Source organism: Siphateles boraxobius, unplaced genomic scaffold (genome assembly GCF_051911475.1).
Source record: "Siphateles boraxobius isolate OS27281-9 unplaced genomic scaffold, OSU_SipBor_1 6, whole genome shotgun sequence".
NCBI lineage: Eukaryota > Metazoa > Chordata > Actinopteri > Cypriniformes > Leuciscidae > Siphateles > Siphateles boraxobius.
In genome coordinates this window covers 1477251-1620618 of record NW_027509186.1, presented here as the reverse complement: position 1 = coordinate 1620618, position 143368 = coordinate 1477251, and the positions used below count along the sequence as shown (strand labels likewise).

The window sequence follows — 143368 nt, the reverse complement described above, 5'->3', positions numbered from 1 at the left end:
TACGCTTGACAGGCGGAGATACTTTCCAATATACTAACAAGGAGTTGCAGAGACAGGTTGTCACCCCCGATCAGCGCGACTACAGCTCGCTACAAACAGCCTTCCCATTTCCAGGAACAGCGTCATATTAGCTCAACGCTTCACAGAAGCCAGTGAATCCAAAAAAAATAATCTAATACCATTTAAATATGAAGTGTCTGTATAAAAAGTCTCACATTTTTAAATTAAATACCTTGATTATGAGAATTCTTCCTGTATGGGTTCAATTCCTGGGTCTGTCCATTCTTGCTGTATGGGTTCGATTCCCGCCCAACGAATTGCATTTTTCTCAAGCTGTCTTTAGAACAGTCGTCCGGGCCCCTTGCCAACTTCTCCTGTAACTTGTTTGATGGAGCAAAACTTTTGTTAATGTCTTTTGGCAGCAGTAAAGAACTGGATCTCTCCATCAGGGAATCGAACCCCAGACTATAGCGTGACAGGCGGAGATACTTTCCACTATACTAAAGAGGAGTTGCAGAGACAGGTAGTTGTCCCCGAACAGCGCGATTTCCAGGAACGGCGTCATGCATCATTTTAACTCAACGCTTCACAGAAGCCAGTGAATCCAAAAAATAATCTAATACCATTTAAATATGAAGTGTCTGTATAAAACATGTTACATTATTATATTAGAGACCTCTTTTTTAATATGGTGCCTGGTAGGTCAGGTCAATAAGTTCATGCAATTTTTTTAAGCCTACACCCAATGGTCTTGCGTTGGTGGTATAGTGGTGAGAATATCTGCCTTCTAAGCATTTGACCCGGGTTCGATTCCTGGCTAACACGTTGCATTTTGCTCAAGCTGTCATTAAAACAGTTGTCTGGGGACCCTGGCCAGCTCCTCCTGTAACTTGTTTGCTGGAGCAAAACTTTTGTACCGGTCTTTTGGCAGCAGTAAAGGACTGGATCTCCCAAGTGGAGGCACTTTAGACATAAATGCTGCAATTCGCTACAAAACCCTTACTTTTGAGACAGGTGAAGGCCATCGTACCAAGGAGCTGTAGGCAGACTGCCATGCCGAATGACCTCATCAATAGGTTTCTGTAGTGTAGTGTTCATCACGTTCGCCTAACGTGCGTAAGGTCCTTGGTTCGAAACTGAGCAGAAACAGCAGTTGTCTTCTGACAGAAGATTTAAACTGTTTGCCACGCTAGGTGGGTGTAGCGCTCATTTCCTTTATGCGCTTTTTAAAAAGCGTGCACCTAATGATTTATGTCTGAATCCTGAAGATGTGTTTCCATAGTGTAATGGTTATCACGTTCCCGTTACACGCAGAAGGTCCCCAGTTCGAAACTGGGTGGAAACTATGGGTGGTTTTTGCAAAAATATCGTATGTGATTTTCTGTTGAGCAGGTCTGTACACTTGCAGGGATGTTTGTGGTTTAATCTCTTTAGAAAAGGACAAAAATAAAACAAATGACCTTTGAGGTTTCCTGTACAGTAATAAAACATGTTTGGTCTGCCAACAAAATTAGCAGCTTTTTGCCATGTTAAAAACACTGGGCAGTCTATAGTTTCAGTCGCTTTTGAACAAGCTTACCCTAGAAGAGGTGGGACTGACGTCCAAATCAAGTTTCTGTATTGTAGTGGTTATCACGTTCGCTTTACACGCGAAAGGTCCTCAGTTCAAAACTGTCCGGAAACAAGTGGATGCATTTTAAATATAAATGCTGCAATTCGCTACAACACCTTTACTTTTTGAGACAGGTGAAGGCCATCGTACCAAGGAGCTGTAGGCAGACTGCCATGCCGAATAACCTCTGTTCTGTTGTTTGTGGAATTTACAGACTGTCACACTGTTTGCAGAGCAGATTATGGGAAGGAGCCATCTTCTAAAAAGCACATGTCTCTCATCAATAGGTTTCTGTAGTGTAGTGGTCATCACGTTCGCCTAACACGCAAAAGGTCCTCGGTTCGCAACCGAGCAGAAACAGTGGTTGGATTCTGACCGAAAATTTAAACTGTTTACCACGCTAGGTGGGTGCAGCGCTCATTTCCTTTATATGCTTTTTAACAAGCGTGCACCTAAAGATTTATGTCTGCAACATGAAGACTGTTTCCGTAGTGTAGTGTTTATCACGTTTGCCTCACACATGAAAGGTCCCCAGTTCGAAACTGGGCGGAAACTGTGGGTGGTTTTTGCAAAAATTTCGTATGTGATTTTCTGTTGAGCAGGTTGGTACACTTGCAGGAATGTTTGTGGTTTAATCTCTTTAGAAAAGGACAAAAATAAAACAAATGACCATTGAGGTTTCCTGTGTTTCGCTGTAATCCTGCAATTCGCTACAAAACCCTTACTTTTGAGACAGGTCAAGGCCATCGTACCAAGGAGCTGTAGGCAGACTGCCATGCTGAATGACCTCTGTTCTGTTGTTTGTGGAATTTACAGACTGTCACACTGCTTGCAGGGCAGATTATGGGAAGCAGCCATCTTCTAAAAAGCACATGCGTCTCATCAATAGGTTTCCGTAGTGTAGTGGATAACACGTTTGCTTTACAATTTTTCTGAAATGTCAGGACTTGAAATTCCAAGTGCCATAGAATCCCATACATTGCACTAAAGTGTTACTTTAAAGGTCATGTACTGCAGGTCAGTGTTACTTTAATGTTTGGTTAATTCTAGCATGAACTGAATTGCAGTGCTTTGTCAACATTACTGCATTTCTGGATAAACTTGCCAGAGGGTTAAAGACTCTAGCTTGAGCCCGCAGCCAAAGGTTAGGTTTGTCAGAAGTGGGATTCAAACCCACGCCTCCAATGGAGACTGCGACCTGAACGCCAGCTGCCGAAGGATAGTCCGTCAATTAGAGAGCGCCATTCTTGACATTGTAAAATTTTCAGCCAATCAGAGGGGGCCATTCTTGACTTTTTCCTTAACATTTTCGACATTTGACCAATCAGAGTACAAGGAAATGTTGATGGCACGTTTACGCTTAACACCGCTAGGAGGCAGAGCCGGCGGCAGAAACAAATCAATGGACGGGCATTTAATATTCTTGGGGGGGCCTAATTATGACAAACAAATAAATTGTGGGGGGGGGTGCTTACATGCGCTTCATGCACGCAAGGTCTCGCGCTCTCTACCTCTCTGCCGTGCGCGCTGTTTGAACGTATATTCACGTAGACTTTCGAAAACCGGGACATATTCTTCGTAGCCTTTCGAAAACCGGGACATATTCACAAAGCCTTTTGAAAATTTTTTGAGCCTTTTGTATATCATAATTCTTATGAGCCTTTTGTATATCAGGGAGAGTTTATACATTTCCCGGGACAGGTTGTTAAAAAGAAGAACAATCCCGGAAAAACCGGGACGGGTGGTAACACTAGCTACAACAGTTTCACAGCGATTTCAATATCCTAACTATAATTAGCCTATTGCCCAATCATATTTCGGCTATCATGAGATATCATGTTACAGTTATAGCCTATAGGCTGTGAACTAACATGAACAAACAATGAACAGCTGTATTTTTATTAACTAACATTAACAAATACAGTAACAAATGTATCGCTCATGGTTAGTTCATGTTAGTCATTAACTAATGTTAACTATTGAACCTTGTCTGCATTGTTCCGTGAACACAGCATGCTATAAGCCAACTTCCTATAATAACAGCCAAATAGTCACAAATCTCAAGTTAAGTATTAAATCAACCATGCATAATCAACTACGACACACTCACACACATATTGCATATCAGTGTCAAATGCATAATTTACACCACGTCTGGTGCAACTTACGAAGAGTAATAAAACCAACTGTCCTACTCACGTTCTAAATACAGCTGAAGTCGACGTTTTTGGGATTGGAATCTCATGAGTTTCTCTTTCCATTCGTTTCTGAATAGGCAAAACCGAGCACGTCGCGTCGCTATAACTTTACCGAGATGCTGCGGTCAGAGCGGCTCAGCGGGAAACCCCTTTTTTGTAAACAATCAGTCAAACTTCCGGGAGTTTTTTTTTATAAGATTAGCCTATAAGTCAAACATTGCACTTAAATACACATCAATAAATATATAAATACTGCACGTAAATTATTATTATTATTATTAAAATAATTTATTAAATGCAAATTGGATGGAGGGGTGGCACAGGAGCTCTCTAGGCGGGCCCGGCCCCCTAAGGCCTGCCCATAGCGCCGGCCTTGCTAGGAGGAGGAGTCAGGAAGCTAGCCAAGTGTCAATCAAGTTGACAAACTGAGCCGAAGGTGTACGAAGTAATAACATATCCTGTGGGGCGTGTCAGAGGGCAAGAAGTTCAGACGTCGAGCATCACTGTCACGGAGGTCAGGTAGCATCATTTTAACGGAGGACTGCGAAGCATATTTTCCGGTCACTTTAACGGTATTTTTGGACAATGTCATTTTATATTTGTATATAATTGTATATATATTATAATTGTAAATATCGTGTGTGCTTTTTTTTAAGAAATCATTTTTATTGATAGTAGTTTTGTTTGATATAACCTAACCGTTAGCCCCCCAACAAAAAAAATGTCTGGCAAAAAATCCCATAAAGCCATGTCAGATACTGACTGGATTGCAAGGCTAAAAAAGTTTGCCAGCACAGGAGTTTGGCCATCAAATGAGGGTAACAGGCCAGCTCCTCGACAGAAGAAGTGGCATGATGAGTATCAAAGGGTGAGTGTGCTTTTGTCACCTTTGCATGATGTAATAATTCTAATCCTAATCATTTAATTCAATGTCATCATTATTTATAGATATGTATGTAGATAATGTTGCAGGTATTTGAGAATTATGTTTATTTATGTAAACAAAAAAATTGTTTTTGCACTGGGAGATTCAGAGATTTGAGGCAGTGGGGGTGGGGATGTTGAGTGAATGGATATTTTGAAGGTGTGAAATGTTCCTCTCTTAATTCTAGCATGAACTGAATTGCAGTGCTTTGTCAACATTACTGCATTCCTGGATAAACTTGCCAGAGGGTTAAAGACTCTAGCTTCAGCCCGCAGCCAAAGGTTAGGTTTGTCAGAAGTGGGACTCCAACCCACGCCTACAGGGGAGACTGGGACTTGAACGCCAGCTGCCGAAGGATAGTCCGTCAAAATGGGGATAATGTTGAACAATGTTGAACGCCACAGCCAATCACGTCGACGCGCATACAACATTTGCAGCCAATTAGAGAGCGCCATTCTCGACATTATAACATTTGCAGCCAATCAGAGAGCGCCATTCTTGACTTTTTCCTTATCATTTTCGACATTTGACCAATCAGAGTACAAGGAAATATCGATGGCACGTTTACGCTTAGCACCGCTAGGAGGAGGAGTCAGGAAGCTAGCCGAGTGTCAATCAAGTTGCCGAACTGAGCCGAAGGTGTACGAAGTAATGACATATCCTGAGGGGCGTGTCAGAGGTCAAAAAGTTCAGACGTCGAGCATCACTGTCACGGAGGTCAGGCAGCATCATTTTAACGGAGGACTGCGAAACTTATTTTTCGGTAACTTTAACTGTATTTTCGGACAATGTAATTTTATATTTGTATATAATTGTATATATTATAATTGTAAATTTCGTGTGTGCTTTTTTTAAAGAAATAATTTGTATTATAGTAGTTTTGTTCAAAACTATATAACCTAACCGTTAGCCCCCCAACAAAAAAATGTCTGGCAAAAAATCCCATAAAGCCATGTCAGATACTGACTGGATTGCAAGGCTAAAACAGTTTGCCAGCACAGGAGTTTGGCCATCAAATGAGGGTAACAGGCCAGCTCCTCGACAGAAAAAGTGGCATGACGTGTACCAAAGGGTGAGTGTGCTTTTGTCACCTTTGCATGATGTAATAATTGTAATCCTAATCATTTAATTCAATGTCATCATTATTTATAGATATGTATGTAGATAATGTTGCAGGTATTTGAGATTTATGTTTATTTATGTAAAAAAAACCTTTTTTTTTTGCACTGGGAGATTCAGAGATTTGAGGCAGTGGGGGTGGGGATGTTGAGTGAATGGATGTTTTTTTGAAGGTGTGAAATGTTCCTCTCTTGTTCTTTTAAAGGAGGATACAAACTTTACTCTCTCTTTATCTCTAATTTTACAGTTTGTATCTCCCCTTCAAAGAACATGAATAAAAATAAATGACACACTACAATAAATTAATGTAGCATTCATACTGATAAGTTAGAAATGCATGTATTCTATATTATATGTGTGATAATGTTTACAGATTGAAAGATGTCCGATGCAGTCTCGCGGCCAGACAACCTTGCTCGGAGCGGTCCCAAAGTGCATATGTGGTTTTCACACTCAAAAGGTAACAATGTAAAGATGTAACTTGTATTTTTTTATATATATATAATTTACTGAACAAATTCTTCTCGATCAACAATTATTGTAGCCTATGTATTTTTGTGGTTGTCTTAAGCAGGCCACAGCCTCTATTGGACAAGCACCAAGGGTTGTTGAACAACGGTCTGCCGCTACTGGACCAGCACAGGAGGTCATGGCGCAGAGTCAGCGTCAGCTCCCACCCCAGCCTACTTCTAAAATTATACCAAGTTTGTCAAAGGTAATAACATTTTTTTTATATATAATTGCAGTTTTAATATACGTTTAGTATAAAGGTTTAAGTTCAGTGGAAATGGCTGGTATGTTTTTACACCTACCTGCCAGCTGTCACACCTTGTACAGGGGCGGCTGTAGTCTGCTTATTGGTCAGTTTGACTGTCTCAGGTTGGTTTAGATCAAGTAAAATGGTGAAAGAACAATGTAACCTATGTGATCTCTCTTTCTTCTCTGGGCTCTGCTCTTGCATTCTCCTCTTCCTCTCTAATTGGGATTTGCCATTATGGGTTAAAGGACACTCGCGTCCTTCATGGCATCTCTCTTGATTTTTCCAACTGGCTATTGAAGCTACGTCTTTCATTCTGTATTTCTCAGGTAACATTCCACTAATGCACAATTAATTATACACGTATTATTAATTAAGTCATCATGAATCTGCTTTGTTGCCATTTCAAGGGTAACCTTCATTACTGTTAATAAACGCTTTCTCTTACAAACTATGTGCAAACTATTTTTGATTTTAAGTCATTTTTAAAAAGTACTTGTTAAATTACTATATACTCACATTCTAGCAATACCTTCCCACACATTTTTCTATTCTAACTGTGCTTATTTCAATCTGTATAAGTAGTAGAGTGTGGTAATACACAGACAAAAAAATAAGTTAAAGAAAGAAAGCAGGTCCTTTAGTTATATAATGAATGATAGGATCAATAGATATTTTCTCATTTTACATTTTATTATATTTTTGGCCAATGTGCTGTTACAATTCAATTTGTCTTTTCATTGAAATTGTTTTGCCCTTTTTTAGTTTACCAAGCCAAGATTTGGTGGGTCCCACATTGCTGCTGCAAAGCCAAATCTGAGTGTGGCTAGGAGACCATCTCAGGCTGTTGACCAACCCAGCGCAGCAGTGTCCAGTGCCCCTACACCAAGCACCACTGTCTCTGTAAGTACTGGCATAATCCACATTGCATTCTAAGACACATTCCACATCTGTGCACTTTTTAGAAATATATTTTGTATGCAGGAAATCTTATCATAATGAATTAAGAGCAATACTATACAGTTTTCACACAAAATGCAGTCAGTGAACACATTTCCACAATGCTTACATTTTCTTAACAGAAAAGCTATACCTCCCAACAAAATTATGGATTGTTTTTGTAGTATTAACAAATGTTAACACACACCACCCCACAATAGCAAAAACAATATTCCAAACCTTAGATACAGTATAAAAACCTCGGCTTCTTCAATGATATCAGTTCAAAAACAATATATCTCAGCTGATAATAAACAAACAATTGAATAATTGACACACACCTGATTTATGTTGGGTAAATTGGGCCAACCATAGCTGATTGCAGTCTGGCTTAGACTCAGTGGCAGGGGTTATTTTTTTCTGTTACATTGACACTTATACATTAAAAGGAGGACTTTGAGGAGTGATGTTTTTGGAAACAGAAAAAGACAAACACTGTAATGTCTGGACGAGGAAGAGTAAGAGCAAGGGGCCCAGGGAGAAGAGCAGGCCCAGTGAGAGATGCAGTGAGAGGTGCAGTGAGAGGTGCAGTGAGATGTGCAGTGAGATGTGCAGTGAGATGTGCAGTGAGAGGTGCAGTGAGAGGTGCAGTGAGATGTGCAGTGAGATGTGCAGTGAGATGTGCAGTGAGAGGTGCAGTGAGATGTGCAGTGAGAGGTGCAGTGAGAGGTGCAGTGAGAGATGAGATGTGCAGTGAGAGGTGCAGTGAGAGATGAGAGGTGCAGTGAGATGTGCAGTGAGATGTGCAGTGAGAGGTGCAGTGAGAGATGCAGTGAGATGTGCGAGAGGTGCAGTGAGATGTGCAGTGAGAGGTGCAGTGAGAGATGAGAGGTGCAGTGAGAGGTGCAGTGAGAGATGAGATGTGCAGTGAGAGGTGCAGTGAGAGATGAGAGGTGCAGTGAGAGGAGCAGGGCCAGGGAGAAGCGCAGGCCTAAGGACTTCCAAGGGCTGCAAGAACAGTAGTCAGTGATGAAATTCGTGCCACTATCATTGACCATGTAATCAACCACGGTCTTACACTAAGAGAGGCTGGTAAACAGTAAAGAGAAAAAAAAAACTGATTTGCTTTTTACTGGAATATTGTACATGTGGACATACAGTTCCCAACCAATAAATTTAGTGTAAAAATGGTGGATTGCATGTTTTGTATGCAAATACCTGTAAAACTGAAACACTAAATTCTATGAAGTTTTTGTAATACAATAGCCAGTATTTTGAAACCTGGTGTACTGTGATTGACTGCATGTACCTTGTGAAGTGAAAACAAGTGTTATTCTTTGACAGAATAATTTCATTCTGAGTCAGATTTCCAGTGTTTTGGTAAAGTTAGTGTGTGCAGAGAAAGATGTGTTCTATTTTGAAATGAAGAGTTAGTATATATTTACAGTTTTTTTCAATTGTTTACACGCAATTTTGAAAACCTCTACCTCCTTCTCCTCTTCATCTACCTCCTTCACCTCTTCCTCTACCTCCTTCTCCTCTTCATCTACCTCCTTCTCCTCTTCCTCTACCTCCTTCACCTCTTCCTCTACCTCCTTCTCCTCTTCATCTACCTCCTTCACCTCTTCCTCTACCTCCTTCTCCTCTTCCTCTACCTCCTTCTCCTCTTCATCTACCTCCTTCACCTCTTCCTCTACCTCCTTCTCCTCTTCCTCTACCTCCTTCTCCTCTTCCTCTACCTCCTTCTCCTCTTCATCTACCTCCTTCAACTCTTCCTCTACCTCCTTCTCCTCTTCCTCTACCTCCTTCATCTCCTCTTTGAGCCCCCCCTCTTATTCTCACTCTTCTTCTTCTTCTAGCTCCTTCCATTTTTGTTGAAGACAGGTGAACTCACCTGCTGCCTTTTATAGCACTCCTGAGTGATGCGTTTTCAAATTAGCACATGTGTGCTTCCACGCCTGATGGATGTGCATATCCAATTCATTCATTAGTGTGGTCAATGGCAATCCGGGGCTTTGTAATGACAAGGAAGTAACCTCACAATCCTTATCTGTGTCTAAGGTGTGAAAATGTGTGTAGAGTTTTACAAATCACTGTGTGTAATGTTTTGCTAAAAGGGTAAAGCAGACATTGTGTGTAATGTTGTGCAAATCTGTGGAGGGGTTTTGCTCATTGGAGTAGAATTTTGCAAATTGCGTGGACATTTTTATTTTAGTGTGTAAACAATCATAAAAATCTGTAACAAAATGTGTTCTTGAGAAGAAAATTATCCATTTGGCCAATTGTGTTTTGTTGGTGTGAGTCTGTGTTAAGAGTTTAGGAAAAAGTATCTGAAGTATGGGTAAGCGCTTGTTAGCGATTGAAAAAAACTGTAAATACTTTTGAAAACAGATTCAAAGAATTACAATCCTAAATTGCAATATTATTTCCCACTATTACTGTTTTTGACTGTATTTTAATCATATTTCAAAAACAAAAAGAATCTTACTGAACATAGACCTTTAAACAGTATTGTATAATTCCATCTAGGATTAGTTAAAATTATTGGACAGTTATGACTGTTTCTTTCTCTTGTTATATATGCAACATATATTATATTTCATTGCATGTTGTCTCGGTAAGTAATTTCAAATTGTATTGGTCCAAAATAATTGAATTTGCATATTAACTGTCACAACTCAGTAGAGTCACACAAATTAGTGCTAGCAGCTGACACAATTCTGAAAACTATTGGAACAAATGTATACATTTTATTCTATAACCTTAAGTACGTATTTGACATCCAATATTTTCTATTTTATATGAGGGTAGTCTTGGATAGATAAAGCGGTAATTAAATAAATGACCTGCTAGACTAAATATTTTGTCTTTTTCCTTCACAGACTACTCCTTCGGGGGCATTACTGCAAGATGCATCTGCAGTTCGACTGCATCGTTTGTGGTCGGACACTTTGCCACCAGAGGATTACAGGTGGATTGCCAGCAGGCTTTTTAAAATGGGGCCCAAGGGAAAACAAGAGCTTCGAGACAACCTACAGCTCTGGTATTACCCACCACAGCCAGCACTTATTTTCAACCAGGCTCCAGCTCCAGACAGATTTTTTTGTCATGCTCTGTTGCTACAACATGGTCACAGAAACCCTCATCTGTACGAAGTGTAAAGCCTCGCATGTGTCCTGGAGTCAGACTGTCCTGCAACAGCTGGATCTGGGCCATCGCTCTGAATTTCGGGTCATCCTCACACGGAAGTAAGGGCACTTTAATTCCACATCCAGTTGATAGCCCATCATCACATATGTTTGCAAATACTTTACAAATCAATTATGTAAAATATATGAATGTGTGGATTTTGCTTTTCCTAAGGTATGCCTGTGATATGAGAGTCATTCGGCTCCTGCGTGAGCGTGGCCTAGGCAATAGTCCCGTGTCATCAAACAGCTGCGTGAGAACCACAGTGAGGAGTGGCTCCAGCGTATGGCCCGGTACACCACCCAATGTGTGGACTTCCTCAAACGACCCGGGGTGTTGCAAATACAATTCCAGGAACCCCCAGAGCCTACAGTGGTCCCAAGCTGCAAGTGGCTGCTCACCGTGTACAGCCAAGACATCCTGACAAGGCTGGATGAAATCCATGCAAGGATAACATCTACGTATGGTTCAGTCTTGAAGATGGATTCCACTAAAAAGGTTAGCAGGGGATTTTTGTTAATTTATGATGTTTACTGTTATATCATTATCAGAGCATGAGTATCATATTCTACATGGTGTGATGTTTCATTGCATTGCATGCTTCCTGTCATCTACTGCAGATCACTAAGAAGCTGGCTGGGACGGCAAGGGGAACGGGACTCTGGCTTACCTCTGTTGGCAATGAGTTTGGTCAGGTGCTCATGAGTGTGCTGACAGCACAGGAAGGAGCAGGACTGGACATGATGGTCGATGGTCTGGTGAAAAGGTACAAGCAGGCTAGTGTGGATCCACCTGCTGTTTTGTACGTGGACTGTGGCTGCTGCACTGATGTGGGTGATACCAAGCTGAAAACCAGATTCAGAGGGTGGCCTGATCTCATGATTCGCTTGGACATCTGGCATTTTATGCGCAGGATTGCCATGGGGTGTACAACTGATGCCCATCAGCTGTATCCCATCTTCATGTCACGGCTGTCAGCATGCATTTTTGAGTGGGATGCGGCTGATGTTCCTATGCTTCGCAAAGAGCAAAGAGAGAGCTGTTGATATCCCAGGGTTGGCCTGCGCTGACAGATGAAGATGTCAACAAGCATCTTACCAGGCATGAGCTGGCACTCCATTGCCGGAGGAGGACCTGTGGAGAGGAGACTACCATCCTTCTCCTTGAGCGGCTGCTTACAGAGCTCCTGAGCAGCAAGGGCAAAGACTCCCTGGGTGTTCCTCTCCTGGACCGAGAAAGGATGGAGCACATCTGGAATGTCCAGAAGAAGCATGTGAAATGCATTCAAGACCCCCCTGGTGTTGTGCTCTATACAGAGACAGGGAGCCTAAACAAGGGAGGTGTGCTTCTAAAGACCTACAGATGTGCCAGAGGCTCCACTTCTCTCAAGTCCTTTCATTTACACCTGAACCGTTTCATCCCAGGTATTGTCTTTGTCACACACACTGTGCATGTGTAAAGAAAGAGCATTAAGTGTTTTTGTGTGTTCCTTTAACACCTCCTGAACACTGTTGTGTCTATTTACAGGGACCAGTGCAAACAGTCTGAACTTTCAGATTTATCTGCTGGAGGGTCTACACCGGTGGAACCAGGACCGGGAGGCTGCTTCCCTGTCATCGGAGCCATCAGCTTTGCGCAGCTACACAGGAGAACTTGTTCACTGTGTAAACGGCAATTATGAAAAGCTGTTTGGCAGGAAAGTGGTCCCCACATTTTGTCCCCCTGCATGTTACACCGGTGAGAATTATTTTATATATTTTTTATTTGATCAACTTGCAATTACTGTGTAACCTCCGTCTATATGTCAGATTTAACCCTATAGAGTCGATTGTATCATAATTGATATGCAAGTTTCTAAAGGACTCTAAATGATCAACATGATCAAAACTTTTTAGGAAACATGCCCTCTGTCGTCTGATTGATTATAGTCTTTTAGTATAATTGTAAAAGTGTCCACCTTCAGCTCGTGCCTCACGTTTCTTTTCATTGTGAAACATTTACTGATTTTATAAAGTAATTGTAAGAATAACTTTTATATTGTTACTAATATTTAATGACTAGTTACTAGACTGAAGTTTGTTTATTGTTTTTATTTCAGGTGAGCTCATTGGAGTGCAGTATCTGTTCCAGCAGACTGGTCAGGCACTGCAGGACATGAATCCTGACTCTGAGCAGACAGCAGAGCTCATTGAGGACCTCAGTGTGGAGGAGCGAGATGAAGATGAGGGCTTCTGTGACATCAGCGAGGATCACACAATAGCAGATCCGGAGGCTGTTCTGTCACCACCCTCTTCCACACTGACACTGGGTTCTTCTACCCTGGTCACCAGCAGTGCCACACCTGTACTGGGCTCCACATCCCCTTCACTGATCCCTGACCCCAAACTTGTCCTCACACAGTCTCCTTCATCACCTGGACCCTCAGGGACTGCTGTCACACCTGTTCCCTCTGAAACATCTGTTTCAACACTCCCCTCAGAGCCAGAGGATGCTGGTCAGGATGTTGATGAAGAAGAGACGGTAAATACTACTCCTTTGTATGTCTTTCAAATTAACTAGAATAATTATGATGAATTAACATCCAGTGCTTTAAATCCAGACTTTCCACATATTTTACATTTAAAAGTACAGCCTAAATTCATTTGTAAGCTGCAAATACACATCAAGTCAAGTCATCTTTATTTATTTGGTGCTTTGTAAAATGTCAAGAATGGCGCTCTCTGCTTTGTACTATTCAGTGCTTTACGGTGATAAACAGGAAAATAACATAATCAGTTATGGAATTATGCATTAGACAGATGTGATGTAATAATTGTATTGCATGTTTGTGTTTTTTAATAGGCTGTTGACTACCAAAATATCCCGGGTTATCAACATGTGGACCAGCTGGCAGAATATCTGGTGGATCTCCGGGACCACACAGCCCTCGGCCTGACCAACCAGGAAGCCAACACCATAATTGCTCTTTGGCAGAACCTGGATGACCGGGACAAGGAACGGGTGGTGTATGACAGTCGATGCCGAAAGAGACTGCTGAGTGGACGCTTCAAGGTCCCGAAGAAGCCCACTCACCCTGGTGTAGAGAGCACCACCAGATGTGTGCTGGGTGCAAGCAGCGCACCTGCTCAGTGGCCTGACTGTTGCCGTCTGGTGGAGACCATCTTCATCAGACTTTGCACTGTCCACCCAAGCCCCAAAAGAAAAGGCAAGGGAGCCCTGTCAAGATGGTCTCTGATCCTGCAAGACTATCGCAGGATAAGGCAGCTTGTACTGGGCAACAGCTTGGTGATGGGAGGAACATCCATGCAGCTGGTGGAGGTTAACCAGAACACCCTGATTCAGTGGTATAACAAAAGACAGAAAAAGCAGGAGCTGTCTGTGCTGCTTCAGGGCATTCAGTTGCCTCAGCCCCTCCCTGAAGCTCATGAGCCTCTCCAGGTAGCCAAACGTCTACGGACTGAGCCAGAACAACCAGGGGAGCAGCACCAGTACAAGCTACCAGAGAGTACAGCTGGTCAGGCAAAGCAGAGGCAGACTTCTGTTGGGCGACCCCCTCTCAGACCCAAGGCACCAGCGCAGAGTCAGACGTTGCTGACACCATCTGCATCTGGAGCATCACTGCAGATGGTACCAAATATACTTATACCATCAGCACCAGGTTTCCAGGGTGTGCCCATGTTCCAGGCTGTGCCAATGTTCCAGGGTGTGCCAATGTTCCAGGGAGTGCAAATGATCCAGGGCATCCCAATGGCCCAGGGGATGCAAATGGTACAGCCACTGTTACAGCCAACAGCTGTACAGGGCACCCGCTTACCCGCTTCACCAGCTGCCAATCCAGACGCCATGCCCAAGAGACCCTACAGGAGAACCGTAGAGGCCAACACTTGCAAAAAATGTGGGCAATTTAAAACAAGTGCAACAGGACATAGCCAGTACAGGGGCAGGGTGTACTGCCCACAGACTGAGACTGTTTCAAAAGAAGTGTGGTTAGAGGAAATGCGGAGAACCATTTCCAAATAATGTATATATTTTCATGTATATAGCATCATGTATATAGTGTAAACAGTTGTTTAAATAGTTAATACTTGTGTTGAATATTATTTAATTGTTTTTTTTAACGTTATTTAACATTTTAACTTTTTATTTCTTGTTTTTGAAAACCTATTTAACTCTTCATTTTATTTATTTATTTTTAAAACATGTTACCAGTATTTAACATTTTAATATTCATTACTGTTCTGTTGGCATGATTGGCAAATAAAAACAAATTGGCAAGTGATTTCTTTTTGACTTTGACTTTCATATAACACTAGTTCATCAGAACACTGCAACAATATAACATTTGTATATAAAAAATATAATTTATACATTTTGTTATTCTTGTGATTGACATTTTCAGCATATTAGTTACTATTTAATGGGTTGCATCTTTGTTCATTACAAATAACAGATTTGCAAGTGTCTTGTTTGAATGTAACCTAAAAAAATACTTAATCAGATCAATAATAATACAACAACTACTAAATAATAACACTGTTCCATTGGCAATTATATATTTTTATGAAAGAATATCAAAGAAACACAACAAACAAATTACATATGTATATTTTATTAACACTGGAACAGTATGCATTCAAAAAGAATTTGCTTATTTACTTTTACTTTCATATAACACAATATTTCATCAGTACACTGCACCAATATAACATTTGTATTTAAAAAGATAATTTGTCCATTTTGTTATTCTTGTGACAGACATTCTTCATATTAGTTACTATTTAATGGGTTGCATCTTTGTTCGTTGCATAATAATGCAAATAACATTTTTTTTTAATGAAAGAATATCAAAAAACAACAAACAAATTACATATGTATATTTTATAAACACTGGAACAGTATGCATTAAAAAATTTAGCTTATTTACTTTTACTTTATTATAACAATATTTTATCAGTACACTGCAACAATATAACATTTGTATATAAAAATATAATTTGTACATTTTGTTATTCTTGTGAAACATTTTACAGCATATAAGTTACTAATTAATGATTTGCATCTTTGTTCATTGCATAATAATGCAAATAACATTATTTTTCATGATAGAATATCAAAAAACACAACAAACAAATTAAATATGTATATTTTATTAAAACGGGAACAAACTTGGTGCACACCTGAAATAGAAAACAGTGTGATATAAATGCGTGATTTTCACACACGAAGAAACCGGAAAATGTATCATAAGATCTATGCTAATGAAGGCATATCTTTGAACATCAAATTTCAGCCTTTCTTTTCTTCGTTTTTTCTTTCTCTTCTTCCCCCTCTCTTTTTCTTCCTTCCCCCTTTTCTTCCCTTCTTCCCCACCTTTGTTGGACTATTGTTCCCCAGCTTGAACGCAGCGCCTTAGACCGCTCGGCCATCCTGACATGACGGCCAGTGGTGAGCAGCATTTTTGAATCTAGGCCTTCACCGCTTACCCGAGTCAGAGAACATGCCTCGTTGGCGCAGTTAGGCAGCGCGTCAGTCTCATAATCTGAAGGTCGTGAGTTCGAGCCTCACACGGGGCAGAATGGTGCTTTTTGATACACGGGACCGTGTAAATAAAGGAGCTGCTTTCTGTATTCCCTTTTATGCCTTTGTCCATTTCTTCATATGCACTGTAATTGAAATCCAGTGTTTTTTTAAGACTAATGTTGAACAAATGCAGTAATAGTATTACTCTCATATTCATGTCATATGTGTCAGTGTTGTTACAATGTTTTGTTAAGGCTTATATCATTCTTTCATTCTAATGGCATGTCTTGTTAATGCTAATGTAATTTTTTACATGACATTCCTTGAATCTTGTGTCATGACACTCCACCCCATGCCCCCAAACCCATGACATTTCATTCCAAGAAATTTCCAAGAGTCCTTGCCATGAAATTCTACTGCATCTTCTTCCGGTAAACATCACAACATGTTATTTCGTGAAATTCAGTTGAATCCGATTCAATCAACATGTCCATTTTTTCTGAAATGTCATGACTTGAAATTCCAAGTGCCATAGAATCCCATACATTGCACTAAAGTGTTACTTTAAAGGTCATGTACTGCAGGTCAGTGTTACTTTAATGTTTGGTTTATTCTAGCATGAACTGATTTGCAGTGCTTTGTCAACATTACTGCATTTCTTGATAAACTTGCCAGAGGGTTAAAGACTCTAGCTTGGGCCCGCAGCCAAAGGTTAGGTTTGTCAGAAGTGGGATTCGAACCCACGCCTCCAGGGGAGACTGCGACCTGAACGCAGCGCCTTAGACCCCTCGGCCATCCTGACATGACGGCCACTGGTGAGCAGCATTTTTGCACCTACACGGAATGGCAGATGATCTAGAATCTAGAGCTTCACCGCTTACCCGAGTCAGAGCACATGCCTCGTTGGCGCAGTTAGGCAGCGCGTCAGTCTCATAATCTGAAGGTCGTGAGTTCGAGCCTCACACGGGGCAGAATGGTGCTTTTTGATACACGGGACCGTGTAAATAAAGGAGCTGCTTTCCGTATTCCCTTTTATGCCTTTGTCCATTTCTTCATATGCACTGTAATTGAAATCCAGTGTTTTTTTAAGACTAATGTTGAACAAATGCAGTAATAGTATTACTCTCATATTCATGTCATATGTGTCAGTGTTGTTACAATGTTTTGTTAAGGCTTATATCATTCTTTCATTCTAATGGCATGTCTTGTTAATGCTAATGTAATTTTTTACATGACATTCCTTGAATCTTGTGTCATGACACTCCACCCCATGCCCCCAAACCCATGACATTTCATTCCAAGAAATTTCCAAGAATCCTTGCCATGAAATTCTACTGCATCTTCTTCCGGTAAACATCACAACATGTTATTTCGTGAAATTCAGTTGAATCCGATTCAATCAACATGTCCATTTTTTCTGAAATGTCATGACTTGAAATTCCAAGTGCCATAGAATCCCATACATTGCACTAAAGTGTTACTTTAAAGGTCATGTACTGCAGGTCAGTGTTACTTTAATGTTTGGTTTATTCTAGCATGAACTGATTTGCAGTGCTTTGTCAACATTACTGCATTTCTTGATAAACTTGCCAGAGGGTTAAAGACTCTAGCTTGGGCCCGCAGCCAAAGGTTAGGTTTGTCAGAAGTGGGATTCGAACCCACGCCTCCAGGGGAGACTGCGACCTGAACGCAGCGCCTTAGACCGCTCGGCCATCCTGACATGACGGCCACTGGTGAGCAGCATTTTTGCACCTACACGGAATGGCAGATGATCTAGAATCTAGGGCTTCACCGCTTACCCGAGTCAGAGCACATGCCTCGTTGGCGCAGTTAGGCAGTGCGTCAGTCTCATAATCTGAAGGTCGTGAGTTCGAGCCTCACACGGGGCAGAAAGGTGCTTTTTGATACACGGGACCGTGTAAATAAAGGAGCTGCTTTCTGTATTCCCTTTTATGCCTTTGTCCATTTCTTCATATGCACTGTAATTGAAATCCAGTGTTTTTTTAAGACTAATGTTGAACAAATGCAGTAATAGTATTACTCTCATATTCATGTCATATGTGTCAGTGTTGTTACAATGTTTTGTTAAGGCTTATATCATTCTTTCATTCTAATGGCATGTCTTGTTAATGCTAATGTAATTTTTTACATGACATTCCTTGAATCTTGTGTCATGACACTCCACCCCATGCCCCCAAACCCATGACATTTCATTCCAAGAAATTTCCAAGAATCCTTGCCATGAAATTCTACTGCATCTTCTTCCGGTAAACATCACAACATGTTATTTCGTGAAATTCAGTTGAATCCGATTCAATCAACATGTCCATTTTTTCTGAAATGTCATGACTTGAAATTCCAAGTGCCATAGAATCCCATACATTGCACTAAAGTGTTACTTTAAAGGTCATGTACTGCAGGTCAGTGTTACTTTAATGTTTGGTTTATTCTAGCATGAACTGATTTGCAGTGCTTTGTCAACATTACTGCATTTCTTGATAAACTTGCCAGAGGGTTAAAGACTCTAGCTTGGGCCCGCAGCCAAAGGTTAGGTTTGTCAGAAGTGGGATTCGAACCCACGCCTCCAGGGGAGACTGTGACCTGAACGCCAGCTGCCGAAGGATAGTCCGTCAAAATGGGGATAATGTTGAACAATGTTGAACGCCACAGCCAATCACGTCGACGCGCTATAACATTTGCAGCCAATTAGAGAGCGCCATTCTCGACATTATAACATTTGCAGCCAATCAGAGAGCGCCATTCTTGACTTTTTCCTTATCATTTTCGACATTTGACCAATCAGAGTACAAGGAAATGTCGATGGCACGTTTACGCTTAGCACCGCTAGGAGGAGGAGTCAGGAAGCTAGCCGAGTTTCAATCAAGTTGCCGAACTGAGCCGAAGGTGTACGTAGTAATGACATATCCTGAGGGGCGTGTCAGAGGTCAAAAAGTTCAGACGTCGAGCATCACTGTCACGGAGGTCAGGCATCATCATTTTAACGGAGGACTGCGAAACTTATTTTTCGGTAACTTTAACTGTATTTTCGGACAATGTAATTTTATATTTGTATATAATTGTATATATTATAATTGTAAATATCGTGTGTGCTTTTTTTAAAGAAATAATTTGTATTATAGTAGTTTTGTTCAAAACGATATAACCTAACCGTTAGCCCCCCAACAAAAAAATGTCTGGCAAAAAATCCCATAAAGCCATGTCAGATACTGACTGGATTGCAAGGCTAAAAAAGTTTGCCAGCACAGGAGTTTGGCCATCAAATGAGGGTAACAGGCCAGCTCCTCGACAGAAAAAGTGGCATGACGTGTACCAAAGGGTGAGTGTGCTTTTGTCACCTTTGCATGATGTAATAATTGTAATCCTAATCATTTAATTCAATGTCATCATTATTTATAGATATGTATGTAGATAATGTTGCAGGTATTTGAGATTTATGTTTATTTATGTAAAAAAAAAAACCTTTTTTTTTGCACTGGGAGATTCAGAGATTTGAGGCAGTGGGGGTGGGGATGTTGAGTGAATGGATGTTTTTTTGAAGGTGTGAAATGTTCCTCTCTTGTTCTTTTAAAGGAGGATACAAACTTTACTCACTCTTTATCTCTAATTTTACAGTTTGTATCTCCCCTTCAAAGAACATGAATAAAAATAAATGACAGACTACAATAAATTAATGTGGCATTCATACTGATAAGTTAGAAATGCATGTATTCTATGTTATATGTGTGATAATGTTTACAGATTGAAAGATGTCCGATGCAGTCTCGCGGCCAGACAACCTTGCTCGGAGCGGTCCCAAAGTGCATATGTGGTTTTCACACTCAAAAGGTAACAATGTAAAGATGTAACTTGTATTTTTTTTATATATGTATAATTTACTGAACAAATTCTTCTCGTTCAACAATTATTGTAGCCTATGTATTTTTGTGGTTGTCTTAAGCAGGCCACAGCCTCTATTGGACAAGCACCAAGGGTTGTTGAACAACAGTCTGCCGCTACTGGACCAGCACAGGAGGTCATGGCGCAGAGTCAGCGTCAGCTCCCACCCCAGCCTACTTCTAAAATTATACCAAGTTTGTCAAAGGTAATAACATTTTTTTTATATATATATAATTGCAGTTTTAATATACGTTTAGTATAAAGGTTTAAGTTCAGTGGAAATGGCTGGTATGTTTTTACACCTACCTGCCAGCTGTCACACCTTGTACAGGGGCGGCTGTAGTCTGCTTATTGGTCAGTTTCACTGTATCAGGTTGGTTTAGATCAAGTAAAATGGTGAAAGAACAATGTAACCTATATGATCTCTCTTTCTTCTCTGGGCTCTGCTCTTGCATTCTCCTCTTCCTCTCTAATTGGGCTTTGCCATTATGGGTTAAAGGACACTCGCGTCCTTCATGGCATCTCTCTTGATTTTTCCAACTGGCTACTGAAGCTACGTCTTTCATTCTGTATTTCTCAGGTAACATTCCACTTATGCACAATTAATTATACACGTATTATTAATTAAGTCATCATGAATCTGCTTTGTTGCCATTTCAAGGGTAACCTTCATTACTGTTAATAAACGCTTTCTCTTACAAACTATGTGCAAACTATTTTTGATTTTAAGTCATTTTTAAAAGGTACTTGTTAAATTACTATATACTCACATTCTAGCAATACCTTCCCACACATTTTTCTATTCTAACTGTGCTTATTTCAATCTGTATAAGTAGTAGAGTGTGGTAATACACAGACAAAAAAATAAGTTAAAGAAAGAAAGCAGGTCCTTTAGTTATATAATGAATGATAGGATCAATAGATATTTTCTCATTTTACATTTTATTATATTTTTGGCCAATGTGCTGTTACAATTCAATTTGTCTTTTCATTGAAATTGTTTTGCCCTTTTTTAGTTTACCAAACCAAGATTTGGTGGGTCCCACATTGCTGCTGCAAAGCCAAATCTGAGTGTGGCTAGGAGACCATCTCAGGCTGTTGACCAACCCAGCGCAGCAGTGTCCAGTGCCCCTACAACAAGCACCACTGTCTCTGTAAGTACTGGCATAATCCACATTGCATTCTAAGACACATTCCACATCTGTGCACTTTTTAGAAATATATTTTGTATGCAGGAAATCTTATCATAATGAATTAAGAGCAATAATATACAGTTTTCACACAATATGCAGTCTGTGAACACATTTCCACAATGCTTACATTTTCTTAACAGACAAGCTATACCTCCCAACAAAATTATGGATTGTTTTTGTAGTATTTACAAATGTTAACACACACCACCCCACAATAGCAAAAACAATATTCCAAACCTTAGATACAGTATAAAAACCTCGGCTTCTTCAATGATATCAGTTCAAAAACAATATATCTCAGCTGATAATAAACAAACAATTGAATAATTGACACACACCTGATTTATGTTGGGTAAATTGGGCCAACCATAGCTGATTCCAGTCTGGCTTAGACTCAGTGGCAGGGGTTATTTTTTTCTGTTACATTGACACTTATACATTAAAAGGAGGACTTTGAGGAGTGATGTTTTTGGAAACAGAAAAAGACAAACACTGTAATGTCTGGACGAGGAAGAGTAAGAGCAAGGGGCCCAGGGAGAAGAGCAGGCCCAGTAAGAGGTGCAGTGAGATGTGCAGTGAGAGGTGCAGTGAGAGGTGCAGTGAGATGTGCAGTGAGAGGTGCAGTGAGATGTGCAGTGAGAGGTGCAGTGAGAGGTGCAGTGAGATGTGCAGTGAGAGATGCAGTGAGAGGTGCAGTGAGAGGTGCAGTGAGATGTGCAGTGAGATGTGCAGTGAGATGTGCAGTGAGATGTGCAGTGAGAGGTGCAGTGAGAGGTGCAGTGAGAGGTGCAGTGAGATGTGCAGTGAGAGGTGCAGTGAGATGTGCGAGAGGTGCAGTGAGATGTGCAGTGAGATGTGCAGTGAGATGTGCAGTGAGATGTGCAGTGAGAGGTGCAGTGAGAGATGAGAGGTGCAGTGAGAGGAGCAGGGCCAGGGAGAAGAGCAGGCCTAAGGACTTCCAAAGGCTGCAAGAACAGTAGTCAGTGATGAAATTCGTGCCACTCTCATTGACCATGTAATCAACCACGGTCTTTCGCTAAGAGAGGCTGGTAAACAGTAAAGGGAAAAAAAACTGATTTGCTTTTTACTGGAATACTGTACATGTGGACATACAGTTCCCAACCAATAAATTTAGTGTAAAAATGGTGGATTGCATGTTTTGTATGCAAATACCTGTAAAACTGAAACACAAAAGTCTATGAAGTTTTTGTAATACAATAGCCAGTATTTTGAAACCCTAGTACTTTGATTGACTGCATGTACCTTGTGAAGTGAAAACAAGTGTTATTCTTTGACAGAATAATTTCATTCTGAGTCAGATTTCCAGTGTTTTGGTAAAGTTAGTGTGTGCAGAGAAAGATGTGTTCTATTTTGAAATGAAGAGTTAGTATATATTTACAGTTTTTTTCAATTGTTTACACGCAATTTTGAAAACCTCTACCTCCTTCTCCTCTTCATCTACCTCCTTCACCTCTTCCTCTACCTTCTTCTCCTCTTCCTCTACCTCCTTCTCCTCTTCATCTACCTCCTTCTCCTCTTCCTCTACCTCCTTCTCCTCTTCATCTACCTCCTTCTCCTCTTCATCTACCTCCTTCTCCTCTTCCTCTACCTCCTTCTCCTCTTCCTCTACCTCCTTCATCTCCTCTTTGAGCCCCCCCTCTTATTCTCACTCTTCTTCTTCTTCTTCTTCTAGCTCCTTCCATTTTTGTTGAAGACAGGTGAACTCACCTGCTGCCTTTTATAGCACTCCTGAGTGATGCGTTTTCAAATTAGCACATGTGTGCTTCCACGCCTGATGGATGTGCATATCCAATTCATTCATTAGTGTGGTCAATGGCAAACCGGGGCTTTGTAATGACAAAGAAGTAACCTCACAATCCTTATCTGTGTCTAAGGTGTGAAAATGTGTGTAGAGTTTTACAAATCACTGTGTGTAATGTTTTGCTAAAAGGGTAAAACAGACATTGTGTGTAATGTTGTGCAAATCTGTGGAGGGGTTTTGCTCATTGGAGTAGAATTTTGCAAATTGCGTGGAAATTTTTATTTTAGTGTGTAAACAATCATAAAAATCTGTAACAAAATGTGTTATTGAGAAGAAAATTATCCATTTGGCCAATTGTGTTTTGTTGGTGTGAGTCTGTGTTAAGAGTTTAGGAAAAAGTATCTGAAGTATGGGTAAGCGCTTGTTAGCGATTGAAAAAAAATGTAAATACTTTTGAAAACAGATTCAAATAATTACAATCCTAAATTGCAATATTATTTCCCACTATTACTGTTTTTGACTGTATTTTAATCATATTTCAAAAACAAAAAGAATCTTACTGAACATAGACCTTTAAACAGTATTGTATAATTCCATCTAGGATTAGTTAAAATTATTGGACAGTTATGACTGTTTCTTTCTCTTGTTATATATGCAACATATATTATATTTCATTGCATGTTGTCTCGGTAAGTAATTTCAAATTTTATTGGTCCAAAATAATTGAATTTGCATATTAACTGTCACAACTCAGTAGAGTCACACAAATTAGTGCTAGCAGCTGACACAATTCTGAAAACTATTGGAACAAATGTATACATTTTATTCTATAACCTTAAGTACGTATTTGACATCCAATATTTTCTATTTTATATGAGGGTAGTCTTGGATAGATAAAGCGGTAATTAAATAAATGACCTGCTAGACTAAATGTTTTGTCTTTTTCCTTCACAGACTACTCCTTTGGGGGCATTACTGCAAGATGCATCTGCAGTTCGACTGCATCGTTTGTGGTCGGACACTTTGCCACCAGAGGATCACAGGTGGATTGCCAGCAGGCTTTTTAAAATGGGGCCCAAGGGAAAACAAGAGCTTCGAGACAACTACAGCTCTGGTATTACCCACCACAGCCAGCACTTATTTACAACCAGGCTCCAGCTCCAGACAGATTTTTTTGTCATGCTCTGTTGCTGTGGATGCCGTACAAGCTGTGGAAGATCAAGGCTCTCTGTCCCAATTCTGCCTGCGGGCAGCATCAGCTGACTGGAGGCGGTCTGCACAAAAGGGCACGGCAGGTTCTGGACATCGATAGGATGTACAACATGCTCACAGAAACCCTCATCTGTACGAAGTGTAAAGCCTCGCATGTGTCCTGGAGTCAGACTGTCCTGCAACAGCTGGATCTGGGCCATCGCTCTGAATTTCGGGTCATCCTCACGCGGAAGTAAGGGCACTTTAATTCCACATCCAGTTGATAGCCCATCATCACATATGTTTGCAAATACTTTACTAATCAATTATGTAAAATATATGAATGTGTGGATTTTGCTTTTCCTAAGGTATGCCTGTGATATGAGAGTCATTCGGCTCCTGCGTGAGCGTGGCCTAGGCAACAGTCCCACGCGGGTCATCAAACAGCTGCGTGAGAACCACAGTGAGGAGTGGCTCCAGCGTATGGCCCGGTACACCACCCAATGTGTGGACTTCCTCAAACGACCCGGGGTGTTGCAAATACAATTCCAGGAACCCCCAGAGCCTACATTGGTCCCAAGCTGCAAGTGGCTGCTCACCGTGTACAGCCAAGACATCCTGACAAGGCTGGATGAAATCCATGCAAGGATAACATCTACGTATGGTTCAGTCTTGAAGATGGATTCCACTAAAAAGGTTAGCAGGGGATTTTTGTTAATTTATGGTGTTTACTGTTATATCATTATCAGAGCATGAGTATCATATTCTACATGGTGTGATGTTTCATTGCATTGCATGCTTCCTGTCATCTACTGCAGATCACTAAGAAGCTGGCTGGGACGGCAAGGGGAACGGGACTCTGGCTTACCTCTGTTGGCAATGAGTTTGGTCAGGTGCTCATGAGTGTGCTGACAGCACAGGAAGGAGCAGGACTGGACATGATGGTCGATGGTCTGGTGAAAAGTTACCAGCAGGCTAGTGTGGATCCACCTACTGTTTTGTACGTGGACTGTGGCTGCTGCACTGATGTGGGTGAGACCAAGCTGAAAACCAGATTCAGAGGGTGGCCTGATCTCATGATTCGCTTGGACATCTGGCATTTTATGCGCAGGATTGCCATGGGGTGTACAACTGATGCCCATCAGCTGTATCCCATCTTCATGTCACGGCTGTCAGCGTGCATTTTTGAGTGGGATGCGGCTGATGTTTCTATGCTTCGCAAAGCAAAGAGAGAGCTGTTGATATCCCAGGGTTGGCCTGCGCGGACAGATGAAGATGTCAACAAGCATCTTACCAGGAATGAGCTGGCACTCCATTGCCGGAGGAGGACCTGTGGAGAGGAGACTACCATCCTTCTCCTTGAGCGGCTGCTTACAGAGCTCCTGAGCAGCAAGGGCAAACACTGTTTTCCATTTTTGAGGCAATCAAGGTTTTGGACATTAACCTCTTGTCACATCTCAAAGGTCAGGTCAAAAGGTTTTGTTGATTGGCTGATTGGATTAGCATCTCAAGGCTCTGAGTTACACTGTTACCTGATGAAATCAGGTAACCAGCTGAATCATGTACTTTCCTTTACATGTTTTGTTCAAGAGTCCCCTCCACTATGAAATTAATCCCACCCCCTTGAAATGTATGTAAACTGCAATGTAAAGTTCCCTTAGACTAGACTTGATTGAGATGACTACAGCGACGAAATAAAGAACTTATACCTCAACAATCTCCTGGTCTGCAACTCTATCTTTTCTACACTTGAGAAGAAAAAGTTCACAACAGATCCCTGGAGGCAGCCTGCACGAGGGCAGCATACTCCGCATCCACTTGGGTGAGAAGGTCTTTCTGCCTATGGTACTTTGCCAGAAGGCCAACAATGGAATCCCTCATGGGCTGTGTCCACCGAAAATGGTCTAGGAAAAAAAGTATACCCCCTGCCTTGATGGAACCTGTGCGAGCAGCTCGTGGAGAGGGAGCAAAGGGCAGTGGTCGTGTCATCTCATCTAAAAGAGAGGAAAAGGGACAGAATAAGTAAATCATTTTCACCTTTATCTCTAAAATATATGTAGTATTCATATAAATAAGGAATAATTAAGGGATGAAGATGTGAGCTGAATCACCTTTTACACTGGTGGGCTGTGCAGGCTGGATCATTGTTTCTGAGCCAGGAGAAGCCACACCAAAGATGTCATCCTGGAGCATAGAGTAATTAATTTGGGTTAGAATCAGTAATTACATATTAGATTTGGATTATAGTGAATGGGGATGTTTGTAAGTACAACAGTCAAGTTTAGCTGAGCAAAGTGTTCCCCCCTCACCTCCTCAGTTGTGTCATCAGGTGGGAATATCTCACTGAGAGCAGATGGCTGTGAGGACTGATGCTCTCCCTCCTCTGCAACAGGTACCTTCTGGGACTTGTGCTTGTCCCAGTCCAGGGGGACAGGACGACAACATACTGCAGTCCAAACCTTTCTCCGGTGTCTGTGTGTGAGATAATTAAGGCAGGGTACTTGGCCTGGCCTGTCACCACGTCTGATGGCTTGTTCAGTTCCATGATCAGCACAGGATCAAAAACTGCAGGCAGCTTCACTCCAGGCTGCTTCAGGTCCACAAGGCGCTTGAAATTCCAGCGAGCCACTCCAATCATGCCCAGCGCCTGGATAATTTCTGTGGATACCTGAGTGCCTGTGACCCATCTCGCCTGATGAAAATGGAATCCCTCCTGCTGAGAGGTGCCTCTCACAGGGATCCACACGGGTACAGCTGCCGCCTCCCCCTTCACATGGTTCAGCTGGTTGATCCCCTCTTCAATCTCTGGGTCACTCAGGCAGCCTCTGAGGATGTGGTATCGCTGAATCCTCCATACCTTCAACATCGATGGTTTGAACAGTGGCCCACCATCAGGATCTCATTCTAAAAAGAATCTTGGAGAACTCTCTCCACTCTCTCCAGCAGCTCTTTGGGGTGTGGGACCCTAGTGCGACAGTGCTCCCTGATATGCTTCTTTGTTGGATTTGCAGGCACTATCCCACAGAAGACATAAGCCTGCTTCAGTCTCTGTAGGTCCATCTGGTCCACAACACTAAAAGCTGCTGACAGAAACTTGCAGAAAGCACTGTGCAGTGGATGGTGCTCTGAAGTACACTCTCTGGAGAACCACCGCATGCAGTGGAACAAGTCCAGCTTGATGTTGATGTTGCTATTATATTCTTTGCGGGAGGCACAGGTGTCGATGAGATGCCCAGAGTTTGCCTCAGTCACTATAGCCTCAGTGGTCTTCCAAGAATCCCAGAGGAGGTGCTCCTGGGGATCAGGGTTTGGGATCCTGAAGGCAGCACAGCAATCACTGTTCCACACACAAAGAGAAGTATATTTAAAATATTAAACATTCAAATAAATAGGATACATGTATTTGCTATACTATATTTTGTTTACTTTACAAATATAATATAGGTGGGAAGGAAAATGTGATGGCTGGTTCTTACCGGTCAAGACACTGATAGTTGGCTTTTGGCAGTTCTGCAAAAATGTAACGACAGGACAGCCCAGCATTTATTGGCTGCAGGGATTTATCACTTTCAGACTGCAGCATCACCCAGGACAAGATTATCCAGTTTTCATTCATCACAGCGTATGACGACATAGTACCTGATGCAAGCACAACCTTCCGGGCCACCTTGCGGGTATGGTCAGCCCTTAATATTTGTCCAAATGTGGCTTTAAGGAGCAAATTGATTGTGCTCTCCTGCCTATGGTACTCCTGAATGAGGCAGTCAACCAAGTAGTGGGGTGAGACTGTTACTCCACACCAGCCGACCACATCACCATACTCACCAAATGGAGCAGGAGTATTTGTTGCTCTTAGTGCCCCTGTGATGGTCTGCTGACCATAAAGTCCACTGTCTCCATCCAGCACATTCTTAACAGTGGACAGGTAAGCCAGGTGTGCACGCTCATACCTGAGGTTGAGAGCTTCGTTCAACTGATTGGCCATATCATTGGGAGACTTTGCTGTGCGCCGCAACTCGTCCATCACAGTCTTACATATGGCCTTCTTGTGCATACGAAAAGCTGGAAAAATGTTGCAGAATCGACTTGGCAGCATGTCCATCCATTGAGGTTTGTCTGCATACCATTACTTTTTACAGACTTTACAGCTGAGCCGAGAGGCCAGCATGTAGTACTGGCTGCTTGTACCAATAATGACACGGGGTCATCCAACTCCTGATGAGACAACGTGAGGATTCGGACAGCCGTTCAGACATGGCAGAGTGTAGTTGTTGCGGACTCTTTCCATAATGGAGTGCTCTGGTTTCCAAATGAAGAATGGATGAAGTTGAAAGTATTTCGGTGATGGCAACTTATAGACAGCATCAATAAGCTCAGGCTGAGGTGGGTAACACCACAAGGAGATCATGTTCATTGGATGTCTCACCGGTCTAGAGCCTTGCCACAGTCCCAAGGCTTCCATTTCTGTTTTCATCCAGATTCTCTGCTGGTGAGAGCAGTTCCATTGGCTTACATCCTGCTCATAGCCTGGCAGTGGTGGAAGTGCTGGCTTCTCCTCCATCTGAGTTGGGGGGTGCCCAGCAGAGACTGCAGGGAGTGCTGTGGGTGGAGTAAAGGCTGCAAGGAGTCCCGACTGGACAGCAGTTGCAGGGGGGCCTGAGGGAGGAGTAGAGGCTATAGATTCTGCAGAGGTCACTGGGAGGAGGGCTGCAGGATGACATGGTTGACATTAGTCATAGATGAGCATTATATTTGTTAAATATGTTAAATGTGTTTTAAATTTTATTAAGTAAAATTATGTTACATTAAGTCCTTACATTGACAGAGCATGGTTTCCTGCACTGGTCTCAAAGGCGATGTGGTCTCAAGCGTTTGTCCAACCAGTTGTCACATTTTCAAAACTCTAAATACAATGAAGCTATACCTCCCAACAAAATTATGGATTGTTTTTGTAGTACTTACAATTGTTAACACACACCATCCCACAATAGCAAAAACAATATTCCAAACCTTAGATACAGTATAAAAACCTCTGCTTCTGCAATAGTAACAGTTCAAAAACAATATATCTCAGCTGATAATAAACAAACAATTGAATAATTGACACAGCTGATTTATGTTGGGTAAATTGGGCCAACCATAGCTGATTCCAGTCTGGCTTAGACTCAGTGGCAGGGGTTATTTTTTCCTATTACATTGACACTTATACAGTAAAAGGAGGACTTTGAGGAGTGATGTTTTTGGACACATAAACAGAAAAAGACAAACACTGTAATGTCTGGATGAGGAAGAGTAAGACCAAGGGGCCCAGGGAGAAGGTGCAGTGAGAGATGCAGTGAGAGGTGCAGTGAGAGATGCAGTGAGATATGCAGTGAGAGGTGCAGTGAGAGATGCAGTGAGAGGTGCAGTGAGAGGTGCAGTGAGAGGCGCAGTGAGAGATGCAGTGAGAGATGCAGTGAGAGGTGCAGTGAGAGGTGCAGTGAGAGATGCAGTGAGAGGTGCAGTGAGAGATGCAGTGAGAGGTGCAGTGAGAGATGCAGTGAGAGATGCAGTGAGAGGTGCAGTGAGAGATGCAGTGAGAGATGCAGTGAGAGGTGCAGTGAGAGATGCAGTGAGAGGTGCATTGTGAGATGCAGTGAGAGGTGCAGTGAGAGATGCAGTGAGATGTGCAGTGAGAGATGCAGTGAGAGATGCAGTGAGAGGTGCAGTGAAAGGTGCATTGTGAGATGCAGTGAGAGGTGCAGTGAGAGATGCAGTGAGAGGTGCATTGTGAGATGCAGTGAGAGGTGCAGTGAGAGATGCAGTGAGATGTGCAGTGAGAGATGCAGTGAGAGATGCAGTGAGAGGTGCAGTGAAAGGTGCATTGTGAGATGCAGTGAGAGGTGCAGTGAGAGATGCAGTGAGAGGTGCAGTGAGAGATGCAGTGAGAGGTGCAGTGAGAGATGCAGTGAGAGGTGCAGTGAGAGATGCAGTGAGAGATGCAGTGAGAGGAGCAGGGAGAAGAGCAGGCTCAAGGAGAGGGCAAGGTTGAGGTGTAAGAATGTGTGGTGGTGGCATTCCAAGGGCTGGAAGAACAGTAGTCAGTGATGAAATTGTCCATTCATTGACCATGTAATCAACCATGGTCTTTCACTAAGAGAGGCTGGTAAACAGTAAATGAAAAAAAAAACTGATTTGCTTTTTACTGGAATAGCCTGGCAAGATAATAGTGAAGTGAAGTGATCATTGTGAAGATAATTAAACTTTCAAGCATTTATAACATAAACAGACACAATGACATATAAAACCCTTTACTGTTAAAGTTCAGTACACACCAAACTACACACAGATGTGAAAAATGTAAAGCACTGCTACGTGCCTTCTGCTTGTTCAGTGTACAGTGGTGTGTACAGGAGTCACATGTACATTTATATGCACAAATACACTGTATATACAGTATGTATGCACAATTGATCTGAATCTTGAATTGAACTGAATCAATACTGAAGTGACTTGAGCTGAATAATGTCACAATTGGCTTGTTAGAGCTGCTTTACAGCAGAATTTGTCTCGAATTTGTTACCGAAGCTGCTGTGAAAATCCATACTGTAGCTTGTATGTATATATTCAGTATATATATATATATAGCAAAGCGCAGAAACAATGTAACATGCCAAACATTTACCATCTTGAATAACGCTGTATAAAAATGTAATGATGTTTCATGGAAATGAATGCAGTTTGATAGAGCATGTATGTATATGTATGTGGTTCTCACTCAGTTGGTCTGGAATTTTAGATGAAAATGTGGGTAGCATCATCCTCCCCAATTCTTCACCTTCCTCCACTTCTATGGAAAAAGAACAAACCAAAGATTGGTATGAAAGGATGGAATTATAAATATCATCAACTGTTGTTTATTCAGGGAAAATTGACTGAGCATTAAGCTCTTTTACAGCAATACTCCACATTCATACGGGTGTACATTCAGAAAAATATGGATATAGCAACCACAATAAATAGTGTGTGTTGAAATAGAAACTTTTGTAACATTATAAATGCCTTTACTGTAACTTTTGATGAATTTAATCCATCCTTCGTGAATAAAAGTATTGATTTATTTTATTTATTTCCCCCCAAAAATAACTAACAATTCTTACTGACCCCAAACTTTTGAACAATAGTGTTTAATGTTACAAAAGATTCTATTTCAGATAAATGCTGTTCTTTTGAACTTTCTATTCATCAAAGAATCCTGAAATAAAAATGTAAATAACTATTTGTTGTACTGTAATACTGTAACAATAATACAATTGTTGACAATGATAATAATGAGAAATGTTTCTTGAGCACCGAATCATCAGAATCATGTGACACTGAATACTGGAGTAATGATGGTGAAAATTCAGCTTTGATCACAGAAATAAATTACACTTTATTATATATTCACATAGAAAACAGCTATTTTGAAATCTAATAATATTTCACAATTTTGACTGTTTTATTTTGTATTTGAATCAAATAACAGACTTAGTAAAAAAATCTTACTGATCCAAAAATTTGTCTGTGTGAGGTTTTCTTACTCAGTTGGCCTTGGACTTTGGATGGGGATATAGAAAGCATCATTCTCTCCAATTCTTCATCATCCTCCATTTCTGTAAAACAAAGCATAAAAGCAAAGATGGGAATCATATGTCATCCCACATTTACATTTTTCAATTCGACCTTATATATACTCAACTGTACTGTCAACAAACCTGGAGGATGAGAGGCAGATGCTGTAAGGCCAGTGGAAGCATGTTCCGCTGAAACACTCTGAAGCTGGCTCTTTTTCTGAGTGAGGTACTGCTGCAGCCGAAACATTTTGCTGCCTGTGACGCACTGTTTCTGGAGGATAAATGCAGCATATCCATCTGCTCTGCTCTCCCAAACATCCCTCCAAGTCTTTTCTGCATTAATCCCAAAGCCAACCAAGTTGTCATCTTCATTCCTCACAGGTGGTGCCACTGATCTTCCAGTTAATTAATTTAGGAGGTCCTCGATTTCCTTTAAGCTTCTACTGTACTCAAGAAATGAAAGTAGGCTGTCCTTTTTGGGACCCTCTGGTTTAAACTGACCGGCTCTCTCCTCCTCCTCCTCAACCTTCTTAGTCAAGAATATGGTATAGCCTACATCATTCTCTAGCAGCCACCGGAATGATTTGTCTTTGTACTTTCCAAACTGAAGCACATACTCTCCAAGCACCTCTTTTCTGTCTGACACATCACCTCCTCTCATGAAGACAACAGAGCGGGCATTCTCCTTGACCTTGTCTTCCCTTTGAGGGGCTGATTTGTCCTGGAGATTGGGGTTGTCTTTGATCCTCTTGGCTTCATCTGAGGGATCTTGTCTCAGATATCCAGTCGGTCCTTTCCTGAAGCACACTTTGATCTTGCCTGGGAAGATCACTTTCACCTGCATCCTGCTGTGCTGTACATATACATTCACAAAGAGCTGATTAGTGTTTATGGTCTGTTGCATTAACACACTTAATTAACGCACTTATATTCTGATTTCAATTATTTTATTTCTTAATAAATAAAACAACAATTAAATTAACCATTTTATTATTAAATAAATATTCATATTAATTTCACAATATCCTCTTTCACACACTATTATTGTGTTTAATTATCTATTTTATCACAATAAAATGTTATTCATATACTATACCATTAAATTGCACACATATTTTTTTGTAATCATTTTTTTTTGTAATTCAAATGTATTATATTTGTGTGTACTATTTATTAATTACATTAAAAGTACTACATCATACTGCACTGTTAACACATAGTTGTAAACATTTTATATGATTGCATAGTAAGAAATCAATGATGAAACATTCACCGTTACAAACAAAGACACTCTTATAAAATAACAGCTGTATTTACAACGAGGAGTTTGGTTTACTGGGTTTCTTAACATCACAATCAATTCAACACAATTAACAATACAATTAACTTAACAGTTAACTTAACTTACGTTACATGATAACAACATGCAATTTAAATGATAAAATATATGAATAATAATGTATATGTGGTCACCTGAGGTAAAATCTGTCTGAAGGTAGTTTAGACTGTACAAAATTGTTGTAAAAAACAAAACAATTTGCTGACAATTCGGTAAACAAATATCTCCGATCGTAAAACGGGTCTCCCCTCCTCCACTGCGAATGATTGATTGACAGATGACACTACGCTTTTAAAGGGGTCATGACATGAGAAACCAAATTTGCCTTGATGTTTTGGTGTATAAGAGATCTATGTACTATTAAAACTTCCTGCAAGTTTCATAGCTTAAGACGTCCTCCCCATTATAAATGAAGCATTTATTTAATCAAGCTCTAAATACAGCTCGTTCTAGATCCATTGTATGAAGTGACGTCACGGTGCGAAGTGACGTACCAGTCGTTTGCATATGACCGCCTCCAGCGCAAGACAACTACGCCTCATTTCGCATCATCGCATGCGTTCTCGTGCAGCGAGTGGGTCTGTTTACAAGATGACTGCGATGCTACGCAGATGTGCTGTTCCTGTTTGAGTCTTTGAATACGCTGCCGAACGATCCAGACGTCAAGGAAAACAGTCGGATGCAGTTTATTTGCAGCATATGCAGCCCGCCAAAGCTTAATTTGAACGGTGAGTGATCAGATGAGTGTGACAGGGCATGTTACTGAAGAACGAGCAGAGAGAGAGAGAGAGAGAGCCCCGGCCGCGCGCGCGCCTTCAAACTCTCTCTCTCTCTCTCTCTCTCTCTCTCTCTCTCTCTCTCTCTCTCACTCCCTCGCGCATTTGAATCAAAATCAATTGAGAATTGACACGATGGTAAAAGATCGGAAGACCGAAGTTTCACGTGGTGGAGCATTGTGTAGTCTACGTGTGATACAAAATGATAAACGTTAATAATTTATGCATAAGCAGCACTGACGTTAGCCAATCATAACAGTGGGCGTTAACACTGAACTCTTAAAGGGAAAACACCTCCAAAACAGACTGTTTGAATCAGAGGTGAGAAACAGGGTGGGAAAAGGTCATAAATCACTATATTTTTAAAGTTTTTTTGTACAAAAAACTATAGTAATACTATAATTGCACCTAAGGGAAAATAATAAAACAAAACAAAAAAACATGTCATGACCCCTTTAAAATTCCCCGCCACCGAAAAGCGAAACAGCGCCAGGAAGTCTACGTGTGGCCAAAGGTATATTGCATCCATTGTGCTGAGCAGTACCATAGAGAATGAATGGGAAAAGTTAAGGGAAGTTAGCTTAACCATTTTCGGCTCCCGCGCGAAAGGTCCTCGGTTCGAAACCGAGCAGAAACAGCGGTTGGATTCTGACAGAAAATTTAAACTGTTTGCCACGCTAGGTGGGTGTAGCGCTCATTTCTTTTATACGCTTTTTAACAAGCGTGCACCTAAAGATTTATGTCTGCAACCTGAAGACGTGTTTCCATAGTGTAGAGGTTATCATGTTCTCCTCACACGCGAAAGGACCCCAATTCGAAACTGGGCGGAAACTGTGGGTGGTTTTTGCAAAAATTTCGTATGATATTTTCTGTTGAGCAGGTCAGTACAATTGCAGGGATGATTGTGGTTTAATCTCTTTAGAAAAGGACAAAAATAAAACAAATGGCCATTGAGGTTTCCTGTATAGTAATAAAAAATGTTTGGTCTGCCAACAAAATTAACAGCTTTTTGCCATGTTAAAAACTCTGGGCAGTCTATAGCTTCAGTCGCTTTTGAACATGCGCACCCTAGAAGAGGTGGGACTGATGTCCAAATCTAGTTTCCATATTGTAGTGGTTATCACGTTCGCTTTACACGTGAAAGGTCCTCAGTTCAAAATGTTTGGTCTGCCAACAAAATTAGCAGCTTTTTGCCATGTTAAAAACACTAGGCAGTCTATAGTTTCAGTCGCTTTTGAACAAGCGTACCCTAGAAGAGGTGGGACTGACATCCAAATCAAGTTTCCGTAGTGTACTGGTTATCACGTTCGCCTCACACGTGAAAGGTCCCCAGTTCAAAACTGGGCGGAAACTGTGGGTGGTTTTCGCAAAAATTTCGTATTCGATTTTCTGTTGAGCAGGTCAGTACACTTGCAGAGATGTTTGTGGTTTAATCTCTTTAGAAAAGGACACAAATAAAACAAATGGCCATTGAGGTTTCCTGTACTGTAATAAAAAATGTTTGGTCTGCCAACAAAATTAGCAGCTTTTTGCCATGTTAAAAACACTGGGCAGTCTATAGCTTCAGTCGCTTTTGAAAAATCGTACCCTAGAAGAGGTGGGACTGATGTCCAAATCAAGTTTCCGTAGTGTAGTGGTTATCACGTTCGCTTTACACGCGAAAGGTCCTCAGTTCAAAATGTTTGGTCTGCCAACAAAATTAGCAGCTTTATGCCATGTTAAAAACACTAGGCAGTCTATAGTTTCAGTCGCTTTTGAACAAGCGTACGCTAGAAGAGGTGGGACTGACGTGTCACGGCCGACTCGCAAGCCGCGACAAAGAAGGAGATGACACGTTAAAGTGGTATGGAAAAAGGAATAACATTTATTAAAGTAAAAATAATAAAGTAAGAGAATAGACCAAAACGGGAACAAGACAACAACAAAATGGCACGAGGGGAGAGCGCGCCCCGTCACGCCCGAAGGGAGCTGCTTTTGTTTGCCGGCATCAGCTCTAGCACAGGTGTAAACCATCAGTCATCATGACGTCACTCACTCCAACTCCAACCTACAAAACAAGTAACAAAGACAACCGAACCCACACAATATGACCCACACGGGGGTCGTAACAGACGTCCAAACCAAGTTTCCGTAGTGTAGTGGTTATCACGTTCGCTTTACACGCGAAAGGTCCTCAGTTCAAAACTGGGCGGAAACAAGTGGAGGCATTTTAAATATAAATGCTGCAATTCGCTACATAACCCTTACTTTTGAGACAGGTGAAGGCCATCGTACCAAGGAGCTGTAGGCAGACTGCCATGGCGAATGACCTCTGTTCTGTTGTTTGTGGAATTTACAGACTGTCACACTGCTTCCAGGGCAGAAAAAGCACATGCATCTCATCAATAGGTTTCTGTAGTGTAGTGGTCATCACGTTCGCCTAACACGCGAAAGGTCCTCGGTTCGAAACCGAGCAGAAACAGCGGTTGGATTCTGACAGAAACTTTAAACTGTTTGCCACGTAAGGTGGGTGTAGCGCTCATTTCCTTTATACGCTTTTTAACAAGCGTGTACCTAAAGATTTATGTCTGCAACCTGAAGACGTGTTTCCGTAGTGTAGTGATTATCACGTTCGCCTCACATGCGAAAGGTCCCCAGTTCGAAACTGGGCGGAAACTGGTGGTGGTTTCTGCAAGAATTTCGTATGCGATTTTCTGTCGAGCAGGTCAGTACACTTCATTGACCTCTGTTCTGTTGTTTCCGGAATTTACAGACTGTCACACTGCTTGCAGGGCAGATTATGGGAAGGAGCCATCTTCTAAAAAGCACATGCATCTCATCAATAGGTTTCTGTAGTGTAGTGGTCATCACGTTCCCCTAACACGCAAAAGGTCCTCGGTTTGAAACCGAGCAGAAACAGCGGTTGGATTCTGACAGAAAATGTAAATTGTTTGCCACGCTAGGTGGGTGTAGCGCTCATTTCCTTTTGAGACAGGTGAAGGCCATCGTACCAAGGAGCTGTAGGCAGACTTCCATGCCGAATGACCTCTGTTCTGTTGTTTGTGGAATTTACAGACTGTCACACTGCTTGCAGGGCAGATTATGGGAAGGAGCCATCTTCTAAAAAGCACATGCATCTCATCAATAGGTTTCTGTAGTGTAGTGGTCATCAGTTCGAAACTGTGCGGAAACTGTGGGTGGTTTTTGCAAAAATTTCGTATGCGTTTTTCTTTTGAGCAGGTCAGTACACTTGCAGGGATGTTTGTGGTTTAATCTCTTTAGAAAAGGACAAAAAATAAAACAAATGGCCATTGAGGTTTCCTGTACAGTAATAAAAAATGTTTGGTCTGCCAAAAAAATTTGCAGATTTTTGCCATGTTAAAAACACTGGGCAGTCTTCATTCTTCAGCTACTCTGGGCCCTAGAGATGCAAAGAATAGAAATGAACAACTCAGAGATTAGGTTATGCTCTAGAAAGTGTGTCAGCTATGACATTATTTTTTCCTCGGATGTGTTGAATCTCAAGATGGAAAGGTTGTAAGATGAGACTCCATCGCATAAGTCGCTGATTTCGATTTCTCATTCGATTCGAGAAAACCAACGGATTATGATCCGTATAGATGATAATCGGTGCAGCGATTGACCCTAGGTATACCTCAAAATGTTGCACGGCCAACACTAGGGCGAGAGCTTCCGTCTCAATGGTAGAGTATACCTTTTGATGTCGATTAAACTTTTTTGAAAAGTAACTTACAGGATGTAGAACCTTGTTCGAACCCTCCTGTAAGAGAACAGCGCCCGCACCACAAGCACTTGCATCGATTGCAAGGCTAAAAGATTTCTCAAAATCCGGGGCTGTTAAAACAGGGGCACACGCCAGCAATGCTTTACAATTTTCAAAAGCCTGTTGACAGAGCTCAGACCACCGAAAAGTCAACTTTGGACTCAATAAATCGGTAAGAGGTGAGACTACACTGGCAAAATTTTCGCAGAAGCTCCGGTAATATCCCACCATACCGAGAAACCGTCGCAATTCGCGACGAGTGGTGGGTACGGGAAAGTCACAAATGGCTTCGACCTTGGTCTCAATAGGCTTTACACAACTGTTTCCCACGACTTTACCTAAATAGGTAACGGTTGCCTTCACGAATTCCGATTTAGCGAGGTTTATGGTAAGATTACCCTTTGCTAAACGAGAAAACAATTCTTTAATCTAGTTAAGATGTTCAGACCAGGAGGAATTATACAACACCACGTCGTCAAGATATGCCTCACATCCTGACATTCCATAAAGTATACGATTTACGAGACGCTGGAACGTCGCGGGTGCATTTCGCACTCCGAAAGGCATAACCGTATACTGCAGGAAAACATCAGGTGTGACGAAGGTGGATAATTCCTTCGCTCTACTAGTCAAAGGCACCTGCCAATATCCCTTTAAGAGATCGAACTTACTAACATATCGGGCAGAGCCAACATGATCGACGCAGTCATCAACTCGAGGCAAAGGGAAGCAATCCGGCTTAGTAACAGAATTAAGTTTTCGATAATCTGTGCAGAATCGATATGAGCCATCAGATTTATATACTAGAACACAAGGGGAACTCTATGAACTGAAACTAGATTCAGCCAGATCATGAGCAAGTAGATAGTTCACCTCTTGTTTCAGCAAATCTCTTTTAAAAGGATTGACTCGATATGCGTTTTGTTTAATCGGACACGAGGCTCCTACGTCGATATCATGTTCTATGATAGAAGTACGACCAGGAACATCACGGAAAAGAGAGGGAAATGACATCACCAACTCAGTGACATCACTCCTCTCCTCCTCTGTCAGATAAGAAAGATGGGAGGAAAGATTAATAAGAATCTCAGAGTTTATAGTCGTCCGTCGACTTTTTCTCGAGAAAGAAAACTCTCATCCTCATCAACATTCTCCAAAGAATCCTTACTCGGGCTACGAAAGGAAGATGACAATTCGGGAAAAGAATCACAAGAGTTTACCACATTAACAGTAATGGAACGAACAGGAGCTATGTACAATTTCAACAGATTACTGTGACATACTTGTACTTTCTTTCTCTGATCAGGAGTATTCAACAGATAGTTATTATAGAAAAGATCTGAGATCTGACTCACAATCTGAGTTTTAGGTTCTAGAGAAACATCTTCATGCAGCAGCACTTTCCGACAAAGCAGACCATCATCAAGAAACTACGAAGAAGACTGAGGATCAGAACATTTCTTAGACCCTACTTCAGAGAATAAGGTTTTAAGACTGTCGTCGCTCTGTTGAGCTCTAATCAAATCCTCTCGAAAAATCTGTAACAAAGAAGTCAGAGAACAATCAACATCAGAGAGATCACCATTGGTTTTCTCAGGAGTGGACAGAACCTCTGATGTATCGGTAGATTCATGTCGCAACACTGTCGAATCTTTGTGATCACAAGACAACGAAGAACAGGATTTCAGGTCTCTCTGCTCAGGACATTTGGACACATCAGATCCTGAGTCACCTGTATGAACAGTATAAAAGAAGGTGTCATGCAGTGGAACTTCAACTTCATTTTCAATTAATGGTTTAGCCATTGATTGAGTGACTGCACAAGCTGGAAACAAATCACGAGATTCTCTACAATTTCCAACATCAGATTTCCTAGGTGTAGATGCTATTATGGGTGGAGCTGCCACATCACTCCTTCCCCAAACATTCTCACCAGCTAAATCATTTCCCAAAATGTAATCCCAGGAACTGGAAGTGCAGGACGAACACCAACTACTACTTCACCAGATACAATGGCAGAGGAAAGATGGATTCGATGCAAAGGCACTTCAGTAAACCTCATCTCAAACCCTCGCACTAATACATGAGTTCCAGTAGCGGTTTCAGAAGTCATAGGCAAAATTCCCTCTAAAAGAAACGACTGCGCAGCTCCCGTATCTCGAAGAAGACGTACTGGCACCGTTTCGTTTGAACCAGGCAATGACACATTTCCCTCAATGATAAAGGGTGCATAATCAACAGAAGTTATACACTGATCAACAGATTGATCACTAGAACTAGATGAATGACGATCTTTCTCATCACAAGTGTCAATAATCAATGATGAAGCAGAAACCAAAGCAACATATTTCGACAATCTCTCTTTCTTCTCGAGAGTGAGACAGTCCGATATTTTATGACCAGGCTTCTTACAATAAAAGCAAACCATGTCCCGTGAGAGTGCAGGTTTACTAGAATGTTCAGCCACTGTTGTCTTACTATTCCTACTCATCACATAAGACTTTGTCTTAGGTTGAAAGCAAAACTTAGAGTTACTCATATTGTTGGTTTTAAGACCTACTGCACTGAATGACCCATGGGTTAACACAAATTCATCAGCCATGATAGCAGCTTCTGAAAGTGTATTCACCTTGTGTTCAGTGAGATGCCTAGCTACAGCATGAGGAACACAATGTTTAAACTCCTCTAAGAGCACGAATTCTCTTAATTGCTCCTTAGTTGTAACTTTCATTGAAATGCTCCAACGATCAAATAGGTCCTCTTTCCCTCTTGCAAATTCAACATAAGTACATTCATCAGCTTTACTCAAATTCCTAAATTTTTGACAATATGCCTCAGGCACAAGTTCATATGCATGCAACACAGCAAATTTCACCACATCATACTCACCAATCTGTTCCAGTGAGAGTGCAGAATAAACTTATTGAGCTTTACCTGTAAACACACACTGCAACAATAAAGTCCAAAAGCTTTTCGGCCATTTCATGGACAAAGCAACACGTTCAAAATGATATAAATATTTATCCACTTCCTTTTCAGAAAATGGCGGCACTAATCTTATATTCCTGTGAACGTCAAATACAGGTTCACCTGCATTCGCATGCCATTGTGGAACAGGAGGCACATTCGCTTGTGAACCTTCAGCTGTCTATGCTGCTAATTCTAACTCCAACTTTTTTATCTGAAACGCTCTCTCGTCACGTTCCCTCTCTAACTGAAATGTTCTCTCTTCACGTTCCCTCTCTAACTCAAGCTCCATTTTCCGCATAGCTAACTGTTGATTTAATTTTCTCTCTTCAAATTCTCTCTCTACCGCTCGCTCTTTCATAGCGCGATCATCACGTTCTGCACAAATTTCGCGGCATCTAAACACAGTTGCTTCTCTTGCAAAGACAACTCTGGAAATTTTGTCTCACTTTCACTATAAACCTCAACAGGAGTAGACACAAATGATTCACTCGGAGTGATTAACTCAGTGTTTACCTCTATAACTCCTCTATCAACAAGTGACCGCTTCAGAGTAGTCACCATAGTCTCCTTCAGCCTCTTCTCTTGAGAAGTAAAATCAACACTCAAGCGTTCGGCGATTTGCACCAACTGCTCCTTTGTACAACTCTCAAGCAAAGCTTCTGATGGACACGCAAAGGAATCCTCGACCACCGAAGACATTTTGTTCGTATGTTTTATACACAATAAGACAAACGAAACTACTAGCTAACACACGTGAGACGCTGTTCACTCGAAATACAATTCCCATAAGCCACTGCTTCAAAAAGGAACTACGTCACCGTATTACACAATCTCATTCACAAAAATGTCCAAAGACTTCCCACAAGTCAAAACACAGTGTAAGCGCAAAATAAACTGCACTATACGCGCAAACGCAACGATTTAACTTTTTTTATTTTTGTAGAATGGATTTACCATTTATAATATAAGAGAACTCCAGCTCCTAACTCAGAAAAACACTAACTAAATCTTACCGAGTCTTCAGAGATGTACCGGGCTCGAGGCGACATTAAACGCTGAACTCTGCAACTATCAGTCAAACTGAAAGTCCGGAAGCGTACCCCCTACAGAGATTTAATCTCCACCCAGGATAACCTCCAAAAACAAGAAAGGCAAAATAACAAAACAAAACAACAAACAGTGCTCCGTCGGAAGGATTGTATTCACAATACAGCTGGAAACACTCTAATTCACCAGAGTTCTCATTTATAAAGGTAACCATTCACAAAAACATACACAGATACAACCCATACTTACCAACGTTTCCTACCCCGATAGGATCGCGGACGAGACTCCCAATTTATGTTACGGCCAGCTCGTTTCGGCCATACATAAAGTAAACAAGTACACCAAAATGACTTGCAAGATTTTATTTGTCCTCAAAAATCACAATTAACTAAATATAACAAAGTCTAGGGTTTCAAATCAAAAGGGGAAAAATCATAATCCAGTTGGGGAGTAAAAGAAGGCTAGTATGGGCTGTAAATCAAAGGTTCGAATGACTTCGCCAGAGGCTGTCAATCCTCTGGACGAAAGTGAAGAGAAGATGTTCAATCCACTGTTTTATCCTCTTCATAATTAAGGATAATGAGGAAGCAGGGGTGTGCGATCTCCCAAGCTCTCTCTGAGCAAAACCGTCACCAACAGTCGAGCAAGCGGAACGCAGGGTCGTAACACAACAAAATTAGCGACTTTTTGCCAGGTTAAAAACACTGGGCAGTCTATAGTTTCAGTCGCTTTTGAACAAGCGTAACCTAGAAGAGGTGGGACTGACGTTCCACTCAAGTTTCCGTAGTGTAGTGCACTAAAGTGTTGCTTTAAAGGCCATGTACTTCAGGTCAGTGTTACTTTAATGTTTGGTTAATTCTAGCATGAACTGAATTGCAGTGCTTTGTCAACATTACTGCATTTCTGGATAAACTTGCCAGAGGGTTAAAGACTCTAGCTTGAGCCCGCAGCCAAAGGTTAGGTTTGTCAGAAGTGGGATTCGAACCCACGCCTCCAGGGGAGACTGCGAACTGAACGCAGCGCCTTAGACCGCTCGGCCATCCTGACTTGATGGCCAGTGGTGAGCAGCATTTTTGCAGGTGATCTACAATATAGGGCTTCACCGCCCACCCGAGTCAGAGCACATGCCTCGTTGGCGCAGTTACGCAGCGCGTCAGTCTCATAATCTGAAGGTCGTGAGTTTGAGCCTCACACGGGGCAGAATGGTGCTTTTTGATACACGGGACCGTGTAAATAAAGGAGCTGCTTTCTGTATTCCCTTTTATGCCTTTGTCCATTTCTTCATATGCACTGTAATTGAAATCCAGTGTTTTTTTAAGACTAATGTTGAACAAATGCAGTAATAGTATTACTCTCATATTCATGTCATATGTGTCAGTGTTGTTACAATGTTTTGTTAAGGCTTATATCATTCTTTCATTCTAATGGCATGTCTTGTTAAAGCTATTGTAATGTTTTACATGACATTCCTTGAATCTTGTGTCATGACACTCCACCCCATGCCCCCAAACCCATGACATTTCATTCCAAGAAATTTCCAAGAATCCTTGCCATGAAATTCTACTACATCTTCTTCCGGTAAACATCACAACATGTTATTTCGTGAAATTCAGTTGAATCCGATTCAATCAACATGTCCATTTTTTCTGAAATGTCATGACTTGAAATTCCAAGTGCCATAGAATCCCATACATTGCACTAAAGTGTTACTTTAAAGGTCATGTACTGCAGGTCAGTGTTACTTTAATGTTTGGTTTATTCTAGCATGAACTGATTTGCAGTGCTTTGTCAACATTACTGCATTTCTTGATAAACTTGCCAGAGGGTTAAAGACTCTAGCTTGGGCCCGCAGCCAAAGGTTAGGTTTGTCAGAAGTGGGATTCGAACCCACGCCTCCAGGGGAGACTGCGACCTGAACTCGGCCATCCTGACATGACGGCCAGTGGTGAGCAGCATTTTTGCACCTACACGGAATGGCAGATGATCTAGAATCTAGGGCTTCACCGCTTACCCGAGTCAGAGCACATGCCTCGTTGGCGCAGTTAGGCAGCGCGTCAGTCTCATAATCTGAAGGTCGTGAGTTAGAGCCTCACACGGGGCAGAATGGTGCTTTTTGATACACGGGACCGTGTAAATAAAGGAGCTGCTTTCTGTATTCCCTTTTATGCCTTTGTCCATTTCTTCATATGCACTGTAATTGAAATCCAGTGTTTTTTTAAGACTAATGTTGAACAAATGCAGTAATAGTATTACTCTCATATTCATGTCATATGTGACAGTGTTGTTACAATGTTTTGTTAAGGCTTATATCATTCTTTCATTCTAATGGCATGTCTTGTTAATGCTAATGTAATTTTTTACATGACATTCCTTGAATCTTGTGTCATGACACTCCACCCCATGCCCCCAAACCCATGACATTTCATTCCAAGAAATTTCCAAGAATCCTTGCCATGAAATTCTACTGCATCTTCTTCCGGTAAACATCACAACATGTTATTTCGTGAAATTCAGTTGAATCCGATTCAATCAACATGTCCATTTTTTCTGAAATGTCATGACTTGAAATTCCAAGTGCCATAGAATCCCATACATTGCACTAAAGTGTTACTTTAAAGGTCATGTACTGCAGGTCAGTGTTACTTTAATGTTTGGTTTATTCTAGCATGAACTGATTTGCAGTGCTTTGTCAACATTACTGCATTTCTTGATAAACTTGCCAGAGGGTTAAAGACTCTAGCTTGGGCCCGCAGCCAAAGGTTAGGTTTGTCAGAAGTGGGATTCGAACCCACGCCTCCAGGGGAGACTGCGACCTGAACTCGGCCATCCTGACATGACGGCCAGTGGTGAGCAGCATTTTTGCACCTACACGGAATGGCAGATGATCTAGAATCTAGGGCTTCACCGCTTACCCGAGTCAGAGCACATGCCTCGTTGGCGCAGTTAGGCAGCGCGTCAGTCTCATAATCTGAAGGTCGTGAGTTCGAGCCTCACACGGGGCAGAATGGTGCTTTTTGATACACGGGACCGTGTAAATAAAGGAGCTGCTTTCTGCTCAGGTCGCAGTCTCCCCTGGAGGCGTGGGTTCGAATCCCACTTCTGACAAACCTAACCTTTGGCTGCGGGCTCAAGCTAGAGTCTTTAACCCTCTGGCAAGTTTATCAAGAAATGCAGTAATGTTGACAAAGCACTGCAATTCAGTTCATGCTAGAATAAACCAAACATTAAAGTAACACTGACCTGCAGTACATGACCTTTAAAGTAACACTTTAGTGCAGTGTATGGGATTCTATGGCACTTGGAATTTCAAGTCATGACATTTCAGAAAAAATGGACATGTTGATTGAATCGGATTCAACTGAATTTCACGAAATAACATGTTGTGATGTTTACCGGGAGAAGATGCAGTAGAATTTCATGGCAAGGTTTCTTGGAAATTTCTTGGAATGAAATGTCATGGGTTTGGGGGCATGGGGTGGAGTGTCATGACACAAGATTCAAGGAATGTCATGTAAAACATTACATTGGCATTAACAAGACATGCCATTAGAATGAAGGAATGATATAAGCCTTAACAAAACATTGTAACAACACTGACACATATGACATGAATATGAGAGTAATACTATTACTGTATTTGTTCAACATTAGTCTTAAAAAAACACTGGATTTCAATTACATTGCATATGAAGAAATGGACAAAGGCATAAAAGGGAATACAGGAAGCAGCTCCTTTATTTACACGGACCCGTGTATCAAAAAGCACCATTCTGCCCCGTGTGAGGCTCGAACTCACGACCTTCAGATTATGAGAGTGACGCGCTGCCTAACTGCGCCAACGTGGCATGTGCTGTTACTCGGGTGAGCGTTGACCCCTAGATTCTAGATCATCTGCCATTCCGTGTAGGTGCAAAAATGCTGCTCACCACTGGCCGTCATGTCAGGATGGCCGAGCGGTCTAAGGCGCTGCGTTCAAGCTGGGGAACAATAGTCCAACAGAGGTGGGGAAGAAGGGAAGAAAAGGGGGAAGGAAGAAAAAGAGAGGGGGAAGAAGAGAAAGAAGAAAAGAAAGGCTGAAATTTGATGTTCAAAGATATGCCTTCATTAGCATAGATCTTATGATACATTTTCCGGTTTCTTCGTGTGTGAAAATCACGCATTTATATCACACTGTTTTCTATTGCAGGTGTGCACCAAGACAGGGGTTCGAATCCAGCTAAAGACAACTTTTTGTAATATTTATTATTTGAATAAATGATCATTATTTTTGAATGCATACTGTTCCCGTTTTAATAAAATATACATATTTAATTTGTTTGTTGTGTTTTTTGATATTCTATCATGAAAAATAATGTTATTTGCATTATTATGCAATGAACAAAGATGCAAATCATTAATTAGTAACTTATATGCTGTAAAATGTTTCACAAGAATAACAAAATGTACAAATTATATTTTTATATACAAATGTTATATTGTTGCAGTGTACTGATAAAATATTGTTATAATAAAATAAAAGTATATAAGCTAAATTTTTAAATGCATACTGTTCCAGTGCTTATAAAATATACATATGTAATTTGTTTGTTGTTTTTTGATATTCTTTCATTAAAAAAAAATGTTATTTGCATTATTATGCAACGAACAAAGATGCAACCCATTAAATAGTAACTAATATGAAGAATGTCTGTCACAAGAATAACAAAATGGACAAATTATCTTTTTAAATACAAATGTTATATTGGTGCAGTGTACTGATGAAATATTGTGTTATATGAAAGTAAAAGTAAATAAGCAAATTCTTTTTGAATGCATACTGTTCCAGTGTTAATAAAATATACATATGTAATTTGTTTGTTGTGTTTCTTTGGTATTCTTTCATAAAAATATATAATTGCCAATGGAACAGTGTTATTATTTAGTAGTTGTTGTATTATTATTGATCTGATTAAGTATTTTTTAGGTTACATTCAAACAAGACACTTGCAAATCTGTTATTTGTAATGAACAAAGATGCAACCCATTAAATAGTAACTAATATGCTGAAAATGTCAATCACAAGAATAACAAAATGTATAAATTATATTTTTTATATACAAAAGTTATATTGTTGCAGTGTTCTGATGAACTAGTGTTATATGAAAGTCAAAGTCAAAAAGAAATCACTTGCCAATTTGTTTTTATTTTCCAGTCATGCCAACAGAACAGTAATGAATATTAAAATGTTAAATACTGGTAACATGTTTTAAAAATAAATAAATAAAATGAAGAGTTAAATAGGTTTTCAAAAACAAGAAATAAAAAGTTAAAATGTTAAATAACGTTAAAAAAACAGTTAAATAATATTCAACACAAGTATTAACTATTTAAACAACTGTTCACACTATATACATGATGCTATATACATGAAAATATATACATTATTTGGAAATGGTTCTCCGCATCTCCTCTAACCACACCTCTTTTGAAACAGTCTCAGTCTGTGGGCAGTACACCCTGCCCCTGTACTGGTCATGTCCTGTTGCACTTGTTTTAAATTGCCCACATTTTTTGCAAGTGTTGGCCTCTACAGTTCTCCTGTAGGGTCTCTTGGGCATGGCGTCTGGATTGGCAGCTGGTGAAGCGGGTAAGCGGGTGCCGTGTACAGCTGTTGGCTGTAACAGTGGCTGTACCATTTGCATCCCCTGGGCCATTGGGATGACCTGGATCATTTGCACTCCCTGGAACATTGGCACACCCTGGCACATTGGCACAGCCTGGAACATTGGCACACCCTGGAAACCTGGTGCTGATGGTATAAGTATATTTGGTACCATCTGCAGTGATGCTCCAGATGCAGATGGTGTCAGCAACGTCTGACTCTGCGCTGGTGCCTTGGGTCTGAGAGGGGGTCGCCCAACAGAAGTCTGCCTCTGCTTTGCCTGACCAGCTGTGCTCTCTGGTAGCTTGTACTGGTGCTGCTCCCCTGGTTGTTCTGGCTCAGTCCGTAGACGTTTGGCTACCTGGAGAGGCTCATGAGCTTCAGGGAGGGGCTGAGGCAACTGAATGCCCTGAAGCAGCACAGACAGCTCCTGCTTTTTCTGTATTTTGTTATACCACTGAATCAGGGTGTTCTGGTTAACCTCCACCAGCTGCATGGATGTTCCTCCCATCACCAAGCTGTTGCCCAGTAAAAGCTGCCTTATCCTGCGATAGTCTTGCAGGATCAGAGACCATCTTCACAGGGCTCCCTTGCCTTTTCTTTTGGGGCTTGGGTGGACAGTGCAAAGTCTGATGAAGATGGTCTCCACCAGACGGCAACAGTCAGGCCACTGAGCAGGTGCGCTGCTTGCACCCAGCACACATCTGGTGGTGCTCTCTACACCAGGGTGAGTGGGCTTCTTCGGGACCTTGAAGCGTCCACACAGCAGTCTCTTTCGGCATCGACTGTCATACACCACCCGTTCCTTGTCCCGGTCATCCAGGTTCTGCCAAAGAGCAATTATGGTGTTGGCTTCCTGGTTGGTCAGGCTGAGGGCTGGGTGGTCCCGGAGATCCACCAGATATTCTGCCAGCTGGTCCACATGTTGATAACCCGGGATATTTTGGTAGTCAACAGCCTATTAAAAAACACAAACATGCAATACAATTATTACATCACATCTGTCTAATGCATAATTCCATAACTGATTGTGTTATTTTCCTGTTTATCACCGTAAAGCACTGTATAGTACAAAGCAGAGAGCGCCATTCTTGACATTTTACAAAGCACCAAATAAATAAAGATGACTTGACTTGATGTGTATTTGCAGCTTACAAATGAGTTTAGGCTGTACATTTAAATGTAAAATATGTGGAAAGTCTGGATTTAAAGCACTGGATGTTAATTCATCATAATTATTCTAGTTAATTTGAAAGACATACAAAGGAGTAGTATTTACCGTCTCTTCTTCATCAACATCCTGACCAGCATCCTCTGGCTCTGAGGGGAGAGTTGAAACAGATGTTTCAGAGGGAACAGGTGTGACAGCAGTCCCTGAGGGTCCAGGTGATGAAGGAGACTGTGTGAGGACAAGTTTGGGGTCAGGAATCAGTGAAGGGGATGTGGAGCCCAGTACAGATGTGGCACTGCTGGTGACCAGGGTGGAAGAACCCAGTGTCAGTGTGGAAGAGGGTGGTGACAGAACAGCCTCCGGATCTGCTATTGTGTGATCCTCGCTGATGTCGCAGAAGCCCTCATCTCGCTCCTCCACACTGAGGTCCTCAATGAGCTCTGCTGTCTGCTCAGAGTCAGGATTCATGTCCTGCAGTGCCTGACCAGTCTGCTGGAACAGATACTGCACTCCAATGAGCTCACCTGAAATAAAAACAATAAACAAACGGAAATTAAATAGAATGTTGTGTATCATATTTGATACATTAGGCTTTTGTAGTAGCTCATATAGTGTGAGAATATAGAGCTCATCGTCAAGGAGAAAAAAAACAAAACAGTTTTATTTAGAGGCCCAACACGTTTAATTATGTGGGCAAAACATGAAATGAAATGCAATACAATGATGATTGAGAGAAAAGTCTGATGATCATTTTGATATTTACATGTAACATGATTTTCTAATCAAGTGAACCTAAGCGGCTTCAGTCTAGTAACTAGTCATTAAATATTAGTAACAATATAAAAGTTATTCTTACAATTACTTTATAAAATCAGTAAAGGTTTCACAATGAAAAGAAACGTGAAGCACGAGCTGAAGGTGGACACTTTTACAATTATACTAAAAGACTATAATCAATCAGACGACAGAGGGCATGTTTCCTAAAAATTTTTGATCATGTTGATCATTTAGAGTCCTTTAGAAACTTGCATATCAATTATGATACAATCGACTCTATAGGGTTAAATCTGACATATAGACGGAGGCTACACAGAAATTGCAAGTTGATAAAATAAAAAATATATAAAATAATTATCACCGGTGTAACATGCAGGGGGACAAAACGTGGGGACCACTTTCCTGCCAAACAGCTTTTCATAATTGCCGTTTACACAGTGAACAAGTTCTCCTGTGTAGCTGCGCAAAGCTGATGGCTCCGATGACAGGGAAGCAGCCTCCCGGTCCTGGTTCCACCGGTGTAGACCCTCAAGCAGATAAATCTGAAAGTTCAGACTGTTTGCACTGGTCCCTGTAAATAGACACAACAGTGTTTAGGAGGTGTTAAAAGAACACACAAAAACACTTAATGCTCTTTCTTTACACATGCACAGTGTGTGTGACAAAGACAATACCTGGGATGAAACGGTTCAGGTGTAAATGAAAGGACTCGAGAGAAGTGGAGCCTCTGGCACATCTGTAGGTCTTCAGAAGCACACCTCCCTTGTTTAGGCTCCCTGTCTCTGTATAGAGCACAACACCAGGGGGGTCTTGAATGCATTTCACATGCTTCTTCTGGACATTCCAGATGTGCTCCATCCTTTCTCGGTCCAGGAGAGGAACACCCAGGGAGTCTTTGCCCTTGCTGCTCAGGAGCTCTGTAAGCAGCCGCTCAAGGAGAAGGATGGTAGTCTCCTCTCCACAGGTCCTCCTCCGGCAATGGAGTGCCAGCTCATTCCTGGTAAGATGCTTGTTGACATCTTCATCTGTCAGCGCAGGCCAACCCTGGGATATCAACAGCTCTCTCTTTGCTTTGCGAAGCATAGAAACATCAGCCGCATCCCACTCAAAAATGCACGCTGACAGCCGTGACATGAAGATGGGATACAGCTGATGGGCATCAGTTGTACACCCCATGGCAATCCTGCGCATAAAATGCCAGATGTCCAACCGAATCATGAGATCAGGCCATCCTCTGAATCTGGTTTTCAGCTTGGTCTCACCCACATCAATGCAGCAGCCACAGTCCACGTACAAAACAGCAGGTGGATCCACACTAGCCTGCTGGTACCTTTTCACCAGACCATCGACCATCATGTCCAGTCCTGCTCCTTCCTGTGCTGTCAGCACACTCATGAGCACCTGACCAAACTCATTGCCAACAGAGGTAAGCCAGAGTCCCGTTCCCCTTGCCGTCCCAGCCAGCTTCTTAGTGATCTGCAGTAGATGACAGGAAGCATGCAATGCAATGAAACATCACACCATGTAGAATATGATACTCATGCTCTGATAATGATATAACAGTAAACACCATAAATTAACAAAAATCCCCTGCTAACCTTTTTAGTGGAATCCATCTTCAAGACTGAACCATACGTAGATGTTATCCTTGCATGGATTTCATCCAGCCTTGTCAGGATGTCTTGGCTGTACACGGTGAGCAGCCACTTGCAGCTTGGGACCACTGTAGGCTCTGGGGGTTCCTGGAATTGTATTTGCAACACCCCGGGTCGTTTGAGGAAGTCCACACATTGGGTGGTGTACCGGGCCATACGCTGGAGCCACTCCTCACTGTGGTTCTCACGCAGCTGTTTGATGACCCGCGTGGGACTGTTGCCTAGGCCACGCTCACGCAGGAGCCGAATGACTCTAATATCACAGGCATACCTTAGGAAAAGCAAAATCCACACATTCATATATTTTACATAATTGATTTGTAAAGTATTTGCAAACATATGTGATGATGGGCTATCAACTGGATGTGGAATTAAAGTGCCCTTACTTCCGCGTGAGGATGACCCGAAATTCAGAGCGATGGCCCAGATCCAGCTGTTGCAGGACAGTCTGACTCCAGGACACATGCGAGGCTTTACACTTCGTACAGATGAGGGTTTCTGTGACCATGTTGTACATCCTATCGATGTCCAGAACCTGCCGTGCCCTTTTGTGCAGACCGCCTCCAGTCAGCTGATGCTGCCCGCAGGCAGAATTGGGACAGAGAGCCTTGATCTTCCACAGCTTGTACGGCATCCACAGCAACAGAGCATGACAAAAAAATCTGTCTGGAGCTGGAGCCTGGTTGTAAATAAGTGCTGGCTGTGGTGGGTAATACCCGAGCTGTAGGTTGTCTCGAAGCTCTGGTTTTCCCTTGGGCCCCATTTTAAAAAGCCTGCTGGCAATCCACCTGTGATCCTCTGGTGGCAAAGTGTCCGACCACAAACGATGCAGTCGAACTGCAGATGCATCTTGCAGTAATGCCCCCGAAGGAGTAGTCTGTGAAGGAAAAAGACAAAACATTTAGTCTAGCAGGTCATTTATTTAATTACCGCTTTATCTATCCAAGACTACCCTCATATAAAATAGAAAATATTGGATGTCAAATACGTACTTAAGGTTATAGAATAAAATGTATACATTTGTTCCAATAGTTTTCAGAATTGTGTCAGCTGCTAGCACTAATTTGTGTGACTCTACTGAGTTGTGACAGTTAATATGCAAATTCAATTATTTTGGACCAATAAAATTTGAAATTACTTACCGAGACAACATGCAATGAAATATAATATATGTTGCATATATAACAAGAGAAAGAAACAGTCATAACTGTCCAATAATTTTAACTAATCCTAGATGGAATTATACAATACTGTTTAAAGGTCTATGTTCAGTAAGATTCTTTTTGTTTTTGAAATATGATTAAAATACAGTCAAAAACAGTAATAGTGGGAAATAATATTGCAATTTAGGATCGCCGCTTATTTGAATCTGTTTTCAAAAGTATTTACAGTTTTTTTCAATCGCTAACAAGCGCTTACCCATACTTCAGATACTTTTTCCTAAACTCTTAACACAGACTCACACCAACAAAACACAATTGGCCGAATGGATAATTTTCTTCTCAAGAACACATTTTGTTACAGATTTTTATGATTGTTTACACACTAAAATAAAAATTTCCACCTAATTTGCAAAATTCTACTCCAATGAGCAAAACCCCTCCACAGATTTGCACAACATTACACACAATGTCTGCTTTACCCTTTTAGCAAAACATTACACACAGTGATTTGTAAAACTCTACACACATTTTCACACCTTAGACACAGATAAGGATTGTGAGGTTACTTCCTTGTCATTACAAAGCCCCGGATTGCCATTGACCACACTAATGAATGAATTGGATATGCACATCCATCAGGCGTGGAAGCACACATGTGTTAATTTGAAAACGCATCACTCAGGAGTGCTATAAAAGGCAGCAGGTGAGTTCACCTGTCTTCAACAAAAATGGAAGGAGCTAGAAGAAGATGAAGAAGAAGAGTGAGAATAAGAGGGGGGGCTCAAAGAGGAGATGAAGGAGGTAGAGGAAGAGGAGAGGGAGGTAGAGGAAGAGGTGAAGGAGGTAGATGAAGAGGAGAAGGAGGTAGAGGAAGAGGTGAAGGAGGTAGAGGAAGAAGAGAAGGAGGTAGATGAAGAGGAGAAGGAGGTAGAGGAAGAGGAGAAGGAGGTAGAGGAAGAGGTGAAGGAGGTAGAGGAAGAGGAGAAGGAGGTAGAGGTTTTCAAAATTGCGTGTAAACAATTGAAAAAAACTGTAAATATATACTAACTCTTCATTTCAAAATAGAACACATCTTTCTCTGCACACACTAACTTTACCAAAACACTGGAAATCTGACTCAGAATGAAATTATTCTGTCAAAGAATAACACTTGTTTTCACTTCACAAGGTACATGCAGTCAATCAAAGTACAACAGGTTTCAAAATACTGGCTATTGTATTACAAAAACTTCATAGACTTTTGTGTTTCAGTTTTACAGGTATTTGCATACAAAACATGCAATCCACCATTTTACACTAAATTTATTGGTTGGGATCAGTATGTCCACATGTACAGTATTCCAGTAAAAAGCAAATCAGTTTTTTTCCCCTTCACTGTTTACAAGCCTCTCTTAGTGAAAGACCGTGGTTGATTACATGGTCAATGATAGTGGCACGAATTTCATCACTGACTACTGTTCTTGCAGCCCTTGGAATGCCACCACCACACATTCTTACACCTCTACCTTGCCCTCTCCTTAGGCCTGCTCTTCTCCCTGGCCCTGCTCCTCTCACTGCACCTCTCATCTCTCACTGCACCTCTCACTGCATCTCTCACTGCACCTCTCACTGCACATCTCACTGCACCTCTCACTGCACCTCTCACTGCATCTCTCACTGCACCTCTCACTGCATCTCTCACTGCATCTCTCACTGCACATCTCACTGCACATCTCACTGCACATCTCACTGCACATCTCTCACTGCATCTGTCACTGCATCTGTCACTGCATCTGTCACTGCATCTGTCACTGCACATCTCACTGCATCTCTCACTGCACCTCTCACTGCACCTCTCAATGCATCTCTCACTGCATCTGTCACTGCATCTGTCACTGCACATCTCACTGCATCTCTCACTGCATCTGTCACTGCACATCTCATTGCACCTCTCACTGCACCTCTCACTGCAACTCTCACTGGGCCTGCTCTTCTCCCTGGGCCCCTTGCTCTTACTCTTCCTCGTCCAGACATTACAGTGTTTGTCTTTTTCTGTTTCCAAAAACATCACTCCTCAAAGTCCTCCTTTTACTGTATAAGTGTCAATGTAACAGAAAAAAATAACCCCTGCAACTGAGTCTAAGCCAGACTGGAATCAGCTATGGTTGGCCCAATTTATCCAACATAAATCAGGTGTGTGTCAATTATTCAATTGTTTGTTTATTATCAGCTGAGATATATTGTTTTTGAACTGATATCATTGAAGAAGCCGAGGTTTTTATACTGTATCTAAGGTTTGGAATATTGTTTATGGCATATGGCATAATGGCAAAGCCCAATTAGAGAGGAAGAGGAGAATGCAAGAGCAGAGCCCAGAGAAGAAAGAGAGATCACATAGGTTACATTGTTCTTTCACCATTTTACTTGATCTAAACCAACCTGAGACAGTGAAACTGACCAATAAGCAGACTACAGCCGCCCCTGTACAAGGTGTCACAGCTGGCAGGTAGGTGTAAAAACATACCAGCCATTTCCACTGAACTTAAACCTTTATACTAAACGTATATTAAAACTGCAATTATATATATATAAAAAAATGTTATTACCTTTGACAAACTTGGTATAATTTTAGAAGTAGGCTGGGGTGGGAGCTGACGCTGACTCTGCGCCATGACCTCCTGTGCTGGTCCAGTAGCGGCAGACTGTTGTTCAACAACCCTTGGTGCTTGTCCAATAGAGGCTGTGGCCTGCTTAAGACAACCACAAAAATACATAGGCTACAATAATTGTTGAACGAGAAGAATTTGTTCAGTAAATTATATATATATATAAAAAAAATACAAGTTACATCTTTACATTGTTACCTTTTAAGTGTGAAAACCACATATGCACTTTGGGACCGCTCCGAGCAAGGTTGTCTGGCCGCGAGACTGCATCGGACATCTTTCAATCTGTAAACATTATCACACATATAATATAGAATACATGCATTTCTAACTTATCAGTATGAATGCCACATTAATTTATTGTAGTGTGTAATTTAATTTTATTCATGTTCTTTGAAGGGGAGATACAAACTGTAAAATTAGAGATAAAGAGTGAGTAAAGTTTGTATCCTCCTTTAAAAGAACAAGAGAGGAACATTTCACACCTTCAAAAAAACATCCATTCACTCAACATCCCCACCCCCACTGCCTCAAATCTCTGAATCTCCCAGTGCAAAAAAAATGTTTTTTTTTTACATAAATAAACATAAATCTCACATACCTGCAACATTATCTACATACATATCTATAAATAATGATGACATAGAATTAAATGATTAGGATTACAATTATTACATCATGCAAAGGTGACAAAAGCACACTCACCCTTTGGTACACGTCATGCCACTTTTTCTGTCGAGGAGCTGGCCTGTTACCCTCATTTGATGGCCAAACTCCTGTGCTTGCAAACTTTTTTAAGCCTTGCAATCCAGTCAGTATCTGACATGGCTTTATGGGATTTTTTGCCAGACATTTTTTTGTTGGGGGGCTAACGGTTAGGTTATATCGTTTTGAACAAAACTACTATAATACAAATTATTTCTTAAAAAAAGCACACACGATATTTACAATTATAATATATACAAATATAAAATTACATTGTCCGAAAATAAGTTTCGCAGTCCTCCGTTAAAATGATGCTGCCTAACCTCTGTGACAGTGATGCTCGACGTCTGAACTTTTTGACCTCTGACACGCCCCTCAGGATATGTCATTACTTCGTACACCTTCGGCTCAGTTCGGCAACTTGATTGACACTCGGCTAGCTTCCTGACTCCTCCTCCTAGCGGTGCTAAGCGTAAACGTGCCATCGACATTTCCTTGTACTCTGATTGGTCAAATGTCGAAAATGATAAGGAAAAAGTCAAGAATGGCGCTCTCTGATTGGCTGCAAATGTTATAATGTCGAGAATGGCGCTCTCTAATTGGCTGCAAATGTTATAGCGCGTCAACGTGATTGGCTGTGGCGTTCAACATTGTTCAACATTATCCCCATTTTGACAGACTATCCTTCGGCAGCTGGCGTTCAGGTCGCAGTCTCCATTGGAGGCGTGGGTTCGAATCCCACTTCTGACAAACCTAACCTTTGGCTGCAGGCTCAAGCTAGAGTCTTTAACCCTCTGGCAAGTTTATCCAGAAATGCAGTAATGTTGACAAAGCACTGCAATTCAGTTCATGCTAGAATTAACCAAACATTAAAGTAACACTGACCTGCAGTACATGACCTTTAAAGTAACACTTTAGTGCAATTTATGGGATTCTATGGCACCTGGAATTTCAAGTCATGACATTTCAGAAAAATTGTAAAGCAAACGTGTTATCCACTACACTACGGAAACCTATTGATGAGACGCATGTGTTTTTTAGAAGATGGCTCCTTCCCATAATCTGCCCTGCAAGCAGTGTGACAGTCTGTAAATTCCACAAACAACAGAACAGAGGTCATTCAGCATGGCAGTCTGCCTACAGCTCCTTGGTACGATGGCCTTGACCTGTCTCAAAAGTAAGGGTTTTGTAGCGAATTGCTGGATTACAGCGAAACACAGGAAACCTCAATGGTCATTTGTTTTATTTTTGTCCTTTTCTAAAGAGATTAAACCACAAACATTCCTGCAAGTGTACCGACCTGCTCAACAGAACATCACATACGATATTTTTGCAAAAACCACCCACAGTTTCCGCCCAGTTTCGAACTGGGGACCTTTCGCGTGTGAGGCAACGTGATAACCACTACACTACGGAAACAGTCTTCATGTTGCAGACATAAATCTTTAGGTGCACGCTTATTAAAAACCATATAAAGGAAATGAGTGCTGCACCCACCTAGCGTGGCAAACAGTTTCTGTCAGAATCCAACCGCTGTTTCTGCTCGGTTGCGAACCGAGGACCTTTCACGTGTTAGGCGAATGTGATGAACACTACACTACAGAAACCTATTGATGAGACAGATGTGCTTGTTAGAAGATGGCTCCTTCCCATAATCTGCCCTGCAGGCAGTGTGACAGTCTGTAAATTCCACAAACAACAGAACAGAGGTCATTCGGCATGGCAGTCTGCCTACAGCTCCTTGGTACGATGGCCTTCACCTGTCTCAAAAGTAAGAGTGTTATAGCGAATTGCAGCATTTATATTTAAAATGCCTCCACTTGTTTCCGGACAGTTTTGAACTGAGCACCTTTCGCGTGTAAAGCGAACGTGATAACCACTACAATACGGAAACTTGATTTGGACGTCAGTCCCACCTCTTCTCAAGCACAATCAGCACCTACACCTGCACCAATGCCGTCTGCACTGACTGAAACCCCTGTTCCCAGCTACTCGAAGAAAAAAAGTAAAGACAGTTAAACACACGTGCATTAAATGTGTTATACACGCATATATATATATATATATATATATATATGCATTTATTTCCTTTGCTTTGTGTTACGTGCAGTTCTGCCACAGCCTTCACCGACATCACATGCAGTCTCTAGTTCTCCCAGTCCACCAGCTCCTGTGTGTAGACCTTCTTCACAGACTGATGGCTCTGTACCACCTCCTGCAGCACAATCAGCACCTACAGCTCCTGCATCAATGACGTCTGCACAGACGGAAGCACCTGTTACTAGCTACTTGCAAGATGTTATGGAGTACAGATGGAGGCTTTTGGAGTCCAGATGGAGGATGTATTGACTTGCATTATTTTATCTTGCTCAGATGTGTAAACACTAAATGTTAATAACTGTTATCATTAAACACTACATAATTATTTGATTTAAAAAATCTTTTTTTCCCTTGTTCTCCACAGCTTTATATTTTATTATTATTATTATTAATATTATTAATGTTATTTTTGTTTAATCTATAAGTATTTAATACATTACCTTTTTCAGTTTTACATAATAATATGTATATTTTTGTACTATAAATAAAACGAGAAACTTACTATTTGGTGTTTACTGGTTATATTTCATATATATATTGGATTTGTGTACATAGTTAAACAAATATAATGTAAATATCTCAATGTAAAATGTAAAAGTCTAAAACATTATCAAAATGTTCTTTACAATTATTCACATTAAAATATTTTCTATATTAAAGAAAACTATACCCTATTATAATGTAAATGTTTATTAAGGTAATTGCACATTTTGTACATCCTACACAATAACAAATCTTACACGTTTTATTCTATTTTGTGCACAAAGTTAGTTTATTATATGTAAATCGTACTTAACATGAGTTTCTAATCATTTTTGAATCTACAGTAGATACACTTTATGGTATTTGTGGTCGAGACGGGAATCGAACCTGTTATTTCGTGTATTTTTTCAGTCCCGCCTCCCTGGAATTTCCTGCGTTCTTATTGGCTAGCAACGCTCTACACCTACATGCGACTGGCCGTTGCGTGTAAAGCGAACGTGATAACCACTACACAACGGAAACTTGATTTGGACGTCAGTCCCACCTCTTCTAGGGTACGCTTGTTCAAGAGCGACTGAAACTATAGACTGCCCAGTGTTTTTAACATGGCAAAAAGCTGCTAATTTAACTGCAGGGCATAGTCTGCCACCGTAGAACAGCCCTGACGTTAACATAGCAGCTGATCGTGGATGGAAACCGCATTCGAGGTTTGTGCGAAGACAACTTGAAAGTGTTCCAGAAAGCAACTCAACGATTGTAGAGCAGGTAGAAACCCATAGCTCATTCCTGTACCCATAGGATATCTTGGCTCTTTCAGAGATGAATTGGTGGGCGTGGATCTCCATGTAAAGTCGACACTGCAAAAGGAATCCACTGCATGTCTCGTCTCCCGAATATGAAGCGGGTCGGGCCATGGGGCTACTGGATGCCGGTCGGAGACTCTGTAGAGTGCGACTAAGTTCAGCGAGGGTTTCTTGAAGTGAGGTAGGTGGACTGGATGATGCAGCGTCCGCTGCGAAGAGAGGCGAATGTACTGTGGCAGTCGATGCGGTGGCGCCCTGCGTGGTCTCAGCACCGGAATGTAGAACATTATGAGCCGATGAAGCTTGCATAGTATGGTCCGGTCTTCTGTCAGGCTTGTACTGATGGACGAAGACACAAAGATAGAGTGACAATGTTTATTTAAACAAGCATAAGCAACTTTAGAATACTTGAAGGCTCGTGATGTCCCGGGGAATTGACCTTTCGCCGGCCCCTCCCCCAAAACGGCCATTGACCAATCACACATCATAGCAACCGTTACTATGTGAGCAGGTCCGTCAAACATTGACTCCAAGCAAGATGGTGAAGCGGTGCCCACGGCGTTTGTAAATCGGACACTAGATACCCCGAGAGATTGTCTGGAGGAGTTGTGTTCTATCCGTTTCCAAAGCCGAAAACACAACGTGAGCGGTGCCTACAATGGATAAAAACAGTGTGGACGGCCCCACTCCCAGTTACATGTGTTGAACATGGTTAACTCGCGTGCAGCGTGCGTGAGACTGACACTGAGATTAGTCAAAGAAACATGGAGAAAGCAGATCAAGAGGATCCACAAAGGAATTACGTTTTCTAAAGGTTTGTTGTTAACATGATATTTTCGGGGAGAAATGAGCAACAGTCACTAGCAGTGCAGCACCTGTAGGCTAACGTTACAGTTTAGAGGAGTGCAGGTTCGCAACGGGGAAAGCATGAAGCTTGCTTGACAACATCAGTTAATATCAATATCGTAACGAATAGAAATAACCTTAAATAATGTATGATTATCTGCATCTTTCTGTCTCTTATGTATAGTTACTTTATAAACACGAAAATCGCATTCAGCATGACACGCAAGCGGTTGCCGTGGTAATGAACAACCTGCTCGTTAAAGAGAATGTATAATCCTGTATCGGAGGCAAAATTACTAAATATGCAGCGTGAGTTATATATTTCTAACTCCAAACAATTGGCCACTGAACCAGCTTATAAAATCTTCTTAAAGGCTGTGCTGGTTGCATTTGAGGTACAGGTCATAGGGTTTCTCAGATTTCGCTTGAGACAGTATAAGCATTAGCCTCGATAGTAGTCGTGTCTCCTTCATTGCGTATTTTATATTTGGAATATATCCCTCCTCTGCATACTGTAACCCATTTTGCCTCGATCTGGAGGATATCGCGGAGGTATTGATCCAAAAAAGGTCACTGACACGCACGGGTACACCTCTTCCCGTCATGGCAATCTGTCCCGCTGGTCGTGTTTGACCATTTGTTTGTCGGTCGTAGCAACAGTAACTAAGGGGGGCGGGGCTCGGCGAAAGGCTAATTCCCAAGTCCCAGAGGATTCCGTGAACAGGAGTGATACAGAAAGAGCTCGACTTGATCAGCTGGATCTTACTGAAGGACACTTGAACAGTCGTAGATCAGTGCAGGTGAAACACAGGAAGGTGATCGTGAGTATCAAGAAACCCAATTCACGGCCGCTGCAGAGGAGATATAAATAGGACATTAGCATGGAGTGAAAACCACTTGAAGTCAGGCAATAACTGGAACCAGGCAATGAACACAAGGAACCAGTGAGTCACAGGTAACGGATAGACGAGACCGGACGCTGAGTGAGAGGAGACTGAAGCTTATGAATGGTGTGCAACAAGGTGTGTAATGATGATGAGCAGGTGGAAGCGATTAGAATTTCGGGGATGTTGAGCGAGACCAGGTGCGCTGAGTTGCGATTGATGAAGTGGTGTCATTGATGAATGAATCGGTGACAATAGGAGGACCGAACCTGCAGAAATTAAAAATGAATAAATAAATATGTAAATGAATAAAAAGATAATAGGTGATAATATGTGATAATAGGAAAATAAATAAAGGATTAAATGGATTGATAAAATAAATATGATTTATTCTTAATCAAAGAATAAATTGTAGTTTTTTTCCTTAATTTATTTTCTTTTTTACATTTTTACATACAAAATATTTTTTAACTTTTATTTATTCTGTAATTCATTTTTATATTTGGTAAGCAAGACCAACCCACATTATTATGCACGGCAAAGACATGTAAGAATAAATATAAAAAGAAAGAAAGAAAATGTAAATAAATAAAGGTTAAAAATAAATAAATGTGGAAATAAATACATATTGGAATAAATGCATATAAAAATAAATGAATGCATAAATAAATATAAGAATAAATGGAAAAAAATAATTTAAAACAATAAAAATACATTAAAATATAAAAGCAAATAATAATTAATTAGGGGACAAATAATACAAAAATACATTTGATTAAAAATTAATGATATTTATTTTATTATAGTCGTTGATTCAATTATTTATTTTCCTATTATCATATTTATTTATTTATCTATTTATTCATTTATTTATTCATTTTTAAATTCTGCAAGTTTGGTCCTCCATACTACTGCACATTACATCTTACTTCACTTTTAACATATTTTAAACATATTATTTGAGTGCATAATATAATGAAACATTCAATGATGAAATCAATGATGAAACATTCACCTTTACAAACAAAGATACCATTGTAAAATAACAGCTGTATTTAAACCCAGGAGTTTGGTTTGCTGTTTCTTAACGTCACAAACCATTCAACACGATAACAATACGATTACATGATAATATACATGCAATTTAAATGATAAAATATTTGAATAATGATGTAAATGCAGTTACCTGAGTTAAAATCTGTCTGCAGGTAAGGTAGTTTAGACAGTAACAAAACAAAACAAGTTTCCTAACAAGTTGGTAAACAAATATCTCTCCGATATTGGCACAAAATCCAAGATGGCGCCGCGGATGGCTGCCTCGGTGTGGAGCTCTCCAGCTATTGTGTTGTTTTTGTTCGTTTGTTCTGCGTTTAGTCATTCTTTTCCTATCAGTTTAACTAAAGACGAACTACTGGACATTAGGAAACACACACCAGAAACCTTTTCTACAGCTTTTGATTATTCAGACGTTTTGCTGGACATTCTCGTCGGAGGGGCAGCGGTGTTGTTCAAACGCGCGTTCAGACGCAAACGCGGGAAGCGAGCCGGCGCGCTGGTTAAACTCCGCCAGTATTCATCTCGCGAATCTCCGATCCCTTCCTAACAAAATGGATGAACTTCTTCTCCTCACCCACACTAACAAGGATTTTTTAAACTCTGCTGCTTTGTGCTTCACTGAAACCTGGCTGAGTGAAGCCATACCGGACAACGCAATACATCTGCCGGGCTTCCAGCTGTTCCGAGCGGATCGCATCGCGGAGCTAACGGGGAAAACGAGAGGTGGTGGATTGTGTTTCTACATTAACGAAAGTTGGTGTTCAGATGTAATAACACTGAAGAAGATGTGCTCTCCTAATTTAGAGGCACATTTCATAAACTGTAAACCCTTCTACTCGCCTCGGGAATTTTCCTCTTTCATTCTCGTGAATGTTTACATCCCTCCAGACGCGTGCGTGAGCGTGCCGCTACAACAGCTGGCTGAACAAATATCTGAAACGGAACAAAGGTACCCAGACTCTCTTTTAATCATTCTTGGGGATTTTAACAAAGCAAATCTTTCCCGTGAACTACCAAAATACAGACAGCACGTTACATGTCCCACCAGAGACAGTAATATACTGGAGCACTGTTACACCACAATAAGAAATGCGTATCACTCCGTCCGACGGGCAGCTTTGGGGCTCTCTGATCACTGTTTGGTTCATCTCATACCGACCTACAGGCAGAAACTGAAATCAGCTAAACCTGGAATAAGGACTGTAAAAATATGGACTAATGAAGCAGAGCAGAATCTACAGGCCTGCTTTGATTGCACTGATCGGACTGTTTTTGAAGCTGCTACCAATGATCTGGATGAGCTCACAGATACTGTAACATCATATATAAGTTTCTGTGAGGATACATGCATTCCTACCAGGACATTCTTATCATTCACTAATGATAAACCATGGTTTACTGGGAAACTCAAACACCTTCGTCATGCCAAAGAGGATGCTTACAGAAGTGGGGATAAAATCTTGTATAACCAGGCCAGAAACAGATTGACAAAGGAGATCAGAGTTGCTAAAAGGAACTACTCTGATAAACTGAAAAAACAGATTTCATCCAACAACCCATCATCAGTCTGGAATGGCCTGAGGAACATCACCAACTACAAGTCACCATCCCCTCGATCTGTGGACAATCAACACCTGGCTGACGATTTAAATTCATTTTACTGCCGGTTTGAAAAGCCCTCATTCACAACACACACCCGGTCTGATCTGCACTTCACACATTTACCATCACCTCCTGCACTCCAATTATCACTCCCCCCTCCTGCCATCCAACCTGAGCTTAAGGTCTGAGTGGAGGACGTGAGCCGAGTCTTCAAAAAACAGAAGACTAGGAAAGATTCAGGCCCAGACGGCATCTCATCTGCTTGTTTAAAAGCCTGCGCTGACCAACTGGCCCTAGTCTTCACGCAGATCTTCAACAGATCATTGGAGCAGTGTGAAGTTCCCTGCTGCTTCAAACGCTCCACTATCATTCCTGTCCCCAAAAAACCCAAAATCACTGGACTTAACCTGTTAACCGTTTCCAGAGCGTCGGCGCACTGAAGCAGTTTTTTTTTTATTTAGTTCAAATTTACTATCAGATTTAATGTTATACCTTGACAAACTATACATCATTAAAAAGATATAATACTCAAGATTCAGTATTTGACCACTATTGTATTCTGAGAAACTTATAGTGACAGTTATGTCTTAATTTGTGTCAGGAGTTATGAAATGGAAAAAATGAGTCGATACCTTTAATATGAATTATGAGCGTCAGCTGGTCCATTCATAAAAAAACACTCCAAGCTGTCGTCATGACAGCGATTCGCAAAACATCGTCCCTCAGGGCTTTAGCTCAAAAATGTGCAGACTTGGAGAAATATTGATATATTCTCATAGATTCACATCATATTTCTATAGACAGGAATAATATTTGTTGAATTTATACCCAAATGCGTCGATGTAATCATTATGATCGCTTCTTACTGAGATGTGCTGTGTTTTCAATTCATACCAATAGCCTGAGGGCGCTATATGCACAATAACAGTCCATATATGGATCACGAAGAAGACCCATAGTCATGTGACATTCCAGGACGTCACTGATACAGAAAGTAGCTGACAGAGATCGCTGTAACATGCAGATAAAGATGTTTTGAAGACAATAAACATGATTGCAATGATATTTGAGTTACCTGTGTTCTTCAAGCCATGCCAGGTATTTCATAATAATAGATTATATTTATAATGCAATGCTAATCGATATAGATTTCATCATCGTGCAGAACACTATAAATAATAAATTTTCTGTCGGATTTTTTTTTATCTGAAGCCAAATTAGATCACAGAAGATTATTTAAAACACTCGACTTGCGTTATAAAGTAAGTTTGGAGCACAAACATGGTTTCAATCTCATAAATGGTCGTGTATTGATGGTGTGCTAAGCTAACATGCTAGCTAGCCCAGGTGCACCTGCCACCAGCAGTTATTGTTTTATGATTTTTTTCTAAATAGGAATGCTTACTGAAATGTTTCAGTGCATTTGATACCAGTTTCAAATATTTAGTGAGAACTTTGATAAAAGAAATTAGGGTTTGAAACCCTATGAATAGCCTGTGAATAGCCAGTCGTTAGTAGCTATAATGCAGACAAAAGAAATGCATATTTAGAGCCATAACCAGTCTGGAGAGGTGTAAATGTGTGCAAGGAGAGACTGACTCTGAATGGGGCTCGTTTGCACCACAAAATAATAGAGACAATAGACTGATTAGATGACTCAGAAGATGACTAAACATCAGTTTGCATTTTAGAGTCTAATCAAAATAAAGTAATTTGACATGATCTTGAAAAACATTTAACTAAATACAGAGTTTTAGACTTATCATTTTCAGATTTTAAATATAAAATGGTCACACATATGGCTTTAGCTGCAGTGCATTTCTAGATTGCTCCAGGGCCAACTTCAATTTTATTTTTATGAAGATGTTTCATGAAAGTAAATTTCTAATAACTTTACAAAACTTTGAAGCTATTTAAACATTTTTTTTTCATTATGACAATAATTATTTCTACATTTACAATAAACTACTAGGTGTCAGCTTTCAAATGAGATCATACTTGTGCTTTTAGTGCAAAGGGTTCATGAACTGTATCTGTTTAAGTTTGGGTATGCCATTTCTGGGGATTTTTCAAAAGTGGCCTTGAAGGTTAACAGGTTAATGACTACAGACCTGTCGCTCTCACGTCTGTGGTCATGAAGTCGTTTGAAAGACTGGTGCTGGCCCACCTGAAGGACATCACTGGACCCCTGCTGGATCCCTTTCAGTTTGCTTACAGAGCAAACAGGTCTGTGGATGATGCAGTTAACATGGGACTGCATTATATCCTGCAACATCTCGACAGACCAGGGACTTATGCAAGGATCCTCTTTGTGGACTTCAGTTCGGCCTTCAATACCATCATGCCTGGTCTTCTCACAGCCAAACTGACCCAGCTCTCCATACCATCCTCGATCTGTCAGTGGATCACCAGCTTCCTGACGGACCGGCAGCAGCGAGTGAGACTGGGGAAACACACATCCAAGACACTCACAATCAGCACCGGAGCCCCCCAAGGGTGCGTTCTCTCCCCACTGCTCTTCTCCCTGTACACTAATGACTGCACTTCTAAAGACCCCACTGTCAAGCTCCTGAAATTTGCAGACGACACCACTGTCATCGGTCTCATCCAAAACGGTGACGAGTCTGCTTACAGACTGGAGGTTGAACAGCTGGCTGCCTGGTGCAGTTATAACAACCTTGAGCTGAACACGCTCAAAACAGTGGAGATGATCGTGGACTTCAGGAGGAACAGCTCAGCACTCCCCCCACTCACCATCATGAACAGCACTGTGGAAGCAGTGGAGTCATTCAGGTTCCTGGGCACTATCATCTCTCAGGACCTGAAGTGGGACAATCACATTGACTCCACTGTGAAAAAGGCCCAGCAGAGACTGTACTTCCTTCGCCAGCTGAGGAAGTTCAACCTGCCACAGGATCTGCTGATTCAGTTCTACTCAGCCGTCATTGAGTCTGTCTTGTGCGCTTCCACCACTGTCTGGTTTGGTTCAGCTACCAAATCAGACATCAGGAGACTACAACGGACAGTCCGGACTGCGGAGAGGATCATTGGTGCCCCCCTGCCAAACCTCCAGGACCGGTACTCTTCCAGAGTGAGGAAGAGAGCAGGTAAAATCATCACAGACTCCACTCACCCTGGACACCACCTGTTCGAACTATTACCGTCAAGACGGAGACTCAGATCACTGGCCACAAGAACATCTCGGCACAGGAACAGTTTCTTCCAACAGGCCATTTCACTCCTGAACAGTTAACACTCCTCCCAAGGCATATGCCTGTAAGTGCAATACTCCCACTGTTTAGTGCAATATCCTACAACTCAGGTGATACTTATATGTAGATTTATTTATTTATAATATTCAAAACACTGTAAATAGGTTCATAATCTGTAAATCTGAAAATGTCTATTCTGACTAAACCCAACTGTGATAGTTTTATTCTTATATATTTATATTTTTATTTTTTATTCTTATAATTTGTAGTATTATGTTTCATGTTGTATTTGTATTTGTATATGTCCACTGGAAGCCTCAGTACCAAAACAAATTCCTTGTGTGTGCAAGCACACTTGGCAATAAAGCTCTTTCTGATTCTGATTCTGATCGTAAAACGGGTCTCCCCCCTCCACTGCGAATGATTGATTGACAGATGACACTACGCTTTTTAAATTCCCCGCCACAGAAAAGCGAAACAGCGCCAGGAAGTCTACGTTTGGCCAAAGGTATATTGCATCCGTAGTGTTAAGCACTACCATAGAGAATGAATAGGAAAAGTTAAGGGAAGTTAAGCTTAACCATTTTTTAAGTGCCAGGTCCAAACCAAGAGAGTTTCAAATTCATCTGCACCTGCCAGCTGCTAATGTATTGCGAAAATTCTTGCTGACCTCACAACCGGGCTTCCAGTCTACGTTCAAATGCCTGCGTTGGTGGTATAGTGTTGAGCATAGCTACCTTCCAAGCAGTTGACCTGGGTTTGATTCCTGGCCAACGCATCACATTTTTAAATTAAAGACCTTGATTACGAGCATTCTTGCTGTATGGGTTCGATTCCTGGGTCTGTCCATTCTTGCTGTATGGGTTCGATTCCCAGCCAACGCATTGCATTTTTCTCAAGCTGTCTTTAAAACAGTCATCCGGGTCCCCTTGCCAACTTCTCCTGTAACTTGTTTGCTGGAGCGAAACTTTTGTTAAGGTCTTTTGGCAGCAGTAAAGGACTGGATCTCCCCGTCGGGGAATCGAACCCCGGTCTTGCGCGTGACAGGCGAAGATACTTTCCACTATACTAATAAGGAGTTGCCGGGCAGGTAGTTGTATCCGATCAGCTCGACTTCCAGGAACGGCGTCATGCGTCATTTTAGCTCAACGCTTCACAGAAGCCAGTGAATCCAAAAAATAATCTAATACCGTTTAAATATGAAGTGTCTGTATAAAACGTGTTACATTATTAAATTAGAGACCTTGTTTTTTAATATTGTGCCTGGTAGGTCAGGTCAATAAGTTCATGCAATTTTTTTAAGTGCCAGGTCCAAACAAAGAGAGTTTTAGTTCATCTGCACCTGCCAGCTGCTAATGTATTGCGAAAATTTTTGCTGACCGCACAAGTGGGCTTCCAGTCTACGTTCAAAGGCCTGCGTTGGTGGTATAGTGGTGAGCATAGCTACCTTCCAAGCAGTTGACCTGGGTTTGATTCCTGGCCAACGCATCACATTTTTAAATTAAAGACCTTGATTACGAGCATTCTTGCTGTATGGGTTCGATTCCTGGGTCAGTCCATTCTTGCTGTATGGGTTCGATTCCCGGCCAGCACATTGCATTTTTCTCAAGCTGTCTTTAAAACAGTCCTCCGGGGGCCCTTGCCAACTTCTCCTGTAACTTGTTTGCTGGAGCAAAACTTTTGTTAAGGTCTTTTTGCAGCAGTAAAGGACTGGATCTCCCCGTCGGGGAATCGAACCCCGGTCTTCCGCGTGACAGGCGGAGATACTTTCCACTATACTAACGAGGAGTTGCAGAGACAGGTAGTTGTCCCCGATCAGCGCTACTTCCAGGAACGGCTTCATGCGTCATTTTAGCTCAACGCTTCACAGAAGCCAGTGAATCCAAAAAAATGATCTAATACCATTTAAATATGAAGTGTCTGTATAAAACGTGTCACATTTTTAAATTAAAGACCTTGATTACGAGCATTCTTGCTGACCGCACAACCGGGCTTCCAGTCTACTTTCAAAGGCCTGCGTTGTTGGTATAGTGGTGAGCATAGCTGCCTTCCAAGCAGTGGCCAGCCGCACGTAGGTGTAGAGTGCTGCTAGCCAATAAGGAGCTGAGGAAATTACATGGAGGAGAGCCAGAAATAATACACAAAAATAGAGGTTCGATTCCCGCCTCGGCCACAAATGCCATAAAATTACCATTCATATTTTTATCTAGATACACGTTAAGTACGATTAACATATAATAAACAAACTTTGTGCACAAAAATAAAATAAAACTCGTAAGATTTGTTCTTGTGTAGGATGTACAAAATGTGCATTTATCTTAATAAATATCTACATTATAATAGGGTAGCTATCTTTAATATAGAAAATATTTGAATGTGAATAATTGAAAAGAACAATTTGATAATGTTTTAGACCTTTATTTTTTAGAGATATTCACAGAAATCCAATATATATGAAATATAACCAATACACACCAAATAGTAAGTTTCTCATTTTATTTATAGTACATATTATATAAATCTGAAAAAGGTAATGTATTAAATACTTATAGATTAAACAACAACACCATTAATAATAAAAATAATAATATCTAAAGTTTTGGAAAACACAGGAAAAAAAAGAAAAATATTTTAAATTAAATAATTATGTGTAGAGTTTTAGAAGTTACAGTTATTAACATTTAGTGTTTACACATCTGAGCAAGATAAAATAATGCAAGTTAATAAAATAAACTTTAAAAACATTAAAATACAATGTAAACAGGCTTCCGGGTGGACTGAGAGACAAGATGGCTGTGTGATCTTGAGCTCCCGATAGCAAGTTCGAATTAGCCCCCCTGAATTCACTAAATGCAAACAACTCGTAGTAATTTTATTTTGGAATGAATAGGGGAGCGATGACTAGAAGTCAAAAGAAACGTGACGCACAGAAAAGGAAGAATAAACCAGAGATGGACGACGCTCAGAGCCCCGACGGTAACCCCGCGGGAGACATGTGCTCAGTGCTTCGAAGTATCAGTAAAGAAATACGCGACTTCAGGACCGAACACAAAGCTTAATGAGCGCCTCCTTCATAGCCGTACTAGCCAACTCGGTCTCGTTGATCCGCGTTTCCGCTTCAACGAGACCGAGTTGGCTAGTACGGCTATGAAGGAGGCGCTCATTAAGTCCATGGAAAAACAGAAAATAATGCAGGAAAAATTGACTGATTTAGAGGGTCGGAATAGGCGGAACAACATTCGCATCTATGGCGTACCTTAAGGTAAGGAAGGCAACCTCGTGTCTGATTTTGTGGAGCACCTTTTGAAAAGCGAACTTGAACTGACAGCGGACACTAGCTTGCGGTTTCAACGTGCCCATAGAGCATTAGCTCGCAAACCAGAGCAGAATGGGCCACCCAGGTCCATAGTGGTACATTATCTGGAGTTTACCACCAAAGAAACAGTACTGAAAAAAGCCTGGGGAAAGAAAATAATGATTGATGGACGACGCCTGATGTTTGACCATGATTATGCATCGTTTAGAACCGCAAGGCGTATGCGGGAATAAAGAGGCTTTTGAAAGAGAAGGGAATACGATTCTAGACACCGCTGGATAAGATACGCATCCACTGGGAATCTGGACCACGTATTTACGAGAGTGCACAAGAAGCAGCGCAGGAGCTGAGGAAGAGAGGGTACTCGGTGGAGACACCTGGCCGCAGCACCGCGAATCCGAACCGGAAGGTGGAGCAGTTTCTTCAGGCCCTGACATCGCAGCGAGCCGGAGTGAGGAGCGCTGAGGACACAGCGATCCGTGCAAGGGAAAGACTACAGGAGTTTGGGCGGTCCCCCTCTAACTAATTTCCATTCCCTATTTTGTCAGGGTATGTGAAACTTTCTTGGCCCTTAATGAAACCAGCTGTGAGAAGTTAACGTTAAACGACTATTACATCACTTTTGCCTGTGAGGTGAGCTTTAAATCTTTCTATGCATATTCTTACGCCACCCTTGAGACTATCTTATTGATACTACATGAAAAGCAACTTTACTACAATTTTGAGTGATATCTCGTTTCACTTTATTCTATTCAATTTTTTATTTTATTCTATTTTTATTTAGTTATTCAGTTATTTATGTATGTATGTATGTGTGTATGTATGTATATGTATATATATATATATATATATATATATATATATATATATATATATATATATATATATATATATGTATGTATGTATGTATGTGTGTATATATATTTTTATTATACTTTTTTTAATATTTTATATATATATATATATATATTTTTTTTTTTTATATCTCTATTTAACTTTAACGCTGGTGAAGGGGGGCCAAAATACTTAAGACTAATGCTGACGACTTCAATAGGAATAAAATAAACGCTATCGGACGACGTTGGACTACTAAGATGTGTGAAACGAGGGTTTTCACAACTAGTGAGGGGCCCTCCCGGTGGAGGCTCCCCCCTCTGCCTACCAATGGGGACTTAGGGTGGCAAAGGCTCACCCTATCTTGGAGGTTAATTGTTTCCTTTTTGTTCTTTTTAGTTAGCACAAGTTGTCCAGATGTTCAGGTCTGTGCAGTTTTAAGCTGTCTGGAGGTGAATGAATGTAACATGGGTTTGGATCACTTAAATGCCATATAACAATATAAAACTAGTGTCACTTAATGTCAATGGGATGAATAATCCAAGTAAAAGAAGTAAGGTTCTGGCTAAACTAAAGAAAGAAAGGGCTCAGGTACTATTTCTACAAGAAACCCATCTGCCCCAAAAAGAACACGAAAAGCTAAAACGCTTTGGATTTAGGAATAAATTTTACAGTTCGTACAAACCTGGACGGAGGAGGGGAGTAGCTATTCTCATCACAAATACGGTTCAATTTGAATGCCTTAAAGAAGTTCGGGACACTGAAGGGAGATATGTACTAATTAAAGGGAAGCTAGAAAACAGAATGGTGACACTGGTCAATGTATATGCCCCCCCCAGAGGTACCAAATGTTTTCTCAGAGCTCTGTTTAACACTATTGCTATAAAACTGAAGGTATTTTGATATGTGGAGGAGACTATAATGTGGTCATGAACCATAACTTAGATACAACAAGCCGAAAAGGAAGTAAGATGTATTTAACCAAGTTTATTAATACATTAGTCCAGGAAATGGGACTAATTGACGTATGGAGAGAACTTCACCCACAAGAAAGGGATTATACACACTACTCAGCACCTCATTCTGTCTGCTCCCGAATCGACTACTTTTTAATCAATGCAATTGAATGCCACAGGGTAACAGAGAGTAAAATTGTTGTGGCGGATGTATCAGACCACAGTGGGATCAGCTTGACAATACACCTCAATAATAGGAAAATAAACACTGTCTGGAGGGTAAATGTGGGTATCTTGAATAATAAGGGGTATGTGAGATACTCAGGACAGATATAGAAAAGAGGGCAAGATTTGTAAAGCAGACCTACTACGAATCAGGCACAAAAGCAACAAGACTTTTAGCTAGGCGCTTACGGAAACAACAGGCAGTTAACACGATTCATAAAATTAGGAACCCTCAAACCAACCAAATATCACATGACCCAGATGAAATTGAAAGAATTTTTGAAGATTACTACAAGAAGCTCTATTCTAAACCTCTATCAGCAGATGAAAAAACAATAAGGGGCTTTCTAGAGTCACTTGATCTGCCGTCTATTGGTAAGACACAGAATGACACTATTATGTCACAACTCACAGTTAAGGAGCTGGGAGCTGCAATAACTAGGCTAAAGGCTAGTAAATCTCCAGGTAACAATGGTTTTCCACCGGAATGGTACAAGGCCTTTCAGAAGGAGCTAAAACCTTTGCTTCTGCCCTGTTTTAACTGGACTCTTAATAAAGGTTGGGCCCCCCCATCGTGGAAGGAAGCAATCATTACAGTTCTACCTAAAGAAGGCAAAGATAAAAAGAACTGCAAAAATTATAGGCCAATTTCACTTCTAAATGTAGACTGCAAACTATTTACATCAATTATATGTAAAATGTTAGAGGCCTTCATTCCAGATTTGATCGACGAGGATCAAACTGGGTTCATTAAAGGACGCCAAACGCACGATAATATTAGAAGAACCCTTCATATTTTAGATAACGCTCGAAAAAGTGGTATAAGTACAATTCTTGTAAGTTTAGACGGCGAAAAGGCATTTGATAGTGTTAGTTGGTTATTCTTATATGAGGCAATAAAGAGATTTGGCTTCAACGACGGCGTAATTCAATGTATCAAAACTATTTATCAAGAGCCCACAGCGAGGATCAGAGTGAATGGAAGCCTGTCCAATACAATCCAGCTGGAGAGGGGGACAAGACAGGGTTGTTGTCTGTCTCCTACTCTTTTTGCTTTATATGCTGAGCCTTTAGCGCAGGCAATACGGCAGAATGGGGAACTGCTGGGTGTTAATATAGGGGGAACAGAACATGTAATTGGCCTTTTCGCGGATGATGTCATTATTTTCCTGCAACAACCAGATATATGTTTCCCACACCTAATGTATTAACTGGAAAAGTATGAATCAATTGCTGTCCATCGTGTCCGATGACGACTTCCTTCTAATTAGATTTCTCCAAAGAGTCCTGTTTTTTGCTTGGCGATCCCAGCTGCCTAGTGGGATCTGTTTAAGCTTGAGATTCCTTTTAACTGTGTCTTTGAAGCGCAGCTTTGGCCTGCCTATACCACGGTGCCCGTCCTTGAGCTGGGAGTAGATAATCTGTTTTGGCAGTCGACTATTGTCCATTCTGCTCAGATGCCCAGCCCATCTCAGATTGCGCTGGATTAGTGTTTCGTACATATTTGGTGTGTTGGTTTTGTCTAGTAACTCTTTATTTGATATATGGTGCCACCATTTAATGCCTAGAATTTGTCTCAGGTGTCTCATCATGTAGGCATTAAGGTTGTGTGCTTGGGTCATGTAAACTGTCCAAGATTCTGCTCCATATAGAAGAACTGGGAGCACAATTGCACGATATACTGCACATTTAGTCTTTATGGTGAGGTCTTTGTTGGACCAGACTCTTTCTTTTAGTCGGCCGAATGCCTGCGAAGCTTTAGACTTACGTAGGTATAATTCGGCATCTAGTTTGTTGTTGTAGGTGACTATTGCCCCGAGATATTTGAACTCTTTGACCGAGGTTAGCTTTTCGCCTCCGATCTGGATGTTGTTTTGGCTACTTTCGTCCGTGCCTGGGGGTGGCTGGAACATTATTTCTGTCTTCTTTATATTTACCATGAGTCCATAGGCCATTGCTGCTGTGGCGAAGCGGGTGATAATATCCTGTATATCCTGATGTGAGTGGGCGACAAAGGCAATGTCATCGGCGAACATAAGTTCCCGGACAAGGAGAGGTTTTGTTCTACTTAATGATTTGAACTGATTTATGTTGAAGAGATCAGCTCCTGGCCTTGTCTGTATCATCACACCTTTATCGCAATCTGCAAAAGCACTAGTTAGGACTGTGGCAAGGAAGAGGGAAAACAAGGTTGGCGCTAGGACACAACCTTGTTTCACTCCATTTAGCACAACAAAGTTTTCAGATAGTTCCCCCTTCATGCTCACTGAAGCCTTCATGCCATTATGGAGGGAGGCGATCAGGTCAGTGAACAGGTCAGGGCAACCAATTTTATGCAGGATCTTCCATAATGTTTCTCTGTGCACTGTATCGAAGGCTTTTGTAAAGTCTACAAATACCATGAAGAGAGGCCTATTCTGCTCAATGCACTTTTCCTGTATCTGTTTTAGGGAGAAAATCATGTCTACCGTTCCTCTACCTGGTCGAAAACCACATTGGGCCTCAGGGAGGATTGTTTCAGCGTGGGTTGCTAATCTGTTGAGGAGAATTCTGGCAAATACTTTTCCTGGGATAGAAAGAAGTGAGATGCCTCGATAGTTCCCACATACACGTCTGTCGCCTTTCTTAAAAAGGGTAATCAGTTGTGCGTCCCTCCAGTCCTGTGGGACGGATCGGGAATCCCATGCTGCAGTTATGATCTTGTGAAGTGCAACGAGTAGTTTGGTGCCACCTTGCTGGATTATCTCAGGATGGATTCCGTCAGCACCTGGGGCCTTACCACTACTTAGCAAATTCACAGCTTTATGGACTTCGTCAATGCTAGGGTGGGCATCCATCCATTGCTGAGTAGGTGCTTGAGGAATACTATCCGTCACATGTTGGTCGACATCTGTGCGGACATTTGCGGAAAAGTATGAATACTATTCAGGATATAAACTGAATATATCAAAAACACAGATTCTCTCTCTAAATTATTCTCCAGCCCGACAAATAAGAGAGGCATATAATTTGGAATGGAATTCTAAAACAATGAAGTACCTTGGAGTAACTCTTACTAAAACCCTTAGTGATATGTACGAAAACAACTATAGTGAAATTGAGGAAAACATCCAAAAATATATTGAAAGGTGGTCTACCCTTCAGTTAGGCTTTAGTGCTAGAATACAAGCTGTCAAAATGAATATTCTACCTAAACTGTTATATTTATTTCAATCTCTTCCAATTAATATCCCCCAAAACAAATGTATTGCTTGGGACAAGATGATCTCTAGATTCATTTGGAATGGTAAAAAACCAAGAATAAAACTTAATACACTCCGACTACCTAGAAGTAAGGGTGGAATGGCTTTACCTAATCTTATAGAATATTTTTATGCAGCTCAGCTCAGACCTCTGGCCTGTTGGTGTAGTCCTGACTATGAGTCTAAATGGAAAGAAATAGAAAAGGGCATACAGGGCTATCTGACCCAGATACTGGTCGGGATGAACATTTGATAGGTGCTTTAAGGCACGCTATGAACCCAATAATAGCATTTACACTAGAAATATGGAGTGCTGTAGTAAGAAAATACAAACTTAAGAGGGATACGTGCATATTGCAGTGGTTTGCGTATGACTCAAATTTTAAGCCGAGGATGTATGATCCAGTATTCAAAGAATGGACACAAAAAGGTATGACAGCAATATGTACAGTTTCGACAGGTAGATAATTTCCAACCTTCAAAGATCTTAAGGCAAAATACGACCTAGAAAACAAAGATTTTTATAGATACATGCAGTTAAGAGACTATTTCACAAAAGAGATATAGCCACTTGAAATGACAAATAAGGTGATTAGAGTCATTGTGGACTTGTACAAACAGAAGGGGTCTCGGCTCATCTCTGCTTTTTATCAAGCCCTGGGTGAGAGTAGGGGGGATACGACACTCTATATAAAAGCAAAATGGGAAGCAGAACTACAAATTCAGATACAAGAGGAGGCATGGAATCGCATGTGCGAGACACAATGTACTTCTACAAGTTCCTTAATATGGAGAGAGTTCTGCTGGAAAAACTTAGTTCGCTATTCCATAACACCGAAAATAAAATCGAGGCAACTCGCTAAACAACAAAAATGCTGGAGATTGTGCGGGAATGTGGAATCAGACCATGCACACATCTTCTGGAACTGTACAAAAATGGGGACATACTGGCAAAATGTTCACCTAGTTGTTAAAAATGTTTTGGGATATGAAATCCCAAACACTTGTCTAGTGATGTACCTAGGGAATATTGAGGAGGTTGTAAGGAAAGAAGATCTGTATTTGACTAAAGTATTATTTGCATCCAGTAAGAAAGCGGTCACAAGAAATTGGCTCAATATCAATATCCCAAAACAGGAACAGTGGTTGGAAATTGTCCAGGAAATCTTTGAGATGGAAAAATTGACATACCTTTTGAGAGTCAAACAGAATGTCTTTGAAAAGAACTGGGAAAAATGGAACATTTATATGACACGTGACACAAACTGAACAAATGCCAAATAGAACAGTGGACTGTGTAGCACATCATCTCCAGACAGATTGTTAGTGTTATTACTATAGTTATTTTGATTTATGTATCATTTACTGTATTATTTTGTTGATATACATGTGAAAATTTAATAAAAATGAAAGTTATAAAAAAAATTTTTTTTAAATGTAAACAAGGACAAAACTTTTGGTACAGTATTTTAATGAACAAATGGAAATTAGTAAACTACAATTATAATAAAATTTAAAGTTGTGGAGAGCACAGGAAAAAACAAGATCTTTATTTTAAATTAAATAATTATGTACAGAGTTTAATTGTAAAAAATAATTAACATTTAGAGTTTTTTTAAGTCTGAGAAAGATAAAATAACAATGCAAGTCAATAAATTAACTTTAAAAAACAATAAAATACAGATTCAGATTATTTTATTTAATGCCATGTCAGCATTCAAAGCTATTTTTATGGCAAAAATTCAATTACAAAAATACAAATATCATATAAATACAATAAAAACAAAACAAATATAAGCTACAAGTCATTAAATAAATTAATCTGAATCTGTATTTTATTGTTTTTTAAAGTTAATTTATTGACTTGCATTGCTATTTTATCTTTCTCAGACCTAAAAAACACTAAATGTTAATTATTTTTACAATTAAACTCTGTACATAATTATTTAATTTAAAATAAAAATCTTGTTTTTCCTGTGCTCTCCACAACTTTAGATTTTATTATAATTGTTGTTTACTAATTTCAATTTGTTCATTAAAATACTGTACCAAAAGTTTTGTCCTTGTTTACATTGTATTTTAATGTTTTTAAAGTTTATTTTATTGACTCGCATTATTTTATCTTGCTCAGATGTTAATAACTGTAACTTTTAAAACTCTACACATAATTATTTAATTTAAAAATTTTTACTTTTTTTTCCTGTGTTCTCCAAAACTTTAGATTTTATTATTTTTATTATTAATGTTGTTGTTGTTTAATCTATAAGTATTTAATACATTACCTTTTTCAGATTTATATAATATGTACTATAAATAAAATGAGAAACTTACTATTTGGTGTGTATTGCTTATATTTCATATATATTGGATTTCTGTACATAGTTGTACAAATATAATGTGAATATCTCTAAAAAATAAAGGTCTAAAACATTATCAAAATGTTCTTTTCAATTATTCACATTCAAATATTTTCTATATTAAAGATAGCTATACCCTATTATAATGTAAATGTTTATTAAGATAAATGCACATTTTGTACATCCTACACAAGAACAAATCTTACAAGTTTTATTTTAATTTTGTGCACAAAGTTTGTTTATTATATGTTAATCGTACTTAAAAGTGTATCTAGATTAAAAAATGAATGGTAATTTGGTATTCGTGGCCGAGACGGGAATCGAACCTCTAATTTTGTGTATTATTTCTGGCCCGCCTCCATGTAATTTCCTCAGCTCCTATTGGCTAGCAGCGCTCTACACCTACGTGCGGCTGGCCTCCGCGTGTGAGGCGAACGTGATAACCACTACACTACAGAAACCTATTGATGAGGACATGTGCTTTTTAGAAGATGGCTCCTTCCCATAATCTGCTCTGCAAGACGTGTGACAGTCTGTGAATTCCACAAACAACAGAACAGAGGTCATTCGGCATGGCAGTCTGCCTACAGCTCCTTGGTACGATGGCCTTCACCTGTCTCAAAAGTAAGGGTTTTGTAGCATTTATATTTAAAATGCATCCACTTGTTTCAGCCCAGTTTTGAACTGAGGACCTTTTGCATGTAAAGCAAACGTGATAACCACTACACTACGGAAACTTGATTTGGACGGCACCCACCTAGTGTAATTCGGCATGGCAGTCTGCCTACAGCTCCTTGGTACGATGGCCTTCACCTGTCTTAAAAGTAAGGGTTTTGTAGCGAATTGCAGCATTTATATATAACATGCCTCCCCTTGTTTCTGCCCAGTTTTGAACTGAGCACCTTTCGCGTGTAAAGCGAACGTGATAACCACTACACTACAGAATCTTGATTTGGAAGTCAGTCCCACCTCTTCTAGGGTACGCTTGTTCAAAAGCGACTGAAACTATAGACTGCCCAGTTTTTTTAACATGGCAAAAAGCTGCTAATTTTGTTGGCAGACCGAACATTTTATATTACTGTACAGGACACCTCAATGGTCATTTGTTTTATTTTTGTCCTTTTCTAAAGAGATTAAACCACAAACATCCCTGCAAATGTACTGACCTGCTCAACAGAAAATCTTATACGAAAGTTTTGCAAAAATCACCCACAGTTTCCGCCCAGTTTCGAACTGGGGACCTTTCGCGTGTGAGGCGAACGTGATAACCACTACACTACAGGAACCTATTGATGAGGGCATGTGCTTTTTAGAAGATGGCTCCTTCCCATAATCTTCTCTGCAAGAAGTGTGACAGTCTGTGAATTCCACAAACAACAGAACAGAGGTCATTCGGCATGGCAGTCTGCCTACAGCTCCTTGGTACGATGGCCTTCACATGTCTCAAGAGTAAGGGTTTTGTAGCGAATTGCAGCATTTATATTTAAAATGCATCCACTTGTTTCCGCCCAGTTTAGAACTGAGGACCTTTCGCGTGTAAAGAAAACGTGATATCCACTACACTACGGAAACTTGATTTGGAAGTCAGTCCCACCTCTTCTATAATCTGCTCTGCAAGCAGTGTGACAGTCTGTAAATTCCACAAACAACAGAACAGAGGTCATTCTGCATGGCAGTCTGCCTACAGCTCCTTGGTACGATGGCCTTCACCTGTCTCAAAAGTAAGGGTTTTGTAGCATTTATATTTAAAATGCATCCACTTGTTTCAGCCCAGTTTCCGCCCAGTTTCGAACTGGGGACTTTTCGCATGTGAGGCGAACGTGATAACCACTACACTACAAACACGTCTTCAGGTTGCAGACATAAATCTTTAGCTGCACGCTTATTAAAAAGCATATAAAGGAAATGGGCGCTGCACCCACCTAACGTGCCAAAGAGTTTAATTTTTCTGTCAGAATCCAACCACTGTTTCTGCTCGGTTTCGAAACGAGGACCTTTCACGTGTTGGGCGAATGTGATGACCACTACACTACAGAAACCTAATGTTGAGAGGTATGTGCTTTTTAGAAGATGGCTCCTTCCCATAATCTGCCCTGCAGGGAGTGTAAATTCCACAAACAACAGAACAGAGGTTATTCGGCATGGCAATCTTTCTACAGCTCCTTGGTATGATGGCCTTCACAAGGGTTTTGTAGCGAATTGCAGCATTTATATTTAACATGCCTCCACTTGTTTCCACCCAGTTTTGAACTGAGGACCTGTCGCGTGTAAAGCGAACGTGATAATCACTACACTACGGAAACTTGATGTGGACGTCAGTCCCACCTCTTCTAGGGTACGCTTGTTCAAAAACGACTGAAACTATAGACCGCCCAGTGTTTTAAACATGGCAAAAAGCTGCTAATTTTGTTGGCAGACCAAACATTTTTTATTACTGTACAGGAAACCTCAATGGTCATTTGTTTTATTTTTGTCCTTTTCTAAAGAGATTAAACCACAAACATCCCTGCAAGTGTACTGACCTGCTCAACAGAAAATCGCATACGAAATTTTTGCAAAAACCACCCACAGTTTCCGCCCAGTTTCGAACTGGGTACCTTTCGCGTGTGAGGCGAACGTGATAACCACTTCACTACGGAAACACATCTTCAGGTTGCAGACATATAAATCTTTAGGTGCACGCTTATTAAAAAGCATATAAAGCAGTGGTCTCAAACTCAATTCCTGGAGGGCCAGAGCTCTGCACAGTTTTGCTCCAACCCTAATCAAGCACACCTGATTCAGCTAATCAAGGTCTTCAGGATTGCTAGAAACTTCCTTGCAGGTGTGAGTTTGAGCTGGTTGGAGCTAAACTGTGCAGAGCTGTGGCCCTCCAGGAATTGAGTTTGAGACCACTGATATAAAGGAAATGAGCGCTTCACCCACCTAGTGTGGCAAACAGTTTACATTTTCTGTCAGAATCCAACCACTGTTTCTGCTCGGTTTCGAACCGAGGACCTTTCGCCCTTTAGGCCACCGGGTTAGGAAAGGGGACCCCCGCGCGACGCCCCCTAGGTGATTTTTCGGGGACCGGCCGACGGCGCCGACGAAATCCGGCCCCCTCGCCCGCGATCCGGGCATCGGCCACAGGGGGGCGACTCGCCGACCGCCCTCAGTCGATTCGACACGCGCCGAACAGGTTGCGGGCGGGCGTCCACGGAGCGCACGCGCGTCCCCCTGACCACCCTTTCGCGAAATTCTCTGACCGCACCCACCGACCACGGAGCGCCCGTCCGTCCCACCTGTGACCTGCGAACAGCCCCCTGGCCACGCCCACTGACACGAACAGCCTATTCGTCCCACCGACCGCCTGTGTGACCACGAACGGCCTTTTCGCCCACGGCCAACCTGGGTGACGGCCCCTGGCCCCGCACACTGACACGAACAGCCTATTCGTCCCCCTAACCGCCTGTGTGACCACGAACGGCCTTTTCGCCCACGGCCAACCTAAGTGACGGCCCCTGGCCACGCCCACTGACACGAACAGCCTATTCGTCCCCCTAACCGCCTGTGTGACCACGAACAGCCTATTCATCCCACTGACCACCTATGTGACCACGAACGGCCTATTCATCCCACCGACCGCCCAGTGACCACGGACAGCCTATTCGTCCCACTGACAGCCTATGTGACCACGAACGGCCCGTCCGTCCACGGCCAATCTAAGTGACGGCCCGTGGCCCCGCCCAGTGACTACGGAAAGCCTATTCGTCCCACTGACAGCCTGTTTGACCACGAACGGCCCGTCTGTCCACGGCTAATCTAAGTGACGGCCCGTGTCCCTGCCCAGTGACCACGGACAGCCTATTCGTCCCACTGACAGCCTGTTTGACCACGAACGGCCCGTCTGTCCACGGCCAATCTAAGTGACGGCCCGTGGCCCCGCCCAGTGACCAAGGACAGCCTATTCGTCCCACTGACAGCCTGTTTGACCACGAACGGCCCGTCTGTCCACGGCCAATTTAAGTGACGGCCCGTGGCCCCGCCCAGTGACCACGGACAGCCTATTCGTCCCACTGACAGCCTGTTTGACCACGAACGGCCCGTCTGTCCACGGCCAATCTAAGTGACGGCCCGTGGCCCCGCCCAGTGACCACGGACAGCCTATTCGTCCCACTGACAGCCTGTTTGACCACGAACCGCCTATTTATCCCACTGACCGCCTGTCTGGCCACGGACAGCCTGTTCGTCCCACTGACAGCCTGCTTGACCACGAACGGCCCGTCCGTCCATGGCCAATCTAAGTGACGGCCCGTGGCCCCGCCCAGTGACCACGGACAGCCTATTCATCCCCCTAACCGCCTGTGTGACCACGAACAGCCATTTTCATCCCACTGTGCACCTATGTGACCACGAACGGCCTATTCATCCCACTGACCGCCTGTGTGGCCACGAATGGCCTATGTGTCCCATCAGAAGAACTATGCATTATTAGACTTAAAATGGCATGTCCATGGACAGCCTATTTGGACTCTGTCAAATAAGTTACAGGTCGGCAAAGTAAGGGCCCACCTGTAACTTATTTGACGGGGTCCAAATAGGCTGTCCGTGGTCAATGCATTAATAGGTCATATTTCATAATTACAGTGGTTTTATTAGGTGAAACCTACTGTACGCCACACAGGGGCCACAATACAACACACTGATGTACATTAAAGCTATCAATTATGCATAATTAGCCTAAAAATGGACTGTTCACGAACAGCCTATTTGGACCCTGTCAAATAAGTTGCAGGTGGGCAAAGTAAGGAACCACCTGTAACTTATTTGACGGGGTCCAAATAGGCTGAGCGTGGTCAATGCATTAATAGGTCATATTTCATAATTACAGTGGTTTTATTAGGTGAAACCTACTGTACACCACACTGGGGACACAATACAACACACTGATGTACATTAAAGCTATTAATTATGCCTAATTAGCCTAAATATGGACTGTCCACAGACAGCCTATTTGGACCCTGTCAAATAAGTTACAGGTGGGCAAATTAAGGGCCCACTGTAGCCTAAAAATGGACTGTCCACGAATAGCCTATTTGGACCCTGTCAAATAAGTTACAGGTGGGCAAATTAAGGGCCCACTGTAGCCTACAAATGGACTGTCCACAGACAGCCTATTTGGACCCTGTCAAATAAGTTACAGGTGGGCAAATTAAGGGCCCACTGTAGCCTAAAAATGGACTGTCCACAGACAGCCTATTTGGACCCTGTCAAATAAGTTACAAGTAGGCAAAGTATACCTGTAACTTATTTGACGGGGTCCAAATAGGCTGTCCGTGGTCAATGCATTAATAGGTCATATTTCATAATTACAGTGGTTTTATTAGGTGAAACCTGCTGTACACCACACTGGGGACACAATACGACACACTGATGTACATTGAAGATATTAATTATGCATAATTAGCCTAAATATGGACTGTCCACGAACAGCCTATTTGGACCCTGTCAAATAAGTTACAGGTGGGATCTTTTTAATATTTTGTTGTCATGATTGATAAAAATGCATAAAAATGATTAAATATCAATTTTAGGTTCATCTTTGGGCCCCCCTGAGCAATTAGCAGCCTTCAGAACCCCGAAATTCCACTGTCCACGAACAGCCTAAATTTTTGAATGGGATAAGTTGCAGGTGGGACGTCCAGATCTCAGCCTCTGGACACAATTTGGAGCTGAAACCTGAAACAGGGCCCACCTGTAACTTATTTGACGGGGTCCAAATAGGCTGTCCGTGGTCAATGCATTAATAGGTCATATCTCATAATTACAATGGTTTTATGTCGTCAAACCTACTGTAAACCACACTGGGGACACAATACAGCACACTGATGTACATTAAAGCTATTAATTATGCATAATTAGCCTAAATATGGACTGTCCATGAACAGCCTATTTGGACCCTGTCGAATAAGCTACAGGTGGGATGCTGTTTTTAACTTAGACATTTTCAGTGGGTGAATCCCCGTAATGATTAGGCGATTTTATCACATGTGGTGAAGTCCCACCTGCAACTTATTTGACGGGGTCCAAATAGGCTGTCCGTGGTCAATGCATTAACAGGTCATATTTCATAATTACAGTGGTTTTATGAGGTGAAACCTACTGTACACCACACAGGGGACACAATACAACACACTGATGTACATTAAAGCTAATAATTATGCATAATTAGCCTAAAAATGGACTGTCCACGGACAGCATTTAGGGCACCCGTCAAATAGGTTACAGATGGAATGCTGTTTTTGACTGTAACGAACTTAACGGGGTACTACGGACCCCAGGCTTTGCGGACCGTCTGAGGGGACCCTGAGGGGCCACAGATTTCAAATCGGAGCCATTCAGAGCTATTGGGACCGTTGCGTGGGGATGTCCACCAAACGCCTATGAAAATGAATGGGATAAGTTGCACGTGTCAGTGGCTCCCGCGCGGCCCCCGGGGTCCGAGGGGCCCCAAACTCTACAAAAAGTTGCGTCACGTGGCCCTCTGCGACAGACAGAGCGGGCTAGATCGAGACATGCCAAGTTTATTTTTAGCTATTTTTTATGCACCTCTCTGTCTCCCATTGATCTCTATGGGAGCATGTGTCTGCAAGGGTTAATTCAGCAGTTAGGATTAGACGGCCTACTTGTTCCAGCTTATGTGCAACTTATTCCATGGGGCTGTTGGTGGCCAATTAGCGCGAAAAAAGGTCAGAGGGACGCGGAACTCTAGAACCCGTCCCCGGGGCCCGTGACGAGACCCACGTGTCGGTTTCGGGCCGATCGGGCGTTTCCTTCAAAGCGTTTGGCTGAAACACATACTTAGAACCGATCTAGAACCACCAAGCCCGTGATCTAGAACCGGGGGCCCCCGGACCACAGCCGTGCCGAATTTGGGGCCGCTGCGACCTTTCGACCCCTTTTGGCCCCTGTTTTTTTGACGTCCCACGTGCAACTTATTCCATGGGGCTGTTGGTGGCCAATTAGCGTGAAAAAAGTTCAGAGTGACGCGGAACTCTAGAACCCGTCCCAGGGGCCCGTAACGAGACGCATACATCTGTTTCGGGTCGATCGGACCTTTCTGTCCACCCTTCACCGAGCACATGGTCCAATTAATGGCAGCCCTCTTGCACACACAGAAAGACATATGCTCAGTAGAACCAAAAGTGAGGAGATTTTTGCACAAAAAATGATACACTTGGAACCGATCTAGAACCCTGCGATCCGGGATCTAGAACCGGGGGCCCCTCGACTACCAGGGCGGCGAATTTGGAGGCGGTGCGACCTTTCGACCCATGTATTTCCGCCCTCCCACGTGCAACTTATTCAGTTTAAATTTCACAGTCGCTTCCAGGTCAAGGGGGGCTTTTTTCGGCCAAACGAGCAGTTTTGGGCACGGAACTCTAGATCCCGTCCCCGGGGCCCGTGAAGGGACGCATATGTCAGTTTCGGGCCGATCGGGCGTTTCCTTCGAACCGTTTTGCTGAAACACATACTTAGAACCCATCTAGAACCACCAAACTCGTGATCTAGACCCGGGGGCCCCCGGACTACCGCCGTGCCGAATTTGGGGCCGCTGCGACCTTTCGACCCCTTTTGGCCCCTGTTTATTTGACGTCCCACGTGCAACTTATTCCCTGGGGCTGTTGGTGGCCAATTAGCGCGAAAAAAGGTCAGAGGGACGCGTAACTCTAGAACCCGTCCCAGGGGCCCGTGACGGGACGCATACGTCAGTTTCGGGCCGATCGGACCTTTCTGAAACACGTCCACCAAACACCTGTGGAAATGAATGGGATAAGTCACACGTGTCAGTGGCCCCTGTACGGCCCCCGGAGGTCCCACGGGCCCCAAACACTGCGTGCCGGGGCCCCTCGGGCCCCCGAACGACATATCAGGTGGACGAGTCTCTAGAGCTCAGGGCTAATTTTTTCTCCACATTTGTTCAAGTTTCTCTTCAAATGCCACTTGTACTCATAGTCAGCTCATAGACTGGCATTCCCTCTTGAAGGGTCAAACTGAAAACACACTCGGAACCGATCTAGAACCACCAAACCCGGGATCTAGAACCGGGGGCCCCCGAACACCCACCGCGTCGAGTTTGGGGCCGCTGCGACCTTTCGACCCCTTTTGGCCCCTGTTTTTTTGACGTCCCACGTGAAACTTATTCCATGGGGCTGTTGGTGGCCAATTAGCGCGAAAAAAAGTCAGAGGGACGCGGAACTCTAGAACCCGTCCCAGGGGCCCGTGACGGGACGTACGTGTCAGTTTCGGGCCGATCGGACCTTTCTGTCCACCCTTCACCGAGCACATGGTCCAATTAATGGCAGCCCTCTTGCACACACAGAAAGAAATATGCTCAGTAGAACCAAAGCGAGGAGATTTTTGCACAAAAAAATTATACACTTGGAACCGATCTAGAACCCTGCGATCCGGGATCTAGAACCGGGGGCCCCTCGACTACCAGGGCGGCGAATTTGGAGGCGGTGCGACCTTTCGAGCCCTGTATTTCCGGCCGCCCACGTGCAACTTGTTCAGTTCAAACTTCACAGGCGCTTCCAGGTCAAGGGGGTGTTTTTTGGCCAAACGAGCAGCTTCGGACGCGGAACTCTAGAACCCGTCCCAGGGGCCCGTGACGGGACGCATACGTCAGTTTCGGGCCGATCGGGCGTTTCCTTCGAACCGTTTTGCTGAAACACATACTTGGAACCGATCTAGAACCACCAAACCCGTGATCTAGAACCGGGGGCCCCCGGACCACCGCCGCGCCGAATTTGGGGCCGCTGCAACCTTTCGACCCGTTTTGGCCCCTGTTTTTTTGACGTCCCACGTGCAACTTATTCCCTCGGGCTGTTGGTGGCCAATTAGCGCGAAAAAAGGTCAGAGGGACGCGGAACTCTAGAACCCATCCAAGGGGCCCGTGACGGGACGTACGTGTCAATTTCGGGCCAATCGGACCACCGTCCACCAAGTACCTGTGAAATCGCATTGAATAAGTTGCACGTGTCACTGAACCTCGTTCGGCACCTGGAGGTGCAAGGGGCCCGAAACTTCTTGGAAAGCTGCGTCACTCGGCCCCGGAAAGCACACAGAGAGGGGAACGTCTAGTCACACAAAAAAAATACTTGTTGCCCAATGTCCACAGAACACCTATGAAAATCAATGGGATAAGTTGTACGTGGGACGCTTTGCCGTTTGGCCCCCGGGGGCCCTGGCGGCCCCAAACTTAATCTGCCTACTGTCACTGGGGCCCAGAAAGACCCTGGGGGATGGAGAAAGCTGAACCATGTGTGGATCAGGCCGAACCACCGAAACGCACACTTGGGAACCACGTAGAACCTTGAAACTAAGGATCTCGCCCGGGGCCCGCTGGGCTACCCTCACGCCAAATTTCGAGGCCCTGTGACTTTTCGGCTCAGAGTTAGAGACACAGTGAATTGAGACAAAAAACAGGTGGTTAGGGGTCAAAATAGGCACTTTGTGGTACTGAGGATGACTATGGTGAAGTTTAGGTGGTTAGGGGACCCCACAGGCACTTCGTGGCAATGGAGAAGAAAATAGGTGGTTAGGGGTCAAAATAGGCACTTCGTGGTACTGAGGAAGACTATGGTGAAGTTTAGGTGGTTAGGGGACCCCATAGGCACTTCGTGGCAATGAAGAAGAAAATAGGTGGTTAGGGGTCAAAATAGGCACTTCGTGGTACTGAGGAAGACTATGGTGAAGTTTAGGTGGTTAGGGGACCCCATAGGCACTTCGTGGCAATGAAGAAGAAAATAGGTGGTTAGGGGTCAAAATAGGCACTTCGTGGTACTGAGGAAGACTATGGTGAAGTTTAGGTGGTTAGGGGACCCCATAGGCACTTCGTGGCAATGAAGAAGAAAATAGGTGGTTAGGGGTCAAAATAGGCACTTCGTGGTACTGAGGAAGACTATGGTGAAGTTTAGGTGGTTAGGGGACCCCATAGGCACTTCGTGGCAATGAAGAAGAAAATAGGTGGTTAGGGGTCAAAATAGGCACTTTGTGGTACTGAGGAGGACTATGGTGAAGAGTAGGTAGTTGGTGTACCCCAAAAGCACTTGGTGGACTCCCACGTGGTGCAATGGCACCCCCAGAGGCGTCCACAGAGAGCCTATGGTAATATATGCTAATCTTGGCCTCTTTATATGCGATTTTGGAAAAGTGACACGGCACCACTGAATAAGCAGCTTGTGTCGTCCATTTCGAGCACGCGGACCTCGAAGTGTCGGTGCTGACAATGGCAACTTAAATGAATGGGGAAAAGCAAACGTGATAACCACTACACTACGGAAACTTGATTTGGACGGCACCCACCTAGTGTCATTCGGCATTGCAGTCTGCCTACAGCTCCTTGGTACGATAGCCTTCACCTGTCTCAAAAGTAAGGGTTTTGTAGCATTTATATTTAAAATGCATCCACTTGTTTCCGCCCAGTTTTGAACTGAGCACCTTTCGGGTGTAAAGCGAACGTGATAACCACTACACTACGGAAACTTGGTTTGGACGTCAGTCCCACCTTTTCTAGGGTACGCTTGTTCAAAAGCGACTGAAACTATAGACTGCCCGGTGTTTTTAACTTGGCAAAAAGCTGCTAATTTTGTTGGCAGACCGAACATTTTATATTACTGTACAGGAAACTTCAATGGTTATTTGTTTTATTTTTGTCCTTTTCTAAGAGATTAAACCACAAACATCCCTGCAAGTGTACTGACCTGCTCAACAGAAAATCGCATACGAAATTTTTGCAAAAATCACCCACAGTTTCCGCCCAGTTTCAAACTGGGGACTTTTCGCATGTGAGGCGAACGTGATAACCACTACACTACAAACACGTCTTCATATTGCAGACATAAATCTTTAGGTGCACGCTTATTAAAAAGCATATAAAGGAAATGAGCGCTGCACCCACCTAGCGTGGCAAAGAGTTTAAATTTTCTGTCAGAATCCAACCACTGTTTCTTCTCGGTTTCGAACAGAGGACATTTCGTGTGTTAGGCGAATGTGAATGTGATCAAAAAGCTGCTAATTTTGTTTGCAGACCAAACATTTTTTATTACTGTACAGGAAACCTCAACGGTCATTTGTTTTATTTTTGTCCTTTTCTAAAGAGATTAAACCACAAACATCCCTGCAAGTGTACTGACCTGCTCAACAGAAAATCGCATACGAAATTTTTGCAAAAACCACCCACTGTTTCCACGCAGTTTCGAACTTGGGACCTTTTCGCGTGTGAGGCGAACGTGATAACCTCTGCACTACGGAAACACGTCTTCAGGTGGCAGACATAAATCTTTAGGTGCACGCTTGTTAACCCTCTGGGGTCCAAAGTGTTTTTGGGGTTCTGGAGGTGTTCTGACATGCTCTAACATTTGAGCTTTTTTCAGTTATTTATAAACATGTTAATGGCAAAGGTGTAAATTCACTCTATATAGCACAAACAGGGCTACCATAATATGTTAGCAAGATGTATGTACATGTTTGTATTTTTGAGAGAATATTGTTTATGCATGGTTATTGAAAAAACTAAAACTTAAAGTCTCTGAAATAAGGCCACAAAACACATACTAAATATGTGTCCACAAGACTTTTGACTAATTGATGTTCTCGCCTAGGATTTTTGCTTCAAAATGATCTGAAAATCCTCCTTCCAAATCATTCACATAAAACAATACATTGATTTAAATTTAGTAAAACACTTTTTGTTTGGAAAGGCAATATGCGAAATGGGCGTGACTCATGTATAATGGTCTGATTCACACCTGTGTAGACAAAAGACCTGCTTAATGAGCCTGCATAATGAGCTTTCCACAGGTGTGTCACTGAGCCACAAGAAAGAATACAAGGACACAAGAAAAGAAATGTGTAAATATACTACAAAATTGGTTCACAGTTGGAAACATCTATAAAAAAATTGTATTTTTCCACTTGTATTTTTGCTTGCAAATTGTATAATATCCAAGGTGAACATTTCTAGTAATTGTGTAGTTAATTCTCATACTGTATTTTCAGAAAGTTTTGAATATGTATCCTCTCCCCAAATTTGTCACTAATAAAACACAATACAAATAATTTGAAGAGAAGGCTTATATTGACCTTTTAAGATTTTGTTTACATCTACCTTGTAAATATATTATTTGCTATTTTATTAAAAAGGTTACAATTACAGCAACAATTAAAATAACAATATTTCAAGTGTAATATTTCTTTGTAAAAACTAAAGTGTACATTTTATCATACATATTTCAAATTTAAGGATTCATTAGTTTGAATAAAGCCTACATTGGAACAAACACTATAATAGCATCCTAGTTGATGACTTTATTTTTGACAAAACAAACATAGCCTAATATATTTAACATTTGAGCAGAAATTGGTGAACAAAAGCTTATTCAATGTGGCAGTAGTCTATAGTTTAGGCTACAGTAAACAGTTAATAATCTATTTAAAACTAGTCAACAAAATGTTGTCTTTCATATTTCTTCTGTAACATAGGCATATTGTTTGTTGTTTTTATGATAGCCTATATTAGGGCATATAAATATTAATTTGCAGTTTAATACGTTGCTAATACAAAGACATTTTAACGTTATTTCAACCTATTTCAGTCGATTTTCACTCATCTCAGTATAGCAATAGGGTTTGGTAAAAACTGTTCAGTTCATTCATTCACACACACACGCGATTCATATTTAAACAGTCTTTTTGCAGTTTACATACACTATGATATCGCGATTAGAACAATAATAAAAAAACTTACTTCTCAGATGGATATTTCATATTTCTTTGTAAAAACTAAATTATACATTTTATCATACATATTTCAAAGTTAAGGATTCATTAGTTTGAATAAAGCCTACATTGGAACAAACACTATAATAGCATCCTACTTGATGACTTTATTTTTGACAAAACAAACATAGCCTAATATATAACATTTGAGCAGAAATTGGTGAACAAAAGCTTATTCAATGTGGCAGTAGCATATTTTACATTAAACAGTTAATAATCTATCCAAAACTAGTCAACAAAATGTTGTCTTTCATATTTCGTCTGTAACATAGGCATATCGTTTGTTGTTTTTATGAGCCTATATTAGGGCATAAATTTTAATTTGCAGTTTAATACGTTGCTAATACAAAGACATTTTAACGTTATTTCAACATATTTCAGTCGATTTTCACTCATCTCAGTATAGCAATAGGGTTTGGTAAAAACTGTTCAGTTCATTCATTCACACACAGACGCGATTCATATTTAAACAGTCTTTTTGCGGTTTACATACACTATGATATCGCGATTAGAACAATAATAATAAAGAACTTACTTATCAGATGGATCCGTTGCTCCTCGGAATGAAAAAAAAATAGCACATGTTCTGAGGTAAATGTCCCAGGATTACTCCTCACACAGCCTCGCAAGAAGAAATAGTACATTTATCTGATGATTACATTTGTTGTGTTATCGCGTTTATGAGGGGCGTTGACACTTTGCATGTGTTGCTTCAGATCATTTGCGTTTGAATACCGCGCGCTCTCCGTGGGCGTGTCAGATTAGCAGAATAATGAGCTAAGAGAACGATAATGAGATCGGCTGACACCTCTCTCTTTTTTAATAGATTACATAAACAGAGAATATTTATTTTAGTTTTGAATTAGATATTTTAAAAGTACAAACTTAAATGATTATAAAGATATATTGCTCGTGCTTGTGTGAATAGTATTCGCTGAGCTTTGTTTAAGTTTAGAGACGTGCACCAGAAAAAAAATTAACGGAGACAGAGAGGCAGAAAGCACACCCTGTTTATTTTCTTCATTTTACAAAAGCACACGGTTTTGATGTTAATGTGAGTGTACACAAAAAAAGAAGACCCTCTATAGTTTATAACCATGTATTGATTTTATTTATATGACGAAAAATGACGGAGTATTTTAAGTCTATGTTGCTGCTATGTGGAAAAAAAACGACCCAAGAGAGTTAAAAAGCGTATAAAGGAAATGAGCGCTACACTCACCTAGCGTGGCAAACAGTATACATTTTCTGTCAGACCCCAACCACTCTTTCTGTTTCTGCTCGGTTTCAAACCGAGGACCTTTCGCGAGTTAGGCGAATGTGATGACCACTACACTACAGAAACCTATTGATGAAATGGATGTGCTTTTTAGAAGATGGCTCCTTCCCATAATCTGCCCTGCAAGCAGTGTGACAGTCTGTAAATTCCACAAACAACAGAACAGAGGTCATTCGGCATGGCAGTCTGCCTACAGCTCCTTGGTACGATGGCCTTCACCTGTCTCAAAAGTAAGGGTTTTGTATCGAATTGCAGCATTTATATTTAACATGCCTCCACTTGTTTCCACCCAGTTTTGAACTGAAGACCTTTGCGTGTAAAGCGAACTTGATATCATGGCATGTGCTTTTTAGAAGATGGCTCCTTCCCATAATCTGCTCTGCAAGCAGTGTGACAGTCTGTGAATTCCACAAACAAGAGAACAGAGGTCATTCGGCATGGCAGTCTGCCTACAGCTCCTTGGTACGATGGCCTTCACCTGTCTCAAAAGTAAGGGTTTTGTATCGAATTGCAGCATTTATATTTAACATGCCTCCACTTGTTTCCACCCAGTTTTGAACTGAAGACCTTTGCGTGTAAAGCGAACGTGATATCATGGCATGTGCTTTTTAGAAGATGGCTCCTTCCCATAATCTGCTCTGCAAGCAGTGTGACAGTCTGTGAATTCCACAAACAACAGAACAGAGGTCATTCGGCATGGCAGTCTGCCTACAGCTCCTTGGTACGATGGCCTTCACCTGTCTCAAAAGTAAGGGTTTTGTAGCATTTATCTGTAAAATGCATCCACTTGTTTCCGCCCAGTTTTGAACTGAGGACATTTTGCGTGTAAAGCAAACGTGATAACCACTGCACTACGGAAACTTGATTTGGACGGTACCCACCTAGTGTCATTCGGCATGGCAGTCTGCCTACAGCTCCTTGGTACAATGGCCTTCACCTGTCTTAAAAGTAAGGGTTTTGTAGCGAATTGCAGCATTTATATTTAACATGCCTCCACTTGTTTCCACCCAATTTTGAACTGAGGACCTTTCGCGTGTAAAGCGAACGTGATAACCACTACACTACGGAAACTCGGTTTGGATCTCATTCCCACCTCTTCTAGCGTACGCTTGTTCAAAAGCGACTGAAACTATAGACTGCCCAGTGTTTTTAACATGGCAAAAAGCTGCTAATTTTGTTGGCAGACCGAACATTTTATATTACTGTACAGGAAACCTCAATGTTCATTTGTTTTATTTTTGTCCTTTTCTAAAGAGATTAAACAACAAACATCCCTTCAAGTGTACTGACCTGCTCAACAGAAAATCGCATACGAAATATTTGCAAAAATCACCCACAGTTTCCGCCCAGTTTCGAACTGGGGACTTTTCGCGTGTGAGGCGAACGTGATAACCACTACATAACAAACACGTCTTCAGGTTGCAGACATAAATCTTTAGGTGCACGCTTATTAAAAAGCATATAAAGGAAATAAGCGCTGCACCCACCTAGCGTGCCAAAGAGTTTACATTTTCTGTCAAAATCCGACCACTGTTTCTGCTCGGTTTCGAACCAAGGACCTTTCGCGTGTTAGGCGAATGTGATGACCACTACACTACAGAAACCTATTGTTGAGAGGGATGTGCTTTTTAGAAGATGGCTCCTTCCCATAATCTGCCCTGCAAGCAGTGTGAAAGTCTGTAAATTCCACAAACAACAGAACAGAGGTCATTCGGCATGGCAGTCTGCCTACAGCTCCTGGGTACGATGGCCTTCACCTGTCTCAAAAGTAAGGGTTTTGTAACGAATTGCAGCATTTATATTTACCATGCCTCCACTTGTTTCCACCCAATTTTGAACTGAGGACCTTTCGCGTGTAAAGCGAACGTGATAACCACTACACTACGGAAACTTGATTTGGACGGCACCCACCTAGTGTCATTCGGCATGGCAGTCTGCCTACAGCTCCTTGATACGATGGCCTTCACCTGTCTCAAAAGTAAGGGTTTTGTAACGAATTGCAGCATTTATATTTAACATGCCTCCACTTGTTTCCACCCAATTTTGAACTGAGGACCTTTCGCGTGTAAAGCGAACGTGATAACCACTACACTACGGGAACCTGATTTGGACGGCACCCACCTAGTGTCTTTCGGCATGGCAGTCTGCCTACAGCTCCTTGGTACGATGGCCTTCACCTGTCTCAAAAGTAAGGGTTTTGTAGCATTTATATTTAAAATGCATCCACTTGTTTCCGCCCAGTTTTGAACTGAGGACCTTTTGCGTGTAAAGCAAACGTGTCTCAAAAGTAAGGGTTTTGTAGCGAATTGCAGCATTTATATTTAAAATGCATCCACTTGTTTCCGCCCAGTTTTGAACTGAGGACCTCGCGTGTAAAGCAAACGTGATAACCACTACACTTTCCGAAACTTGATTTGGACGTCAGTCCCACCGCTTCTAGGGTACGCTTGTTCAAAAGCGACTGAAACTATAGACTGCCCAGTGTTTTTAACATGGCAAAAAGCTGCTAATTTTGTTGGCAGACCGAACATTTTATATTACTGTACAGGAAACCTCAATGGTCATTTGTTTTATTTTTGTCCTTTTCTAAAGAGATTAAACCACAAACATCCCTGCGAGTGTACTGACCTGCTCAACAGAAAATCGCATACGAAAGTTTTGCAAAAATCACCCACAGTTTCCGCCCAGTTTCGAACTGGGGCCCTTTCGCGTGTGAGGCGAACGTGATAACCACTACACTACAGAAACCTATTGATGAGGACATGTGCTTTTTAGAACATGGCTCCTTCCCATAATCTGCTCTGCAAGCAGTGTGACAGTCTGTGAATTCCACAAACAACAGAACAGAGGTCATTCGGCATGGCAGTCTGCCTACAACTCCTTGGTACGATGGCCTTCACATGTCTCAAGAGTAAAGGTTTTGTAGCGAATTGCAGCATTTATATTTAAAATGCATCCACTTGTTTCCGCCCAGTTTAGAACTGAGGACCTTTCGCGTGTAAAGCAAACGTGATAACCACTACACTACGGAAACTTGATTTGGACAGCACCCACCTAGTGTGATTCGGCATGGCAGTCTGCCTACAGCTCCTTGACACGATGGCCTTCACCTGTCTTAAAAGTAAGGGTTTTGTAGCGAATTGCAGCATTTATATTAAACATGCCTCCACTTGTTTCCACCCAATTTTGAACTGAGGACCTTTCGCGTGTAAAGCAAACGTGATAACCACTACACTACGGAAACTTGGTTTGGATCTCATTCCCACCTCTTCTAGCGTACGCTTGTTCAAAAGCGACTGAAACTATAGACTGCCCAGTGTTTTTAACATGGCAAAAAGCTGCTAATTTCGTTGGCAGACCTAACATTTTATATTACTGTACAGGAAACCTCAATGGTCATTTGTTTTATTTTTGTCCTTTTCTAAAGAGATTAAACAACAAACATCCCTGCAAGTGCACTGACCTGCTCAACAGAAAATCGCTTACGAAATTTTTGCAAAAATCACCCACAGTTTCCGCCCAGTTTCGAACTGGGGACTTTTCGCGTGTGAGGCGAACGTGATAACCACTACATAACAAACACGTCTTCAGGTTGCAGACATAAATCTTTAGGTGCACGCTTATTAAAAAGCATATAAAGGAAATAAGCGCTGCACCCACCTAGCGTGCCAAAGAGTTTACATTTTCTGTCAGAATCCAACCACTGTTTCTGCTCGGTTTCGAACCGAGGACCTTTCGCGTGTTAGGCGAATGTGATGACCACTACACTACAGAAACCTATTGTTGAGAGGGATGTGCTTTTTAGAAGATGGCTCCTTCCCATAATCTGCCCTGCAAGCAGTGTGACAGTCTGTAAATTCCACAAACAACAGAACAGAGGTCATTCGGCACCCACCTAGTGGGTGCTTCTCATTTCTTATTTGTGCATCCTCGTTTCTTTTCCTCGCTTCCTTTCCTAGCGTCTCAGCTCCACCCCCTGTAGGTTTTGAGGGAAGGACGCAAGGAAAGAAAATGAGGACGGAGGAATCGAATGAAAGCTTTTTTTATTCATTGGAATACTTGATCACTCGCGCGTCACTTCATAGCGTCATCAGCAGCGCTCAAAGGATCTGCCCTTATGTTGTTGAAGTTTGTTTATTTAAGAAATTCATAATAAATGATAATAAAGCAAGATACCCTGTTGAAATATGTGTAATGTGTGGTTTATATAAACTGCAAAGGTAAAGTATACATTAAAACAGATTGTGATCGATGTGAAGGGGGAGGAGAATGTATACGCGCGTCACGTTTAGTCGATAAATCTCTTCCGCATAGGATACACCTGTGTATCCTCGCTCATGACTCCTCTGGAAGCCTCCTCACTCCTCGATCCTCGCCTCCTCGCGGTGCAATTAGAGAATTGAGATGTCCTTCAAGATGGCTGCACTCGATCGGTTTCCGGGTCATAGGATGGAGGACAGAGGAACGAGGAGACGAGGAGGGATATTGCGAAGCACCCAGTGTCATTCGGCATGGCAGTCTGCCTACAGCTCCTTGATACGATGGCCTTCACCTGTCTTAAAAGTAAGGGTTTTGTAGCGAATTGCAGCATTTATATTTAACATGCCTCCACTTGTTTCCACCCAATTTTGAACTGAGAACCTTTCGCGTGTAAAGCGCCCATGATAACCACTACACTACGGAAACTTGGTCTGGATCTCATTCCCACCTCTTCTAGCGTACGCTTGTTCAAAAGCGACTGAAACTATAGACTGCCCAGTGTTTTTAACATGGCAAAAAGCTGCTAATTTTGTTGGCAGACCGAACATTTTATATTACTGTACAGGAAACCTCAATGGTCATTTGTTTTATTTTTGTCCTTTTCTAAAGAGATTAAACAACAAACATCCCTGCAAGTGTACTGACCTGCTCAACAGAAAATCGCATACGAAATTTTTGCAAAAAACACTCACAGTTTCCGCCCAGTTTCGAACTGGGGACCTTTCGCGTGTGAGGCAAACGAGATAACCACTACACTACGGAAACAAGTCCTCAGTTTGCAGACATAAATCTTTAGGTGCACGCTTATTAAAAAGCATATAATGGAAATGAGCGCTGCACCCACCTAGTGTGGCAAACAGTTTAAATTTTCTGTCAGAATCCAACCACTGTTTCTACTCGGTTTCGAACCGAGGACCTTTCGCGTGTTAGGCGAACGTGATGACCACTACACTACAAAACCTATTGATGCGGTGCATATGCTTTTTAGAAGATGGCTCCTTCCCATAATCTGCTCTGCAAGCAGTGTGACAGTCTGTAAATTCCACAAACAACAGAACAGAGGTCATTCTGCATGGCAGTCTGCCTACAGCTCCTTGGTACGATGGCCTTCACCTGTCTCAAAAGTAAGGGTTTTGTAGCATTTATATTTAAAATGCATCCACTTGTTTAAGCCCAGTTTTGAACTGAGGACCTTTTGCGTGTAAAGCAAACGTGATAACCACTACACTACAGAAAATTGGTTTGGATCTCATTCCCACCTCTTCTAGCGTACGCTTGTTCAAAAGCGACTGAAACTATAGACTGCCCAGTGTTTTTAACATGGCAAAAAGCTGCTAATTTTGTTGGCAGAACGAACATTTTATATTACTGTACAGGAAACCTCAATGGTCATTTGTTTTATTTTTGTCCTTTTCTAAAGAGATTAAACAACAAACATCCCTGCAAGTGTACTGACCTGCTCAACAGAAAATCGCATACGAAATTTTTGCGAAAACCACACACAGTTTCCGCCCAGTTTCGAACTGGGGACGTTTCGCGTGTGAGGCGAACTTGATAACCACTACACTACGGAAACACATCTTCAGGTGGCAGACATAAATCTTTAGGTGCACGCTTATTAAAAAGCATATAAAGGAAAGGAGCGCTGCTACCAACTAGCGTGGCAAAAAGTTTACATTTTCTGTCAGAGTCCAACCACTGTTTCTGCTCGGTTTCGAACAGAGGACCTTTTGCGTGTTAGGCGAACGTGATGAACACTACACTACAGAAACCTATTGATGAGGTACATGAGCTTTTTAGAAGATGGCTCCTTCCCATAATCTACTCTGCAAGCAGTGTGACAGTCTGTGAATTCCACAAACAACAGAACAGAGGTCATTCGGCATGGCAGTCTGCCTACAGCTCCTGGGTACGATGGCCTTCACCTGTCTTAAATGTAAGGGTTTTGTATCGAATTGCAGCATTTATATTTAACATGCCTCCACTTGTTTCCGCCCAGTTTTGAACTGAAGACCTTTGCGTGTAAAGCGAACGTGATATCATGGCATGTGCTTTTTAGAAGATGGCTCCTTCCCATAATCTACTCTGCAAGCAGTGTGACAGTCTGTGAATTCCACAAACAACAGAACAGAGGTCATTCGGCATGGCAGTCTGCCTACAGCTCCTTGGTACGATGGCCTTCACCTGTCTCAAAAGCAAGGGTTTTGTAGCGAATTGGAGCATTACATTTAAAATGCCTCCACTTGTTTCCACCAAGTTTTGAACTGAGGACCTTTCGCGTGTAAAGCAAACGTGATAACCACTACACTACGGAAACTTGATTTAGACGTCAGTCCCACCACTTCTAGGGTACGCTTGTTCAAAAGCGACTGAAACTATAGACTGCCCGGTGTTTTTAACATGGCAAAAAGCTGCTAATTTTGTTGGCAGACCGAACATTTTATATTACTTCACAGGAAACCTCAATGGTCATTTGTTTTATTTTTGTCCTTTTTTAATGAGATTAAACCACAAACATCCCTGCAAGTGTACTGACCTGCTCAACAGAAAATCGCATACGAAATTTTTGCAAAAAACACCCACAGTTTCCACCCAGTTTCGAACTGGGGACCTTTCGCGTGTGAGGCAAACGTGATAACCACTACACTATGGAAACAAGTCTTCAGGTTGCAGACATAAATCTTTAGGTGCACGCTTATTAAAAAGCATATAAAGGAAAGGAGCGCTGCTACCAACTAGCGTGGCAAAAAGTTTAAATTTTCTGTCAGAATCCAACCACTGTTTCTGCTCGGTTTCGAACAGAGGACCTTTTGCGTGTTAGGCGAACGTGATGACCACTACACTACAAAACCTATTGATGCGGTGCATATGCTTTTTAGAAGATGGCTCCTTCCCATAATCTGCTCTGCAAGCAGTGTGACAGTCTGTAAATTCCACAAACAACAGAACAGAGGTCATTCTGCATGGCAGTCTGCCTACAGCTCCTTGGTACGATGGCCTTCACCTGTCTCAAAAGTAAGGGTTTTGTAGCATTTATATTTAAAATGCATCCACTTGTTTAAGCCCAGTTTTGAACTGAGGACCTTTTGCGTGTAAAGCAAACGTGATAACCACTACACTACGGAAACTTGATTTGGACGGCACCCACCTAGTGTCATTCGGCATGGCAGTCTGCCTACAGCTCCTTGGTACGATGGCCTTCACCTGTCTTAAAAGTAAGGGTTTTGTAGCGAATTGCAGCATTTATATTTAACATGCCTCCACTTGTTTCCACCCAATTTTGAACTGAGGACCTTTCGCGTGTAAAGCGAACGTGATAACCACTACACTACAGAAAATTGGTTTGGATCTCATTCCCACCTCTTCTAGCGTACGCTTGTTCAAAAGCGACTGAAACTATAGACTGCCCAGTGTTTTTAACATGGCAAAAAGCTGCTAATTTTGTTGGCAGAACGAACATTTTATATTACTGTACAGGAAACCTCAATGGTCATTTGTTTTATTTTTGTCCTTTTCTAAAGAGATTAAACAACAAACATCCCTGCAAGTGTACTGACCTGCTCAACAGAAAATCGCATACGAAATTTTTGCGAAAACCACACACAGTTTCCGCCCAGTTTCGAACTGGGGACCTTTCGCGTGTGAGGCGAACTTGATAACCACTACACTACGGAAACACATCTTCAGGTGGCAGACATAAATCTTTAGGTGCACGCTTATTAAAAAGCATATAAAGGAAAGGAGCGCTGCTACCAACTAGCGTGGCAAAAAGTTTACATTTTCTGTCAGAGTCCAACCACTGTTTCTGCTCGGTTTCGAACAGAGGACCTTTTGCGTGTTAGGCGAACGTGATGAACACTACACTACAGAAACCTATTGATGAGGTACATGAGCTTTTTAGAAGATGGCTCCTTCCCATAATCTACTCTGCAAGCAGTGTGACAGTCTGTGAATTCCACAAACAACAGAACAGAGGTCATTCGGCATGGCAGTCTGCCTACAGCTCCTTGGTACGATGGCCTTCACCTGTCTCAAAAGCAAGGGTTTTGTAGCGAATTGGAGCATTACATTTAAAATGCCTCCACTTGTTTCCACCAAGTTTTGAACTGAGGACCTTTCGCGTGTAAAGCAAACGTGATAACCACTACACTACGGAAACTTGATTTAGACGTCAGTCCCACCACTTCTAGGGTACGCTTGTTCAAAAGCGACTGAAACTATAGACTGCCCGGTGTTTTTAACATGGCAAAAAGCTGCTAATTTTGTTGGCAGACCGAACATTTTATATTACTTCACAGGAAACCTCAATGGTCATTTGTTTTATTTTTGTCCTTTTTTAATGAGATTAAACCACAAACATCCCTGCAAGTGTACTGACCTGCTCAACAGAAAATCGCATACGAAATTTTTGCAAAAAACACCCACAGTTTCCACCCAGTTTCGAACTGGGGACCTTTCGCGTGTGAGGCAAACGTGATAACCACTACACTATGGAAACAAGTCTTCAGGTTGCAGACATAAATCTTTAGGTGCACGCTTATTAAAAAGCATATAAAGGAAAGGAGCGCTGCTACCAACTAGCGTGGCAAAAAGTTTAAATTTTCTGTCAGAATCCAACCACTGTTTCTGCTCGGTTTCGAACAGAGGACCTTTTGCGTGTTAGGCGAACGTGATGAACACTACACTACAGAAACCTATTGATGAGGTACATGTGCTTTTTAGAAGATGGCTCCTTCCCATAATCTACTCTGCAAGCAGTGTGACAGTCTGTGAATTCCACAAACAACAGAACAGAGGTCATTCGGCATGGCAGTCTGCCTACAGCTCCTTGGTACGATGGCCTTCACCTGTCTCAAAAGTAAGGGTTTTGTAGCATTTATATTTAAAATGCCTCCACTTGTTTCCGCCCAGTATTGAACTGAGGACCTTTCGCGTGTAAAGCGAACGTGATAACCACTACACTACGGAAACTTGATTTGGATGGTACCCACCTAGTGTCATTCGGCATGGCAGTCTGCCTACAGCTCCTTGGTACGATGGCCTTCACCTGTCTTAAAAGTAAGGGTTTTGTAGCGAATTGCAGCATTTATATTTAACATGCCTCCACTTGTTTCCACCCAATTTTGAACTGAGGACCTTTCGCGTGTAAAGCGAACGTGATAACCACTACACTACGGAAACTTGGTTTGGATCTCATTCCCACCTCTTCTAGCGTACGCTTGTTCAAAAGCGACTGAAACTATAGACTGCCCAGTGTTTATAACATGGCAAAAAGCTGCTAATTTTGTTGGCCGAACATTTTATATTACTGTACAGGAAACCTCAATGGTCATTTGTTTTATTTTTGTCCTTTTCTAAAGAGATTAAACAACAAACATCCCTGCAAGTGTACTGACCTGCTCAACAGAAAATCGCATACGAAATTTTTGCAAAAATCACCCACAGTTTCCGCCCAGTTTCAAACTGGGGACTTTTCGCGTGTGAGGCGAACGTGATAACCACTACACTACAAACACGTCTTCAGGTTGCAGACATAAATCTTTAGGTGCACGCTTATTAAAAAGCATATAAAGGAAATGAGCGCTGCACCCACCTAACGTGCCAAAGAGTTTAAATTTTCTGTCAGAATCCAACCACTGTTTCTGCTCGGTTTTGAACCGAGGTCCTTTCGCGTGTTAGGCGAATGTGATGACCACTACACTACAGAAACCTATTGTTGAGAGGGATGTGCTTTTTAGAAGATGGCTCCTTCCCATTATCTGCCCTGCAAGCAGTGTGACAGTCTGTAAATTCCACAAACAACAGAACAAAGGTCATTCGGCACCCACCTAGTGTCATTCGGCATGGCAGTCTGCCTACAGCTCCTTGATACGATGGCCTTCACCTGTCTTAAAAGTAAGGGTTTTGTAGCGAATTGCAGCATTGGTATTTAACATGCCTCCACTTGTTTCCACCCAATTTTGTACTGAGGACCTTTCACGTGTAAAGCAAACGTGATAACCACTACACTACGGAAACTTGGTTTGGATCTCATTCCAACCTCTTCTAGCGTACGCTTGTTCAAAAGCGACTGAAACTATAGACTGCCCAGTGTTTTTAAGATGGCAAAAAGCTGCTAATTTTGTTGGCAGACCGAACATTTTATATTACTGTACAGGAAACCTCAATGGTCATTTGTTTTCTTTTTGTCCTTTTCTAAAGAGATTAAACCACAAACATCCCTGCAAGTGTACTGACCTGCTCAACAGAAAATCGCATACGAAATTTTTGCAAAAACCACCCTTAGTTTCCGCCCAGTTTCGAACTGGGGACCTTTCGCGTGTGAGGCAAACGTGATAACCACTACACTATGGAAACAAGTCTTCAGGTTGCAGACATAAATCTTTAGGTGCACGCTTATTAAAAAGCATATAAAGGAAAGGAGCGCTGCTACCAACTAGCGTGGCAAAAAGTTTAAATTTTCTGTCAGAATCCAACCACTGTTTCTGCTCGGTTTCGAACAGAGGACCTTTTGCGTGCTAGGCGAACGTGATGAACACTACACTACAGAAACCTATTGATGAGGTACATGTGCTTTTTAGAAGATGGCTCCTTCCCATAATCTACTCTGCAAGCAGTGTGACAGTCTGTGAATTCCACAAACAACAGAACAGAGGTCATTCGGCATGGCAGTCTGCCTACAGCTCCTTGGTACGATGGCCTTCACCTGTCTCAAAAGTAAGGGTTTTGTAGCATTTATATTTAAAATGCCTCCACTTGTTTCCGCCCAGTATTGAACTGAGGACCTTTCGCGTGTAAAGCGAACGTGATAACCACTACACTACGGAAACTTGATTTGGATGGTACCCACCTAGTGTCATTCGGCATGGCAGTCTGCCTACAGCTCCTTGGTACGATGGCCTTCACCTGTCTTAAAAGTAAGGGTTTTGTAGCGAATTGCAGCATTTATATTTAACATGCCTCCACTTGTTTCCACCCAATTTTGAACTGAGGACCTTTCGCGTGTAAAGCGAACGTGATAACCACTACACTACGGAAACTTGGTTTGGATCTCATTCCCACCTCTTCTAGCGTACGCTTGTTCAAAAGCGACTGAAACTATAGACTGCCCAGTGTTTATAACATGGCAAAAAGCTGCTAATTTTGTTGGCCGAACATTTTATATTACTGTACAGGAAACCTCAATGGTCATTTGTTTTATTTTTGTCCTTTTCTAAAGAGATTAAACAACAAACATCCCTGCAAGTGTACTGACCTGCTCAACAGAAAATCGCATACGAAATTTTTGCAAAAATCACCCACAGTTTCCGCCCAGTTTCAAACTGGGGACTTTTCGCGTGTGAGGCGAACGTGATAACCACTACACTACAAACACGTCTTCAGGTTGCAGACATAAATCTTTAGGTGCACGCTTATTAAAAAGCATATAAAGGAAATGAGCGCTGCACCCACCTAACGTGCCAAAGAGTTTAAATTTTCTGTCAGAATCCAACCACTGTTTCTGCTCGGTTTTGAACCGAGGACCTTTCGCGTGTTAGGCGAATGTGATGACCACTACACTACAGAAACCTATTGATGAGAGGGATGTGCTTTTTAGAAGATGGCTCCTTCCCATTATCTGCCCTGCAAGCAGTGTGACAGTCTGTAAATTCCACAAACAACAGAACAAAGGTCATTCGGCACCCACCTAGTGTCATTCGGCATGGCAGTCTGCCTACAGCTCCTTGATACGATGGCCTTCACCTGTCTTAAAAGTAAGGGTTTTGTAGCGAATTGCAGCATTTATATTTAACATGCCTCCACTTGTTTCCACCCAATTTTGAACTGAGGACCTTTCGCGTGTAAAGCGAACGTGATAACCACTACACTACAGAAAATTGGTTTGGATCTCATTCCCACCTCTTCTAGCGTACGCTTGTTCAAAAGCGACTGAAACTATAGACTGCCCAGTGTTTTTAACATGGCAAAAAGCTGCTAATTTTGTTGGCAGAACGAACATTTTATATTACTGTACAGGAAACCTCAATGGTCATTTGTTTTATTTTTGTCCTTTTCTAAAGAGATTAAACAACAAACATCCCTGCAAGTGTACTGACCTGCTCAACAGAAAATCGCATACGAAATTTTTGCGAAAACCACACACAGTTTCCGCCCAGTTTCGAACTGGGGACCTTTCGCGTGTGAGGCGAACTTGATAACCACTACACTACGGAAACACATCTTCAGGTGGCAGACATAAATCTTTAGGTGCACGCTTATTAAAAAGCATATAAAGGAAAGGAGCGCTGCTACCAACTAGCGTGGCAAAAAGTTTACATTTTCTGTCAGAATCCAACCACTGTTTCTGCTCGGTTTCGAACAGAGGACCTTTTGCGTGTTAGGCGAACGTGATGAACACTACACTACAGAAACCTATTGATGAAGTACATGAGCTTTTTAGAAGATGGCTCCTTCCCATAATCTACTCTGCAAGCAGTGTGACAGTCTGTGAATTCCACAAACAACAGAACAGAGGTCATTCGGCACCCACCTAGTGGGTGCTTCTCATTTCTTATTTGTGCATCCTCGTTTCTTTTCCTCGCTTCCTTTCCTAGCGTCTCAGCTCCACCCCCTGTAGGTTTTGAGGGAAGGACGCAAGGAAAGAAAATGAGGACGGAGGAATCGAATGAAAGCTTTTTTTATTCATTGGAATACTTGATCACTCGCGCGTCACTTCATAGCGTCATCAGCAGCGCTCAAAGGATCTGCCCTTATGTTGTTGAAGTTTGTTTATTTAAGAAATTCATAATAAATGATAATAAAGCAAGATACCCTGTTGAAATATGTGTAATGTGTGGTTTATATAAACTGCAAAGGTAAAGTATACATTAAAACAGATTGTGATCGATGTGAAGGGGGAGGAGAATGTATATGCGCGTCACGTTTAGTCGATAAATCTCTTCCGCATAGGATACACCTGTGTATCCTCGCTCATGACTCCTCTGGAAGCCTCCTCACTCCTCGATCCTCGCCTCCTCGCGGTGCAATTAGAGAATTGAGATGTCCTTCAAGATGGCTGCGCTCGATCGGTTTCCGGGTCATAGGATGGAGGACAGAGGAACGAGGAGACGAGGAGGGATATTGCGAAGCACCCAGTGTCATTCGGCATGGCAGTCTGCCTACAGCTCCTTGATACGATGGCCTTCACCTGTCTTAAAAGTAAGGGTTTTGTAGCGAATTGCAGCATTTATATTTAACATGCCTCCACTTGTTTCCACCCAATTTTGAACTGAGAACCTTTCGCGTGTAAAGCGCCCATGATAACCACTACACTACGGAAACTTGGTCTGGATCTCATTCCCACCTCTTCTAGCGTACGCTTGTTCAAAAGCGACTGAAACTATAGACTGCCCAGTGTTTTTAACATGGCAAAAAGCTGCTAATTTTGTTGGTAGACCGAACATTTTATATTACTGTACAGGAAACCTCAATGGTCATTTGTTTTATTTTTGTCCTTTTCTAAAGAGATTAAACAACAAACATCCCTGCAAGTGTACTGACCTGCTCAACAGAAAATCGCATACGAAATTTTTGCAAAAATCACCCACAGTTTCTAACTGGGGACTTTTCGTGTGGGAGGCGAACGTGATAACCACTACACTACAAACACGTCTTCAGGTTGCAGACATAAATCTTTAGGCGCACGCTTATTAAAAAGCATATAAAGGAAATGAGCGCTGCACCCACCTAGTGTGGCAAAGAGTTTAAATTTTCTGTCAGAATCCAACCACTGTTTCTGCTCGGTTTCGAACCGAGGACCTTTCGCGTGTTAGGCGAATGTGATGACCACTAAACTACAGAAACCTATTTGTGCTTTTTAGAAGATGGCTCGTTCCCATAATCTGCCCTGCAAGCAGTGTGACAGTCTGTAAATTCCACAAACAACAGAACAGAGGTCATTCGGCACCCACCTAGTGTCATTCGGCATGGCAGTCTGCCTACAGCTCCTTGTTACGATGGCCTTCACCTGTCTTAAAAGTAAGGGTTTTGAAGTGAATTGCAGCATTTATATTTAACATGCCTCCACTTGTTTCCACCCAATTTTGAACTGAGGACCTTTCGCTTGTAAAGCGAACGTGATAACCACTACACTACGGAAACTTGGTTTGGATCTCATTCCCACCTCTTCTAGCGCACGCTTGTTCAAAAGCGACTGAAACTATAGACTGCCCAGTGTTTTTAACATGGCAAAAAGCTGCTAATTTTGTTGGCAGACCGAACATTTTATATTACTTCACAGGAAACCTCAATGGTCATTTGTTTTATTTTTGTCCTTTTCTAAAGAGATTAAACCACAAACATCCCTGCAAGTGTACTGACCTGCTCAACAGAAAATCGCATACGAAATTTTTGCAAAAAACACTCACAGTTTCCGCCCAGTTTCGAACTGGGGACCTTTCGCGTGTGAGGCAAACGAGATAACCACTACACTACGGAAACAAGTCCTCAGTTTGCAGACATAAATCTTTAGGTGCACGCTTATTAAAAAGCATATAATGGAAATGAGCGCTGCACCCACCTAGTGTGGCAAACAGTTTAAATTTTCTGTCAGAATCCAACCACTGTTTCTACTCGGTTTCGAACCGAGGACCTTTCGCGTGTTAGGCGAACGTGATGACCACTACACTACAAAACCTATTGATGCGGTGCATATGCTTTTTAGAAGATGGCTCCTTCCCATAATCTGCTCTGCAAGCAGTGTGACAGTCTGTAAATTCCACAAACAACAGAACAGAGGTCATTCTGCATGGCAGTCTGCCTACAGCTCCTTGGTACGATGGCCTTCACCTGTCTCAAAAGTAAGGGTTTTGTAGCATTTATATTTAAAATGCATCCACTTGTTTAAGCCCAGTTTTGAACTGAGGACCTTTTGCGTGTAAAGCAAACGTGATAACCACTACACTACGGAAACTTGATTTGGACGGCACCCACCTAGTGTCATTCGGCATGGCAGTCTGCCTACAGCTCCTTGGTACGATGGCCTTCACCTGTCTTAAAAGTAAGGGTTTTGTAGCGAATTGCAGCATTTATATTTAACATGCCTCCACTTGTTTCCACCCAATTTTGAACTGAGGACCTTTCGCGTGTAAAGCGAACGTGATAACCACTACACTACAGAAAATTGGTTTGGATCTCATTCCCACCTCTTCTAGCGTACGCTTGTTCAAAAGCGACTGAAACTATAGACTGCCCAGTGTTTTTAACATGGCAAAAAGCTGCTAATTTTGTTGGCAGACCGAACATTTTATATTACTGTACAGGAAACCTCAATGGTCATTTGTTTTCTTTTTTTCCTTTTCTAAAGAGATTAAACCACAAACATCCCTGCAAGTGTACTGACCTGCTCAAAAGAAAATCGCATACGAAATTTTTGCAAAAACCACCCTTAGTTTCCGCCCAGTTTCGAACTGGGGACCTTTCGCGTGTGAGGCAAACGTGATAACCACTACACTATGGAAACAAGTCTTCAGGTTGCAGACATAAATCTTTAGGTGCACGCTTATTAAAAAGCATATAAAGGAAAGGAGCACTGCTACCACCTAGCGTGGCAAACAGTTTAAATATTCTGTCAGAATCCAACCACTGTTTCTGCTCGGTTTCGAACAGAGGACCTTTCGCGTGTTAGGCAAACATGATGAACACTACACTACAGAAACCTATTGATGAGGCACATGTGCTTTTTAGAAGATGGGTCCTTCCCATAATCTACTCTGCAAGCAGTGTGACAGTCTGTGAATTCCACAAACAACAGAACAGAGGTCATTCGGCATGGCAGTCTGCCTACAGCTCCTGGGTACGATGGCCTTCACCTGTCTTAAAAGTAAGGGTTTTGTATCGAATTGCAGCATTTATATTTAACATGCCTCCACTGGTTTCCGCCCAGTTTTGAACTGAAGACCTTTGCGTGTAAAGCGAACGTGATATCATGGCATGTGCTTTTTAGAAGATGGCTCCTTCTCATAATCTGCTCTGCAAGCAGTGTGACAGTCTGTGAATTCCACAAACAACAGAACAGAGGTCATTCGGCATGGCAGTCTGCCTACAGCTCCTTGGTACGATGGCCTTCACCTGTCTCAAAAGCAAGGGTTTTGTAGCGAATTGGAGCATTACATTTAAAATGCCTCCACTTGTTTCCGCCCAGTTTTGAACTGAGGACCTTTCGCGTGTAAAGCAAACGTGATAACCACTACACACTACACTTCCGAAACTTGATTTGGACGTCAGTCCCACCGCTTCTAGGGTACGCTTGTTCAAAAGCGACTGAAACTATAGACTGCCCAGTGTTTTTAACATGGCAAAAAGCTGCTAATTTTGTTGGCAGACCGAACATTTTATATTACTGTACAGGAAACCTCAATGGTCATTTGTTTTATTTTTGTCCTTTTCTAAAGAGATTAAACCACAAACATCCCTGCAAGTGTACTGACCTGCTCAACAGAAAATCGCATACGAAAGTTTTGCAAAAATCACCCACAGTTTCCGCCCAGTTTCGAACTGGGGCCCTTTCGCGTGTGAGGCGAACGTGATAACCACTACAATACAGAAACCTATTGATGAGGACATGTGCTTTTTAGAAGATGGCTCCTACCCATAATCTGCTCTGCAAGCAGTGTGACAGTCTGTGAATTCCACAAACAACAGAACAGAGGTCATTCGGCATGGCAGTCTGCCTACAACTCCTTGGTACGATGGCCTTCACATGTCTCAAGAGTAAGGGTTTTGTAGCGAATTGCAGCATTTATATTTAAAATGCATCCACTTGTTTCCGCCCAGTTTAGAACTGAGGACCTTTCGCGTGTAAAGCAAACGTGATAACCACTACACTACGGAAACTTGATTTGGACAGCACCCACCTAGTGTGATTCGGCATGGCAGTCTGCCTACAGCTCCTTGACACGATGGCCTTCACCTGTCTTAAAAGTAAGGGTTTTGTAGCGAATTGCAGCATTTATATTAAACATGCCTCCACTTGTTTCCACCCAATTTTGAACTGAGGACCTTTCGCGTGTAAAGCAAACGTGATAACCACTACACTACGGAAACTTGGTTTGGATCTCATTCCCACCTCTTCTAGCGTACGCTTGTTCAAAAGCGACTGAAACTATAGACTGCCCAGTGTTTTTAACATGGCAAAAAGCTGCTAATTTTGTTGGCAGACCGAACATTTTATATTACTGTACAGGAAACCTCAATGGTCATTTGTTTTATTTTTGTCCTTTTCTAAAGAGATTAAACAACAAACATCCCTGCAAGTGTACTGACCTGCTCAACAGAAAATCGCATACGAAATTTTTGCAAAAATCACCCACAGTTTCCGCCCAGTTTCTAACTGGGGACTTTTCGTGTGGGAGGCGAACGTGATAACCACTACACTACAAACACGTCTTCAGGTTGCAGACCTAAATCTTTAGGCGCACGCTTATTAAAAAGCATATAAAGGAAATGAGCGCTGCACCCACCTAGTGTGGCAAAGAGTTTAAATTTTCTGTCAGAATCCAACCACTGTTTCTGCTCGGTTTCGAACCGAGGACCTTTCGCGTGTTAGGCGAATGTGATGACCACTAAACTACAGAAACCTATTTGTGCTTTTTAGAAGATGGCTCGTTCCCATAATCTGCCCTGCAAGCAGTGTGTCAGTCTGTAAATTCCACAAACAACAGAACAGAGGTCATTCGGCACCCACCTAGTGTCATTCGGCATGGCAGTCTGCCTACAGCTCCTTGTTACGATGGCCTTCACCTGTCTTAAAAGTAAGGGTTTTGAAGTGAATTGCAGCATTTATATTTAACATGCCTCCACTTGTTTCCACCCAATTTTGAACTGAGGACCTTTCGCTTGTAAAGCGAACGTGATAACCACTACACTACGGAAACTTGGTTTGGATCTCATTCCCACCTCTTCTAGCGCACGCTTGTTCAAAAGCGACTGAACTATAGACTGCCCAGTGTTTTTAACATGGCAAAAAGCTGCTAATTTTGTTGGCAGACCGAACATTTTATATTACTTCACAGGAAACCTCAATGGTCATTTGTTTTATTTTTGTCCTTTTCTAAAGAGATTAAACCACAAACATCCCTGCAAGTGTACTGACCTGCTCAACAGAAAATCGCATACGAAATTTTTGCAAAAATCACTCACAGTTTCCGCCCAGTTTCGAACTGGGGACTTTTCGCGTGTGAGGCGAACGTGATAACCACTACACTACAAACACATCTTCAGGTTGCAGACATAAATCTTTAGGTGCACGCTTATTAAAAAGCATATAAAGGAAATGAGCGCTGCACCCACCTAACGTGCCAAAGAGTTTAAATTTTCTGTCAGAATCCAACCACTGTTTCTGCTCGGTTTTGAACCGAGGACCTTTCGCGTGTTAGGCGAATGTGATGACCACTACACTACAGAAACCTATTGTTGAGAGGGATGTGCTTTTTAGAAGATGGCTCCTTCCCATTATCTGCCCTGCAAGCAGTGTGACAGTCTGTAAATTCCACAAACAACAGAACAAAGGTCATTCGGCACCCACCTAGTGTCATTCGGCATGGCAGTCTGCCTACAGCTCCTTGATACGATGGCCTTCACCTGTCTTAAAAGTAAGGGTTTTGTAGCGAATTGCAGCGTTGGTATTTAACATGCCTCCACTTGTTTCCACCCAATTTTGTACTGAGGACCTTTCACGTGTAAAGCAAACGTGATAACTACTACACTACGGAAACTTGGTTTGGATCTCATTCCAACCTCTTCTAGCGTACGCTTGTTCAAAAGCGACTGAAACTATAGACTGCCCAGTGTTTTTAAGATGGCAAAAAGCTGCTAATTTTGTTGGCAGACCGAACATTTTATATTACTGTACAGGAAACCTCAATGGTCATTTGTTTTATTTTTGTCCTTTTCTAAAGAGATTAAACAACAAACATCCCTGCAAGTGTACTGACCTGCTCAACAGAAAATCGCATACGAAATTTTTGCGAAAACCACACACAGTTTCCGCCCAGTTTCGAACTGGGGACCTTTCGCGTGTGAGGCGAACGTGATAACCACTACACTACGGAAACACATCTTCAGGTGGCAGACATAAATCTTTAGCTGCACGCTTATTAAAAAGCATATAAAGGAAAGGAGCGCTGCTACCAACTAGCGTGGCAAAAAGTTAAAATTTTCTGTCAGAATCCAACCACTGTTTCTGCTCGGTTTCGAACAGAGGACCATTTGCGTGTTAGGCGAACGTGATGAACACTACACTACAGAAACCTATTGATGAGGTACATGAGCTTTTTAGAAGATGGCTCCTTCCCATAATCTACTCGGCAAGCAGTGTGACAGTCTGTGAATTTCACAAACAACAGAACAGAGGTCATTCGGCATGGCAGTCTGCCTACAGCTCCTGGGTACGATGGCCTTCACCTGTCTTAAATGTAAGGGTTTTGTATCGAATTGCAGCATTTATATTTAACATGCCTCCACTTGTTTCCGCCCAGTTTTGAACTGAAGACCTTTGCGTGTAAAGCGAACGTGATATCATGGCATGTGCTTTTTAGAAGATGGCTCCTTCCCATAATCTACTCTGCAAGCAGTGTGACAGTCTGTGAATTCCACAAACAACAGAACAGAGGTCATTCGGCATGGCAGTCTGCCTACAGCTCCTTGGTACGATGGCCTTCACCTGTCTCAAAAGCAAGGGTTTTGTAGCGAATTGGAGCATTACATTTAAAATGCCTCCACTTGTTTCCGCCAAGTTTTGAACTGAGGACCTTTCGCGTGTAAAGCAAACGTGATAACCACTACACTACGGAAACTTGATTTAGAAGTCAGTCCCACCACTTCTAGGGTACGCTTGTTCAAAAGCGACTGAAACTATAGACTGCCCGGTGTTTTTAACATGGCAAAAAGCTGCTAATTTTGTTGGCAGACCGAACATTTTATATTACTTCACAGGAAACCTCAATGGTCATTTGTTTTATTTTTGTCCTTTTTTAATGAGATTAAACCACAAACATCCCTGCAAGTGTACTGACCTGCTCAACAGAAAATCGCATACGAAATTTTTGCAAAAAACACCCACAGTTTCCGCCCAGTTTCGAACTGGGGACCTTTCGCGTGTGAGGCAAACGTTATAACCACTACACTATGGAAACAAGTCTTCAGGTTGCAGACATAAATCTTTAGGTGCACCCTTATTAAAAAGCATATAAAGGAAATGAGCGCTGCACCCACCTAGTGTGGCAAACAGTTAAAATTTTCTGTCAGAATCCAACCACTGTTTCTGCTCGGTTTCGAACCGAGGACCTCTCGCGTGTTAGGCGAACGTGATGACCACTACACTACAGAAAGATATTGATGAGGTGCATGTGATTTTTAGAAGATGGCTCCTTCCCATAATCTGCTCTGCAAGCAGTGTGACAGTCTGTGAATTCCACAAACAACAGAACAGAGGTCATTCGGCATGGCAGTCTGCCTACAGCTCCTTGGTACGATGGCCTTCACCTGTCTCAAAAGTAAGGGTTTTGTAGCATTTATATTTAAAATGCCTCCACTTGTTTCCGCCCAGTATTGAACTGAGGACCTTTCGCGTGTAAAGCGAACGTGATAACCACTACACTACGGAAACTTGATTTGGACGGTACCCACCTAGTGTCATTCGGCATGGCAGTCTGCCTACAGCTCCTTGGTACGTTGGCCTTCACCTGTCTTAAAAGTAAGGGTTTTGTAGCGAATTGCAGCATTTATATTTAACATGCCTCCACTTGTTTCCACCCAATTTTGAACTGAGGACCTTTCGCGTGTAAAGCGAACGTGATAACCACTACACTACGGAAACTTGGTTTGGATCTCATTCCCACCTCTTCTAGCGTACGCTTGTTCAAAAGCGACTGAAACTATAGACTGCCCAGTGTTTATAACATGGCAAAAAGCTGCTAATTTTGTTGGCCGAACATTTTATATTACTGTACAGGAAACCTCAATGGTCATTTGTTTTATTTTTGTCCTTTTCTAAAGAGATTAAACAACAAACATCCCTGCAAGTGTACTGACCTGCTCAACAGAAAATCGCATACGAAATTTTTGCAAAAATCACCCACAGTTTCCGCCCAGTTTCAAACTGGGGACTTTTCGCGTGTGAGGCGAACGTGATAACCACTACACTACAAACACGTCTTCAGGTTGCAGACATAAATCTTTAGGTGCACGCTTATTAAAAAGCATATAAAGGAAATGAGCGCTGCACCCACCTAACGTGCCAAAGAGTTTAAATTTTCTGTCAGAATTCAACCACTGTTTCTGCTCGGTTTTGAACCGAGGACCTTTCGCGTGTTAGGCGAATGTGATGACCACTACACTACAGAAACCTATTGTTGAGAGGGATGTGCTTTTTAGAATATGGCTCCTTCCCATTATCTGCCCTGCAAGCAGTGTGACAGTCTGTAAATTCCACAAACAACAGAACAAAGGTCATTCGGCACCCACCTAGTGTCATTCGGCATGGCAGTCTGCCTACAGCTCCTTGATACGATGGCCTTCACCTGTCTTAAAAGTAAGGGTTTTGTAGCGAATTGCAGCATTTGTATTTAACATGCCTCCACTTGTTTCCACCCAATTTTGTACTGAGGACCTTTCACGTGTAAAGCAAACGTGATAACCACTACACTACGGAAACTTGGTTTGGATCTCATTCCAACCTCTTCTAGCGTACGCTTGTTCAAAAGCGACTGAAACTATAGACTGCCCAGTGTTTTTAAGATGGCAAAAAGCTGCTAATTTTGTTGGCAGACCGAACATTTTATATTACTGTACAGGAAACCTCAATGGTCATTTGTTTTCTTTTTGTCCTTTTCTAAAGAGATTAAACCACAAACATCCCTGCAAGTGTACTGACCTGCTCAACAGAAAATCGCATACCAAATTTTTGCAAAAACCACCCTTAGTTTCCGCCCAGTTTCGAACTGGGGACCTTTCGCGTGTGAGGCGAACGTGATAACCACTACACTACGGAAACACGTCTTCAGGATGCAGACATAAATCTTTAGGTGCACGCTTATTAAAAAGCATATAAAAGAAATGAGTGCTGCACCCACCTAGCGTGGCAAACAGTTTAAATTTTCTGTCAGAATCCAACCACTGTTTCTGCTCGGTTTCGAACCGAGGACCTTTCGCGTGTTAGGCGAACGTGATGACCACTACACTACAGAAACCTATTGATGAGACACATGTGCTTTTTAGAAGATGGCTCCTTCCCATAATCTGCTCTGCAGGCAGTGTGACAGTCTGTAAATTCCACAAACAACAGAACAGAGGTCATTCTGCATGGCAGTCTGCCTACAGCTCCTTGGTAAGATGGCCTTCACCTGTCTCAAAAGTAAGGGAAATTAGGTAGTTCATGGAAATATCCCTATTAATTTAAGTTGCCATTGGACGCTTAAGCACTCGGAGGGATCTCTGCTCCAAATGGACGCCCATTTGCCACTTAATTTAATGGTGAAATGGACACTTTGCGTTTTTGGGGTGTAAGGCGTATGAATGCATTGCATTGCCCATAGGGCCCTGGATGGACAGGCTGGTGGTGGTGGACCGGTGGTGGACAGGCTGTAAATTCCACAAACAACAGAACAGAGGTCATTCGGCATGGCAGTCTGCCTACAGCTCCTTGGTACGATGGCCTTCACCTGTCTCAAAATCATACCGATCTTTATGGGAGCTCCCTGGGCACAGCGCTATGGAGGGCCAGGATCGGAGTTGGGCTTGCACGATTGGAAGGCGCAGACGGAATATCTGGCCGGATTACAGGGACTGAGTGCATCACAGAAAGTACAGTTTGTGTTGGGGTCTTTGGAAGGAGAAGCCAAAAGAGAAGTTCTTGCTGCATCAGAAGCCACACGGGCTACCGCGAAAACTATCGATTTCTAACTAACTAACTAACGATTTCCTGTCCGGATTATATGGAGACTCTACCCCGGTGGCCACTCTTCGTGCCCAGTTCTTTAACTATCAACAGGGGCCTAAGCAGACTCTTCGGGCATACTCCTTGAAATTGTGGGAGCAGTTTGGCCGGCTGTTGGGTGAACTTCGTCGGGGTCGAGTCGAGGACGGATCGATGGTGAGAGAGAGGTCGTATTCGGAGAAGGGGCGAGCTCCTGTGCGCCGCCCCCTACGTCCTGTGGGCCCCCGGTTCCAGTGGGATGACCAGGGAAGGCCCATCTGTATTAGTTGTGGAGACCCGGGACACATCAGTCGTCAGTGTGGGCTCCGTCGGGGTTCTCAAGGGGGTTTTTAGTCCCACCGGCTACTGTGGGTCAAGTGGCCGGGACCCCTTTGTGTGACCCTCCTTCTGTTCCTGTTTTACGAGACGACAGGGTTGGGCGCTGTCCCACCGTGGAGGTTCAAGCTAACGGAGTCACGATAGATTGTCTGGTCGATACAGGTTCTCAAGTTACGTTATTTTCGGAGAGCCTGGCCCAGGAGTTGGTTGCAGATCATCGGCTCCAAGCAGTGGACGCTTCTAGTCTGACTTTACGGGGGCAAATGGTCTGGACATCCCTTACACTGGGTACATCGTGGTAGACTTTCTGGTCCAAGGGGTTCCCGTCCAACAGAAAGGGGTCGTTATCGTCCGAGATCATTGCTTGGGCATTCATCGAGCACTCCTAGGGATGAACGTTATACTGGATTGCTCGGAGGAATTGTTTCTGGGCCGGCCAGCTCGGACGTCTCTGTCATCGGCGAAGCAGGACAGGGACCGGATTCTGGCCGATTGCCGAAGAGTGCACGTGGCTAGTCAAGTGAAGGAGAGAGAAGGCATCGGTCGAGTAGCCTGTCGGTACGCTTTGTCTGTCCCAGCCCAGAGCGAGACTGTGCTTTGGGTCCGAGTACCTGCAGGACCCTGTGGGAGGGGTACCTGTGTCCTGGTAAAGCCCCATGAGGACTGTCAACCCATTGAAGTGGCTCACGGGCTGACGGCCATCCACCGTGGGCGAGTCTCAGTAAAGGTGCGGAATGCCAATCCCTACTCCGTGCTCCTTCGTCGACACCAACGTCTGGTTCGAGTTTCCTCGGTACGCTCTGCCCAGGTTCACAAGCATCAGTACGTCTGCTTCAGGCAGGTGAGCTCTGCGGTGGTGGAAGTCGCCGTCCGCCCAGTTGAGGCAGAACCAGGCTCTGTGGGAGGAGGGGTGCCGACCCATTTGATGGGAGAGTCCCTGAAGGGTGAAAATCTGGAGGAGGAACAGGTGTTACAGCTCCAGGAGCTCTTGAGAAAATGGCAACATGTGTTCTCGACCCACGAAGAAGACTATGGATGCACAGGGGTAGTGAGGCATCAAATACCTACCGGTGAGGCGATGCCTAGCCAAGAGCGGTATTGTCCGGTGCCACCCACCCTCTATGCCGAGGTCCGCGCCCTGTTGAAAGGGATGCTGGAGGGAGGAATTGTTCGAGAGAGCAGTAGTCCGTGGGCGGCGCCAATTGTTCTGGTTCAGAAGAAAACGGGAGCTTGGAGGTTCTGCGTTGACTACCGCAAACTCAACAGTGTAACGAAGAAAGATACATTCCCGTTGCCACGGATTGAAGACTCACTCACCTGTCTCACACAAGCGGCGTGGTACTCCACATTGGACCTGGCGAGTGGATACTGGCAGGTGCAGGTAGACGACCGAGATAGAGAGAAGACACCCTTCACCACCCCGTTTGGGTTATTTGAATGGGACCGGATGCGGTTCGGCCTGTGCAATGCTCCTGCGACCTTTCAGCGCTTGATGCAGCACTGTCTAGGGGGACAACTGGTCGACTCAACGCCGGTATACCTGGACGATGTGATCGTCTTCTCCCCTGACTTCCGCACTCACCTGCACCATCTAGGTGGGAGGAGGACCACCTAGGGAGGAGGAGGAACACAGGAAGTGTTCAGGGCCATGGAGAAATATGGGCTAAAGCTTAGGCCAGACAAATGCCAGTTATTGCGGAAGGAGGTACAGTTCTTGGGACATCGTGTCAGTGCTGCAGGGATATCCCCCGACCCGGAGAAGGTGGCGGCTGTCCAAGGGTGGGAGCCACCCCGGGCAGTGAGACAGGTGCGGTCGTTCCTGGGGTTCGTGGGATTTTGTCGACGCTTTATAAAAGGACGGAACTCAAGCAGGAACTTCTGAGGGCCCCTATCTTGGCCTACGCAGACTTCACCCAGCCGTTCCTTCTGTACACTGACGCCAGCAATGCAGGTTTGGGAGCCGTGTTGGCCCAAGAGCACCAAGGAGTGGAGAGAGTGATTGCATACGCAAGTCAAAGTTTACATCCCGCAGAGCGGAACGCGGCAAATTACAGTTCCTTCAAAATCGAACTACTGGCAATGAAGTGGGCCATGACGGAGAAGTTCAAAGATTACCTGTTGGGAGCCAAGGTGACGGTGATTACGGACAATAATCCATTAGTACACTTGCAGACCGCCAAGTTGGGGGCAGTAGAACAGCGTTGGGTGGCACAACTAGCAAGTTATGATTAACAGCTTAAATACCGACCCGACAGAGAACACGTAAATGCGGACGCCCTGTCCAGACTCCCAGTCATCCGGAGGGACAACCAAACACCCCTTTGTACCCCTGGCCCCAAAGACGAGTTGCTGATGGCAATGGTGGAAGCTCCCGGGACCCTGAGGGCTGTTCCGTCTAGTTGGGGGTGGGACCCCGGGCGGTGGAGAAGGCTGCAGCTGGGAGATGCAGACCTGTGTCAGGTTACGTTGTACCTTAGACAGGGATACATGGCGAGAGCAGAGGAAAGCGGGCTCAGACGGTGGGAGTACAACATCTCCTAAGGCAGTGGAAGAGGCTGCGACTTAGAGAAGGGGTAATCTGCCGTTCGATGCAAGATCCCCGAACACAGGAGACAGTACACCAGGTGGTGGTACCGGAGGGCCAAGTCTCGGAGCTATTGACTGCATTCCACACCCATACTGGCCATCAGGGCCAAGAGAAGACGCTGTCTCTGCTGAGGAGGTATTTCTACTGGCCTAGGATGGAAAAGAAAGTTGAGGAGTTCGTTCAGAGTTGTCCACTGTGTACGTTGTTCAAACGCAGGAAGGAAGTCCGAGCCCCATTGGTCCCCCTGTGGCCCAAAGCACCTCTGCACATCATAGGAATCGATTTCCTGACTTTAGGTCGGCCGACGGATCGATTTCAAAATATCCTGGTGATGACTGACCTATTAACTAAAAACGCCTAGGCCATCCCCACTGTAGATCAGACGACAGTTACCACAGCCAGCGCCCTTTGGAGGGCAGTGATACAACCTTTTGGCTCCCCAGAGACCCTACACTCAGACCAAGGTTCAAATTTTGAGTCCCGAGTGATCCAAGAGCTGAGCCACCTTTATGGGTGCCGGAAGACCCATACGACCTCATACCATCCTCAGGGTAACGGGGGTGCGAAAGGTTGAACCAAACCCTGTTGGGGTTATTGGGGACCCTAGAGAGTGAACAACAGGGCCAATGGGCCGAGAGTCTCCCCTCTCTGTTGCAAGCCTATAACAATAGTGTGCACAGTATCACCGGGTATGCTCCTTCCTACCTTATGTTTGGGCGCCCTCTCCGCTTACCTGTGGACTTGCTCCTGGGGACCGAGGCTGCAGAAAGAGGGTATAGTACCACTGACTGGGTGAATCGGCACCACCACCAACTGCTCGATGCCTACCGACGAGTCTCAGATCATCTGAGTGCAGCAGCCGCCAAGAACAAGCGGCTATACGACCGGACTGCCCGAGAGGCCCCTTTGTTACCAGGGGAGCGAGTGCTGGTAAGGGACAACCGGCGCTCAGGGAAGGGGAAGCTCCGCGATCGCTGGGAGTCGACGCCATATGTGGTGGAACGACGACAAGGGCCTGATGCTCCAGTTTACTCGGTACGATCCGAGGGGAAACCAGGACCGATACGGGTGCTCCATCGAAACTTGCTCAGTCCATGTCCGAACTATTCGCAGCTAGCGGCCGAGGCCCCAAGTGCGCCACCCGCCCCAGAGGTACTCATGGTAGGGTGGTCTGTGGTCCCGAGGGACCCTGAAGTTGAAGCAAGAGTGGCTCCGCCCTCGCCACCCCGACGGTCTCAGCGGGACACCCGAGGACAGCCTCCTGAGAGGTATGGCGAATGGAATTGAAGAACACCGGTTCTCGGGACTAGAACCGATTGGCGGGGGGGATGTCACGGGGGGGCAAAAACGCGTAGTGAGCGGAACTCTCTTGGTGAGTCACGAGTTTCTCGAGGGAACGATTTGTTTGCGACACATCCCACTCCAGTTCCAGGTGTGGCAGAAACATTGCCCGGCCTGATTAGCGCTAATGCACTGCAGGTGCAAGAGAGAGAGGAGCGGCGTTCACACAGGTGTCCGGCTTCACAAGCCAAAGATAAAAGGGCTATCCAGAGAGGTTTCGGGGAACGGGACGTGGATGTGGTCTGTTTTGTTTTTGGAGCAGTTTGGGGCTCAAGCTTTACTCGGGGAAGTTGTCTGGATGTGGGGAAGAGAGAAAGATAAGTGAATTGATTTCATCTTATGAACATTCGAAAAGCTTGAAGAGGATGCAGTGAATGTAAATCTGACTGTTGGGGAAGCTATGTGTTTCAGAGTGTGTTGAGGAGGAACTGAGGATTAAATATCCCCCACGGGAGTGTAACGAATGGATTTAGGCCTCTGATCAGCCCTATCGTGTGAGTGAATTGCAGTGTTTTTGCCTTATTTATATACATTGATTCATGGCTGTGGATTTGAAGTGAACACGAGTGTGGTGTGCTTTTACTGAGAAGCGGCCCCATCCCCTGCTTACACGTTTGTGAAATGTTATTATATCTGCTCTCCATCAGAAGCCCAGAGTGATACAGCTGAGTTTGGAAGTATGCAGTATCGCTGGTGAAGTAAGCTTTTAAATCACTGTCTCACTACTTTGCACTGACGAACAGTATTCTATGTTGAGAAGAATCCTTTACCTTCCTACTTACCATCTGAGTCTGGAAGTATGCAGTATCGCTCGTGAAGTAATTTTTTTAAATCATTGTTTCACTACTGTGTACTGACGAAAGTATTCTATACTGAGAAGAATCCTTACCTTCCTACTTAACGTCTGAGTCTGGAAGTATGCAGCATCGCTGGTGAAGTAAGCTTTTAAACCACTGTCTCACTACTGTGCACCGACGAAAGTGTTCTATACTTTGAAAAATCCTTATCTTCCTACTTACGGTCTGAGTCTAGAAGTATGCAGCATCGCTGGTGAAGAAAGCTTTTAAGTCACTGTTTCACTACTGTGCACTGCTGAAAGTATCTTATACTGAGAAGAATCCTTACCTTCCTACTTACTGTCTGAGTCTAGAAGTATGCAGCATTGCTGGTGAAGTAAGCTTTTAAACCACCGTCTCCCACTACTGTGCACTGACGAAAGTTTCATGTACTGAGAAGAATTCTTATCTTCCTACTTACCGTCTGAGTCTAGAAGCATGCAGCATTGCTGGTGAAGTAAGCTTTTAAATCACTGTCTCACTACTGTGCACTGACGACAGTATCCTATACTGAGAAGAATCCTTACCTTCCTACTTACCGCCTGAGTCTAGAAGTATGCAGCATCGCTGGTGAAGTAAGCTTTTAAAATCATTGTTTCACTACTGTGCACTGAAGAAAGTATTCTATACTGAGAAAAATCCTTATCTTCCTACTTACTGTCTGAGTCTAGAAGTATGCAGCATTGCTGGTGAAGTAAGCTTTTAAACCACCGTCTCCCACTACTGTGCACTGACGAAAGTATCTTGTACTGAGAAGAATTCTTACCTTCCTACTTACCGTCTGAGTCTAGAAGTATGCAGTATTGCTGGTGAAGTAAGCTTTTAAATCACTGTCTCACTACTGTGCACTGACAAATGTATCCTATACTGAGAAGAATTCTTACCTTCCTACTTACCGCCTGAGTCTAGAAGTATGCAGCATCGCTGGTGAAGTAAGCTTTTCAATCACTGTCTCACTACTGTGCACTGACGAAAGTATCCTATACTGAGAAGAATCCTTACCTTCCTACTTACCGCCTGAGTCTAGAAGTATGCAGCATCGCTGGTGAAGTAAGCTTTTAAAATCATTGTTTCACTACTGTGCACTGAAGAAAGTATTCTATACTGAGAAAAATCCTTATCTTCCTACTTACTGTCTGAGTCTAGAAGTATGCAGCATTGCTGGTGAAGTAAGCTTTTAAACCACCGTCTCCCACTACTGTGCACTGACGAAAGTATCTTGTACTGAGAAGAATTCTTACCTTCCTACTTACCGTCTGAGTCTAGAAGTATGCAGTATTGCTGGTGAAGTAAGCTTTTAAATCACTGTCTCACTACTGTGCACTGACAAATGTATCCTATACTGAGAAGAATTCTTACCTTCCTACTTACCGCCTGAGTCTAGAAGTATGCAGCATCGCTGGTGAAGTAAGCTTTTCAATCACTGTCTCACTACTGTGCACTGACGAAAGTATCCTATACTGAGAAGAATCCTTACCTTCCTACTTACCGTCTGAGTCTGGAAGTATGCAGCATCGCTGGTGAAGTAAGCCTTTGAATCATTGTCCCACTACTGTGCACTGACGAAAGGATTCTGTATTGAGAAGAACTCTTACCTTCTTACTTACCGTTTGAGTCCTGAAGTGAGCCGTATCCTTGGTGAAGTTGTCACAAGGTGACGAACTAGAGACGGAACTACACAGCCCACGGGGGGATGTTTCCGCCCGGAGCGGTTTCAACTGAACACCAAGCCGGCCTCAGATGCGTCGCTACCATAGGAACAGCAGCCGCTGATGGCAAAGTGACAGAAGGTGCGGCGCATTTAGTGACTGTGTGACGATTGGGACATGTCGCTTTTAGGAACAGACAAAAGCAAAACTTTGAGAGACTGAGTGGGTTGGGTGGGATTGCTGCAGCGTTCAAACTTTTCTTCTTGCTGAGAGAGAGTGAGAGATTTCTGTGGGACAAATCGGCTGGCGAGATCGATCCGTGGGAAGGGAATCCGCTACGAAGAACTGGGTGACGGAGAACAGAGAGGCAGAGGGCGAAGTCATCTATGAAGTATTATCGAGTCCACTTACTGGGGTGAAGATAAGTAGCAACCTTCTACTGGCTGTATTATATGTGGGTTATACACGAAAAGATTATATATGAGGAGAAATGACATAAAAAACGGAGTCCAGATGTCTGAATGAGAAGACAGCTGTTAGGATTTGTGATCGCAGTCGCTGAATTCTTCCGTCTAATTACCCCCGCTGTCCAGAGCGAGGAGGTTGGCCGTGACCTTAAATTTCACGGAGTGGATGAGAGTGACGTGAGTTAATGCTGTGTCCCACTGTGTGTGGTTGAAGTGGAGTTATTGAATGCTTACTGTACAGAATTCTGTTACATGTCCATCGGTCTTGCCTTGTGTTACAGTCGGGAGTTTTCTGAGGAAGAGATTAAGTGAAAACGGACTTTAAGCCTGCTGTATTCTGATTCATCATTGATGCTGTTCTGGAGAACGGGGAAAATCCAGTTACCTACTGTTCTGAGTGTTGAATATCCAAAGCCTGTTGTATTCTGATTCATCATTGATGCTGTTCTGGAGAACGGGGAAAATCCAGTTACCTGCTTTTCTGAGTGTTGAATATCCAAAGCCTGTTGTATTCTGATTCATCATTGATGCTGTTCTGGAGGACGGGGAAAATCCAGTTACCTGCTGTTCTGAGTGCGTCCCATCTGAAGCCCGCTGCATTTGTCTCATCGTTGCTGTTGTGGAGAACGGAGGAAACCTCAGGTACCCGTTGTTCTGAGTGTTGTGTATCTAAATCCTGTTGTACTCTGCTTCATTATTGATGCTGTTCTGGGGGACGGAGAAAATCCAGTTACCTGCTGTTCGGAGTGTGTTCCATCTGAGGCCGGTGCATTCTCGTCTCATCCTCGCTGTTCTTGAGAGTGGGAATAAACCCAGTTACCTGCTGCCCAGTCGACGCCCTTCACAGCCCCAAGCCTTCTGCACCGACGTATTGGGAAGACCAAACGTACGTGGAGTACCTACTTGCTGTCCAGTCGATGCTCCTTCACAGCCGTAAGCTTTCTGCACCTGTTGAACTAAGAAGAACCAACTGTATTGAGAGGATTTACCTGCTGCCAGTCGACGCTCCTTCACAGCCCTAAGCCTACTGCATCGACGTATTGGGAAGACCAAACGTACGTGGAGTACCTACTTGCTGTCCAGTCGACGCTCCTTCACAGCCGTAAGCTTCCTACACCTGTTGTACTGAGAAGAACCAACCGTACTGAGAGTAAGCCTTTGGCACCTGAGAGACTGAGAAGAGTCAACCGTACTGAGAGTAAGCCTTTGGCACCTGAGAGACTGAGAAGAGTCAACCGTACTGAGAGTAAGCCTTTGGCACCTGAGAGACTCAGAAGAGTCAACCGTACTGAGAGTAAGCCTTTGGCACCTGAGAGACTGAGAAGAGTTCACCGTACGGAGAATAAGCCTTTGGCACCTGAGAGACTGAGAAGAGTCAACCGTACTGAGAGTAAGCCTTTGGCACCTGAGAAACTGAGAAGAGTCAACCGTACTGAGAGTAAGCCTTTGGCACCTGAGAGACTGAGAAGAGTCAACCGTACTGAGAGTAAGCCTTTGGCACCTGAGAGACTGAGAAGAGTCAACCGTACTGAGAGTAAGCCTTTGGCACCTGAATGTATCGAATAGAATCGAATGTAGTTCTTTAATGAGAACTAGTAATGTAGCTAGTTTTATTTAAGTTACTTATAAGCCATAAGCAATCGTCGATTAAAAGAGTATTTGGGGATTGCAGTTTGCTGTTTGACTTATCAATTTGTGTCGATAAAGTATAATAGGGTGAATCATGTATATAGTGCTTGCATAGTGCATATACTTGTAGCTGTTATGTATCTTTGGAAGTCCTTGAAATTAATAGGTTTCAAAGCGCAGCGCAGCGTTCCGCGTCCTGTCTAAAAGGTGCTTCAGTCCTAGGCGCGCGCAAGTACACGAACCCCAACCCCCCCTGTATGTAGATAGATAGATAGCCTATATATACACACACACAAACATATACACAAAAAAAGTGTACATGCAGACCCGCTAACAACATGTCTATAATTAACTAAGAATGTGAATTATAAAAAACATGAATTATAGAAAGCATGAAAGGCCCAGTTCCTCATTAAGGCCATTTGGTTCTACTGTGTTAAGAGTGAAAATCCAGAAAGCGTCCCATTGTAGTAGGGACTTCACTATGTCACCTCCTCGCTGGGAGGGTAGAATTTTTTCAATACCCAAAAATTTTAAGGACTCATTGGAACCATGATTAGCTTGTACATAATGCCTCGCAATTTCATAGTCCATATTTCTTTATATGCATTTAACATTAACGTTAATTTAACTTGAGGTGGTTCAATGAGGGTGCAGTGATGCTCCGCTGTCGGATAAAAGTGCCTCATTGAACGTGTATATCCCTTAAAAAAGAACACATATTTGCAATTTGTAACTAATTATTTTATCAGACAATAAGAATGATTTTTGTCATTTTCTGGTGGGTGATCATGTTTTAAGAGCCGTTTTCTGCGGATGTATGCTTCTCCCCTCTTCCCTTTGTCCTGCCGGAAAACCCTCCCCCGCCATTTTCTGAACAGTCATTGGTGTACGTTAGAAACTCACGAGTCTACGTTAAGGCCAATTTATACTTCTGCATCGGGTTCGCGTAGTAGGTACGGCGTAGCATACGCACAGACGTGTACCATACGCTGTACCCTTCGCCGTAACCTGACGCGCACCTCATCAAAAATGTAACTACACGTCGCGACGACGCGGACCACAAGATCTGTGATTGGTTGGCTTGGTAGCATCGTGTTTCCTCCTACGCATTTCCAGTGTGTTCTTCTTATAGGTTCTTCTGCACCGCCCGCCATTTTTAAATTCAGAAGTTCAGCGAAAGAAACATGGAAATGGACCAAGTGAACGAACGATTGGTTGAAGAGGTGCGGAAATACAGTCATCTGTATGACTCGTCTTCAGCAGAATACAAAGACTGCCAAATGGCAATGAATTCGTGGAGAGAGATTTCCTCCAACGTCGGTTTGGATGTAGCGGATTGTATGAAGAGATGGAAGAACTCTCGAGACAAGTACGTTCGCCTCCGTAAAAAACTCGCCACAAGGAGCGGGGATCCAGGAGGGAAAAAAGTCCCGGCGTTTTATTTATTTATTTCTTGGCTGGCACCTCACGTGAAACACCGGCTTACGGAGTCAAACTTTGACGATAAGGTAAATAATGCACGTCCTTTGTGAACCTCTGTTGTGTTTAGGTTAGCTAACTTAACTAGCAATGCTACCATGCCGTAAATGGAGAATTGATTTATGCAAAAATAATATCTCTGTTAAACAAAAAGCATGTGGAATAATTATATGTAATGGGTTGTATTTATATTATATGTAATAGATTGTAATTATATCTGGCTTGCGGATATAATACAACAATAAACGTTGTATTATTGTTGTATTATATCAGCAAGCCAGATATAATAGCGTTTGCAATGTAGGAAAATGCAGTATTCATAGCTCTGTCAATCTGTGAATTAACACTGAATGCATCAGCTTGTATATAACACTAACTTATACTATTTGCTATTTCTTTCATAATCACAGGATGGGAGTGATTCAAGCTCTGTTGTGAGACCTCCAGCCAACAACAATGACAAGCAACCAAGTTGTAGCCCCCATCACCAGCCAAGTCCACCATCCCCCCAGCCATCTCTTCCGTCCCCCCAGCCATCTCTTCCGTCCCCACAGCCATCTTCTATGTCCCCCAGTCCAAGGATGGCACAGAAAAGGAAGAGGAAGGAACAAGATGACTGGATCCAAATGCAGGTTGCTCGGATGGAGGCTCAGTTGGAGGAACGGCGGTGGAGCTGCGACAGAGACTGAGTCAAGGAAATGACGAGAGCGACCGGTTTGGGCACACTGTTGCTGATATGCTGCGAAGGGTGCCGGAGGAGCACAGGGCGCAGGCAATGTTTGATGTGTCCAAGGTCCTGTTCGAGTGGCAGCAGAAAAATAAACAATTGTGCCTACTTCTACAACGTTGCACCTTTTAATTCTGTGCACTATCTGTATATAGTTTGCATCTTTTAGTAATTTGTCTATATAGTTTGCACTTTTGCATCTATTAATATTTTGCTTGTTTGCACCTATTTGTGCAGGTTTTATCGTTTGTACATTTTTGTATATAGTTATCATTTTTTTATATTTTGTGTTTGCACCAATATGTGCAGGTTATATAGTTTTTATCTTTTGTGTACAGTTTTCTCTTGTGCATCTATTTATCTATATTTATTGTTAATAATTGTAGATCATTGCACCTTAATATGTTGCACTATCTTGTACATAGTATGCCCGTTTGTGTATATAGTTTGCACTTTTTATTTAAAAAATTGTCTGTTCCTCCTGTTTGCACATCGTATTGTGCAGGTTACTGCAAATAAAGATTAATGTACAGTTTGCCCATTTGTGTGTTTGCTCTTTTTCATCTATTTTTAATATAAATAATTGTAGATCATTGCACCTTTACATGTTGCACAATCTTGTACATAGTTTGACTATTTGTGTGTATAGTTTGCCCTTTAAAAAAAATTATATTCCTGCTGTTTGCACATCGTATTTTGCAGGTTACTGTAAACAATAGTAGAACAATGACGTGACTTTTAACTGGTCTTTATTAACATGGTTGCATGTCATTTACAGGTGCATATATTTTACACCAGTGCAATTTACTGATCAAGTTGACCACGACACACTATGTTGTTCTGCCATGGCACAATTCCGTGGGGTGACTGAAAGAAGGCCATCAGGTCATTCCGCACACCAACTGCAGCTCTGGTGGAGCGGGCCCTTGAAAGGTGACATGGATCTAGTGGTTCCAAAAGATTTGTGTCCCCTGACACCACTCTGCGCCACTCCCCTGGCTGAGGTGACCCTGTAGTGTCAGTGTCTGTGAAATTAGCAGGGATGTATCTGCTAACAGGTGTGCTGACCTCATCTGTGTAGGCCAGGAAGTTGTGTAAAACAGAACAAGCTTTCACAATGTCAACTGCTTTGTCTGGCAGACATTCTAGAGGTCGCCCAAGGATTCGCCACCTTGCAACCAAAATGCCAAATGTATTCTCAATCACCCGTCTGGCTCTGGAGTGACGGTAATTGTAGGTCTGCTTATCCATGGGCAGGTTCATCCCTATGTAGCAAAACAAAACCGTATTAATTGATAGGGAATCATTGTCTGCCAATGCAGCTGTGATCAGGAATATATACATATACACAAAGTACTATTACATTAAATAATTTTTGTCTGTGACATACCTGGAAAGGGACGCATGAGGTTGTTGTGTAGGGGGAATGCAGCATCACCAACTATCACATGTGGGATTTTGACTCCTGTTCCAGGAAGATTGGCTGGTGTGGGAAGGTTCAGTTTGTATTCAAGAAGCCTAGAACCAAATCGGCTCTCCTTGAAGATACCACCATCACTTTCCCGTCCGTATCCCCCCACATCCACCACGGTGAAGCGATATCTTACATCGCAGGTAGCCATCAGAACAATGGAGTGTGCGCCCTTGTAGTTGTAGTAGTCGCTCCCGGCATGCGGTGGTGCTTTTATGTTGACATGCTTTCCGTCTATGCTGCCAACACAGTTCGGAAAGTTCCATAGTCGCCAAAAATCAGCAGCAATATTTGCCCATTGGGCGACTGAAGGACAGGGAAGAAACTCTGGCTGCAGTGCTTTCCACAAAGATTTACATACCTCGGACACTATGGAAGACACTGTGCTTGACGACAGTTTGTAGCTAGCTGCTACAGCCTGTTGGCTTCCACCTGAAGCTAAAATTCGAAGGGTGATTGCCAGTCTCTGCATAATGTCTACAGGCATACTGTGCGTACACTGATGTACGATAAATGGCTGCACACGACGAACCAAATCGTCAAATTTACCGGCCGAAATTCGGAAATATCTGAAGTGCATTTTCTCGTCCATGTCTCTCAGTGGGCGGACAAGCATAGAAAATTCACCCTCCTTCTGCCTCAACCGATTCACGGGTTGCACGTACCATCGCCTCCGACGTCTTCTTTCTTTTCTGCCTTTTAGTTTTAGTAATTTCACTAAAATTAACTTCTTTTCCACCTCAATAAGCTCCAACTCCAACATGATCCGCTCTCTTTCAGTCGCCATTGCTTGTAGTCGGCTAGCCTAAACTCAAAACAGCCGCGAAGAATCTAAACACAGTGGAACATTACAACCCTCCCCCGCCAACTAGCGTTTCGGCGCTGTAACTGCAGGACAACACAGACATAACGCAGAAGTATAAATGCTCACGACGGCCTCGCCTACGTGCGTAGCCTACGACGTACACTACGGCGCACACTCAACGCAGAAGTATAAATTGGCCTTTACAGGGCGGAAGGTAATGACATGGGTTTTAAACATCCCGTTTTGTTGTATCAGCTCCTTATTTTGTTTGTGTTTTTTAGTGTAAATATATTTTTATATGTTTTGTTCTTGAAGACTGATTTTGAGTTTAAGCAGGAATTCTTCTAGTCTTTTAAAATGTATTAGTCTTAATTCACCCGTCCACAAATTAAGGCCGCTGTGTGAGCGAGTGTGTGTGGTGGGGGGGGGGGGGCATTAAGTTAATGGACTAAAATACATTTCCAAATTATATTTTACAGACATTTATAGTATTTCTTCCACAGTATACTTTGGGTCTTTATAGATATAAATATATAACGTTAGTTGTCTTTTTAACTTTAGGATGGGGTTCCTCGCAGGAGAATGATCATATATGGGGATCTGAGGCATCTAAGCGTTTGAAAAGCCCTGCTCTAGTTTTCAAGCCAAAGCCAACACTCGATATAAAGCGATAACTAAACCGATAGGACTGGTTGTGTGTGTCAGAGTTGTGTTTATAGTTTATATGTATATTTAAATGCCTCTGACCTGCTGCAGGCGCAGTTTCCTCCGGCTCTCCAGCTCCTCGCGCACCAGCTGCGCCTCCTAATTCAGACTGAGCCTCAAAACACTCGCTTTCCTCCTCATTTCTCCCAGATCATCAGCAACTTCTGACAAATATTATCATAGTTCACTAAAGGAAGGTTTTCACTCGCCGCGGACAACAGGAGCACAGGCTGACGAGAGACTTTTGTTTGATCGCCTCCATGTCAACACAACCAACGGCTGCTTCTAACCTGCTGCGTCACTTCCGCTATTTAAACCTCCGGCGGGACGGCTTCGAGATGCACGTAGATATGGGAGATGCGGTTCTAATAATAGTATATAAATTAAAATAACAGAACGATTTTTTTTTTTGTTGCTAAAGCTCTGATACATATTCAAACAGATACAAAAAGAAAACAAAGACTTGGCAACATAAACTTGAACATAAATCATTAAACAAAAAACTCAACAAACAGCAGTTACAACAAACAAAGCTGCACAAGAGACAATGGCAACATTATGGCTACTTATACACAGAGAGAGGAACAATGACTGTTAGAAATGACAAAATAAACAACATGAAACCAGAGAATGTCTAATAAGGGGAGAATTTCACTCTCAGTAAACTTCCGGCTTCTGAACTGGTTGCAGTTCCACTCTGGCTCCATATGAGGGCGCTCACAGGACGAGTGCAGAATGAATGGAGGTCTATCGGAGCTATACCCCTCAAAATCCACCTTTCTCAGGATATAATTTTTTGTCTAGTAATTTGAATGTTGTATTTGAAAGGAGATGCAAAGAAATTACTCATTGCATGGTGTTAGATTTTTTAGAGTCACTTATTTGCTTTAAAAAGTTTTAAAATGTCAATGATGTCATACACATCGACATCGTACGACCAGATACTGCTTTACGGCAATCCTTCAGTCACTTTGGTGCTTTCGCGCTCTGCACTTTCTTTTCTCTCGAGGCATCGACAACACAGCTGACGCAGGTAAATACAAGTATTTTCCTGTCAAATGTTGAGAGCGCATTATTGTAGCGCGAAAGTACATTAATATAATGCGCCAGCGCGAATCTCTCTGCTCGCGTGCGGAATATAATGTGCCAAGCGCGAATCTCTCTGCTCGCGTGCGGGAACATGGCGCTCGCTCTCAGATACACTCTGCTCTTGTAAAATTTTTCTCTGGGCTTGCTCACATACATTTGTTGCTCTGTATGCTAATGAGGGGGGCGTGTTTTACCTAAGACATAGCAATCGATCTCAAAATTGCAGTGCTGAAGCATTGAGGCCACAGTGACACCTTGTGGTGTGACCAAACAATACGCAAGAGGTTTGTGGACGTGACTTTACAGGTCACGCAGGAAATAAATAATGGGCAATATGGCCAAAATCTTATATCACGGTTTATGTCCCGCAGATTCTGCTTTGGAAGAGATATATTGATGATGTTTTCTTCATTTGGATGGGGACTTCGGTTGATTTGGATAAATGCATGGCCTATATTAACTCTACCACACCCTTCCTGATATTTTCAGTAGACTACTCCACAGACAATATTAACTTTCTGGATCTGACTATTTACAAAAATTCTCAAGGAGGTTTAGAGACATCGATTTATCGTAAACCTCTTAGTAGGAATACCCTCAACTGTTTAAAAATATTCCTATTGGCCAATTTTTACAGCTTAGAAGGAACTGTAGTAGTGATGCCGAGTTTGAGCGCGGGGCAGTAGAAATGACAGAGCGCTTCCGTTTCAGGGGATAAAGTGATATCTCTGCAGCCTATGAACGAGCCAGACTGACGCAACGAGCACATCTCCTAGTTAAAACCAAACGCGCCTCAGGGCAAAGACTCTGCTTCTCCACAGATTTCTCCCATATTGGCGGAGAAATAAAACATGCCATTAAGAAACATTGGCACATTTTGCAGAGTGACCCAGCTCTTACAGTTATATGCGCAGAATCGCCACGTAGTACTTTTAAGCGCCCTCGCTCACTGAGAGACAGGTTGGTTCACAAGACCATGAGCCCTCCACCAAAACCTACGTGGTTACCGGCTCCTCCCTTTGGGTTTTTACAGATGTGGGCACTGCACCCATTGCTCTAACTCAAATGACACAAAGCAATTTTTCCATCCCCAGTCAGGTAAAAAATACAAGATTGTAACACCACCCATGTGATTTACATGTTGAAATGTCCATGTGGGTTGGTGTACGTAGGTCAGACTAAACACCCCCTCAAACTACGCATTGCAGAACACAAAGCAGCAATTCGTAACAGAAATATGGACTATGAAATTGCGAGGCATTATGTACAAGCTAATCATGGTTCCAGTGCGTCCTTAAAATTTTTGGGTATTGAAAAAATTCTACCCTCCCAGCGAGGAGGTGACATAGTGAAGTCCCTACTACAACGGGACGCTTTCTGGATTTTCACTCTTAACACAGTAGAACCAAATGGCCTTAATGAGGAACTGGGCCTTTCATGCTTTCTATAATTCATGTTTTTTATAATTCACATTCTTAGTTAATTATAGACATGTTGTTAGCGGGTCTGCATGTACACTTTTTTTTTGTGTATATGTTTGTGTGTGTGTATATATAGGCTATCTATCTATCTACATACAGGGGGGGTTGGGGTTCGTGCACTTGCGCGCGCCGAGGACTGAAGCACCTTTTAGACAGGACGCGGAACGCTGCGCTGCGCTTTGAAACCTATTAATTTCAAGGACTTCCAAAGATACATAACAGCTACAAGTATATGCACTATGCAAAAAAAAAATCAAATCAAATCCTTTTATTGTCACACAACCATATACACAAGTGCAACAGTGGGTGAAATTCTTAGGTGCAGTTCCGAGCAACATAGCAGTATGACACGATGTGACGAAAACAATTACAGCAAACATCAGATTTACATAGATTACACATCTAATGTGCGCACAATTACTCACAGTACCATATACACTAACAGAACAATAAATAATATACAATGTACAATATACAACAGTTTACAATATATAACAATATACAATATACCACAATTTACAATATACAACAGTATACAAAAATACAAAAAGAGGTAATTATACATAGAATAGATACTCGTAAGGTGCAAATATATATATATATATATATATATATATATATATATATATATATATATTATGTAAATGCAGTAGGTTATGTTGTGCTGTGTTGACAGTTAGAATGTTTATGGTTATTGATCATGAGGGATCAAGAGTTTAGAAATCTAATTGCTTGTGGGAAGAAGCTGTCATGGAGTCGGCTGGTGTGTGTCCTGATGCTGCGGTACCGCCGGCCAGAGGGTAGCAGTGAGAGCAGCCCATGGCTCGGGTGGCTAGAGTCTCTGATGATCCTCCGAGCTTTCTTCACACACCGCCTGGCATAAATATCCTGGAGGGAGGGAAGCTCACCTCCGATGATACGGCTGGCAGTGCGCACCACCCTTCGCAAGGCTTTGCGGTTACGGCTGGTAGTATTGCCATACCAGGCAGTGATGCAGCCAGTCAGGATGCTCTCGACGGTGCTGGTGTAGAACTGTGTGAGGATGTGGCGGTTCATTCCAAACTTCCTCAGCCGTCTCAGGAAGAAGAGGCGCTGATGAGCCTTCTTCACGACGGCCTCAGTGTGGACGGACCATGTGAGTTCCTCTGTGATGTGGACACCGAGGAACTTGAAGCTGCTGACTCTCTCCACCGGTGCTCCATTGATGGTGATGGGGCTGTGTTCTCTGTCGTTCTTCCTGAAGTCGACCACTAGCTCCTTGGTTTTGCTGATGTTGAGGGAGAGGTTGTTCCTCTGACACCAGTGCGTCAGAGTGAGCACCTCCTCTCTGTAGGCCGTTTCATCGTTGTCGGTGATCAGACCTACGACCGTAGTATCATCAGCAAACTTGATGATGGAATTAGAGCTGTGAGTTGCCACGCAGTCATATGTGTACAAGGAGTACAAGAGTGGGCTGAGAACACAGCCCTGTGGGGCTCCAGTGTTGAGGGTCAGTGATGAGGAGATGTTGCTGCCTATTCTAACCACCTGGCGTCTGTTTGACAGGAAGTCCAGGATCCAGCTGCACAGCAAGCTGTTTAAGCCCAGAGCCCGGAGTTTCACATCAAGCAAGGAGGGCACTATGGTATTGAATGCTGAGCTGTAGTCTACAAATAGCATTCTCACATATGTGTTCCTCTTTTCCAGGTGGGAGAGAGCAGTGTGTATTGTAGATGCAATAGCATCATCAGTGGAGCGGTTATTGCGGTATGCAAACTGCAGTGGGTCCAGTGAGGAAGGTAGAACAGAGCAGATGTAATCTCTGACTAGTCTCTCAAAGCATTTACTGATGATGGGGGTCAGAGCAACAGGGCGCCAGTCATTTAAGCAGGTGATGTTGGTTTGCTTCGGTACAGGTACGATGATGGACGTTTTGAAGCATGTGGGGACTACAGACAAGGAGAGGGACCAATTGAAAATGTCCGTAAAAACACCAGCTAGTTGGTTCGCGCACTTTCTGATGACGCGGCCCGGAATACCGTCTGGACCCGCGGCTTTACGGATGTTCACCCGACGGAAAGATCGGGTTACATCCGCTACAGAGACGGAGAGTGTACTAACCTCTGTAGCTTCAGCCGCGAGAACTCTCTCCGCGAGGGGGATGTTAGTTCCCTCAAATCGAGCATAAAAAGTGTTCAGCTCATCTGGGAGAGAGGCAGTGTTGTTCACTGTGGAGTTTATGTTTCCTTTATAGTCCGTAATGCTATTAATTCCCTTCCACATGCTTCTAGAGTCGGTGGTGTTGAACTGTCCTTCAATCTTGTCCCTGAATTGGCGTTTTGCTGCTCTGATAGTTTTTCGGAGGGCATAACTTGCTTGTTTTTGCTCCTCCACACTCCCGGAGTTAAAAGCGGAGGTCCGCGCGTTGAGTGCTGCACGAACATCGCCATTAATCCATGGTTTCTGGTTCGGGTAAATCCGTATTGTTTTGATCGGAACAACGTCTTCTACGCACTTCCTGATGAAACTGGTTACGCTATCAGCATAAGCCTCATATAGTGCAAGCACTATATACATGATTCACCCTATTATACTTTATCGACACAAATTGATAAGTCAAACAGCAAACTGCCATCCCCAAATACTCTTTTAATCGACGATTGCTTATTGCTTATAAGTAACTTAAATAAAACTAGCTACATTACTAGTTCTCATTAAAGAGCTACATTCGATTCTATTCGATACATTCAGGTTCCAAAGGCTTACTCAGTACGGTTGACTCTTCTCAGTCTCTCAGGTGCCAAAGGCTTACTCTCAGTACGGTACGGCTACAGTATACCATAATTGCTCCGTTCTATTTGGCCTAAGACATCGAGAGTCACGCAGACCTATAACAACCCAGCCACAACATAATTGGGAACAACATACCTTACCTTAACACAGAATGGATTTCAAGGACTTCGCGCGCAGATCAATGGCCTCCACAGTTTTTATTTTTTCTACGAATCTTTGAGTTAACATGTAGCCTACTAACCATGATTGGAATTTGCACCGCAGCGCCACCACACCTTGATGCTCATGAATAGCATGTACAGTTATCTTTATTGAAGTGAATTAGGTTTAAATCGCCATCATACATGCATGAATGAATGATATTTTGCTATTTTAGACATAATTCTCCACGATGATCACATTACACAAAACTGAAATTGCACGTAAAAATGAAACATTGTCAATATTTTTTGAGACCCCCCCAAAATTTCATGAATCACGTTTTCAGGGGAGCCCATGTCTTATTAAGGGGAGCCGAGCTCCCCCTAGCTCCCCCGTAGTTCGCACCCTGGTCGAAACGTTAGTCATTCTATACTAATAAAAATATTAAAACGTTCTGTGCTCCGGTCCTGCTCCTTGGTCCTCGCTAGACCTTGGGTCCTTTTCCTCAGATTTTTGTGTCCTGTTCTGTGAGCACTAACTAGGCTGAAGCGCAAGTGACTCCTTTCTACTAGAGCAGGGCTGTTCAATCGTTTAGATGCCTCAGATCCCCATATATGATCATTCTCCTGCGAGGAACCCCACCCTAAAGTTAAAAAGACAACACACAACCTCACTCACTCACACACTCACTCACACACTCACACACACTCACACACACACACACACACACACACACACACACACACACACACACACACACACACACACACACACACACACACACACACACACACACCACCACACACACACACACACACACACACACACAAAAGAATAAATATTGTAAAAAGTATATATTTTTTAAAAGCCTTTTATTGCTCTGAAATGCATATTACAACACTGATTCTAGTTATGGTCGAACACTTGTTTATAAAGTGGTTTCATCTGGTGATATTTTCCTCACTCCTGCTCATTTGTGTAAAAGGCTGAACACTTATAATGTTAAGATGAATACAAATCTAGTGTTTTTGGTCATTTGAAGCAGACTCTTCTAGTGTTTAATCTGGCCGTCTGTGTGTCAAACTCCATCATCCTCCATCAGCGCCACACACTCCTTCTGATGATCATAAAGACGTAGAAACACAGCGTACTTCCTTCTGTAAAAGCTTCACACACAGAGACCAATAATCATTCATTACTCATGCAGGAGACATGAATCCTGATCTATGACTGTATTAAATCTCTGCTATGTGGATTAATGCTTTATTACGAGAAACATCATTGGATGGCACCTTTCTAGAGCAGGGTTTGGTCTGACGACATGCCCGATTCTGCTCATCTTCATCATTGCTTCCTGAGAAGAGAGACAAGAGGTTCGGTGCATGAATTTACACGGAGAATACACGGTATAAAAATAAATGCAAATTAATTAATGTAATGCGGAACTACTGTTACATACGCGGGTTCTTTAGGGACACATAATCTGTAGCCCCGCGCCTTAGGCAGTTTTTTGTCAGGTCGACGACTGTCCAGTGAGTGAGTCACAGACAGCAGCACTAAGGACGAGTATGGCGAGTGGTGGCGACCCACAAGAGTTAGGCCTGTTTTATGCTTCTACGTCAAATCGGCGGCGTACCCCCGCAGACCCCTCTGCGTTGCCACGAACCCCTCTCCGACCCCTCCGCTCTGATTGGTCAGATGCACCACGATGCAACGCAACCTGACGCAGAACCATAAAACGGCCATGACGCCGTAGGAGTGAGGGCGTAGCTACGCCGTGGAGTTGACGCAGAAGCATAATGAGGCCTTTAGAGGACCCGCCGGCCTCTTTAAAGGGGGGGTGAAACACTCGGTTTCAGTCAATCTCATGTTAATCTTGAGTCCCTATAGAGTAGTATTGCATCCTTCATATCTCCAAAAAGTCTTTAGTTTTATTATATTTATAAAAGAAAGATAGGCTGTACCGAGTCTTTCCGGAAAAAACTGAGCGGGTGTGGGCGGAGCTAAATAAACACGAGTGCGCAAAGCATTTGCGTTGAGAGCGTCTGGAAGCTGTGACATCCCAAAACAAACCATGGCTAACAATCAGATTCAGCCATACATTTTTGATCCCGAATCAGATCCCGTGAGATGGGCAGTGAAATGGGGGAAAAACACAAGGTCTCGAGAGTTTTTTAAAAGTAGAAATTATTTGAACTTGGTGTTTTTAGAACACCGTGTCATGCGTGAGTTTTACAACATTTGTGTGTGTTTACTCGTGGTTTATGAGGACATGATTTGGTTTTACAATAAACAACAAGACACCTACAGTGGCCAGCTAAACAAATGTATTTAAACACACACACACACACACACACACACACACACACACACACACACACACACACACACACACACACACACACACACACCATACATCGCATGCTCCATAGATACATTAACTATACGTGATCATGTTGTTTACTTGCTGTGCTTACACGCCGATAGTTAACAACACACAGCATTTGAAGCAGTTTTACTTATCGCCTGCGGTTCCAAGGCACGACCGTGAACCTTTATCAAGACTGCTCCATCCTTAAGCATTAGACGATCTGCAAAAGCCAAGCACAGCGCTTTGATGGGCATACTGCCTTCACTCTCTCGCTCTAGGCTACAGGTGCGCGCGCGCCCTTCCGGGAGAAGTGCCTTTAGGACCCGTATAAGGAAATTCCGGCGCATCTGACGTCACACACGCCCATACTCGAAAAAAACTTTCCTAAACTTGTGACAAACCGAAAGGAGTATTTGTGGCACAGAAATACTCCATCAAACCTACAACTTAATTTTTGAAACTTTGTCCATGTTTAGCATGGGAATCCAACTCTTTAACAGTGTAAAAAACTCACTATGCATGAAATAGCATTTCACCCACTCCTTTAAGATCGCAAGTTTAGGAAAACTTCGGTTTCCCAGTCAGTTACAATTAATTAAACCAACAAGCTTCAATATTAGGTTACTCAATTACACACTATTAGGTCTCTCTCTCTCTCTCTCTGGCTCTCTCTCACTTTCTCCGGTTAATTCATAAAAACACATTCTACATTGATTAAAAAAGAAAATCAAATGTGTTATTAATGGTAGTATTATTTTATACAGAAATATATATTTTTTATAATTCAGATGAGAATAAAGTTAGTGTTAATTAAAATTAAGGAAAACAAATATATTGAACTGAAATATCAAATTAATTTTAAATTCATTCAGGTACAATTACCAAACATATCAATGTCTTTTTTTTCTTTTTATTAATTTAATTAATAAATGAATTATATATAAATATTGTCAATGCACTACAAATAAACTGGTTATATTTTATATGCGCATGCGATCTGTGTTTGTGTTTGGAGCTCCGTCGAATTGATTCATTAATCCCTGATTTTCTTCTTTACCACTCATTTATAAACAAGCACTTTCTATTTTTATATCATGTGAACTTATCCTCGACACTATTCCTTATAAAAAACAATCGGATTGCTTTGATATCGCTACTTAGATCCAACTTTCCGAATCTCGGCTACTAGCCTTTAGCCCGCTAGCATTTCACGCGTGGCCTCGCGCCTATCGACCCTCTCATTTTACACCCGTTTGACTGAAAGGATACGGGTTATATTCATCATTTCAGTCCTAAATTAGTAGTGATATTGGTAGTATCACTACTAATTTACTGTTCATCTGTTATAATGGCGAACATATCGGATGTGTGTCTAACGTTACCTCTGAGTGCAGGTGAGGACACATTCGAGCTGGTTTCGGTACGATTGGAGCTGGAGTCGGTGGAGAAACAGATCCGCGTTCTGCTGGTGAAGCAAGCCGAGCTGCGAGATCGGCGATCAACGCTTGAAACATCACGCGCCGATGCTCACAAGTCAGTGGTTAGTAACTTTTTGTCTCCGACTTCGTCTACTCCGTGCGTTTCTCTGCCCAGAAGGACGCGATCATCTCTGCCTTCATTCACTCCGGCACCGAGGCAACACCATGGACCCTGGGTGATCCCACAGCGAAAGACACGAGCCAGGACCAGAGCAAGAACCTCACCGCCCCTCCTGGTCTTCGAGATCTCCACCCGGAACCGCTTCTCCCCTCTTCGCGAGCCGGAACGTGACGCCGCCGTGATCATCGGCACTTCCATGGTCCGTCATGTCCGTGCTACCTCAGGTAAGCGTAAGGTGCGCACTCACTGCTTTCCTGGTGCTCGTGTTCTTGATGTCGCTGCACAGATTCCCGAGATCCTGAACGGTGACGAGCGCGTCGGAGCTGTGGTACTACATGCGGGGACGAACGACATCAGGCTGCGGCAGACGGAGGTTCTGAAGAAGGACTACAGAAGCCTGATCGAGACGGTTCGCAGCACATCGCCTGAAGCAACGATCATCGTGTCTGGACCGCTTCCCACGTACCGACTAGGACAAGAAAGGTTCAGTAGATTATTTGCTCTAAATGAATGGTTAATGTCATGGTGTAATGAACAGAAACTGCTCTTTGTAAATAATTGGAATCTGTTCTGGGAGCGACCTAGGCTCTACCGTGCTGATGGCCTGCACCCCAGCAGAATCGGAGCGGCTGTTCTGTCGGACAACATCTCCAAGACGTTACACACCATATGACTAGTAAGTCAAAGTCCAAATCACAGTCTTTGCTGTCCCAACTTAATTGATATAAGTAGTGTAGAACATTATATAGAAACTGTGTCTATTCCTCACTTAGTGAGGCCAAACAATAAATCTAGTGTAGGATCTAGCAAAAATCTTATTGTAATTAAACCAGAAAATCTAAATATCAGTGAACAAAAACAATTTCTAAAGCTAGGTCTTCTAAACATTAGATCGCTCACACCTAAGGCGGTTATTGTAAATGAAATGGTCACAGATAATAGTTTCGATGTACTTTGCCTTACTGAAACCTGGCTTAAACCAAATGATTATTTCGGTCTAAATGAGTCTACTCCACCAGGATACTGTTATAAGCATGAGCCCCGTCTGATCGGTCGTGGCGGCGGTGTTGCAACAATCTATAGAGATATTCTTAATGTTACTCAGAAAACAGGTCACAGGTTTAATTCGTTTGAAGTACTTGTGCTAAATGTTACGCTCTTAGATGCAAGAAACAAATCCATATTATCTCTAGCCTTGGCTACCCTATATAGACCTCCAGGGCCCTATGCTGATTTCCTAAAAGAGTTTGCATACTTTCTCTCAGATCTATTGGTCAATGTCGATAAAGCAATAATTGTTGGAGACTTTAACATACACGTAGATAATACAAATGATGCGTTAGGGACTGCGTTTACAGATTTATTTAACTCCTTTGGGGTCACGCAAAACGTCAGTGGTCCCACTCATCGTCTAAATCATACACTAGATTTAATTATATCATATGGAACCAATCCAACTGATATAAATATTATACCGCAAAGTGATGATCTCACTGATCATTACATGGTAACTTGTATAATACGTACTGCTGAAATTTGTCATGTTGCGCCACGTTATAGACCAGGCAGAACAATCCTTCCAACCACTATAGATAGATTCTCAAATAGCTTACCTGATCTATCTCAGCTGCGCAGTGCACCCAAACAAACAGATGAACTAGAGGAAATGACTAGCAGTTTGAGCACCATGTTCTCTAGTACACTAGATATTGTTGCACCAATTAGATTAAAAAAGGTTAGAGAGAAAACTAAAGCACCATGGTACAACAGTGCTACGCATGCAATCAAGAGAGAAACTCGTAACTTAGAGCGTAAATGGAAACAAACTAATTTAGAGGTCTTTAGAATCGCGTGGAAAGACAGTATGTCACGTTATAAAAAGGCTCTAAAAGCAGCCAGGGCTGAGCATCTCCGCAAACTAATAGAAAATAACCAAAATAATCCAAGGTTTTTATTCAACACCGTGGCTAGACTAACAAATAAACAAACATCACCAGAGCAAAATATTCCATTACAATATAGTAGTAATGATTTTATGAATTACTTCAATGAGAAAATAGAAAGCATCCGAAACACAATTGTAAATATACCATCCTCTATGATGTCTTATGATTCAGCCTCAATTATGGCCCCTCCAGAACAACTACACCGCTTTACAACTATAGGACAGGAAGAGCTAAATAAACTTATCATTGCATCTAAACCAACAACATGTTTATTAGATCCAATACCCACTAAACTACTGAAAGAAGTGTTACCTGTAGTCGAAGAGCCTCTTCTTAATATTATTAACTCGTCTTTATTTTTAGGTCATGTACCAAAAATATTCAAGCTGGCAGTAATAAAACCTCTCATTAAGAAACCGCAATTAGATCCAAATAACTTAGCAAATTACAGACCCATCTCAAATCTTCCATTTATGTCTAAAATACTAGAAAAAATTGTGTCCGCTCAATTGTGCTCTTTCTTACAAGAAAATGATATCTATGAAAAATTCCAGTCGGGATTCAGACCGCATCATAGCACAGAAACTGCGCTAGTTAAAATTACAAATGATTTACTTTTAGCTTCTGACCAAGGCTGTATCTCAATACTAGTTCTACTCGATCTTAGTGCTGCGTTCGATACTATCGATCATAAAATACTCTTGGATCGACTACAAAACTACACTGGTGTTCAGGGACAGGCATTAAGCTAGTTTAGATCGTACTTATCAGACCGTTACTATTTTGTCTGTTTAAATGGGGAAAAATCAAAGATAACGTCAGTAGACTATGGAGTGCCGCAAGGATCGGTGTTAGGCCCTCTGCTATTCTCAATATATATATGCTGCCACTTGGTAATATTATAAGAAAACATGGAATTAATTTCCACTGTTATGCTGATGACACTCAATTATATATCTCATCACGACCAGATGAAAACACTAACTTATCTAAATTGACAGAGTGTCTAAATGATATAAAATGCTGGATGACGTGTAATTTCCTGCTATTAAATTCAGATAAAACGGAGGTACTACTTATTGGTCCAAAAAACTACCCACAAAATCCCTTACAATACAACTTTAATTTAGAAGGATGTCCTGTTACTTTATCCACTACAGTAAAAGACCTGGGTGTTATACTAGACCGCAATTTGACTTTCGAAAATCATATTTCATATATTACAAGAACAGCCTTTTTCCACCTTAGAAACATTGCTAAGCTACGCAACATGCTATCTGTTTCTGATGCAGAAAAGTTAGTTCATGCATTCATGACCTCGAGACTAGATTACTGTAATGCTTTATTAGCTGGTTGTCCTGCATCCTCAATCAACAAGCTACAGTTAGTGCAAAATGCAGCTGCTAGAGTTCTTACTAGATCAAGAAAATATGATCATATAACACCTATTTTATCATCTCTACACTGGTTACCTATTAAGTTACGTATCAATTACAAAGTATTCCTACTGACCTATAAAGCCCTAAATGGTTTAGCTCCTGTGTATTTAACAGACCTTCTATCGCCATACAATCCATCGCGCTCTTTAAGATCACTAAATTCGAGGCTTCTGGTCATTCCTAGGATATCTAAGTCCACTAAAGGAGGGAGGGCGTTCTCGCATTTAGCTCCTAAACTCTGGAATAGCCTTCCTGATATTGTACGAGACTCAGACTCGCTGTCCCAGTTTAAAACTAGATTAAAGACGCATCTCTTTAACCAAGCATTCACTTAATCCTTAACCTTTGATACTACTGCTGAATCAGTTCGAATGTATTAACATTATGAACATCAACTATGCTAATTATTTCCCATCTGCCTTTCTGCTGTTATCTCGGGACGCTAGTCCCGAGGTAAATAGCGTTCGTCAGCTCCAGTTTGTATCCAGCCTCTCACGGAGACTTCAGATGCCCCAACGCCTGTGAAGAGACGACTCGACGCCTGTGAAGAGACGACTCAAAGCCGGCGATATGTTATGCCATAAATTAATACTTGATTAACTAACTGTATTTTTCTATGTACATTTCCGAAATGCAATTTCTGTAAAGCTGCTTTGAGACAATGTGTATTGTGAAAAGCGCTATACAAATAAATTTGAATTGAATTGAATTGAAATATGCCTTTACTTTCACACAGAGAAAGAGAGAAATGTAGTAATACACTAGGTGGTACAGCCTGAGTATTGCACAATTAAAAAAAAATTGCCTTCTGCATTTTTGTTTTGCTTTTCGCTCCATTGTACCAAACTTGTATCGAACCGTGACTTCTGTGTACCGTTCCACCCATAGTGTGTGTGTGTGTGTTGAACCAGTATGGAGCCACAGTCAGATGAAGCACAGGCTCCGATCACAGCGGCTGAGTGTGTGTGTGTGTGTGTGTGTGTGTGTGTGTGTGTGTGTGTTGTGTACCTGTATGGAGCCACAGTCAGATGAAGCACAGGCTCCGATCACAGCGGCTGATATTGTTTGTGTGTGTGTGTGTGTGTGTGTTTTTTGTACCTGTATGGAGCCACAGTCAGATGAAGCACAGGCTCCGATCACAGCAGCTCCCAACAGAGCGGCCTCTGGTTCGGCCGACAGGACCACCGGCAGTCAGTAGCACCTCAATGCAGTACATGAGATCCACGGGGAGGAGTCGGATCAAGATCCAAGGGGTTGAGATGGGTAGTATTAGGGTTGGGTTTAGGGATTAGGGGTGTGTTTAGGGATCAGGGGGCGGAGTTGGCTAGGTTTAGGTGTATGTAAGGTGGGAGGAGTTGGATCTGGATCCGACTCCTCCCCGTGGATTTCATGTTCCGCAGTGAGAACCATCTCCCGGCAGCCCTGAAACACACACACACATCCCTCAGAGCACTGACCCGTGGTGTTGGTCATGTCATGTCAGATACCTGAGTGTAGAGACCTGCACTTCTGCGAGACTACCCCGGGACCCAGCGCAACCGAGTGCGGCGCGGGACAATATTTGATGGGTGAATGCGGGTGCGGGCGGCAAGATATTATTGTGTGCGGGTTGCGGGAAAATAAAATTATTTGTGGGAAATATAGAACAAAATAAAATAACTAGAAACAAATAAACCGTTATTTATCTAATGCACAACCAACAAGGATAACTAAA

General features: G+C 42.5%; 43 non-coding genes and 1 pseudogene across 43 annotated transcripts; 8 read left to right on the top strand and 36 right to left on the bottom strand.

Moving 5' to 3' along the window:
* The first annotated feature begins 16238 nt into the window (after positions 1–16238).
* Positions 16239–16312, top strand: trnam-cau (transfer RNA methionine (anticodon CAU)). Its single transcript has one exon. It is a non-coding gene; the product is annotated as a tRNA-Met (tRNA).
* Positions 16313–16978: 666 nt separating this feature from the next.
* trnal-cag (transfer RNA leucine (anticodon CAG)) lies at positions 16979–17061 on the bottom strand. The gene has a single exon. It is a non-coding gene; the product is annotated as a tRNA-Leu (tRNA).
* Positions 17062–17156: 95 nt separating this feature from the next.
* Positions 17157–17230, top strand: trnam-cau (transfer RNA methionine (anticodon CAU)). The gene has a single exon. It is a non-coding gene; the product is annotated as a tRNA-Met (tRNA).
* A 666-nt stretch (positions 17231–17896) lies between these two features.
* trnal-cag (transfer RNA leucine (anticodon CAG)) lies at positions 17897–17979 on the bottom strand. The gene has a single exon. It is a non-coding gene; the product is annotated as a tRNA-Leu (tRNA).
* A 95-nt stretch (positions 17980–18074) lies between these two features.
* trnam-cau (transfer RNA methionine (anticodon CAU)) lies at positions 18075–18148 on the top strand. Its single transcript has one exon. It is a non-coding gene; the product is annotated as a tRNA-Met (tRNA).
* A 17988-nt stretch (positions 18149–36136) lies between these two features.
* On the top strand, positions 36137–36209 carry trnav-uac (transfer RNA valine (anticodon UAC)). Its single transcript has one exon. It is a non-coding gene; the product is annotated as a tRNA-Val (tRNA).
* A 191-nt stretch (positions 36210–36400) lies between these two features.
* Positions 36401–36473, top strand: trnav-aac (transfer RNA valine (anticodon AAC)). The gene has a single exon. It is a non-coding gene; the product is annotated as a tRNA-Val (tRNA).
* Positions 36474–36596: 123 nt separating this feature from the next.
* trnav-cac (transfer RNA valine (anticodon CAC)) lies at positions 36597–36669 on the top strand. The gene has a single exon. It is a non-coding gene; the product is annotated as a tRNA-Val (tRNA).
* A 6087-nt stretch (positions 36670–42756) lies between these two features.
* On the bottom strand, positions 42757–42839 carry trnal-cag (transfer RNA leucine (anticodon CAG)). Its single transcript has one exon. It is a non-coding gene; the product is annotated as a tRNA-Leu (tRNA).
* A 980-nt stretch (positions 42840–43819) lies between these two features.
* Positions 43820–43893, top strand: trnam-cau (transfer RNA methionine (anticodon CAU)). The gene has a single exon. It is a non-coding gene; the product is annotated as a tRNA-Met (tRNA).
* Positions 43894–44720: 827 nt separating this feature from the next.
* trnam-cau (transfer RNA methionine (anticodon CAU)) lies at positions 44721–44794 on the top strand. Its single transcript has one exon. It is a non-coding gene; the product is annotated as a tRNA-Met (tRNA).
* A 23457-nt stretch (positions 44795–68251) lies between these two features.
* trnad-guc (transfer RNA aspartic acid (anticodon GUC)) lies at positions 68252–68323 on the bottom strand. Its single transcript has one exon. It is a non-coding gene; the product is annotated as a tRNA-Asp (tRNA).
* A 9806-nt stretch (positions 68324–78129) lies between these two features.
* Positions 78130–78202, bottom strand: trnav-uac (transfer RNA valine (anticodon UAC)). The gene has a single exon. It is a non-coding gene; the product is annotated as a tRNA-Val (tRNA).
* A 476-nt stretch (positions 78203–78678) lies between these two features.
* Positions 78679–78751, bottom strand: trnav-cac (transfer RNA valine (anticodon CAC)). The gene has a single exon. It is a non-coding gene; the product is annotated as a tRNA-Val (tRNA).
* Positions 78752–80034: 1283 nt separating this feature from the next.
* Positions 80035–80107, bottom strand: trnav-cac (transfer RNA valine (anticodon CAC)). Its single transcript has one exon. It is a non-coding gene; the product is annotated as a tRNA-Val (tRNA).
* Positions 80108–92354: 12247 nt separating this feature from the next.
* On the bottom strand, positions 92355–92427 carry trnav-uac (transfer RNA valine (anticodon UAC)). Its single transcript has one exon. It is a non-coding gene; the product is annotated as a tRNA-Val (tRNA).
* A 670-nt stretch (positions 92428–93097) lies between these two features.
* On the bottom strand, positions 93098–93170 carry trnav-aac (transfer RNA valine (anticodon AAC)). Its single transcript has one exon. It is a non-coding gene; the product is annotated as a tRNA-Val (tRNA).
* A 1071-nt stretch (positions 93171–94241) lies between these two features.
* Positions 94242–94314, bottom strand: trnav-cac (transfer RNA valine (anticodon CAC)). The gene has a single exon. It is a non-coding gene; the product is annotated as a tRNA-Val (tRNA).
* A 956-nt stretch (positions 94315–95270) lies between these two features.
* trnav-aac (transfer RNA valine (anticodon AAC)) lies at positions 95271–95343 on the bottom strand. The gene has a single exon. It is a non-coding gene; the product is annotated as a tRNA-Val (tRNA).
* Positions 95344–96518: 1175 nt separating this feature from the next.
* Positions 96519–96591, bottom strand: trnav-cac (transfer RNA valine (anticodon CAC)). The gene has a single exon. It is a non-coding gene; the product is annotated as a tRNA-Val (tRNA).
* Positions 96592–97329: 738 nt separating this feature from the next.
* On the bottom strand, positions 97330–97402 carry trnav-cac (transfer RNA valine (anticodon CAC)). The gene has a single exon. It is a non-coding gene; the product is annotated as a tRNA-Val (tRNA).
* Positions 97403–98409: 1007 nt separating this feature from the next.
* Positions 98410–98482, bottom strand: trnav-cac (transfer RNA valine (anticodon CAC)). Its single transcript has one exon. It is a non-coding gene; the product is annotated as a tRNA-Val (tRNA).
* Positions 98483–99430: 948 nt separating this feature from the next.
* Positions 99431–99503, bottom strand: trnav-cac (transfer RNA valine (anticodon CAC)). The gene has a single exon. It is a non-coding gene; the product is annotated as a tRNA-Val (tRNA).
* A 748-nt stretch (positions 99504–100251) lies between these two features.
* Positions 100252–100324, bottom strand: trnav-cac (transfer RNA valine (anticodon CAC)). The gene has a single exon. It is a non-coding gene; the product is annotated as a tRNA-Val (tRNA).
* A 400-nt stretch (positions 100325–100724) lies between these two features.
* trnav-uac (transfer RNA valine (anticodon UAC)) lies at positions 100725–100797 on the bottom strand. Its single transcript has one exon. It is a non-coding gene; the product is annotated as a tRNA-Val (tRNA).
* Positions 100798–101463: 666 nt separating this feature from the next.
* trnav-aac (transfer RNA valine (anticodon AAC)) lies at positions 101464–101536 on the bottom strand. The gene has a single exon. It is a non-coding gene; the product is annotated as a tRNA-Val (tRNA).
* A 574-nt stretch (positions 101537–102110) lies between these two features.
* trnav-cac (transfer RNA valine (anticodon CAC)) lies at positions 102111–102183 on the bottom strand. Its single transcript has one exon. It is a non-coding gene; the product is annotated as a tRNA-Val (tRNA).
* Positions 102184–102583: 400 nt separating this feature from the next.
* Positions 102584–102656, bottom strand: trnav-uac (transfer RNA valine (anticodon UAC)). Its single transcript has one exon. It is a non-coding gene; the product is annotated as a tRNA-Val (tRNA).
* Positions 102657–103322: 666 nt separating this feature from the next.
* Positions 103323–103395, bottom strand: trnav-aac (transfer RNA valine (anticodon AAC)). Its single transcript has one exon. It is a non-coding gene; the product is annotated as a tRNA-Val (tRNA).
* A 574-nt stretch (positions 103396–103969) lies between these two features.
* On the bottom strand, positions 103970–104042 carry trnav-cac (transfer RNA valine (anticodon CAC)). The gene has a single exon. It is a non-coding gene; the product is annotated as a tRNA-Val (tRNA).
* A 1554-nt stretch (positions 104043–105596) lies between these two features.
* On the bottom strand, positions 105597–105669 carry trnav-aac (transfer RNA valine (anticodon AAC)). Its single transcript has one exon. It is a non-coding gene; the product is annotated as a tRNA-Val (tRNA).
* A 224-nt stretch (positions 105670–105893) lies between these two features.
* On the bottom strand, positions 105894–105966 carry trnav-uac (transfer RNA valine (anticodon UAC)). Its single transcript has one exon. It is a non-coding gene; the product is annotated as a tRNA-Val (tRNA).
* Positions 105967–106232: 266 nt separating this feature from the next.
* trnav-cac (transfer RNA valine (anticodon CAC)) lies at positions 106233–106305 on the bottom strand. The gene has a single exon. It is a non-coding gene; the product is annotated as a tRNA-Val (tRNA).
* A 948-nt stretch (positions 106306–107253) lies between these two features.
* Positions 107254–107326, bottom strand: trnav-cac (transfer RNA valine (anticodon CAC)). The gene has a single exon. It is a non-coding gene; the product is annotated as a tRNA-Val (tRNA).
* Positions 107327–108340: 1014 nt separating this feature from the next.
* On the bottom strand, positions 108341–108413 carry trnav-cac (transfer RNA valine (anticodon CAC)). Its single transcript has one exon. It is a non-coding gene; the product is annotated as a tRNA-Val (tRNA).
* A 956-nt stretch (positions 108414–109369) lies between these two features.
* trnav-aac (transfer RNA valine (anticodon AAC)) lies at positions 109370–109442 on the bottom strand. Its single transcript has one exon. It is a non-coding gene; the product is annotated as a tRNA-Val (tRNA).
* A 224-nt stretch (positions 109443–109666) lies between these two features.
* trnav-uac (transfer RNA valine (anticodon UAC)) lies at positions 109667–109739 on the bottom strand. Its single transcript has one exon. It is a non-coding gene; the product is annotated as a tRNA-Val (tRNA).
* Positions 109740–110198: 459 nt separating this feature from the next.
* trnav-aac (transfer RNA valine (anticodon AAC)) lies at positions 110199–110271 on the bottom strand. Its single transcript has one exon. It is a non-coding gene; the product is annotated as a tRNA-Val (tRNA).
* Positions 110272–110845: 574 nt separating this feature from the next.
* On the bottom strand, positions 110846–110918 carry trnav-cac (transfer RNA valine (anticodon CAC)). Its single transcript has one exon. It is a non-coding gene; the product is annotated as a tRNA-Val (tRNA).
* A 1480-nt stretch (positions 110919–112398) lies between these two features.
* Positions 112399–112471, bottom strand: trnav-uac (transfer RNA valine (anticodon UAC)). The gene has a single exon. It is a non-coding gene; the product is annotated as a tRNA-Val (tRNA).
* A 666-nt stretch (positions 112472–113137) lies between these two features.
* trnav-aac (transfer RNA valine (anticodon AAC)) lies at positions 113138–113210 on the bottom strand. The gene has a single exon. It is a non-coding gene; the product is annotated as a tRNA-Val (tRNA).
* Positions 113211–113784: 574 nt separating this feature from the next.
* trnav-cac (transfer RNA valine (anticodon CAC)) lies at positions 113785–113857 on the bottom strand. Its single transcript has one exon. It is a non-coding gene; the product is annotated as a tRNA-Val (tRNA).
* Positions 113858–113980: 123 nt separating this feature from the next.
* trnav-aac (transfer RNA valine (anticodon AAC)) lies at positions 113981–114053 on the bottom strand. The gene has a single exon. It is a non-coding gene; the product is annotated as a tRNA-Val (tRNA).
* Positions 114054–135307: 21254 nt separating this feature from the next.
* The window catches only part of LOC143715746 (FGGY carbohydrate kinase domain-containing protein-like), an 11535-nt pseudogene continuing 3474 nt past the window's right edge, over positions 135308–143368 (bottom strand).